This window comes from Conger conger, chromosome 5 (genome assembly GCF_963514075.1).
Source record: "Conger conger chromosome 5, fConCon1.1, whole genome shotgun sequence".
In the NCBI taxonomy this organism is placed as follows: domain Eukaryota; kingdom Metazoa; phylum Chordata; class Actinopteri; order Anguilliformes; family Congridae; genus Conger; species Conger conger.
The window spans coordinates 26,353,345-26,479,527 of NC_083764.1; the positions used below are offsets into that span (position 1 = coordinate 26,353,345).

At 43.4% G+C, this 126,183-nt stretch overlaps 3 protein-coding genes across 7 annotated transcripts; 2 read left to right on the forward strand and 1 right to left on the reverse strand.

Moving 5' to 3' along the window:
* Positions 1-15,293: 15,293 nt before the first annotated feature.
* LOC133127933 (transcription factor IIIB 90 kDa subunit-like) lies at positions 15,294-83,980 on the reverse strand. Of its 4 annotated transcripts, none has more exons than XM_061241065.1 (19): positions 83,919-83,980; positions 82,233-82,444; positions 63,934-64,014; positions 59,669-59,842; positions 56,889-56,920; positions 54,967-55,039; positions 45,349-45,498; positions 39,267-39,360; positions 38,707-38,833; positions 38,259-38,295; positions 36,690-36,782; positions 33,971-34,216; positions 28,076-28,137; positions 27,852-27,933; positions 27,439-27,494; positions 24,575-24,858; positions 20,298-20,349; positions 19,306-19,501; positions 15,294-17,378 (listed from the first exon to the last, which is right to left on the reverse strand). In XM_061241065.1, exons 2-19 carry the CDS (start codon positions 82,414-82,416, stop codon positions 17,338-17,340), a joined length of 2,064 nt encoding a protein of 687 aa, XP_061097049.1. In that variant the 5' UTR covers positions 82,417-82,444; positions 83,919-83,980; the 3' UTR covers positions 15,294-17,337. The 4 variants fall into 4 exon arrangements, with proteins under 4 accessions (XP_061097049.1, XP_061097050.1, XP_061097048.1 ...); XM_061241066.1 differs by lacking the exon at positions 83,919-83,980 and adding an exon at positions 83,020-83,283 and having other exon boundaries at positions 19,306-19,459; XM_061241064.1 differs by lacking the exon at positions 83,919-83,980 and adding an exon at positions 83,020-83,283.
* Positions 49,427-53,492, forward strand: LOC133127934 (BTB/POZ domain-containing protein 6-B-like). Of its 2 annotated transcripts, XM_061241069.1 has the most exons (5): positions 49,427-49,595; positions 51,069-51,363; positions 51,488-51,578; positions 51,675-51,793; positions 52,069-53,492. In XM_061241069.1, exons 2-5 carry the CDS (start codon positions 51,158-51,160, stop codon positions 53,099-53,101), a joined length of 1,449 nt encoding a protein of 482 aa, XP_061097053.1. In that variant the 5' UTR covers positions 49,427-49,595; positions 51,069-51,157; the 3' UTR covers positions 53,102-53,492. The 2 variants fall into 2 exon arrangements, with proteins under 2 accessions (XP_061097053.1, XP_061097052.1); XM_061241068.1 differs by lacking the exon at positions 49,427-49,595 and having other exon boundaries at positions 50,580-51,363.
* Positions 66,645-78,257, forward strand: LOC133127932 (uncharacterized). Its single transcript, XM_061241063.1, has 19 exons — positions 66,645-66,756; positions 66,847-66,893; positions 67,175-67,264; positions 68,299-68,426; positions 68,507-68,650; positions 69,467-69,517; positions 70,349-70,514; positions 70,968-71,066; positions 71,564-71,793; positions 72,179-72,329; positions 72,534-72,742; positions 72,837-72,954; positions 73,046-73,251; positions 73,569-73,686; positions 75,020-75,189; positions 75,964-76,061; positions 76,437-76,555; positions 76,631-76,796; positions 77,925-78,257. Exons 1-19 carry the CDS (start codon positions 66,728-66,730, stop codon positions 77,971-77,973), a joined length of 2,388 nt encoding a protein of 795 aa, XP_061097047.1. The 5' UTR covers positions 66,645-66,727; the 3' UTR covers positions 77,974-78,257.
* Positions 83,981-126,183: the final 42,203 nt, after the last annotated feature.

Consider the following 126,183-nt stretch of genomic DNA (forward strand, 5'->3'; position numbering starts at 1 on the left):
TATAGTGCTTCCTCGTGGTTAGGGTTGTGTGGGGGCTGGAGCCTATCCTCGCAAGGCCGGCAAGGATTCAAGCTGTGAGGTAACATTGCTATTCACTGTTCCCATAGTAAAGCCGTTATCTAGTAACATTTAATTACTGTGTAGATGTGTAGATAGATAGATACAGTAGTATTTATTAATCCCCATTAGAATATTTTTTTCCTGTTTGGTTCACTTACATAGAGGAGGAAGTTTAGTGTACTGTGTTTGTTGCCGTATCTTTTGTTTATCATTGGGAAAATGATGACTCTGTGAAACTGCAGTACCTCCCAGAACTTTCTGTACAACCTTGAGTGCGTCTTTGAATGGACCCGTGCAGCTCCCAAACCCTGTCACAAATGACCCTAATCTTGTGAGGATGTCACAGCTGGAGGGCCTGTGTGTTTACTCCCACTGTGAACATATCCTGATGCCCCCTTGCCCAGTAGGGATGGGCTGAATACAGACAGGCAAATGCATTCATATTTCATATCATCACCTCCACAAACACCTCTCTCTATCTCAGTCTCTCTCTTTTTTCACTGTAGAACTGCAGTCACACTGTTATTTGGGGTCCAGCAGGTGTTGGAACCCTATTGCTTTTGCTTCTTTTCAATATTATTTTTCTGCCCTAGAAATTGCACATGCCAGAGCAAAGACATTTGGCATGTGTGTTCCCTTTCCCATGTGCAACTCAGGTAAGAAAACATACCTAGTTTGGCCAGATGGTGGCGCTATAGGAATAACTTTTTTTTGGGGCTATAACATTTGAACCAATATAACCCCCCTCCCCCCTCAGATTCCCTGCCTAGGGGAATAATTAAGTTTGCCATATTGGATTTTTAATTAAAAAATCTTCTCATAGACTGTTTGACATATCAACATAAAACTTTGATCAGTTACTTTAATAGACTGTTATAAGTTATTATAAAGAAGGTAATACTCAAGAAAACATGGATACAATAAGCCAATAAAAATGAATGTGTGCAAGGCTTATCATAGAAATGCAAATAGCTCCAAATGGTATTAGCTGTATTGTCACTCACATGTAGAGCCCAACCCTAAAGAATTGGCCCAACTAAATCACATGGTGGTGCCATAGAGCATACAATTTATTTTTACAAAATCATAAAATCATAATTTCTTAAAAAAACACTGTTGTGTTTTAAACATTTATCACATGCCGTAGTGATCAATGTCCTCATCTAGAACATATGTATATCTGTACCTTTTGTATTGCTGCCATCTTGGATTGCTGCAATTCTTGTAAATGCTATAAGTCAATTAGAGAGCCATACATGTTAAAAATCATTGTTTAACAAAGTCATTGTGAATTCACAGATGGTCCAAATGTGTCAAAGAGAATAATTCTCAAATTAATTAAATTACATTTGGGCTTCCATGTGAGGAGACTATATACTGGGACTTTGTTGAGCTAAATTTTGGCTGTGAGTGCTTGAACCTCGCATATGGCTGTTTGCAGCTGTATTTTCTGTTGTTGTTGTTGTTGTTCTTGTAGTTGTTGTAGCTGTTGTTGTTGTTGTTCTTCTTCTTCTTCTTCTTCTTCTTCGAATTAGACATTACATTGAACACATTAAGAACTCTTGGCCAAGCTTGACACAGTATACACTTTCAGTCATGCTTTCACCTGAGCTAGTAAAGTCCAGCATTATGTGCTGTATGATTCTCAAGAAATTGAAAGAAAGAGAACAAAAGAGGCAGAGGACAAGAGAGAGAAAGAGCCATACAATAGAGAAATGACTCATTATTCCATATAAGCCTCCCATCCTAAAATGACAACATGAGGAAATTAGAATTTGAAAACATCAACCCATGTTTTGATATCTGCCTGAAAGATAACTCTGGGTAATTGGGGGCAAAGGAGCTTATCAAAAGAAGACTTAAGATGATAACTGTGGGCACAACTAATGCAGAAGCAGTGGAAGGTGGAGGAATGTTAAACATGAACTCATGAGAGAGGGCCATAATTAGGCAGCTGGAATACAGCATTAACGACAGAGGGGAGTGCGCATGGAGTCCTGATTTGCCAGTCCTTATACCAACACCACTAATTTAACGGAAATAACTGAATTGTTTTTCTCAAAATCCAAAATGTTGTTTGAATCAGAAAAGAACTAGATCTCATTATACATATACATTGAATTCTTCGGACTAGCCAGACTGATATGCATCAGACCTTTGGAATTTTCAGTAAGTAGAGGCTCAAATCAGCACCTGTGAGCTATGGATGGGAAAATTAGGCTTCATTAGCCTCATAATCGGTTGGGACTTCCTCTGCACAGCAAACACAGTGAATGTTTCACATTACGTATTGATAAGCACCCCTGGGTGACCACCCCTTTTGAGAACCGCAGGATCAAACAGGAAATTCCTTGAGAATAGAAAGCAGAAGACATAGGTGTGGAACTTCCTTGGCTTATCAGAAACTAGCTCACATAAACAACTCAAAGGATAGATTCCTACCTATACTTGCATACAGTGAACCTTGCTGTTTCCTTGAGAATGTCAGCACAGCATTTACAGACTGGCTGTTAGGATTGAATGGGATTCGTCTGAGATGAACCCTGTTGTATTCGCCTCTACATACACACAAAGCACACACCTATGCATGGACACACACACACATAACCAAGCACACACACATACACACACAGATGCTGCCGCTTAGCCCCTAGTGTGTTAACACACCAGGGGGCAGCAGCACCTTTGAGTCCCTGTCATTTACACGCATCGGTCCTTCAAGCCCTGGTGTATGTTACAGCCCCTTTAGTGACACTTCAACAGGTTAACAGTGTCTCTCTCCCCTTCTCTCTCTCAATGAAATTATAGTTTGCTTCATTAGCATGATATTCAATATGCATGTATGTGCTCATGGTGCTAAATGATATGGAGATAATATGAAATGCTGAAATAATAGAAAATAACAGTTAACACATTACATATCAAACTATGATAATAATACAATTATAATGAACACATAGATTAGATTATTTTTATTTTATTTTGTTTTTGTATCACTAGCTCTCTCTAACTGGGGTATCTATTTCTTGTGGGGGAGGTGCAGGGCGTATATGTTTTCATATTTGAGCAGACTTGAATTAGATACTCTTTAGTAAACATCTATTCATATGACTTTTGTTTGCAATTCAGGCTTTGCCAAGAGGAAGACAAAAATCCCTAAGACTGGCTATTGTCTTTGAGTGTATGCTCAATGGGAGACCCAGTGGCTGCTGCTGTCCCTTCAAGTGAATAGATATTAAGTCAATACATTCATGGGTTTTTTCGCAGTTGCGTATTCATCTATGCCTGTGGCTTCATCATTATCAATATAAAGATGGGTACTGATTAAGACAGCTTTTTCCTTGATATACTGAATCACAGCAAATTAAATGTGGATGAGTAGCAATGGGTATTCACAAGAGAGACCAGCACTTCTAATGTCGGTAATAATGATAATAACGCCTGTCTGGGAAAGACTTGTGGTGTTGTTGGGTGATTAGGCTGCTGTCTGGTGATGAGGGCCCCAGGAGGTCCCAGGATGTGAGGGTCAGACAGGTCCCATCTTACCCCCTTTATTCGGGTTCATGTGTGTCAGGGCTACCCCCCTGCTTGAAAATCAAGCTGGTCAAGTTGGTCATAAGTGGGTCTAGTTAGGTGTGAGCTGGTCAACCAGCTAATGCTGGTAGCTTGCCTGAGCTGGTAGATGTTTCAAAACATAGCTTGAGCTGGTCGGACCATGTCAAACTGGGAGCTGGTCTGAACTGGTCATCCAGCTAAACCATATCGAGCTGGGAGCTGGTAGATAATTCACACAAGATTTAGTTTGATGTACAATAAGAAAAATCCCAGTGCAAGACACTGCAAGACCTAACAAGAAACAGAAGAAAGTTGTCTTCCAGATCGATTCTCTTAAAACTGCATGTGTTTCCATATTCTATGGAGGAAGGAAGAAAGATCACAGCAAGCTGTAGGTCTGAAGCAATCATTATGTCGCACCAAGGCTGCATTATGTGTGGGTGTGATCGGATCGAAACCCTCCCTCTTCCTCTCCGAATCTCTATGTTTCACTTGACAAAGAAGACCATAGTGTTCTCTGATGCATGTGCACATTTGGCTCTAGGACATGCTGTCTTCAAGGGCTGTGACCTCAACCACCTACCCAGTTATTGATGGTTGCATGGTCACAGGGCCACCTGATAAGGTGTGTGTGTGTGTATGTGTCTGTGTGTGTGTGTGTGTAGCACTGGCAATATGAATTGCCCGAGGTTAGTCTCTCAGTATGGTGTGTTATTCAGTTCTTAGGCTGATTCTGGTCATTTTTAGCAGTTGCCCAGGATCAGGCACTTCACAGGTTTGACATTGCTGATGCCGCATTGGCCTGTATTATCATTCCTCTTTAAACCTGAGAGGAATGGACAAGAAGTCTCACCAAGAACTAACTGATAATTAAGCCTGCAAGACCTTCACCCACATAATCGTGACCCCGGCATTTAATTTAAACTCAGAACACCCTCTTTCAGAGTGCCTACCTATGATTTATTGAGGAATTAAACTGTGTGGTCTGAGGATGTGTGTGTGTGTTTGTGTGTGTTTGTGTGTGGGTGAGTATCTGTGGAGCAGATTGATAAAGCAGAGCCCAAGGCAGTTTCTTTTTCAGCTTCAGCACACACACACGCACGCACACACAGGCCTTGGGAACAGGGACCCCAGGTGCTATAACAGAGTTTCATGCTTGGGGGAACTGAGGAAACCATGAATTGCACAGTGTGGGACCACGGGACTGCGGGACTGGGACCAATATAGGGGTGAGGTCAGGTCGGAAGAAGGTAAGGTCTGTGATTTGTGAGAACAATGAGAATTAATCAAACAACGTTTAATCTAAGACAGTAACTGAACCTTATAGATACACTTAGATATCTCATAAGCAATATTTACCATGGAAAGGAGGTTCAAAGTTCATTGCTATCAAAATGACGGAAGGCAGCACTCCCCGGGACAGCCTATAGCCTAATGGCTAAGGTACTTGACTGCGACTGGAAGGCTTGTAGTTCTAACCCCAGTGTAACCACAATAAGATCTGTGTAGCTGTTGGGCAAGGCCCTTAACACCACACGGCCCCTTCTTAGTCTAATAGGTAGGTCCCATTGGATAAAAGTGTAATACTGTAGTAATGTAGTGAGTTACAGGTTGAATGGGAAAAATCAGAAACTTTTTTTTTTTTTTTTAAGTAGCAGGCTACAGTGCTTCCCTCTCAGAGACCCAATGGCTAAATTATATTATGGGTTTCATGACTGTAGTTTTAGTAAGTATACAATACATCCTGAAAAAAAGTGTTTGCACTTTGTCACCCTCCTGCTACCTCTCCCTCTCTGAAAAGAACTAACATCTAGGATTTCCAAGATACAAAGAAGGTGCGGTCCCCCTCAGGCTTGTTTTGCAACCCACATGTTAAACAATGAGGAACTGTTGCAATGGCATCTCAAAATAGGTTATACAGATATATTTAAAGCTTTCAAATGATATATCCTGTTACCATAGTGATTGAAAATTGCACCGTAAAAGAAATTAATGCAAAAAAATGGCGAGACTTAAGGGGTTAAGAATAAACTAAAACTCATACTTTTACTCATACTAATTACCTACATAGTTTATTTTAACGGCCTTCTTTGCTCATCTTTATCAATGGCTTAAAAGAAATGTTAAAGAAGCCTATTTGGACAAAGGGGTAGATGGGTCCAATAAGTTCTGAGCTAGTATGTTTTACAAGTATCCATTCCCATCCACCTTCCTCACATTGAATTGACTGCTGCTGGACATGGCATCCGGCAACACACGCGTGTGTTAAATGTTGAGCAGATCCAAGGCTTTTCCTCCTTCTTCAGGCTTAATTAGGATACCCAGTGACAGGGGCGGAGAGGAGGACTGGAAGCTTGCTGTCTGACAGGGTGTTCCACGGCGACCATCAGGAGGTCAGACACTTCATGGGCAAGCAAAACTGTCAGGTTCTAGCGGACATTCGGTAGGATAATTAGCAGGGCTTTGGCGTCTAACTGAAACTCAAAGAGAACATTCAAGGGAATCCGGGAAGACTATCAAACGCTTAACTGTTACAGGGACTCTTTATTTTGTCATTCTGTGTCATTCTGAGGGCGTATTTCAGCGTGGGAGCGCTCTTTGTCAACACTCTTGCAGAATCCCGTCTTTCTCTTGAGTGGGAGTATAAAAACAGCTTAATAAACACGTTACACTGCGCCGACAGCTAACTTTTTTGGATTTTCATTTCCATTGAAAAGGGTTTCCCTTGGAATCAAGGTCAGGTAATGTATGTTGTCTCTATCTAAACTTAACTTAACTCCAAGTATAATGCACAGACATCATTTCAATGGTAGACTCCAAGCAAAATGTACTCCAATTAAATTCCACCAGTATCACTGTAGGCCATGTATCTATAAAAGAAGCCGTGCTTTAGCTGGGTAGACTGTTTGCGATATCTTTGGATATATATTTTTTTGAAGGATAAAATGCAACAAAAAAAAAATCAACTAAATGCGACTGTTGGAACCTTGAGCAAAGTACACTATCATTGTCTGAAATCAAAGAAGCTAATGATAAGAATATTGTACAATATTGTATGCCTTCTTCCAAGCATATTTCAACTGAGACATTTTTTGCCAACTGCATTGATCACATTGCCAAAATGCCATGGAATATAATATTTACCAGGCTTTGGGAATCAAACACATTATTTCCCTGAATCTGTGATTAAAACATCACAGCATTGTGGTGTTTAATCACAGCTTTCGTAACCTGCTAACTGCTCATTTTCCCTTTTGTGACCATGAAAGGCAATATGTACACAATCTACTAATGTATGAAATAACGCTGAATAAACACAACAGGAGCAGCAGAAATGACCTGATCAGAGCGAAGCCCTCTGCTGGCATTTCATTGATTGAGCAAAAACAAGATCATGGAGTTTGCATGTTCTCCCCATGTTTGCATGGGTTTACTCAGGGTACGCCAGTTTCCTTCCACATTTAAAGACGTGCATGTCAGATTAGGTGTGCTCCTGCTTTTGGCCTTGACCAAGGCACTGGCCACAGAACTGGAGTTGTTCCCTGGGCGCTGCACTGTGGCTGCCCACTGCTCCTAAGTAACTAGGATGGGTCATATGAGGACAAATTACCCCATGAGGTTCAATAAAGTATATTTTAATCTTAACAACATTTAAAATGAGCTTTAAAACAAGACTGAAGAGATTTTACAGAGAAAGTATTTTACAGAGACAGTACCTTTTTTAGATAAAGAAAATGACATGACCAATCATTGTTCATAGTGTATTTGTTATATATAATTGGTTGTGTTATTAGTTTTGCATGTGCAAAAAGGGTTTGCACATGTGAAAGGTCTTAATGAGTCAGGGGCATGTGTGGATGTGGGTCTGTGAGAGCTTATGATCACATTCACATGTACAATGATGAAGAAAAAGCATGAGGAAAGGACCACATATACTGCAGTTTGTGGTACTAGACAGAAGGGGTGAGGCATTTCAACACTATGGAGCAAAGAATTGTGGCGATATTAAGGATGTAGACTCCCTACAGCTTTGATCAAGCATAAGGCATTCGACTGTTCACCCTATCCATATGTGGAACTTGTTCTTGACGCTGCTGTGTCTGTTTCTCATAGCATGCTGCTTCCAAGTTTGGCAGCCGCATTACGTTTACTTTAGTATAGCGAGGTGTTTCTTTTTGTCACTTTCAAAATTCATTGTTTTCATTTTCGTCATAGTTTGTCTGTTATTCTGCTACAACCAAATATTGACTCATCAGTCCAGAGAACCTGCTGCCATTTTTCTGCACCCTAGTTTCTGTGCTTTTGTGTACAGTTGAGTTGCTTGGCCTTGTTTCCAGGTATGGCTTTTTGGGCACAATTCTTCCATGAAGACCACTTCTGAACAGACTTCTCTGCACAGTAAATGGGTGTACCTGGGTCCCACTGGTTTCTGCTATGGCACTGATGGCACTGCTGGACATCTTCCGATTGCGAAGGGAAGTAAGCATGATGTGTCTTTCATCTACTGCACTAAGTTTCCTTGGCCGTGCTTCTTCAACAGAGCTTGGATAGCACATTTGGAAACCCCTGTCTGCCTTGAAATTTCTGCCTGGTATGACTTCTGACATTAAAGTGTCTTCAGCAACCTCACCTTGGAAGCAGAGTTTGGCTGTTCCCCACCCAGTTTTAACCCTCCTACACAGCTGTTTCTGTTTCAGTTAATGATTGTGTTTCAATCTACATGATTAAATTGATAATCATTAGCTCCTGTTTGGTATAACTATATGCCTACAAAATGCCTGACTTTGTGCTTTGTGCAAGTGTGGTCACACCAAATATTGATTTGATTTAGATTTTTCTTCTGTTCACTCACTTTGCATTTTGTTCATTGAAAAAAATAAACTATTAACATTTCTATTTTTGAAAGCATTCTTACTTCATGGCATTTTGCCTAAAACTTTTGCACACTACTGTATATATTGTATATACAAGTCTCAATACCCTAACTCACCACCATGATTAGCCTTATATACGCCATAGACTGTAATGGCACTTGTGTATAGATTGTATAGATATTGTTACTTGTATAGATATAGTTATTTTTTTTTGTATTAGCTATTGTATTGTTGTACTCAGGGTATTGTAGCTGCCAACTGTGGTATGCTAGTTTGGAAGTTGATTGTATTCTTCAATGGTTCTGATTATCTGTATGTTTACACGACATTTTTTACATTGACATTTTAGTCATTTGGCAGACGCTTTTAATCCAAAGCGACTTACAAGTGCATCGGTTCTACCACAGGTCAAAGCATCACAGCCAGAACTAGGAAAATACAGCTGGACTGCTGTTCTAAACATATAGTCGTCATCATAAGTGCATTTTATTTTTTTATTTTATTTTTTTGGGGGGGGGGGGGTAGACAGGGATGGGGGTATCAGAAGGGGGGGGGCGGGGTAAGTCAGGAGGGAGGACTAAGGTAGAGTTTGAAGAGGTGTGTTTTGAGTCTGCGTCGAAATCGGGGGAAGGGATTCTGCTGTCCTGACAGTGGTAGGCAAGTCATTCCACCACTGAGGAACCAGAACGGAAAACAGGCGTGAACGTGCAGCTCGACCGCCAGGTGCCCGTAGAGAGGGAACCGTAAGGCGACCAGAGCTGGCAGACCGGAGTGGTCTAGCTGGGGAGTAGGGAGTGATCAGGGATTGTATGTAATGTGGGGCAGTCCCCTTAGCAGCCTGAAATGCCAACACTAGGGCTTTGAATCGGATGCGTGCGGAAATTGGAAGCCAGTGGAGGCCAATGAGAAGCGGGGTGACATGAGCCGACCTGGGCTGACTGGTGATCAGGCGGGCTGCAGCATTCTGGACCAGCTGGAGGGGCTTGATGGCACACGCTGGGAGACCGGCTAGGAGGGAGTTGCAGTAATCCAGGCGGGAAATGACGAGCGCCTGGACTAGGAGCTGGGTGGCTTTCTCCGTCAGGAGATGACGGATGCGGCGTATATTATACAGAAAGAACCTGCAGGTTCTGGCAGTGGAGGATACTTGTGGAGCCAGGGAGAGGCAGTTATCAAGAGTCACCCCAAGATTCTTTGCCGTACGGGAGGAGGAAACTACAAAGTCCTCCACAGTCAGTGAGAGGTCAATTGACGGAGAGGACTTGGCAGGGATGTAGAGAAGCTCAGTTTTGGCAAGGTTGAGCTTCAGGTGATGGGAAGTCATCCACGCAGAGATATCAGCCAAGCAGGCAGAGATCTGTGTGGTGATTTGGGTGTCGGGGGGGAAGGAAATGAAGAGTTGGGTGTCATCAGCGTAGGAGTGATAAGAGAAGCCGTGGGAAGAGATAACAGAACCAAGAGACATGGTGTATAGCGAGAAGAGGAGAGGCCCAAGAACCGAGCCCTGCGGGACTCCAGTTCGTAGGGGTTGAGGGTCGGAGACTGCGCCCCTCCAAGTCACCTGGTAGGAGCGACCAGAGAGCGAGTGACCATAGCGAGTGCAGAACCTGTGACACCCATCCCAGACAGCGATGAGAGCAGAATCTCATGGTTGACTGTATCGAAGGCGGCTGACAGGTCGAGGAAGATGAGGACAGAGGAGAGGGATTTTGCTTTAGCAGAGTGGAGTGCCTCAGTGACCGCGAGCAGGGCGGTTTCAGTGGAGTGGCCACTCTTGAAGCCAGACTGGTTGGGGTCATGGAGATTGTTGTGGAGAAGATAAGTGGACAGTTGGGAGCAGACCGCCCGTTCCAGGGTTTTAGCGAGAAAGGGAAGAAGAGAGACAGGCCGGTAGTTGTTCAGGGCAGAGGGATCAAGAGTAGGTTTTTTGAGGAGGGGAGTGACTCTGGCCCTCTTCAGGGAAGAGGGCATGGTGCCGGAAGAGAGGGAGGTGTTGATTAGAGAGGAGAGAAAAGGGAGAATGTCATCAGATATAGATTGTAGGAGGGGAGAGGGGATGGGGTCAAGAGGACAGGTGGTTGGGCGGTGGGAAGTAAGGAGTTTCAGTGTGTCGGCGTCAGAGAGGGGAGAAAAGGAGGTTAGGGAGTTGGGGAGGGTAGGAGGGTCAGCAGGGGTGGAGGGTTGGGAGAAGCAATTGCGAATAGCATCGACCTTCTTTTCAAAGAAGGAGACAAAGTCATCAGGTGTGAGTGATGAGGGGGGTGGGGGGGGAGGGGGGGCCAGAAGAGAGGAGAAAGTTGAAAACAGTTTGCGGGGATTAGAGGCGGCCGCGTTAACACTAGGACTCGGAACTGTACTGTCCACTCAGGTCCTCTTCGCACTTGTACTTGTGTTTGATCTGCACTTCGTTGTACGTCGCTCTGGATAAGAGCGTCTGCGAAATGCCATGTAATGTAATGTCATAATGTAATACGCCGCTGTCGGAGGTAACACCCTTTTGGAGAGAGCTTTGCTCCCCCAGAGTCTGGGGAGCTACGTCGGAGATCCTTGTGGCGGATTGTGTATTTAGGTTACTTCCGCATGAGCCTGCCTGAGATACTTATGCTCGTCGTTGCCTTCTTAGTGCATGCCTGTTATTCTATATTTTACACTAAGGTTAAATACGCGAGTGTTGGAGTTATCGCTTTTCCCAGTAAGAGCTTTGCAAACCTCTGAAAGCCCAGAGATCTATGTTGGAGATCCTTGCGGCAGCTTGAGCCGAGTTAGCCTACAGTTTTCATCATTGATTATCCACTCGTCTTCGTACTGACTTTACATCTAAAAGAGTTACGATATAACTAGTTACCTAGGATAAGTAAGTAATCATGTTGCCACAACATTTATTAACTTTACACTAGGTAAAACTGGTCCGCGGGATTTTTCAGCTCACTGGTTGAATGTGAGGAGTTATATGATTGAGTGCATTAAAAGTCAGCTCACCAATGACAAAGTGAACCGAACAAACAAATGTTTTGGGCAGAAAAATACATTGAGTTATATGGGCAGCTTGTCCTCCAACATAGCAGATGAGTTAAGGTCACAACAATCCATACATTATACCATAATATTACCAATGATATAATATTAACAGTATACTTGCTTGAAAAATATACCTAAATTACATCAGTATGTGAAGACACAATATGAACTGAGAACAAGACCTCTGGGACCATCCTCGGTATAAGAATAGGGGGCACTGCCAAGCAAGGTTTTTTAGAAATGGGTGGTTACTGCACATCCCACGCCTTAATAGTCAATAAGCGATGGCAGGAGGGGGCGTAAAGCTGCATTAAAAACTCACACAATCTGCCCACACAAGTTAAAACAGTCCCCATAGAATTTCCAAACACAAACCCATAATAAGAAAAGAAAAAAATTCAAGATTAATGGTTGCCTTGACAGCGAGCGGCAGAGCGAGATTCAAAAACAGCACCCAGCCCTTGTTTCCATGACAAATGGTTCTGTTTCAACACGTGCGCATCTGTTGAGGCTCTCCGCAGTGTTCTTTCTGTGGGGGTCACGCCCTCTGAAGAGCTTCCACCCGAAAAACAAACACATTGCACAGAAGTAACAGACCAGTCTGGGTCACTGAACCCAGACAGTAGGAAAGTACATTTTCTACCATTTGTCAAAACAGGAGTCTAATTGGCATGCAAACACGCGATACAACCTGCACAGCACACAACCTGCCTCCCTTTAAACACGGCTTGCCGATGATGACTGATAGTGTGCGCTGAGGATTGGCGGCCGGATTCAGAAGTCGCTTCAGAGGCGCTCGATCATTGGTTCTGTTTATTGTTCCTTTTAAAGCCTCGCTCCATGCCGACAGCATTGGCAGCAGTGGAGAGCCGATTCACCCAACCACCCCCACCCCCACCTCACCCACCCTCCGCCCCCTTGCAGAGCAGAGGGCTTAATGAGGTGCAGAGTGCCCAGATCATAAGTACTCACAGAGCCATCCATCCGCCTTTTAGCTCAGAGATCTCAGAGCCGACGGCCGGCAGAGGCGGTATTGTTAGGCAACGCCCTCGCACTGGCCCTCCGGGCACCAGCATTGGAGGGCTTACTTGGGAGCGGCAAGCAGCTTTTGTGATTCGCTCGAGCTGAGCCCTGCACTGTAATCTGATAGACGCACGTTCCTTTTGAAGAGGGAGCGAAGCTGTGCTCTCCATCGCTCGTCACCTGTCACTTAGCGGACAAAGAGGCGCTAGGAAACCTCTGCTGCTGTGAAATGAGAGCTGAAGAGTCTGCTCCGTGACCTCTGACCTCAAGGTCTGCAGCGTGCTGGATGGCCTTTGACCTGGAGCACTGGAGCTGGGCCGGTGGTATGACCCCTGACACTGTTACCTGCTTAAGGACACTTCTGTGCCCATCCACCAGGCTGAGGCAGGGAACAAGGACTGGAGGGTGGGAGAAGGGGGTAGCAGACCTTCCATCGCCTTTGCATCTCTTCACCCACTTGCCCTCATAGCTTTGGATTTTTGGATTTGTAGTTTTGAACCACAATTGCTGCAAACCCTATGTTGCTCTTGAGATGATGATGCTCACCCCGACCCCCCACAGATTTATTTTAACAGACAGCCTCCAGACAAGCTGCCATCACTCCTTTCCTGACATAAACAATAACTGATGCTAGTTCCTGAAATTTCTATTTTACATAATTTTGTTAATGTTCCTGCACATTGTACAAACCCTATGATGGACCTTGGAAGCTTCAATGTTCAGGAGCCGTGGTTGAGCCAAAATGTCCTGCTTTGCCCCTTAAACTGCCTATTTTATTGTTGGGGACCAGCCAAATTAATGTGCTGCAAGTGCACAGCTCCCAAATAACCCAGGATACAGAAAAATACATTGTATTTATATACTGTAATTAATTGCATTTATATAATGTCTTTTGTATCACAGTTTTAAAGTGCCATACAGCAAATGGGGGAAGCTCATCTCAAACACCACCCACATTAACACCCACCAGGGTGAGACATGGTAGCCGTTTTGCACCAGATCACAGGTACAGGCAACAACTATGTCTCATTAAATGAAGAAGAACTTGTGGGGGATGGGCTGAGAAGGTGGGTTTCACAAAATGTACACACAGTAAGTTTGGATCAACTTTTCTGTTGCACTACACTACGTTTTTCTATTTCCCACGAGGGACACTAAAGAATCACTAATTTTGTCATGCAAGACCAGAAAGACCAGACATACCAGTCTACTGCATGTTAGTGTACATGTTAACCGTGTGCTCACTGGTGAAATCTTTTTTTAAAAGCAAAAATAGTTTATGTGACTTTCACAAATACTTAAAAAAGGCAGAAAAATACAGTGCAATACAAAATACATTTGTGATATTACACATATGAAAGACATCAGCTGATAAATATTATGGCAGGCCCTTGTGAGAAATAGTTTTGGATTTAAAATGTTAGGAGGATTGGCAAGTTATGCTCTCTCATAAGACTGTGGCAGAAGACCAGCTGTTGCAGCACACAGGGTTGGGGACACACCTGCAGCCATTTCACATCGTCAGAGAGCAACAATAGAGAGGTCCAACTCAGAGGCCAATTTGTTCTGCGCTTAAATCTGCTCATGCAGACCTTATGCACTTATTTTTTTACAATGGGTTTCTACGATAAAGTTTCTTATGATGAGCTGTTGCTCCAGACTTATTGGGTTCGCACCGGTCTTTCAATTGCTTAGAATGTTAGGTATGAAATGGACGGTTTACTTGGGCGAAATATAGCGTTAACGCAGATCATTTTTAAATGTTTTATCTCGCAGTTGTTTACCATTGCACATGCGATTGAAATTGAGGAAAGGCAGACTTGCATAACTAAGCATGCGCATGGCACTTCCTGGCCTCTTGTACGGCTACGATGAAGAGGAATCGGAGCTGATAGAGATTGCCCTCTTTCTCCTTCTAAGCGCTCTGACATCACACTTGGGAGCGCCATCCCTGAAAGGGATGACCGTGTCACGCAATTGTCTGGCCGAATTACACTCCTGGGAACCGGCCCCACCTCTCCCGGATGACGGACAGCTCTCTTTGCACCTCCCACGGCAGCGGTTATGTCATAATTTCAGGACAGGCTGTTTGTGAAGTGCTAGTACCATGCTGCTTCCTCAACGGGGAGCTCTTGACAGTGCTCTGAGCGGGTTTTCTACAGACATCATGAACGTGGATAATGAGAGATGTTGTTTTACTGCTTTCTTTTGCTGTATTCATTTCTTAAGGTGAGACAGGAGAGTAGTTAGCCCTAACATGGGAGCTATTTAGGTAATAATCTCCAGGATAATCTTCGAAGGATGACGGAAGTTGTCCATCACCTCTCTTTTTATTTTTGGGAGCCACCCTTGCAGTTGGCTTCCACAGTCCCGTTTTATCCTGAACGTTTGCACAATCAGAACGAAATACTCCAATGAAGCATCCAAATTAATGACCACAAACTATGTCTGTGGGTATGTATGCGAGTGAGAGCTTTGGTGTGTATGTGTCAGACAAATAAACCGAGAGAACAAGGGAGATAAACCTGCAGTAAACCACAAGCTGAACAGCAATAACAGTAGTTTCCAAAGTGCAATAAAAAAACACAACTTAATTGCATTATGGTGTTAAAATCACTCCCGTTACCCAGGAAAACAGTGAGAGTGTAAAGAAAATAATTTCCAGAATGGGCACCTTCACTAATAATCAGGGAGCCTACAGAACGGCAAGGGGCCAGCTGCCGAAGTTGCCGGTCTCCACAAAGAAAAACACACCCCATTGAGTCTGCTTGGAATAAAACTTTATTAAAATGCCACTGGTGAATGTCGCTAACAGCAGACTGGCTGCTGTATCAGATTGGACGGAATGGGGTGGTATGCGGCCAATCCCACTGCCAATGTCGGCGCATGGGATCATTAAAACATCTACAATCAAGCATTCGCTTAGTGCCTTAAAAAAGACCTTGGTCAAATATGTAATTGTTTCAAATACGTTTGTGTACTCGATTGATCTTGTCTGGTGCAATTGAGCCAACCAAGAGAACCAGAAGGTGGGGTTTACATCATTTCTGAGTGTATTTCATTGGTTCCAATACACCAGACAGGCTCAGTAAAGTGTAGAAAAGTATTTGTATCCAAAACAATTACGTATTTGACCTAGGTTTGCTTAAAAACAAATCGAGGTTACTTCTGGATTAAAACAGACTATTCCTGCTGAAATAAGGCAGCAGACAAAACATCTGCTGGAATGTTCTGGAAGAGACTAAAAACATTAAAATAAAAACAAACATACCAACAAAAAAAATCTGAAAAAGGGTACAGCCGAAGATATTAACATGTGTACAAGTATATACGATAACTATTTTCAACAAACCTTTTTTTTTTTGCATTCCTTAAATCTGTACAAAAAAGTGATGCACCCATGGAAATATATAGCAAATGCCAAAAAATTTTACATACAGTAACTGGATTTCTCACTTCTGCAGTTGAATAGAAAATGGAGACATATCTATTGGACAAATACAAAGCTCAGACAAATCCATTAAAGCTAAGTGCTGGCTAAGTTCCGGAGGATGAGTTGAAAGTCGTGTGGGTACTGCGACAGGGCGATTTGTGAATCATGCAGAAAGCAGGATTAAATGGCTGCTCTGTTATCCGTCAGACTTTATGATTTAATGCTCTGTTTTGAGCAGCTGCCCTGCCTCAGAAATGAATTTGTTAGATGCCTTTGGAGCTGCCATCATGTGCGCTTGGGGGTCCACAGAGGGGATCTCAAACTCTAGTCCTGGGCAGCTGCAGTGTTTGTTCGTTGATATCATTTCACTTAAATCAGCGGCCAATCAATGCTGTGGGCCCAAGGTGTGTGGATTCTTAAGCCAATCAGATGCGTGAGAGAGATCAACAGAGAGAGAGTGAGAGAGACAGAGAGAGAACATTAATAGCCTACGGTAATTATTATAGAGATAAGCCACAGAATAGGACTTAAGTTGCTGCACACAATGAAAACCACCAGACACATCAGTGTGCTCCATGTTTTGAGTTCCAGATCCCTGATCTAAAGTCTTACCCGTAACATGTGCCAGTTTTACTTAACATAGCAGTGTAGTGAAGCAAGGGGCCTGTATGTCTCGTCTTGAAAGGCAAAAGACCCACCTTCAGCTAAGGCCTAACTACTTTACAGAACTAGATGTGGTTGAAAAAGAATAGTCTTGGGACATATCAAAAATACAAACTCAGGCTCACCAGAAGGTGTAATCAGCTTATAATTCACCCTTCTCCTTCCTGTTCAGAGGCACTTCAAACCAGCTCTGGAGAAGAGCTACTTTCAGCCCCAACAATGTCTGTCTGGGCCAATGGTCCTCACTCCTGGTCCTGGAGAGCCTCAGGGTGTGCTGGTTTTTGTTTTCGCCTTAATATCAGCAACCATATTAATATTCAGACGCTGCGGCTCTCCAGGATCAGGAGTGAGGACCACTGCTCTGGGCTGTTAATGAGACCAGCTGGGCGTGGTCGGTGCTGACACTTTCACACGGTGGCTGTAGAGAGCATTCACAGTGACCGTTCAGAGAACTCTAATGACTCGGTCAGCTGCACAGCTATTGTTACTGGTGTTTACAGCCTCTTTGTTTGTGTGTTGCTGGTGCTCATCCAGAGCTGCTGTGTATTGGTGTGGTTAGGCCCCTCTCCCAAGCTGCCCTGTCCCTTTCACAGCCGTCCTTCCCGGGCTGTGGAGCCTCCTGCCTCCCCGGCAGTGACACAAGCTTCCTGAGGCCGGAGGGGAAGCTGCTCAGTGCATCGCAGAGGGCCGACATGGGGACACGGCCCACCGCTAGAGCCCCTCCTCTTCCTCATCCACTTCCCGTCCGTAATCTGAGTGCGGGGAGGGAAACAGGAATGTCAGAGTATATTTACTCCTGTACTTCTGTGTTCTGTCTGTGTGTGTGCGTGCATGTGTGTGTCTATGTGTGTGCATGTGCATGTGTATGTGTGTCTGTTTGTGTGCGCATGCATACAGTTGTGTTCAAGAAAATAGCAGTACAACATCAGTAACCTGTTATTAGTAGTAGTGATATTTCAGCATGGCAAATACTTTATTTGTAGATAATAGAATAATAGTAGTGTAATAGAAAAACAACAGACCCAACTGTCATGACATGCACGCTGCTTGTTCTCTGAGTAATTGACTCATTCATTGAAAGGAGCGTGTTCAAAATAATAGCAGTGTCGAGTTTAATTAGAGAATTCATCCATTCTGTCATTAATTGTCCTTTATTTAGGAAGAAGGGAAGCAAATGTTCCACACATTGTTTAAAAATATATTTCCTTCTGAATTGCTAAATCGGCCATTCCAAGCATTGTTCGGAGGAACAACGTAATTTGATTAAGAACTTGATTGGAGAGGGGAAAACATTTAAAGAAGTGCAGCAAATTATAGGATGCTCAGCTAAAATGATCTCAAATGCTTTAAAGTGGCAACAAAAACCCGAAACAAGCGGAAGAAAACTAGCAACTACTGTTAAAACGGATCAAAGAGTAGTCAGAATGGCAAAGATTCAGTCATTCATCAGCTCCAGAAAGATCAAAGATGATCTACAATTACCTGTAAGTGCTGTTACAGTCAGAAGATGTTTGATCGAAGCTAAGCTATCAGCAAGAAGCCCCCGTAAAGCACCATTGTTGAAAAAAGGGAATGTGCAGAATCGGGTCAAATTTGCTACGGAACACATCGATTGGCCCAGAGAGAATGCCGTAACATTCTTCTGTTCTTTTCGGGTCTCGTGGTCGTCGACAGTACATCAGACGACCCCCGGGTACTGAATTCAAGCCACAGTACACTGTGAAGACAGTGAAGCATGGTGGCGCAAAAATCATGTTTTTTCATCACACTACAGTGTTGGGTTCGTATACCAGGCATCATGGAGCAGTTTGAATACATCAAAATATTTGAAGAGATTATGTTGCCATATGCCGAAGAGGAAATGCCCCTGAAATGGGTGTTTCAACAAGACAACGACCCCAAACACATAAGTGAGGAACATCTTGGTTCCAGACAAAAAGGATTGAGGTAATGGAGTGGACAGCTCAATCCCCCAATCTCAACTCCATTGAAAACTTGTGGGGTGACATTAAAAATGCAGTTTCTGAAGCAAAACCTAAAAATTCACAGGAACTGTGGAATGTAGTTTGTTCATCCTGTGCTGAAATACCTGTTTCTAGGTGCCAGAAGTTGGTTGACTCGATGCAACGCAGATGCGCAGCAGTTATCAAAAACAATGGTTATGCAACTAAATATTAGTTCAGTAATTTAAATTGAAGTTAAATCTTGAAAAATGTATTCTGTCTATTCAGCCTGAAGAGAGTTGACACGGCCATTTATTTGAACAGATTAATATTCCTTTTCTTTGTTTCCTGTAAAAGAATAACGCAGACTTGATAAAATTTGCTAATGCTTTGATTTGGAATTGAATGTGTAATGTTTCCACTGCATTTGAAATATGGAACTAAAAGCTATTAAAAAATATTTGCACTTTATTCACTTTTTTTAACGCACTGCTATTTATTTGAACACAACTGTATGTGTGTGTTTGCGTGCGTGCATGTGTGTATCTATGTGAGTGTATGTGAGTGTGTGAGTGTATGTGTATGTGTGTGTGTGCATGCAAGTGTGTGTCTATGTGCGTGTATGTACATGTGTGTATGCGAGTGTGTGCGTGTATGTGTGCGTGCATGCATGTGTGTGTCTATGTGCGTGTATGTACATGTGTGCGCGTGCATGTGTGGACACGTTTCCACTGACCGTCGTTCCCCATGAGCTCCATGGCGCTCACGCAGGGTTCCTCTGCCTCCTCCTCTTCCTCCTCGGCCTCTTCATCGTACACCACCGGCCCGCTCTCCACCACCACTGTTGCTGAGGGACCGGGGGGCGTCGCCGGGGGACTTGCGAGGGCAGCCTGGCGGAACAGACAGTGGCCGGGCGTGAGAAGGCTACCTCGCTAAGAAAACAGGTCAAGACCAATAATTAGTTCAAGGGGATATTTTTTGCCTCCTTGATTTTGAGCTCAGGAGCCACCATTGCTGCTATGCGACACCAACGACTGACCTCTGCACTGGCTGCTTGGTGCACTCAACCCCACCTCAAAGGCCAGCACACTGATTCAATTCAATTCAATTCAATTCTTATTTTTTTTTTTTTTGTATAGCGCTTTTTTCAGGAGACTGTCACAAAGACATTTACAGAGTAGCAGAAGGGGAAACATCAGGCCTGAACCCCCATATAGTAATCACATGAGGTAAAGAACTTGAAGAACTCGAAATTCAGTGCATCATCATTCTTTTACGCATATGTATACTGGGATTGAACTGCAAGGGCAGCACAACACAAGTAGCTAAGCGCTACATCCCAAGCAGTTATTATCACTAATAATGCTTAGTATACTAAAGCCATCACTTATGTGCACTGACACTTAACTGCAGAGGTAGAATACACCTGACTCATGACTCCCACTCAAAATACTGTTGCATAACCTGTGTTTCCAGAAGCCATTAGCATTATCAGGAAATTGCTCTACAGTTTGAAAAAGCAGAACATCCATCAAGCCTTTAATTGCTGCTTGGAATTTTACCTTGCACAATGACTTTTATTAATCGTTTTTGTAATGCTCTGTGACTTTCATGGTTGCTGCTATCATTCTGTGCTTCTTAATGCAGCATTTCATGCACTAAATACCTAATATTTACAGCTATATTGTTACATGTGACAGCCATTAAGGTACTGAGAAAGGGTCTCACCTGCTCCTCAGCGAGCCTCTTATTGGCTTGGGCGGATATCAGTGGGCGGAGTCTGAAATAGAGCGGCAGAGCAATAATCATGTGAGAGGTCAGGGAGAGACAACATCACTTCCTGGGTCAGGCCTTGCACAGCCAGTTCTGTCTTGTTCATGAAGACAGTGCTCTCAATTAGACCAGGGTAAAATACATCATTCTGGTATAATAGAACATACAGAATGCTGTCAAAATTGCAGCTCAATGTTAAAGCAACTTACCTACTCCAGTTTTTAAAACATCAGAAAAAAACATTTAGGGTCACAGACAGATCAAGCGTAGTACACTGAATGCAATTGTGAATGGAAATTCTCCATAGAACACACAAGCTTAATGTGAATCTGTGAAACTGGCCATGTTTTGTTACTAATGTTTGGGCTAATGATGCCCTGCAGCAGTGATAGAAGTATTAGTCCATTTGGGACTACAGCAGTGTTGGAGATTTGGGGATTCATGAGCACTTTGAAGGACAGAGCTGCCGTGTACAGTAAAGCCACAATGTGACTTGTTACAGCAAAGTACCCTCACCACAAAAAAATAGAGAGACACTGACAACATGAAAAGTGACAACATGAAGAAAGCAGTTTAAGTTGATAAGGTCCCACCATCTGTCACCGCCAGTCTAAGGCACATTAAAACACATAACATGCACGCAGACACAGTGCCCTCCATATCATTTGGGACTGTTTTGCCACAATTTTAGATTGGGAATCACACAATTTAATGTGGTTAAAGTGCACATTCTCAGATTTTATTAGAGGGTATTTTTATACATTTTGGTTTCACCATTTAGAAATTAAAGCTGTTTTTTTGATAGGCCCCCCCATTTCAGGTCACTATAACGTTTGGGACATTCATAGATGTTTGTAATTGCTCAGGTGTGTTTAATTTCTTCCTTATTGCCGGTATAAGAGAGCTCCTAGAGTACCTAGTCTTTCCTCTAGTCTTTCGATAACATTTGGAAACTATTATTGCTGTTTATCAACATGAGGACCAAAGTTGTGCCAATGAAAGACAAAGAAGCCACTATGAGAAACAAGAATAAATCAGTTAAAGACATAAGTCAAACCTTAGGCTTACCAAAATCATCTGTTTGGAACATAATTAGGAAGGAAGAGAACACTGGTGAGTTTACTAATCTCAACGGGACTGGCAGGCCAAGGAAGACCTCCATAGCTGATGACAAAATAATTCTCTCAATAATAAAGAAACATCCCCAAACACCTATCAGACAGATCAGGAACACACTTCATATTGTACCACATAAACACACACTGGTTTGACAGGTTGTTTCAGGCCAGCTGTGTATTTGAAACCCCTCTCTTTTCAGTGCACTGGAATTGCTGAGAATGCTCCTTTGTTAGAATGTACAGACGTATGAAACTGTCTGACAGTCTGGACAGGGAGAAAGAGGAGCACAAAGGACGCTCAAGCCAGAAAACCCTATTTCTGGAGGGGTGCCTAACCTTTACTGGATAGAAGGGAACACAGCAGCTCAGACAGCAGCAGGCCAGTGAACATACAACCTTGAAAGAGCCAGGAGAACTAAGGCCCCCTGGCCATGTGTCTCAGTAAGGGCTAAGAGTGACTATAAGAAAATTATGAAAATAAGGTAGTTTGCCTTTTTTGGTTAACATTAAAGTCACCCATCCATCCATCCATCCATCCATCCATTATCTTAACCTGCTTATCTTGAACAGGGTCGCAGGGGGCTGGAGCCTATCCCAGCATACATTGGGCGAAAGGCAGGAATACACCCTGGACAGGTCACCAGTCCATCACAGGGCACACACACCATTCACTCACATACTCATACCCACAGGCAATTTAGACTCTCCAATCAGCCTAACCTGCATGTCTTTGGACTGTGGGAGGAAACCGGAGGACCCCGGGGGAACCTACGTGAACACAGGGAGAACATGCAAACTCCACACAGAGAGGCCCCGGCCAACGAGGATTCGAACCCAGGATCTCCTTGCTGTGAGGTGGCAGCGCTAGCCACTGCACCATCTGTGCCGCCCTACATTGAATAATTTAAGATGAATTAGATGCAATAAAGGTGCTATGAACTGAAAATGAGACTTGCTAACGATTCTGAAATTGGATGGAATTAGCTGGAATTGCTAATTACGCATTATCTAATGAATTTGAATGCTAAGTCTTTGTCTGGTTAACACCTGTTTTCCATGGAGATAATTTAGTCTGTTAGTGAAGTGAAAACCGTAGGCTTCAACTTTTGAAGGCGTCCAGGCTGCTGTCTCAGTTTGGGAAATGACAGCGTACAGCTCTGGTAGTCAGCCACGCGGTAGAATATCAAACGCACGGTACGGCTACGGGCCAGCAGGCTTCGGCTCCTGCTAGCTCCAGCGCGTTTCCTGCTCTGCAGAGAAATGGGGTATGAAGACCTCTAATGGCGAGTTAATTGGAGAGGAAGAGACAAACACTGCTGCACACACCACATTCGCCTTACTCCCCTGCACCTCTGAGGATGCATCAGCCCGCAACACAGATTGGGAAGGGCAGGTGGGGGAAGGCTCCCCTGGGACACACCCAACGGTGTGTCGGTTAGCTGTGGTGGACAGTGCTGGTGAAGAAGCGAGGGGAAACGCTGCGTCCGTGAGCCGAGGGTGCCCCTCCCCCCATGACAAAGCGAGGCTGCCGGTGCGGCGAGGAACACCTAATCCTCATAAAGCCTTTTCCCAGCATCCTCTGCTCAGCGGGAGCTGGGGCCAGGGCCTGACAGCACTGCGCAGTGGGTAACTCAGTGGGCGTGCGGCTCGCCACCCAGCTGCTGGGAACAGGCTGCGGTTGTTCCGGAGCCCGTCAGGACTTCTCTCGAGTCCCCCAGGATTCATAAAACAATTCCTCCATGCTATCATAGCATGCTAGCGTCCTACAAGCCCCACCTGCTTTCTTTGACCTGACCCAAGGGAACAGACATGCTCAGTCCACACAACCAGTTGGCATGTGTGGCTGCCACAGGTGCTGTTTCACTTGTCTTCATTGATAATGTAACTACTGATACACTAGCAGCAGCAGAATGAATACTGAAGTCTACAGAAGAATCTTATCTGCTCAAGTTCAATCAAATGCCTCCAGATTGATTTGAACTCATTGGACAGTGCTTCATCCCAAACACCAGTGCTCTCTTTCTTCTTAATGATATTCCAAACAGTTTACTTTGGAAAGCCTATGTCTCTGACTGTTTTTTCTTATTTCTCAGCCTCACAACGGCTTCCTTGACTGTCATTGGCATGACTCTGGACCTCATGTTGACAAATACTAATAACAGACTCCAAGGCAATCAAAAGCTTCAAATTAATACTAGATACTGAAAGCTTACTTGCACTAAGGAAGCAGTAGAATACACCTGACGATTCAGAATGAGCTGAGAAGCCAACCGTTCACTTACTTTTGGTCCCCTAAAATGGGAGGTACTATGTATGAAAAGGGATGTGATTCCCACAAGCATCACCAGATATGGATGTACACTCAGTGAGCACCTTATTAGGTATTTATTGGACTTATTTTTTAGACTAGGTCTTCTGCTGGTGCAGCCTATCCACTTAAGAGGTTTGACGCGTTGTGTGTTTAGAGATGGTCTTCTGCATACCACTGTTGTAATGCGTGGTTTGCGTTACTACCACCTACCTGTTTTTGCCCACAGAACTGCTGCTCACTGGATGCTTTTTGCTTTTCGTACCATTCTCTGCAAACTCTAGAGACTGTTGTGAGTGAAAATCCCAGGAGATCAACAGTTTCTGAGATATTCAAACCACACTGTCTGGTACCAACAATCATTCCATGGTCAAAGTCACTTAGATCACATTTCTTCCCCATTCTGACATTTGGTCTGAAAAACAGCTGAAGCTCTTGACCATGTCTGCATGTGTCTATGCATTTAGTTGTTGCCACATGATATTTGCATTACCAAGCTATTGTACAGGACTACCTAATAAAGTGCTCAGTGAGTGTAAATACCTTCAAATTAAAGGGCACAAATTGCACATGTATTATTTAATTTCAAGTTCAATGTGCTGCACTACAGAGCCAAAAGAACATAAATTTCACAAACTGTCCAAATCCGTACAGACTGCACTGTACATAAAAGTCACATGGATAAGAATGGCTGTATTGTGATGTAATGTAATGAAATGTACATCCTGATTCATATCTACTCCAGGTGCCAAAAGTCTCTCTATTAGTCAGAACTGTACAGAATATTTAGGTTTACAGCACCCTACCTCTTGGCCATGCTGCTGACGTGGGCGGCCAGGCTGCGGGCGGAGCTGGCTCGTTTCCTGCGGCCGGGGAGCCTTTTGCCGCCCGCGACCTTGGGGGCGGGGGGCTCGTTGGGCTTCCGGGAGGGGCTGGCTCCACTCCCTCCGCCGCTGCCCTTGCTGTTGAGGTCGCGCAGCACGTCGTAGTTGATCTTGCTGGAGATCTTCTTCTGCTCCAGCATCTTCTCGATGGCCTCGCCCGCCGTGCTAGCGCGAATCGGCTCCCTCTTCCGCCCCGGCTTCTTGGGCTGTGGGGGGGAGGAACAAGGTCACAGCTGTTCTGCCGTACCTCCCCAAACCCACTCAAGCCTGATTTATACTTATTTGCACGCCCTTGCGACAATTGCCGTAAGACGCATTTTCCACAGACACTTTTTCTCAGTGTCGTGCACCTGTAGAATTTTGTTATGTGCCGGACACAGTCATACTTTGTTGCTCAGCATTGATTGGACAGCCAGATGGAACACTGAAATAAATTTGTCATGGCTATGCTCTGCCATGTTTTCAAAAATGTAAACATCAGCTGTTTGCCATCTTGTTACCATAGAGACAACAGAAGGGTCATCCCAGACCTTCACCGAATTATAAATGCAAAATGTTGTGCGACACTTTCATTTTCATCATAAAACACTAGTCCCAAGGGTGTGCAACAAAGTATAGATCAGGCTTTTCATCATATCATCATTATTATGCCAGAGTTATACAGTAATTCATTATTTTCGGTTGTTCTTCCACTTACATAAAATATTGCTATTCAATGTGTTTTTTGTTTTACATACAGTACTGTGCAAAATCTGTAAAGTGAAGATGCTTTCAAAGATAATGAGATGAACAGTTTCCAAATATAAAAAAACTTACTATCAAGAGCAGTGAACAGTTAAAAACTAAATCAAATCAATATTTGTTGTGACCACCCTTCACCTTTAAAACTGCATCAGACACACTGTCCTCCAGTTTTATAAGAAAATAAGCTGGTAGGTTGCTTGAAACATATTGGGAGAATTTGCCACAGTTCTTCTGCAGACTTTCACGCTTCTTCTAGCTCTCTAGATAATCCCAGACAGCTGTGATCATGTTAGGATTCAGGTTTTTTTTCTGTCTTGTATTCTGTCTGTTGTTAGCGTTTCCGTGTTTTTGTTACCTCTGTGTATACCGTAGTCACCTTGTCACTTCATTCATTTGTTTCACCTGTTTCACTTCCTGATTGTTTCCAACACCTGATTGCCCTCTCGTTACCTGTCCTATTTAAACCCCTCAGCTTGTATGTCTTGTCGCCAGATTGTTATGTGTTTCTATCATACCTTCCAGCGTTTTCTGATTGATAACTGTTACGACCTGTTTTGCCCCTGACTTCCATGTTTTGTTTATTCCTCTTGTCTGATTCTGAACCGTAGCTTTTTGACCAGTTTCTGTAGCTCGACTTTTGTTTCTGTGACGACGATTACGCTTTGGATTAGCCCTGATACACCTGTTTGCTGGAATTCTATTGCCTAGACTATCTATTACGAACTGCCTGATCCCTGTTGAATCTGTTTTCTGGCTTTTGACCCTCGCCTGTCTGACCTGCTACCTTATAATAAATGGTCTCGCATCTGGGTACCCTGTTCTGCGTGCCTGAAAGATCAAGTTTTTATCTGAAAAGTGGTCTATTACTTAATATGGTACTTTATTTCACAAAATACAAAGGGCCAGATTTACTAAGCCTTTTGTGACAATCAGGCGCACATATGCCGCATTCTGCCCAGGAAACATGTGTTGTATGTATCAACCTGGCACACGGGGCTAGAACCGCAGTATACGTGCATTTAGGTGAGCCATTGCAAGATGAGTTTCTCTCCTTAATGCATATGTATTTAAAGGTGGATTGTGAAAATCAAGGGTATCTGATTATGTATTCCTTAGAATTTTCTAAAGTTAACACAATTAATGATTTACACAATTTGTGTGTGAAAAGAGCAGGTGTAAACCGAGGCACAAGTGAGACAGATACAGAGGTGTAGGCTCCAAAGATGCACTGAAATAATCCATCGCGGACAAAAGCAATTAAAAGCAGCATTCTTCTGGTTAGTTAGCCTCTAAAACAATCGAGGAAAAGAAACAGGGAATTCAAGGGACTGCCAAAAAAGAGAAAATCACCTGCAACTTCTCTGACTAACATCCAGTCATACATAGAATTACTCTTCTGGGAGAAATAAAAGATGTCCTGGAACCTCTCACACAACGTTCTCATTCTATCCTGGCAATGATCAAGTCAATAGTCTAATGCAGAAAACAAAAAATAAACATCTAAGACCAAATTTAAAAGTTGGGTGCCAAGGACTTTGTCCTGTGCACCATGGGGTCTAAGGGACCATGTGTTTAGACTGGACCGTGGGTGTAGAGGTAACTGCGTCAGCAGAGTTTACCGCATGGTCTCTGTTTTGTGAATTCGAAAAAGTCAAATGAGTCAGCTCATTTGACTTTTGACAGAGGAACCATCTGCCTCAGTATTAAATGTGCAATTACTAATTAGTCACATAACTGACAGAAAATGGAATCACTTTCCAAGATACTGTTACTCAAGACAAAGAAAAACACACTATCCATCATAACGAGACTGTTTCATGAATATCAGTATCTGGTTTTGAATCCACCTCCTTGCCACATTGGATATAGGCTGCCTAACTCTTCCAGGAAAAATCAGCATGTGGAGCCAATGACACGGACCAAAGAATTACACAGACAGACAGTGAATGTGAAGCCTTCTGACCTGAGACATATGAGAGGAGCTGTGTGTCTGTAGTGGAGGTGCCACTGAGAGGTTTGACTGGCCCTGAGCAGGATTTTACCTTCTGTTCCTTGTAGATCCCCAGCTCCTTTTCTTTCGCTATCCTTTCTTCCTTCTCTGCAGAGGGGGGTAGACAGGTTCAAATGTTCTGCGACTTTTTAAAAATGAACAGAAAGCAACTGGGACTGAAATACATACATTGACTTCTGTAAGCATTAGGACAGAGACAAAATTTTAAAGAGCTATAACCATGTAATTCCTACATTGATGTAATTCCTACATTGATGTAATTCCCCATCGGGACCCTCAAATTAAAGTGTGGACTGTTGGCTTTAATTTGGGCATTTACATTGATATGGAGTGAATTGTGTAGGAATTACAGCCCTTTAAAATTCTGTCTCTGTCCAAATACTTACGGACCTCACTGTGAATGTGCGATGAGTGTGCTGTGTGAGACAGCTGGTCGCTCTTTACCTCTCTGTTCTTTCAGATATTCTTCGTTCTGCTTCATCCAGAGCTCGGTCTTAATCTCAACCTCTTTGTCATTCAGAATGTACTGCAGTTAGAGAATACGGGAATTTGTCAACATCAATGCCAGGGTGTACATCGCTTGAGCTTGGGAATATCTATTTATCATTAAACTTCATAATGCTGTGTGAAGTGATAAGAAACAACTAACTGAAAGCAGAAAGACTCACCCTCTCGATCTCCTCTTCATCGATGCCATCCAGGTTCAGCTCTCCGTTATCAGGATTGTCCTCTGAAATAAAACAGGAAGCGTTTAATGTATCAGTGAAGCATGATACTGTTTCTTCCCCCTTGTTAAGCAGCCAGCCAGTGGCACAGCCACTTCTTCCAGATGTAAGAGCAGGCAGGTAAATGGCTTACGTCTGAAACAGAACACAACCTTTCATTCTGGCATCTGGGCTATTTAAAGTGCCAATCTATGATTTTTTCATATGAACAAATGCCCTATTTGAGACATATTTACACTTGCATTTCTATAGAAATGACCATTAAGACAAATTATGTTGCTCATTTCATTTCTATAAATTACAATTGTAAGTTAGTGGAGGGCCCAGCACTCCCGCCCTGTATGGGAGTGTACGCAGGGAACCCACGGAAGCCTAAGGAAGAAACGAGTTTTGCGAGAGCAGAGATGCGTAGTTTGAATGACACGTACTTGCAGCAGTAACGCAGGAGAGTTTGAGCAGCATAAACAAAAGAGTAGAAGGAGTTTGAACACAGTTGTCTTTGCAGTAACTTTACAACAATGAAAGTACAAGTAGTAAAGCGACAAAAAACGGAAAACCACCCTGACAATCATGTAATCAGAATCTGTATGTAATCAGAAGAAGGAAAACATCTGATAGGGCTGTACGTCATGGGGAACTATGGGAACTGAAGTGTAGAATAGACCTCCAGTGACTGTTATGACTGGCAGTCACCATGGGTGGCCGCTACATCGTAGATTGCCACTTTAAGGACAGAAAATGAACCAGGTGCATCTTTACATCAGGCTAGTCTTGTGAATGCCACCAGTGCATCATCAACACAGTCATTGTCCTCATCATCATCATAATGGAAGGCTGAGGAAGAGCACAGTTCCCCCATGGGGAGGGCTATTTCCCGGGAAGCACTCAACTCTTTAAGGGAGCAGCCGCTTATGACGTGCGAACCCCCGCAGGGCTGGTGAAGCAGCTGTCTGATTACATCATCAGAGGTGCCCCCAAACCCCCCCGGTGCCTATTGAGGAAGAGCTACATGCCTTAGCGTAATTCATAATTCATGCTGTATGTATGATTTATTCCCTTCAAGTCAGAAAAACAATGTTCAATAAATGTTAAGTAGGCCTTCCGTTTGCCTGAAAAAAATATTTTGTTGACATTGAAAATTATCATACAATGGCTTCAGAATATATTCAGACCCCTTCTCATTTTGCACTTTATTGTGTTGTAGATTTAATTTTAAAATTGTCATTTTGGCCATCAATCTACAATCAAAAACACATAATGACAAAGTTAAAACTTGTTTTTAGACATTTTTGCTAATTTATTGAAAATAAAAAAATGAAATCTGACAATGCCAAGAGACATAGCATCATTACTGCCAGTTTACACCAGGTTCATGTAGCTGATGTTCAGCATACAGAGATTATAGCTATTGCTCATTTCTCTTCCGTCCCTAGTTAGGCTTTTTTATGAATAAAAATAAGACAGAATGTGTTAAATGGAAGATGGTAAGAAATATACACAATTAAAATACAAACATTCAATAGATGTTAAATACATACACACATAGCACATTGTTACAAAAAATATATATATGTGTGTTATATATACTATATAAAAGGTAGTAGAAAAGTATTTCATAACAAGCTAAGTTATTATATTAAATGATATGATGAGCGAGCAGCTCTGTTTTTGTTTCCACCAACATTTGACCTTCACACTAAAATCCTTTATATTTGTGATAGCTTTTATTTATATTAGCAAGGATAATAAAGAAAATGTATTATTTAACTTTATTGCTATAGTACACTAATAAAAAAGCAGTTTGAAAGTAGCAAGCAAACACAAGTCAACGTGTACCCATCACTTTGTAATGGTCTTTGTTTGGTGTTCGAAGGTATTTGGTGTTGGGACTTGCAGTTGGGGCACAGGTTCAAATTTTAAATAAATCTAATAAATAACTAATAAAGTGCACACTGAGTGTAGATGCTTTCATGTGGATTCGGTGACACAAGAAACATCCTCTGCTTGCTGCACTTGGAAAACAAACTAAGCGCAGTGTTCTGGATTGTCCCATAAAGGTCTGAAGGATATGGAGTTTACAGGAATCCTGTCAGATTTTGTGCTGTGGATGGGGAAGTGAGTGAGTGTGTGTATGTGTGCCTGCATACATACATGTGTGCGTGTGCATGTGTGTGTGTGAATATACATGTGCAATGTATGTTTGTACATTGTGTATGCCAGAGAGAGACACAGGCTCTCTTTGTGATGGGAATCGTTAGGATTTTATCGATAGTATGACTCTCTATTGATAAGACAAAGAAGAAGAAGAATTGTTGTCTGTTCTATAACAAAATATTATTTCTTCAGCAGCAATGTTTTAAATGAGTCGCCCTTATAGGCTATATAATATCTCACTGACAACAACAAATGTAAAATTAATAAATTCATAAAAAGCATTATTCTTTAAGTAGATAAAAGTAGTCAACAACTGCATTTCTGCAGATTTACAGTGCCCTCCATAAAGTTTTGGCCAAAGACCCATTATGTCTTGATTTGCCACAATTTCTGATTTGGAATCACGCAATTAACACATGGTAAAATGCACATTGTCATTTTTATACATTTTGGTTTCACCATGTCGAAATTACAGCGGTGTTTATACATAGTCCCCCCATTTCAGGGCACCATGTTTGGGACACATGGCTTCACATGTGTTTGTAATTGCTAAGGTGTGTTTAACCACTGTCCACAGAAGACTTCATGACAGAAATACAGAGGCTGCAATGCAAGATGCAAACCACTGGTAAGCTGCAAAAACAGGATGGCCAGGTTACAGCTTATCAGAAGTACTTAAAAGGGCAACCACAGTTCTGGAAAAGGTCTTATGGACAGATGAGATGAAGATGGCAAAGGCAAAGTATGGAGGAGAGAAGGAACTGCCAAAGACCCAAAGCAGCCCCCCTCATCTGTGAAACACAGTGGTGGGGGTTTTATGGCCTGAGCATGTATGGCTGCTGATGGTACTGGCTCACGTATCTTCATTGATGATATAACTGCTGTAGTAGATTGTCAATTCTTGAGTGGCCAAGTCAGTCACCCGATCTGAGCCCAATTGAGCATCCCTTTCATATGCTGAAGAGAAAACGTAAGGGGACTAGCCCCAAAAACAAGCATGAGCTAAAGATGGCTGCAACACAGACTTGGTTATGTCCATGAATCACATACTTCATGCAGTCATTGCATGCAAAGGATATGCAACAAAATACTAAGCATGACTACTTTCATTTACATAACATTGCTGTGTCCCAAACATTATGGTGCCCTGAAAAGGGGAGATTATGTATTAACACTGTGGTAATTTCTACATGGTGAAACCGAAATGTATTAAAATGCCCTTTATTAAAATCTGACAATATGCGCTTTAACCACATATGATTAAATAAATGATAATGTCTCAAACATTATGGAGGGCACTGTATATTATGTTTGGTCGACAGATGCTTGGCAAAATGTATTGCCTCCCATACTAATTGTTTAATTCCATTTGTGGTAACGAGCATTGTCACCATCGACTTGAGTAAAGTGCAAGACCGTATATTTCTTTGGGGTTGTTCCATAAACACGGCAGGCATTTGGTCAATCCAAATTTGAGTGTGAGAGATATCCTGTTTATGCAATCTGTATCTTAATGTCTTACTGGGATAACAAAATATTCAGTATATTAATATTAATGCAAAGTGGAAATTGGGTCAGACAGAGAGAGAAAACAGAAGCATTATATTTTTTGATGTTTCTATAAATGACTAGAAACTTGGCCCTATGGAAAACTCACTTCTAATTTCTCCAGTATCAATAGCAGAACCAATAACGTTGGACCTTATCAACTCTCCAGCTTTTAATTTTGGGGGTATCCCTGGAGGTTTATTTTGCTTAAGCTTACCAATTGATGTCCCAGCATCAGCTCTACAAGTGTTTCCCTGGAGACTGAGAGTGATGCAGAAATGAATTTATCCAATGACCTGTCTTCACCTGATGCTTGTTAAAAAAAGATCTGTTTCTCCATTTGAAATAGTTCACACGTTTATACGTTTACCTATGTGTCAATACCCATCCTGGAATAAAACTTTTGAAATTAAATTTTATTTATTTATTTTTCTTTATAAAAGCAGATTTCAAAAATAGGATATGACAAGGTCTTATCATAATTAAATCTGAACGTTTTATCTTTTATCACACTGCTTTTTATTGAAATCTTGATAGCACCTTGTGGTTTTGAGCTAGTTCAATCCAGGAAAGAGAAAATGGTGCTTCCTCTTCCAACATATGACACACACACACACACAAAAAAACTTTTCAGTCCCAGGGTCTCAGCTTGCCTCAAATGTTTGCCAGAGCCCTTATTACAAATGACACACCTTACACAAGGTGACCTGATTTAAATCTTCTTTCAATTTGGAATGCCCAGGCCTGCAACCTGTCTCATTGCAGTGACATCCATCTAAGATCATTAACCAAAGAACTAGTCGTTACCCAACTTGCTATATTCCCACTGGATGCAGTGGTGGTGCTAGCCTTTCATAGATATGGCTGCAGGGCTCCCGGCCCCGTGCAAAGCCCTACCCGACAAAGAGCATTGCTCAATAACTGGCACGCTGCCACTTGGTGACTAGAGAGTGATCACAAGTCTTATATATAAGAGTTAATTTATGATTATATGCTAATAGGCAACTGCTCTGCTTCATAATAATACAATATTGAAGTGGATTACCAGCAGGTAACCACCTACAGTTGACCACCCAAATGGATGTTCTTCAAAAAACCAGTAATTAGACGTAAAACAAAAATAAATAGCACACTTAATAATAATCATCATAATCAAAAAGTGGCAAAACAATTAGAAAATTATTTATGATCAAATTTCAGCATAGACCCTGACCAGAATGCAGTATTAGGCTGGTACGTGCTGGTCTGGTCATTGCTTTGAAGCTAAATTTAAACAGCATTCCAGTGTATGCACTGGAACCCAGAAATTACAGGTAGCCCACAGAAGTGTTTAATAATTAGAGGGTTTTACAGTGTTGTGCATAGAACAACGCAAAGAAAAAAAATTAGTCCCATTTTATAGATACAGTGGCTTCAGGATGTAACGTGAACGTATCTGAAGTAGAGGGCTGGGTGAAATTTCTGACATTTCCGAACACGTTTCCATGGGTCATATCTCAGCTAATGTTGTTAGTAACAAGTTTATCTTTACACAGTCAGATTGTGCTCTGAGATTACTCACATTTCCAAATAAAATTCTGACCCCTCAAAATTGATCGGCAGAGAAAAAAGTTAATTTTCCAGACAAATATCTCCTAAAGTAAAGTAGATGCATGTTTTCGGAGACAATATATGAATTCTACATACAAAACTACCTGCAGATAGAAATGTTTAGGGATTTTGTTCGCAAAGTTATGGGCCTGTAAAAATCACATTCTTCGTGACACCCGGCAAAATTGAAATGGCTCTACTGGCCATACAATAGTATGAAGCTCAAAATTCTACCAACTGAAAATCTGAGAGGTCCTGTGGTGCAACAGTTGGAGTTAATTTATTTTGCTTTTAATTGGTTTTAATTTATTTTCATGGGTGGCACAAAAGCATTATTTTTTAAAATGTGTATAAAGAATGCCATTCTAGTCTCCACCTCAGTAAAGACACATTATCCTTAGAGAGAACATAAAGTTTTGCTGTCTGTAGCGAAGACTGCATTAAACGTCTATCGCCCTCACCTTGAATAATCCATAACCAATGTTCACTATATTGGTTTGTTCTGTGCCCTGTGGTCATGTACATTTGAGCTGTGTAACATCTCACCATCCTCCTTCTCCTCGTCGATGCACTCCCGGATGGTGTCTGTGAGACCCAGGCTGGCGGCAGTTGGCAGGGGGCCCAGCAGGGGGAGCTGTTTGGGCAGCGGGGGGGCCAGGGTTGCTTGATCTTGCTCCTCCTCCTCTACGGCCCCCGTGAGCACCCCGCTGAGGAGCTCCCGGTTGAGGTGTTCGGCTGCCGCCTCAAGCTCCTCGTCCTCCCCGTCCTGGCTGACAGGGTCCTCTGGGGAGTCTGCGGCCGAGGCCAGAAGGACAACATGGGTCAGAGCCTTAGAGTGTATAATAGAGACAGTGACATGAAGAAAACGCAGAGTAAATGGACTTGTCTGTGAGCTCAGGGAAAAAATCTGAAAATCTGAAAATATATAGCATACATTGAAGTATATAAGCGGAAATTTTATGCCAACCATGAGCCCAATGGGAAAATAGAAGAAAAATATAGGTATTACTTTATCAAATCAATTCATATGAATTCGCAAAGCTAATAGCTCAAAAGCTGGCCCCTTGGTCAGAGCCTCTCCGGAGGCGTTTCCATAGCAACGGCTGCCCAACAGCTCTCAACTGGACAAGGATTGCAACTCAGGAAAAGGGGAGATTGCCCCCACCCAAAACTCTACTTTCATTATCTCACATTCCTTCCACCTCTTTTCTGTCTTTTTCAGGAAACCTGCTAGCGGAGTATCTTTCATAAAACCACAGAGCTCATTTCAAAGACACAGATTAAGCTTAATCCAGGACTAAAGTGAGTTTCGTACAGATCTCCATTCAAAATGTAATTTAGTCTAGGACTAGGCTTAATCTGTGTCAGTCAAACTGGCCCTGAATGTGATAATAATGTATGTATGAAGTATAATGTATAATGTATGAAGTGTATGTATGTTACTTCTAGATTAAAAAAAAAAAGTTTATAACTCATCAATAGTCTCCCTGAAAATAGAAGCTCTGGCCAGTAGCTTTTCTGATTCACTCGCACACCTGTGGGTAGGTTAAGTTTAAGACTGTTAAGAGCATTCAACAAAAAGTGAAATCTCCCTCATATTTGCTGAGATAATGTGTTAAAATGTAATACCCCACTATTTTCTGTTTTAAGATGGAGATCAGACAATATGTTTTTTTCCCATTATTATTCAGTCCGGAAACCACTCGCTGTGCTGATGTGATTGTAAATGTCAGCAAGCTGGACATAATTTGATTGACTGATTGCTAGATGATTTGTGCGCACAAAACCCAAATGAGATATTACAGCCGAACGGACCACATGAAAAGCACAGTTTTCCAAGTGATATTTAGCAACTTCATTTCTCTGTTACCACGAGTGATTAAACGGCTCATTAAAGCTGGCCAACAATCAGTCGAGCCTTCGCAAGAGAAGAAATCTTTCAGTACTGCTGCAGCCAAAGCCTGCAGTAGAGAGAAATCCAAAATTATCACTCAACAGAAGCACTACTGAAGTGTCCAATATCGCTCTTTCTACCTAACAATTTCCAGTGATTCGAAACCAGCCAATTGAAGTTAGAGATAAGTGCAACTGCTCTGAGCTAAAATCCTCTGGTAAACTTTCTCATATGTAACTGCTTTAACTGCGATGACATGAAAATGAAATTTAAAATAATAAAAAGCCAGACTAAAATATGTAGGGAATAATACCCAATGAACTAGTCACCATCTTCCTCATGATGTTATGTTTAGGTGGTTGTGTTTTTTTTGTGCCCATTACCAGACTTGTGATGGTCAATTACCATCTGTCTCTTCTGAATTGACTGTACTTTGGCTTTTCCCATGCTGATGGATGATAAAAAAACATGTTACCTCATTTATATTGTACAGTGCTACTCAATTCAACATCCTGCGGGCCGCAGTGTTTGCAGGCATTTGTTTCAACCGTGCACTACACCACCTGATTTCACAAATTAGCTTATCTGAACCAAGCAGGTAAAAAAATTAGTAGTGAAATCAGGTGGTGTAGTGCACGGTAGGAGTAAATACCTGTAAACACTGCGGCCCGCAGGACATCAGGTTGAGTACGTACAATTTCACTTTGTTTAATTTCATTTACAATAATTGTTAGGGGAGCCAAAAATTTTGACACCTATGTTTTTCAGTTATTTTTATTAATTATTTATTTATTTATTATTGAATTAAATAACATGAGAGTGAGAGTAAACATGAGAGTAAATGTATTGAAATAAAAGTATGTATTTTGCCATATGTTTGAATTCACAGATTATTATTGGTGTTTATGTTGTTATTTCATTAATTTTGGAGCCCAATGTAGATATTTCGCCTATCATTGATTTCAAGCTCTTGATCAGGGCATGACTCTTCACAGCTACTGTACATCCAACAGGTGGCAAACACTTTACCATCTGAATGACACAATGCAAAAAGTGACTGTCTTAACAAGCAATAGGATTGTAATATTGTAATAGTAATAAGACTTAAATAATCTTAAATATTAGCTTGTTTTAAGTTAATGTTTGCTTGACAAGTGAAATTTTCTTACGCCACTGGCAAATTTTGAAATGAGTCGTACTGTCTTTCCTCATTGGCAATATTTTCCTCATACTTAGGAAACAAAAGTAAAAGAAATATGTCTATAAGACAAAAATACTTCTTTTTTTTGCAGTGTAAAAGGGCAGCCATTTTGAGTCAAAACGGTCATAATTAAAACACTCAGTTTTGTACATCCATGGCAGGCACCGTACCGTTTCTGGCGTATGACGCATAGATCCCCCTCAGTTTGGGCCTGCTGTTCTCCAGCTCTGTCTCAATCTCATCCTGGTAAGAGCAGATCTCACCTGCAGCCAAAGCAAACAACCCTCATGATATTTACAATACATGTGGAAAATGTTTACTTAAGAAGAAAATAACACTGACACATTCTGCATTCAGATATATATATTTTTTTAAAATGTTGCGCGGTTTTAGATTTCTTTTTAAAACACCAGCCTTTTCAATATAAACATGAGAGCACAGTGCGAGATAATGTTGCACTTCAGTAGATCACTGTTTAGAGCCTTGTTATCACTGTGATGTTACATCTTAATGTATACCATTAGGAACTATATGCATACTAAAAGTAAAAAATAAATAAATTTTTTTACCCTTTATTCATTTTCTGTATAGCAGGATGTAGACATATACCCACTGAGCACTTTATTAGGATGATACTGGGTAGGGCCTCCTTCAGTTTTGTTCAAAAGATGTTGAAAGCATTCCTTTGAGATTCTGGTCCTTGTTGACATGATTGCATTATGGAATTTCTGCAGATTTGTCAGCTGCGAATCTCCCGTTCTACCACATCCCAAAGGTGTGCTATTGAACTCAGATCTGGTGACTGGGAAGGCCAATGAAGAACATTGAACACATTGTCATTTTCATGAAACCAGTTTGAGTGACATTGTGTATTATCATGCTGGAAGTAGCCATTAGAAGATGAGTAAATTGTGGCCATGAAGGGATGCACACCATTACACCACAGCCTTGAATGTTGACACAAGGTAGGTTGGGTCCATGGATTCATCCTGTTGTTGCCAAATTCTGAGCCTACCCTCTGTATGCCTCAGTAGAAATTCATTGAGATTCGTCAAACCAGTTTTTCCTTCTTGGTGCGCCTGTGCCCACTGCAGCCTCAGCTTTCTGTTCTTGGCTGCCAGAAGTGGAACCCAACGTGGTCTTCTGCTGTTGTAGCCCATCCATGTTGTGTATTCTGAGATGCTTTTTTGCTCACCACAATTGTACAGAGTGATTATCTGAGTTACCATAACCTTTCTGTCAGCTCGACCATTCTCCGTTGACCTCATCGACAAGCCGTTTCCGTTTGCAGAACTGCCGCTCACTGGATGTTTTCTGTTCTTCGCATCATTCTGAGTAAACTCTAGAGACTGTTGTGTGTGAAAATCCCAGGAAATCATAATTTCTTCCCCATTTTGATGGTTGATGTGAACATTAAGTAGGTATACTAAAGTGCTCAGTGAGTGTATATGCTAACTTAGGGTTAACAGTTTAATGGAATTAACTATAAAACAAACAGTGAAACTAACAGCTAAAAACTTGGCAGTAACACTTCAGAATATAAAGGTTCATATGAAACCCTGTATTTCTAACAGAAAACATTTCCTCAGGAGTTTATTATTCCAGTATATATTAAAAATGTGAATCTTAAACATAGCCTTCATGTATACGTTCTTAAAGGGGAGAACTTCACTCAAGTATTTCAGGGCTACTCATGAGCAATATGTACTGACCCTGACAATTTATTAAAAAAAGATCACCTTGAACTTCATCAAGCTCGGCCAATTCTTGTTCAAGCTAAAAAGAAAGAACAAAGTTAATAATAAATTATAGAGGAGGGAACACAAGTATAGCCCATGAAACTGCCAATACCTACTGAGATGTTTGGTGGTTTATTCACTGACAGCCTACATGAAAATATGAATTTGATGTTGGACTGATTGGATTAGTGCAATCCTCTTAAACTCCTGTTGTAATCCGACCTGGGTCAAATACTTTTCTACATTTTACTGAGCTTGTCTGGTGTATTGAAACCTATGGAATACTCTCAAAAAGTGCAAACCCCACCTCTTGGTCTTCTTGGTTGGCTCAATTGCACCAGGCAAGATTGAACACAGAAGAGTATTAGAATCCAAAACAATTATGTATTTGACCCAGGCCTGGTTATATTCAGATCGCCAACTGAGACCGCTGAATCTAGGGGCTCACCTGTTGCAGTTTCAGTTTCTTCTGCCCAGTGATGAATGCTGGTGGGTCACATTCCTGCTCAAGGTCTACTTTCATGAACTCGTCGATGGTCAGCTGACTCGTGGGTGTATCTTCAAACTCTGTCAACCTGCCCAATGAATATTGGATAGGGGAGGAGTTGTGCATGGATGGGACAACTCAGAACAGGCACAATCATACAAGTTGCCTTTTGACTCTTCGGGTCTATGAGTTTTAAAATGCAAATTAGTTTGTAATCCATATTCCAGCTTCCTCTTTTTATTAGCCAGACATGTTTCCTATAAATAGAACTGCCAGAATAGGTAGATGTTGCATAGAATAAGGCTATGCAGATTAAACCTTTTGGCAGGACCAGGAATCGATCCCCGGTCCTCGGTGTGCAACTGCAACAAACTGCAACTGCAAGTTCGGTGAAAACAAATACCTACAGTGGTTCCCCAAGACATGGGGTGACCGTGAGAACCACCCTACATGCACCAAAAGGCGTACTGTTATTGGCAAGGGTTACCCCCCCAACCCCGCCCCTCCTGTGGCATACTCACCTCTTCCTCAGTGTGGCCTCACACACCTTCACCACCCCGATGACGTCTTTCACCGTGCGGCGGAAGTCGTGCATGCGGGCGGCGACCAGTAAGGCTGAAGAAGCAAGGGACAGGAAAGAGAACTTTACAGGCTGTTGTACAGCTTTAATGGAGGCATCCATACCCTGGTGTAAAATACAACAATGACCAGCTTGGAATTACCAGCTACCAGCTGTTTCAAAACTTTTTTCAGCAGGGTAGTTACTCCCTACAACGTCCAAAACACCACCCCAAATGGACCTGACTGCTAACCTAACATATTCAATTCCACTTCTATTTCTATTATATTTCTGTTCTGCTATTTCTATTCTCTGTGATATTAAAAAGCTTTGCCCTTCTCTCTGGAAGCCGTAGTCAAAAAGCTTTTGTGTTAGGAACTATGAACACTGCATATTACTCATGCGAAAAGTTTATAACTTATACAGAGCATGGAGGAGGATTCAGCTAGAATGTGTGGGAGTGTTACATTACATCTTATAAATAGGTGAACATTCTTTGTGGTGGGTAACAATAGGTAGCGTGAAAAAAATCAAACTATTTTGTCAAGGGGATTCAGTGGCTATTCCCTGTTTCACGAAACAAGTCATTGTTCGCCACTGTGTCTCTCTCATATGTAAGTGCATCATTCTGACCAGGTGTTTAGTATCGCTGCGGGTTTTCCTCTTGACGCGGTAACGTTGATTTTTTTTAAATTGCTCATTTGAACAGCAAGGGTTAGGGCTTGAGCCAGGTTGTTTGTCTATTACCTGTTAATCACTTCTACTGGTTGCATACCTGTAGAGTGATTGAACATTTGTCTTAAGTAACTTAAATAGCTGTGGAATTTATCAGTAGATTAGCTTTGATTTGGTATTGCTTGTGAGCAATTGTAGGCCATTTAAATAGGCGTGTCAGAGCGACGCTAGCGTATATTAGACTGGCGAAAGTTGTCCTTAGTCAGTAAGTGCATCATTCTGACCAGGTGTTTAGTATCGCTGCGGGTTTTCCTCTTGACGCGGTAACGTTGATTTTTTTTAAATTGCTCATTTGAACAGCAAGGGTTAGGGCTTGAGCCAGGTTGTTTGTCTATTACCTGTTAATCACTTCTACTGGTTGCATACCTGTAGAGTGATTGAACATTTGTCTTAAGTAACTTAAATAGCTGTGGAATTTATCAGTAGATTAGCTTTGATTTGGTATTGCTTGTGAGCAATTGTAGGCCATTTAAATAGGCGTGTCAGAGCGACGCTAGCGTATATTAGACTGGCGAAAGTTGTCCTTAGTCAGTAAGTGCATCATTCTGACCAGGTGTTTAGTATCGCTGCGGGTTTTCCTCTTGACGCGGTAACGTTGATTTTTTTTAAATTGCTCATTTGAACAGCAAGGGTTAGGGCTTGAGCCAGGTTGTTTGTCTATTACCTGTTAATCACTTCTACTGGTTGCATACCTGTAGAGTGATTGAACATTTGTCTTAAGTAACTTAAATAGCTGTGGAATTTATCAGTAGATTAACTTTGATTTGGTATTGCTTGTGAGCAATTGTAGGCCATTTAAATAGGCGTGTCAGAGCGACGCTAGCGTATATTAGACTGGCGAAAGTTGTCCTTAGTCAGTAAGTGCATCATTCTGACCAGGTGTTTAGTATCGCTGCGGGTTTTCCTCTTGACGCGGTAACGTTGATTTTTTTTAAATTGCTCATTTGAACAGCAAGGGTTAGGGCTTGAGCCAGGTTGTTTGTCTATTACCTGTTAATCACTTCTACTGGTTGCATACCTGTAGAGTGATTGAACATTTGTCTTAAGTAACTTAAATAGCTGTGGAATTTATCAGTAGATTAGCTTTGATTTGGTATTGCTTGTGAGCAATTGTAGGCCATTTAAATAGGCGTGTCAGAGCGACGCTAGCGTCACTCCGTCCCAGTTTGTGATGTTATGTTTCACCCCATCCCAGTCTGCTCTCTCCCTCGAAGACCCCCCCTGCGACGTGGGCCTCCACGGCGTCGGAACCCCTCAAACCTCAGCTATCCCCCGCTGACCCCCTGTGAGGACTTTGCTGTCACAGGGGGACTATGGAACTGCCAGTCTGCCACTCGGAAGGCTGACTTCATCCCTGCGTATGCCTCCCTCCAGTCCCTACAATTCCTTGCCCTAACTGAGACCTGGATCACACCTGACAACACCGCCACTCCCGCTGCCCTCTCATCCTCCTTCTCCTTCTCGCACACTCCCCGGCCTTCCGGCCGTGGCGGTGGTACTGGTCTTTTAATTTCCCCCTCGTGGAAATTCTCCGTTCTCCCCCTCTCTGACCTGTCCATATCCACTTTTGAATTCCATTCTGTTGCAGTATCCTACCCTACTAACCTTTTCATTGCAGTTATCTACCGTCCTCCAGGGCCCCTGGGAAACTTCCTTGATGAGCTAGACACCCTTCTCAGCTCCTTCCCTGAGGATGGCACCCCACTGATTCTCCTTGGAGACTTCAACATCCACCTAGAAGCCTCCCAGTCTGCTGCCTTCCTACCGCTAATCCACTCCTTCGGCCTCTCCCTGCAACACTCTCCTCCAACCCACAAGGCGGGCAATGTCCTAGACCTTGTCTTTGTAAGGAACTGCTCATGCTCCGATTTCACGGTTACCCCTCTGCATACATCTGATCACCACTTCATCTCATTCTCCCTCCCTCTTCCTCCCCATCCTCCTCCCCCTCCTCCCACCCACACTTCCTCAGCCCGCCGTAACCTCCGCTCCCTCTCACCCTCTTCCTTTGCCAGCACCGTCACCGCCTCACTCCCCCCTCTCGAATCCTTCTCCAAACTCCCCGCTGACTCTGCATCTGCCACCCTCCTTTCATCTCTCTCCTCCGCCTTTGACTCTCTCTGTCCCCCTGTCTCAAAGCCACCTCGCACATCCCCTCCCAGTCCTTGGATATCTGACACCCTCCGTACCTCCAGGGCCAGCCTCCGCGCAGCGGAGAGGAAGTGGGGGAAATCCAGAGACGCTTCCGACCTCATGACTTACCAGTCTCTCCTGGCGGCATTCTCTTCCGATGTCACTGCCGCCAAAGCAAAATACTATCAAACGCAAATTCAGAACTCTGCTTCTAACCCCCGGAAACTTTTCTCCATTTTCTCCTCTCTCCTCAACGCACCGCCTCCTCCTCCTCAGTCCTCCTTCGCTGCTGATGACTTTGCTGATTTCTTCGATGAGAAGGTCGCAGTCATCCGCAGATCCTTTACAACCGCCGCCCCCCTCACTGTGCCCTTCCCCCCCTCTAGGCCCATCCCTTCCTTTTCCACTTTCTCCCCCCTTACAGACTCTGATGTTTCTCAACTCCTGCTCTGCCACCGCCCTACAACCTGTGCCCTTGACCCTATCCCCTCTTCTCTTCTTCAAACTATCACACCTGACATTCTCTCATTTGTCACCTCCCTTGTCAACTCCTCCCTGTCTTCCGGCTGTTTTCCGGCATCCTCCAAGAGGGCCCACATCACTCCGCTGCTAAAAAAGCCTACCCTGGATCCCTCCATCATCCAGAACTACCGCCCGGTATCTCTTCTTCCTTTCCTTTCTAAAACTATAGAACGAGCCGCTTCTACTCAACTTTCTTCCTTCTTTTCTAACAACAACCTGCTAGACCCCCATCAGTCTGGCTTCAGATCGGGCCACTCGACAGAGACTGCGCTCCTCTCCGTCAGTGAGTCACTTCATGCCGCACGAGCAGCCTCCCTCTCCTCTGTCCTCATTCTTCTAGATCTCTCTGCTGCCTTCGACACTGTGGATCACTCCATCCTCCTGTCTGCCCTGTCAGCAACGGGCATCTGTGGCACAGCCCTGGACTGGATTGAGTCCTACCTCTCTGGTCGCTCCTTCCAGGTTGCCTGGGCTGGTTCGGTATCGACACCTCGGCCCCTCGCCACAGGAGTTCCCCAGGGCTCAGTCCTTGGCCCGCTTCTTTTTTCTCTCTACACTCGCTCCCTTGGCCCTGTGATCACTGCACATGGGCTATCCTACCACTGCTATGCGGACGATACCCAACTCTTCGTCTCGTTCCCGCCGTCTGATACGCAGGTTTCAGCCCGTATCTCTGCTTGCCTGAGGGACATCCAGAGCTGGATGGACAACCACCATCTAAAGCTCAACCCAGGTAAAACTGAAATGATATTCATCCCTGCTAATACCTCTCCCCATCTGGATCTCTCCATTTCCCTCGGGGATACCACACTCATGCCGTCACCCAGTGCAAGGAACCTCGGCGTGGTGATGGACAGCAGACTGTCCCTTTCCGAGAACATTGCGGCGGTGACCCGGTCTTGCAGGTTCTTCCTATACAACATACGGAGAATCCGCCCCTTTCTCACCCCCTACTCGACCCAGCTCCTGGTCCAAGCGATGGTTCTGTCCCGCCTGGACTACTGCAATTCCCTCTTGGCTGGCCTCCCAGCGTCCGCCATCAGACCCCTCCAACTCATCCAGAATGCAGCAGCTCGTCTGGTCTTCAACCTTCCCAAATACTCACATGTCACCCCCCTGCTTACTTCCCTCCACTGGCTGCCTGTCATGGCTCGCATCAAATTCAACACATTGGTGCTAGCCTTCCAAGCAGTTAAAGGGTCTTCCCCAGCTTATCTGCAAAAAATCATCAGACCCTACACCCCTGCCAGACCTCTTCGTTCAGCCTCCACAGGCCGCTTGGCACCTCCCCCTCTCAGAACCTCCACCTCACGCTCACGACTACTGTCTGTTCTGGCTCCACGGTGGTGGAACGAACTCCCCGTTGAGGTCAGAACTATAGAATCTCTCCCCACCTTCAAGCGCAAGCTGAAGACACACCTCTTCAAACAGCACCTCTCCCCATCCCTCCCTACCTCCCTGTGAACCTTAATTGTTGTCTCTGTGACTTGTGTATCGGTATTTTAGTTGGCTAGGTAAGCAGTGTTTGGATAGTTAACTTTGGTGACTTTTGCTCTGTTTGTTTGTTTGTTCAAAAAAAAAAAAAAAAAAAAAATGGCCCTTGTCCTTATCTTTGTTGTACAGGTAGCAGTTGAAATTGTACTTACCTCTAGGGTCTTTCAGCGAACTTATCCCTGGTTATGGGTATGCACTTTGTTGTACGTCGCTCTGGATAAGAGCGTCTGCCAAATGCCAATAATGTAATGTAATGTAATATGTAAAAGTGCTTGTGTCCCAATCTCCCTTTCTATCTACCTAGGCCATGTCAAAAAAGCAATGCTGTCATGATCAATTATTTCCTCAGAGGCAAAGAGAAGTAGGGTTATGATACGTAGAAACCTCTAGACTCTTTAGTTTTCTGTAACCTTGTGTTTAGTTGACTGACTCAAGCTACTTTGTTATATGCAGCAGGTGTTAAAGGTGTACCCAAGTGGGCTTTTGTGGTTACTCACAAGCATGCCCCCTTCCCCCCATGATGTTGCCCTGAAAATATCCACATTAGTAATGGAGTGACCTCATCTAAACTTCTCCCCTCTTCTGTAAAGGCTATAAATTATTAATAATTAATTATTAATTATTCAGATATTGCAGCGGGGATATGGCTGAAAACTAAAAACCAAAGGCTGAATCGCACTCCGGAAGTTGATCCTTCTAATCCTGGTGCAACAGCTTCCGACCATATCCATGGCAGAATAAAATCTCTACATTGGACTCACTGACCTACAGTATCTACTGTAGGTTCAGTTATCATGCTGAGAAAAAAAATATTCTTTGACAGCATGAGACTGCTATAGCTACAAAACACCTGTAAATGAAAATAAATTTTAACTTCTCCAACATGGACAGTACATCTTGCAATGCTGGACTGCTTTTACTTGTTTTGTTACTTTTTACTCGGTTACTCGGTTTTTTTACCACAAATACACTTCCATTGCCTCACCCATGGTGATCACATGATATCATTGGCTATTCCATGCAGTAATAGATGCCAATAAATCAACATCAGAAATGAAATTAATTTATCCTCACATCACTGACTGTGCGAAGGGAGGGCACACCCTCTACACCAGAGATGTTTAAGCCTGGGGGAAACATATTTGGCAAGAGAGGCATACCTGCCCCGCACAGCCCAGACGGCCGGCGACCCATGTGCATCCAGTCCCTCTTCATCCTCTGCAGAAGCCGTAGAGCAGTCATGGAGACCTCGTGGTTCTTATCCCCAAACTCCAGCATGTGGGCGAAGCGGGGTATGTAGAGGCAGGGGTCTGGAGAAACGGCAGGGTAGGGACAGCAGGTCAAGAGTAGAGCAGGGAACCCTGCACCAGTCAAACCCAGGCACACAGCGGCCGGGTGAAATTCCCGGGCCGGGACAAGATTATCTTATTATAACATTACATTACATTACAGGCATTTAGCAGGCGCTCTTATCCAGAGCGACGTACAACGAAGTGCAGATTCAACACAGGGACAATTGTGATGAGGACCCTAGAGGACAGTATGGTTCCAAGTGCTAGCGTGACCATATAGATACAATTGGAACCCTTGAAAATTACATCAATTTCCAAACAAGCATACCACTAATCATGGCAGTGAGGTAGGGAGAGAAAGGTGGAGCCTATAGGGATGAGTCTTCAGTCTGCACTTGAAAGTGGTCAGAGACTCTGCTGTTCTGATATCCGCAGGAAGGTCATTCCACCACCGTGGGACCAGAACAGACAGCAGTCATGAACGATAAGTGCAGGTACAGCAAGGGGTGTCCCGAAGTAGCGGAACGGAGTGGTCTTGCTGGTGTATAAGTTAAGTGATTGAATATATGTTGTAGGGGTCTGATTCTCGAAGGCCAGCCAGCAGAGAATTGCAGTAGTCTAGGCAGGACAGCCAGCCGCCAGCTGTTTCAAAACATTACTTGAGCTGGTCAAACTACATCAAAATGAGAGCTGGTCTGAACTGATTAACCAGCTAAACCATGTCAAGCTGAGAGCTGGTCTGAACGGGTCAACCAGCTACCAGCTGTCTCAAAACCTAGCTTGAGCTGTTTTCAGCAGAGTATTATTCCTGTCCTGTACCAACTTTAATTCTGACCCCCGGCTGTATTTTGTAGCTGTATAATGGAAATAATATACTATATATAATATTGTATAATATGTAGAGTTTTTGTGAGTGACTATGGTGGCACACAGATTTTATATATTTATGGATGAAAAGCTAGTAATTTGGGAGACATTAAGAAGATGACACACAAAATGTCAAAATTGGATTTTGTTGGCTTAAAACAGTGGTGCCCAATGCATAGATTGCGGTCGACCATTCTGGTATATTGGGTGATATTTCTTAAAAGTGCATCAGTTACATTCAGTCCCATTTTCATTCCTACAGCTTCTGCGGGTACAAGCAACTCCTAAAAGCTGGGATTTTGTCCAGATATGATCTTGACATACAACAAAGTTTGACAATGCATTTTACTATATATGGTACTGGGAAATTTGTGGTGGTGACAGAAAAACCAGGTCCATTTTAGGCAGGGAATGCTTTTAATATCCAATGAATATTGTGTTTTAAATCAAAATTCCTTTGTCCAGATATGATACTGGTCTGTCGAAAAATAATTCAGTTCAGAATAATTCAGGCCTACACAGACTTCAATTTTAATTGAGCTTTATTACGATCATGGAGAGAAGTACAAGCATTTGTAGTTCACACAGGACTCCTGCTGCCTCCTACTAAAACTCTTTGCATTTGAATGGATCTCTAAGGGAATTGGGGGGGTGGGACGAGCTTCAGCTATTAAATTATACTGATAGAGTATGGAACACTTTTGTTGGCTTAATAGTTAGTGAAGTGAAATGAGCCTCAAGCCACTGTGCTGCTGTCAGCAATGCAGTAGATACAACAAGAATTGTTTCAGACAAAAGGGCACATGGTATGCTACTGGAAAATGTAAATCTAGCAGCTCCAAGACTAGATATAGGCACACTAGATACAACATAGGACATAGTTTGTTGTTTATCTATGCTTTAGTTAACAAGCTATGGGCTTGTAATGTCTGGTCTGAGTAATTAATGGGAGAAATTTACCAGTATTTTTTATGAATTCATGTGTCCATGGTCCAATGTCAGTACCCCACCATCGCAAACCACCACCCCCCACCCCCATCACCCTATGAACCAATATTGCCAATATACTGGTTGGTACATCAAATTGTGCTAGCTATCGGAAAAGTAGATCACAAGTCAAAAAGGTGTGGGCACCCATGGTGTAAACTGTCGGGTCAGTTTGTCCCCAAACATAAATGCCGTCATGCATTTTTTTCACACATATTGGGCAGAAAGTGCTTCACTTCAATCCAGGGATAGCAAAGTCAAATCCTGCTAGTCATTGGGGAGTTTCAGCATTTACTGTGCAGTCCGTTAGTATTTAGAAAGTGGTACAATTTCTGTTATTTTGGCTCTGTACTGCAGTACATTGGATTTGAAATCTGATCTGACTTCTGATTAGTCGGGTGTATTCAATTGCTTCCTTGACTTGTACTGGTACAACTCCAGTGTTGACAAATGCCAATAACAGACTCTAAAGGCAGTCAAAAGCCTATAATCAAGACTAGATAGTCAAAGCTTTCTTATACTTGCACTTAACAAGCTGATCTGACAAACCGAAAAAGCTGAAAAGCCAACTGTTCAAATAATTTTGGTCCCCTAGAATGTATATATATATATATATATATATATATATATATATATATATATATATATATATATATATATATATATATATACACACATTCTAGGGGAGGTGGCCAAAATTATTAGAACACCTGACAGATCTGAAAATATTGACCTTTTCTTGCCTCAAAAAAGGTGATTTAATTTCATAATGTTCATGAAACATGTAGATAGTTGCTCTGAGCACAACAAATATCAGATGAAGTGAGTCCTACTGTTTTTATCCACTTTTAACTTTAATATTTGGTATGTCCACCTTTTGCAGCAATTACAGCAGCACATCTCTCTGGCATAGTGTCAATATATTTCCTGAGAACTTCAACATCCCATGCCTTCTGCAACTCAAGCCAAATGCTTTCCTTTGAATGTACAATAGATCTGTCCAGTTTATTGTCCAACTCGCCCCAAATTTGCTCAATGGGGTTGAGGTCCGGACTTTGAGGGGGCCAGTCCATCATTTTTCAACGTTTCAGCAGATTACTTCTGTCGCAGGTAGTTCCAGCAATAGTTAGAAGAATGTTTAGGGTCTTGGAAAAGAAATCCAGGCCCAATAAGACGACTTCCAGATGGTACTCCGTGCCTCACCAGAATGTTGTGGTATACTTTCTTATCCATGATGTCATCAATTTTCACTGTCACCTGTTCCTGAGGCTGAAATGGCACCCCACACCATAATACTACCCCCTCCGTGTTTAACTGTTGGCAAGAGACACTCATTTTTATATCTCTCCCCCTCCCTCCGTTGAACATATACTCTTCGCTTTTTCCCCCCCCCCCTTTTTTTGTTAAATACCGAGACTGTTCAATGGGAACATCATAAGTGTGTGGCCACAAGGCATGAAACCACAATCACTAAGGGACAGGTTTGCACACTGTCAGCCCCAGCAAATTTAGCAGCAGATATCAGCTTAAACTCAGCCGTCAGCAACCAAAGAGTCCAGCAGAGGACAGGCTGTTACACAGCCTTCAATACTGCCCCGTCCAGAATGTTCTTTCATGAGATATATTATCCAATTAATGAGCTTAATTGTGATGTAAATACTCCATTGCCCCGCACTCTCATGAACCTGCACCTTGTGCAACATTGCAGCTTCAATCCAGTTTTGATGTTTCTTTTCCCATTGCTATCTACACGCCTTTCACTGGCAGCGTGGAATTTGAACAATGTAACGTAAATATACATCTTTTCTAAATCGTGTTTCGTTGGGTCCTCCGCAGACTGCAGAAGGGAATGTGACCAATGCGTAACTAAACGCAAAATCCTCCGATTGTTATGCACGACATGACTCGTTGGGAAACTATTTCCATTTGAAGGTGACCAAATTATAAGAGGCAAACTTTCTCCATTGTTAGTTCATCGTATGATGATAAGCAAACATTTAGCTATCTGACTGTTGCCTACTTCCAGTATCATTAAGCGCTAATAGCCGGCCGTCCATCACCCCTCAGAACCATTCCGATACTAAGCACCGGAGCCCTCTATTGGAAAGCAAGAAGACCGGTCTGGTAACAAGATACTGTTAGCCCAACCCCCTCCATTCCCAGTCTCCGGATTTAATATGGCTTCTGGCTCCGATGACGCTACGAGAGACTAAACTTGACGGGTTTTTTTCAGATAATAGGACACCACTTAACTCAACAAGGTAACACATTACATACTCTGCTCCTACAAGTTAGTGTCTCCACTTGTACAAATACCGTAAAAAGCAGCATAGCATACATTTACTTCGACTGTTCAACTGCTCGGGAGCGAGGAACGCATCTAGCTGGCTAGGCTACGTGTGATATGTGATCTATTATGTTAACTACTTCATTTGGTTTATAATGCAGGCTTCGCTATCGATTTGGTAAACAGTCACAAATCATGCATATATTGAATAGGAGCAGGGGCCTAATAAAACAATATAAGCGCAATTTATGTAATGTATATATTTTGCATTGGCGAATTAACGCACCTTTCCGTAACGTTAGTTGTTTTTCTCAAGAAACCTAGCTAGCTTGCTAACGTTTGTTAATTATAAGCGGACTGTCGAGACAACTTCTGTCCCAGACACGTACTTGCAAAGCAGTGAAGTACATTGCAACATTATCTATTCATCCAGTGCTAATTGCTGCGACTCAAACAGTATATGATAGAGTGATGTATAAAGATATGAACCTGTTCTGTGACATTGTTTAGCTATTGTGAATTGAATAATTCCCTCTGGTCGCTTCCCAGAAGCTGCGTTGCGTTTTGCAGATTTTCGTAGAGATTTCTTTTTTTATCCTCAGCCCCATGAACAAGCCAAAAAAAAACCTGTAAATGCAGTTTTGTGTTAGTGTGACCGTAATATAAATACTTTATTATTGGAGGTTGTATGTGCATATTGGCCTTCCACGGATCGGCTGCATTTCCGTCGGGTTTGTGATGGTTAGAGAGGGACGGCCCAGCTGGAGGAGGTGCCTCGGGCTGTCGACGTCAAAAGCATCTGATTTGGTGACAGCGAAATGGGCGTGCATGTCTGCTACACAAAAGTAAAGTCCTAGGCAGTCGTCACAGAAGGGAAGAAAACGATACACGTTGGTTACCGGAGTACCCACATATTATTCGGAGGACCGCAACCCTAGCCTAATTTTGAAGTTATTATTAAAGCCCGCTTCGCAGGCTCACGATTCCACTCGCTACAAATTAATCAAATTAATTAATCATATACCGATGTTCCGCAAAGACATACATTTTTGAGAACCACGCGTGCTAGAATGTATATTGTTGTCTGGAATACATTTGAACTTTTAAACGGGATGACATGAGAAAGAAAAAATATATATCCGTTTGGTGGCTGGGATAATTCTGATGGACGCATAACATTGGTGCTGCCTTTTAAATTGTCCCGGGGTTGGTAAATGGTTTCGTAGGATGCTGCTGGGACTCGCCTTTCAGTGTGCACGCGACATTATATAACTGGAATCGCAGTCGCAAACCTGCTTTTTACCTGGAGCTGATACTGAATTTATCGTCACCTATAACGTTTATCTTCCAAATCTGCTTCCTTTGTTCTATTTGCTCATGCCCATAGCTGCAGATTGCCTGTATGGGCGGATCATGAGGTGTTTGACTTTTTTCCTTCTGCTTCCAGAAAACTTGAAAAAGGCTAAAAAGAGTGGGAGACACTCCGGCAACCTGCCAGTATGTTATGAGATCGTGACTTTATCCTTGGAGAAGAAAATGGCCGCAGAACTATACCCTGTCAGTACACAGACTAATATCCCGAACAGCAACGGTATTGTAGTGACGGCTGCCAGCAAGAAGAGCATCGTCCAAGTCACTCAGACAATAACCACTGTTACTGCCGCCACCACCCAACAGAATATCAAAAACAACAACGTCGAGACTACTAGCTGGCAGACTTCTCATCCAACACTGCGAGAGAGGTAGAAATTTGTCTTGGCTTGTAATTTTCCCATGTCTTGATGTTAATTTGAATAATTTAGAGAATGTTGCCTCAACCTGAATAAATATCATGACAATAATGGTTTTCATTTGTCTTATTTCCAGGAATGCTTTAATGTTTAACAACGAACTCATGGCCGATGTTCATTTTATCGTGGGTCCTCCAGGTGAATCACAAAAAGTACCTGCCCACAAGGTGAGCTAAACTGCTGTTTTCTTTTTAATCCACTCTGTGCTTGTGAAAAAACACCTGCCACCATTGAGCTGATTTAATTCCATCTCTTTTTTTCAGTATGTTTTGGCGGTGGGCAGTTCTGTTTTTGGTGCAATGTTTTATGGAGACCTGGCAGAGGGAGAGTCAGAAATTCACATCCCTGATGTGGAGCCTGCTGCTTTTTTAATTCTGCTGAAGTAAGTCCCCTGTCCACATTGGTAACTGTTGCATTGGCAAACAGTAATTAGCTATTACAGAATTAATGTTACCACATCAAAAAGCCTTGTCATACATCTTTCTACAAGGCTTTTTGACTGGAACTGGAATCGGAGGCCTACAAAGACAACTTATTGGTTTTAATAGTCAAGATTGTTTACTGCCAAAAAAAAACAGTTGAGTAGTCATGGGTAGAATCGCCAATTCTTGTTTTTTGTTTTAAAATGTGAAAATGCATGCCCCCCTCTCCCCCCAGATACATGTACAGCGATGAGATAGAACTGGAAGCAGACACGGTGTTGGCGACTTTGTACGCCGCCAAGAAGTACATCGTACCGGCCCTAGCGAAGGCCTGCGTCACCTTCCTGGAGACAAGCCTGGAGGCGAAGAACGCCTGCGTGCTGCTGTCCCAGAGCCGGCTGTTCGAGGAGCCTGAGCTCACCCAGCGCTGCTGGGAAGTCATCGACGCCCAGGCGGAGCTGGCCCTGCTGTCCGAGGGTTTCTGCGAGATCGACCGGCCCACGCTCGAGATCATCCTGACACGAGAGACCCTCAACATCAAGGAGGCGGTGGTGTTCGAGGCCGTGCTGAGCTGGGCGGTGGCCGAGTGCAAGAGGAGGGGCCTGGCGCCCACCTCCCGCAACAAGAGGAGCGTGCTGGGCAAGGCGCTCTACCTGGTCCGTGTCCCCTCCATGACGCTGCAGGAGTTTGCCGACGGGGCAGCCCAGTCGGACATCCTGACTCTGGAGGAGACGCACAAGATCTTCCTGTGGTACACGGCGGCCAACAAGCCGGACCTGGGCTTCCCACTCATCCGGCGCAAGGGCCTGCTGCCACAGAGGTGCCACCGCTTCCAGTCCTCGGCCTACCGCAGCAACCAGTGGCGTTACCGGGGCCGCTGCGACAGCATCCAGTTCGCAGTGGACCGGCGCATTTTCATCGCGGGGTTGGGCCTGTACGGGTCGAGCGGGGGGAAGGCGGAATACAGCGTCTGCATCGAGCTCAAGCGGCAGGGAGCCGTCCTGGCACAGAACCTGACCACGTTCGTCTCGGACGGGTCCAGCAGCACCTTCTCGGTGTGGTTCGAGCACCCGGTCCAGGTGGAGCAGGACACCTTCTACACCGTCAGTGCCGTCCTGGACGGGAACGAGCTCAGCTACTTTGGGCAGGAGGGTATGACGGAGGTGCAGTGCGGGAAGGTGACCTTTCAGTTCCAGTGCTCCTCGGACAGTACCAACGGGACCGGGGTGCAGGGGGGACAGATCCCGGAACTGGTCTTCTATGCGTGAGACTGCATGTCCCACGGTTCTAGCACACCCGTCCCTCCTGTCAATGGAACCTTGGAAAAAAACCTGAACAATACGCTGTCTTCTTGGCAGTGTGGAGGCTGCGTAAAACGCTCTAAATGCCTGCTATATGTTTGACAGAGTTGACACAAAGGAATGCATTACAGTTGTATTTATTTGACAATAAACAAATCTGAGTTAATTATTGAGGCAACAGCATGCCACTCCGTGTAAAAATGAAAAAGCTGTACTGCACTTCCTGTGGGCAACGCCCATTATTGCTTTGTGATTTGTACATAACTGATGACGGTTTGTTTTTCGGCCCGAGGCTGGCAGTGTTCTGTGTTTGGGGGGCAGCTTGCCAACCTGCAAACCATAAAAGGTTTCTATGTGACCCATGTGTTTATCGCGTGTTATTCTCAGATACTTGGCTGTAGGAAACTGGGTACGTGGGGTGAGTGGAACCATTTCCCGTACTTCGATACTGCGGCTTGTGCTCAGAGGGACGGATCTTGTGAGTCAGCTCGAACCCCGTAGCAGTGGGAGCGACCAAATCAATTACAGATCACTGACAGGGCATTTGAATACAGGGAAGTCCTGACCAATTATGCATCAAAATAACACAATAAAGCTGGTTAGAGAACGGAAATGCTACTTAAAAGCTGCCTAAGTTGAACATAAATGTTGTGGAGGACAATCTTATCTGAATTATGACTTTTACGGGTTGTTTGAACAGTATAGCTGACTGGTATTTGCTTGGCCTTATTTTAATTTGCACAATAATGAACCTTTCTTTGAAGCATAGCAAGCAATTATTAGGCGTATCTTGAGTCTTGTAGTTAGTTATACATATAAGGCATTTGAAACAAGTTATAGAGGTACATTAGCGAGGTACTGTTCAGTACAGCTTGATAGGGTTTACCTTTCTCTGACAGCTAATTCAGCTAATTCTCACCTTCTCTCCCAACAGCTCAATGGCCAACTTGTACTTTTCTAGCAGGTCTCTGGGTTATTTGTCAAAGCAGCCCAGAGACATGTCCTGTTATGCTAGCTGCCCTAATTTGTTATGCCTTGTCTGGAAGAGAGTGTGGTTCTGGAATATTTTCAACTGGGGTCAGATGCAGGGGATGTTGGATTTTGTTGTCACTTGGCACTTACTTGATCTTTGGGCTAAACAATGGTTTTCTTTTGTTGGAATTGACTACTGATTTTAAGTCAAAAGCAAAACCTAGTTTAACTTACCCGGGGCTTCTTTGTGTAACCTGGTTTCACTAAACCAAATTACCACTATCTTGCTTAACCTCTCGCATTTTTCATAGTGTAACCACGGAGAAAGCCATCTGATTAATTTGGTTGCCGTTCAGTGGAAACACCCCAAGCTCTACGGTAGTGTCCTGGAGAGAGTTGATTTGTCAAAGGGCTTCATATGTTTCAAACCGATAGCCATTACATTACATTACATTACATTATTGGCATTTGGGAGACGCTCTTATCCAGAGCGACATACAGTTGATTAGACTAAGCAGGAGACAATCCTCCCCTGGAGCAATGCAGGGTTAAGGACCTTGCTCAAGGGCCCAATGGCTGTGTGGATCTTATTGTGGCTACACGGGGATTAGAACCACCGACCTTGCGTGCCCCAGTCATTTAACTTAACCATTACGCTACAGGCCGCCCTTGCATAGCCTGAGCATAACCTGCCCGGGACCAGGTTACCCAGATTTAGAGTAACTTCGTAGTATGGGAAACCCAGGGTTAGAGCTTAAATTACCTCTCTAACCCCATAATCTAGCTTCGTAGTATACCCCTGTGAGTCGGGACCCCTGTTTAGGCAGAATGTGCGGAGGTAGCAGGTGGGAGGAGATTACCTATGGCAGGGGCATTGATGCACAGCTCTCTGGCCAGAAGGAGGAAGGTTCTGCCCAGGATGTAGACATTCACCTGCGGAGGGAAGGAGGGAGTGTGTGTTAGGGGGTGGAACCCAGGGCTGTTTTGGCCACTGGGATTTGGGTCCATGTCAAAAAACAAAAAGGGCACGTGGGATGGGCCCTAGTGTTTTGAGCTCCAAAATAAATTAAGGTTGTCTATTTCAGGATGAAGGTAGCACTTTCAAAGTCCCACTCACAAACTCAACTGCTGAGGGTGCTGTGCCCTTTCACTGACCCAGTGTCACCTCTGGTTAAGAGACTGGCCCGGTCACAGGGGTGTCATGCCCTGGCCAACCCACTGTGAGGGAGGAAATTGGGGTCATGACCCTTCGGTGCAGAAGCATTCTATTTGGCCAGTACTGGCAGAGGTAGGCAATACTGCAGCGATCCTCACATACCAGTAATGCACAGTGCCTAGCCCAACTGCTGTCCACCTTACACTGGCAACCCTGTACTGAACTGCAGTAACAGCAAGGCCCACCGCTAACCGGTAGCAAGCTACCCTCTTAATAATCACCCAACAAGAAACCAGGGCTCTAAATTTTTGCCAAGAAGCACATGTGCTCATAAATTACATTTTAGGGGCACGCTAATGCATTCCAATTAGTACATGTGCTCCTAAATTATTTTTCCAGTTAGCACACATCAGTTTTCATGAGCAAACGCTCCTAAATTGGAAGCACTGCAGAGCCCTGGAAAGCCTGCTGTGTGTATTGACTTTTGGCTACCCTGTCCTTGAGCATACCGTTATCACAATTTGGATTGTGATTGTGTGCCCACGTCTGCAGCGTGGTCTGTAAGAGAGCCTCGCAGCAGAACTAGGCCGGGTGCAGCCCCGTTTCCAGAGGGTTCATGGGAAATTTATGACCTTGGTAAAGTGTGGGTCCGAGAACCGTGTGTATGGGGGGGAGAGGGCATGCTCCAAGGACAGCTGGGGGTGCAAAATAAGATCCAAGCTCCACACCAGCTGTCTGACTGAGGTATTCCTTTGCTAAGTTATGCAGGATGAAACTGCAGACAACCGTAGAATTAATTTTGTGCCCTCATTGCTGTTCATCGCTTGCTGTAAAAGGCAAATTGGACTTTGTGGAACCAATGTATCATATTACAGGTGTAGTGTCCATTTTTATTTATTTATTGCATCTGATCTGAAACCAGGGACATAATATCACATTCAAATGGTGGGATATATATTGATATGAAAAGAATGCTGGAAAACAGTTCAAAGGCCTGGAGTCACTGTAACTGATCAGCTTACAGTGGAACTAAGCAAGTATTTTCTTAATGGACAAACTACGTAAGTTTAATTTCACACTGGTTGTGAACAACATTTAATGACAACATTCCACAATAGACCACACCTTTGGTATTAATTAAATAATTATCAAAAGAGAAGACAAGAAAAAAACTGCATACAAAATAACTGCATACCAGTGGTGAGGCTGCATGAACCAAATAGTGATTTTATTTTCTTTACTGGCATTTAGCAGACACTCTTATCTATAGCGATTTGCAATGCAAATTCAAATGCAGAGATCAAGTGCAGCAATTACCCTGAGGGAAAATATATTCCCAAGAGGCGGCAAGTGCACTCGTGTGACAATTTGTCAAGTGCCAACGACTCTACTGAACCTTAAAGTTACACAAACAAGCACAAAACTACTGTAATGAGCATTAAGCTCCATAAACCAAACAACAGCAAAGCATCAAAGGCCCTAAAATGGAGTTGCGCCTAATCGGATGTTTGGGCTAGGTAAAAAATCAAGAGGGTGGGGGTGATGGCTCAGAATTTCCCAATGCAGTATCTTAATTTAGGGAAATTTGAGACACTGTTAGCAAGCATAAAGCTAAAGACATCTTACCTGCAAGAGATCGCTCAGGTCCAGGAGCATATCTAATAGCTGGTTAAGGGGTAAACAGAAGATGAACTTGTGAGGCACAGACTATAGGCTCAATGGTATGCATCTGTTCCCATTTTAACCAAACTTGATATCCGCGTTCTGTGCATACGCCATTGACTATATGAGATTTAAGGTTGTGAGAACATGCAGGTAATAGGATTGATCTTTACATTACCAGCTAACACTCGCAAGTAGCTACTGCTAGTATGTGTAAAATTTAAATTTTAAATTTTTTTTAAAATGGGTTGAATGTTGTATATGACAAAATACATAAAATACTGTCATCCTGTTGTGTATTATTCACATACTGTAATATTTTTCTATATACATGTAATTTTATTATGTGATGCATATACTGTAGGGCTACCCAAACCTATTTGTGGAGATCTACCATTCATTTCAATTTGGCCCACATGATTCTACTCATTGGTAGCTCAGCATATCTTTGGCTGTTGATTGTGGTGTTATGGTTTGTTATGGTCAGAGTGAAAACCTACAGAATGGAAGTTATCCAGCAACAGGGTCGGCCAGCCCTGCTGTAAGGGGCTATGACATGTTTAAGAATGCATGGTGCATTTCTGATACACATAAAAATGTAGTATTTTTATATGATAATTCATGAGGATGGAGAAGGTTAGGATAAAGGAAATGATCACAAAATGATCACACAAAACCAACCCTTTATTTGCATCTTTTGCTATCAGCATCGAAAGCCGGGAAACAAAGACCTTGAGAAGTTTTGAACTGCAAATGTGCAAACGGAAGGAGAGGCATTTGTGTGTGTATGCATCCAAGGTCAAGGCTAATCAGTAGATAGTTCCTCCCTATTTAAATTGACCTGATGGTGAATCAAAAAAGCTAATAACAAGCTTACTGAGTGAAGCGTGGTTAGGGTTACCACACTAGGTGATTTATCCCCAAATGTTAGGGTTTTGAAAAAAATTTTTTTACAGTAAATGCAATGCAATGCAATACAGTAAAAATGGGAGTCAATGGTCAGTCATCTGGCTCCTAGGCCTTCTTTGTCCAACAACAGCCAATCAAAATCCTGACTATTCTGCCAGGACTACTACTACAGAACAATCTAGTCTCTTGGCCCCCTCCACTATTGCACACAGTCCATCAGTCACTGCCATGTCCAGAGGCACTCAACCATGTGCCACCATAAGGGGTTTACACCTCTTCATCACCACACCTCAAAATAACTGCCACCATTAAAGCGGAACGCATTAAACTGCAGACAATGGGTATTAAAAGTGACTGCAACAATGAGGGTATTAAGAAAAGCCTGTGAATCACTCATAAAGTCCTAAGCCTTTATTGTGGCAGACACATCAGCCGAGAGCCATGTGAGGTGACGCGGCAACTGCAACAGAAGACGATTCTGTCCCAGCTCTACCTGAGAGACGAGGGTTCTGGTACAATTATTTTGACTTTCCAGCTCAGAGAGGACCTTCACCCTGGGTGACTCAGCATGTATGGCATTAAAAACACCCCGGGAACCTGTGCGTTGTTTGGAGGCTCGCGGGTAATTTTATTAATAAAATTCATCGCCGCGTTTCCATCGCAGAGGTCACTATCGTCGAAGATGACTTGCGGTCGAAAACGTGGCCGTGAATTCCATTAAGAGGAATCGTTCTTTGTGTGCTAAAGCAGTGTGGGTGTCTCTTCTCCTCTGTGTATCTGCTTTTCTCCCCAGTGGTGGTGAAGCCTGATGGTTTGTAGGTACACTTTATCTGATTTGCAGCAGTTCTGTTTTTTTGCCTCTCGCAAACGTGTCGCCCCATTCACTGGGTTGACTTACCTGAGGATCTTGCAACAAGGTCAACCCTGGTGATTGCAGGGTTGCCCTGCTGAATAAAACAGCTCAAACTAAGTTTTGAAAAAGACATGGTTTTAGCCAGTGGATCAGTTCAGACCAGCTTCCCGTCTGACATGGTTTGACCAGCTCAAAGTTGGCATAGCTCAATTTTATAGAGGAGAGTTCCATTCTTTCTTGCATGACTACTCATGCAAGAAAGAATGGACATGGGAAATGTATTCAGGATTAAACATTTAAACAGTGGGTTTTTAATATACAGTTGGCTCCAGAATGCAATTGTAGCATAGTGGTTTAATGCACATGACCAGGACCCGCAAGGTTGATAGTTCAATCCCCGGTGTAGCCACAATAGGATCCACACAGCTGTTGGGCCGTTGATCAAGGACCTTAACCCTACATTGCTCCAGGGACATACCCTGCTTAGTCTAATCAACTGTAAGTTGACTTGGATAAAAGCATCAGCTAAATAAAATGGAATAAAAAAATTATTGACACCCCTGGTTTAGTGCATCCACCTCAGGCAAAATGTATTTTCCTTTAATACCTGACAAGGTTAAGGAACACATTTGGAGGGATTTTTCAGGGGTGCCAATAATTAAGGAACCTTGATTAAATCTATTTTTTATTCAATTAATGTTTGATTGGTTTTTCGTTGGTTCCACTGAAATGTTAATAAAGTACAGTATTTTTCACATGTTGACATTTTTTAGTTCATCTCAGTAATCAAATTGTTTAAGTATTTTTTGTGCATTGCCAGTTAGGGGTGCCAATAATTTTGGACCTCACTGCATTTCAGTACTGTGTGACAATGTTTACTGTGTACAACATAGCTCCCTCTGGTGTATAGGTCTGTGCTGGCTGCACTTGGGATGATCATATCTTATCGCCGTGGCAGCAGGTGAGCGGGGTGTAAGGATACGAGGCGTGCCCTCCGTCCGGCAGACCAGGTAAAGGCAGGCGGCGATCACGTGTGCCATCTTGCGGCCCCGCGTCAGGTGCTTGCTCACCGCCATCTTGAAGAAGTTGAAGGCTGTGTCCAGGCAGTGCTGGTTCAGCTGCAGCTGGTTGCCCAGATTATGGATCTGCCGTTTCCCTGGAGACAGGTACACACACGCACGCACATGCTGAGATGAGCAATTTCACACACTTAGGTGTTTCGAGGAATACGGAGAGAACGTCCGTCCTCTGACGGGGATTTACAATCTGAACGGACAGACAGCTGTGGCTTGACCATGTAAACCGGATCCATGAAGGCGTCACGCTCTCAGGCTCTATCTTGTAAATCATGCCATGTTGTTCACTGTCTACTTGCACCAATTTCTTCAGTGAAAGTTTTTTTAACAGTCAAAACAGTGAAAAGTACACACCCTACCCATAGGGAATACATTTGTCAAGTGTCCGAATATACATCAACACTTAAAAGTGATTTTTGCCACACTCATGCATTTTATCAAATATTCTAAAAGATACTGTAAGATAGAGGTCTATAAAACATTCCATAACGCATAAGTAAGCTTCACACTTATAACACTCAGATGTCATTTTGACAGCGACTGCTGCTAGGATTCATCAGTCAGTGCAGTCAGTCTGTTTTCTCTAGCAGAAAGCTGTCCTGGTTGCATAACACACTTACAAGTACATACAAATACATATTTTATGTGTAAAAATAAAACATCTGTATTAATGGTGGCAGTATAATATAATGGAACTGTTGTTTTAACTCAAGATGTAGATACAAATCTGAAGTAAGCCACTGCCATTGCATTCCTCTGCACTTAAACCTGAATTGTTTAAGTGTGTCTTGCTCTGGAAATGTTATTTTTATATACAGTATTTACCTCTATTTAACCATAGAGGTCAACTGAAAAGTTAATTTTTCACCTGCAGTGACAACATGCAAATGAAGGACTTGCAAGCATTTTAAGTGATCAACATGTCATACTATAAATATAAAGTATAAATAGTCTGGCTTTTAACAATACTGAAAGTGCCCCCCAGAAAAAGCTCTTAGAAGGGTAATCTCTCAGGTTTGCAACCGTAAGCATGGCCTGTGCTGCTTAATCTTGTCATGATTTCTGGGGGATTATGCAGTCTGCTCGGATTCCCAGGTTACATAACTGGTTGCCGGTAGGGGGATCCCAGAGAGGAAAGCCGAAGGGTCCCTCAGCACTGGAGGGCAATATCCTCCAGTGATGCTTTACTCAGGGTGAACCAGTACAATCCCAGACAGGAATCCGGGGCATCAACGGGCAGGGACATCACTCTGCAACTCTGTGCTTGATTAGCTTGTCTAGTGATAGTGCTGTAGAAGACTCTTTGGCTTGGGAGGGATGTCCCAGTCCAGTGATAGGGACACAGTGCTGCAGGAGACTCTTGGATCATTGAGTTAATCACTTGGTGTGGATCATGGGGCCCTTGCCTATGTCTGGATTTAGGCATACCGTGTAGTCCTGACAAATTTCCCTATCTATAATCAACTTCACCTCTTTAGCTGGATGAGGCACCTGACAACCCGTATGTCTACGTTTTTTATAAGGTCTATGTATGGTCTGGTTCAAGTGCTTTTAATCTGTTCAAAATTATATTTGTCACAATGAGGGCAAGCACCCAGACAAATGCAACAACCTCTACGGAAATGACAGCAATAAAAAAGGCTTATTGCCATCAATAAGTTGAAATCTTCTTGCTTCAACAATGCAATAGTACCCGTGTTCCTTCCAGAGCCAGGGACTCCGTATGCATGATATTCACGAGATAGTCATACAAAATACTAATCAGAGACTCATGCACACCAACAGCAGACTCTGGGAGATTGTTGCTTCTATTCCCAGCCCATATTCTACTCATTAACTATTCAGTGGCCCTGAGGTGACTAGGGTCATGCCCTGCCTGGATACTTAACACTGACTAGCTGGAGGGTGGGGAGTGAATTGTGGGGGAGAGGGGGTGGAGTGTACTGCTTGCAAACAGGTGCTTCAGTAGAAACTGGAGAGCACTCCAAGCAGGGCTGCAGGGTCCTACTGTTATTCGGTATTACTCTGAACTTGGGCTAACTGACCAATTCAAGACATTGTTTACTTTTTATTAGACATTTGGGCAAATCCTTTGGCTCATCAGGACCAGCGTCAAAAGCCTCTGTCCGTGTCCCAACTGGACACACTCAACCTCCGTTATTAAACAAAACCAGCATGGATAATCAGCCATTTTCCAGCCTTCATCAAGGTTCTTAAAATATTATTTTCATGGCCTATTCATATATTTTATACTAGTATTCATAATTTTATACTATAATAGTACAAATAGTCTATAGATTCCAAGGATCTTATTTGTAGTTCAGCAACATTATAAGCAAAGTTTTTTGGAAATATTTGTTGTGGATCTCTGTGGACTGGGTAGTGGGAAGCTAGTTCTCAAAACCAGCCAATAATTTGGGTTGTGCTGTCCGACACAGTGGTCCAACAGGTCCCAACAGGGCTTAGCAATCTGCAGCTGGCTTCTCTTTGCAGTGAGGGGGGTTGTGGGTAATTGCTGGGCCTTTTTCCGAGCACTAGTCCTTGTCCCCAGCACTCCGAAGATGCCAAAATCACCACAGGGTGTCAGCCCAAGAAGCCATTTCTTATTAGGCCAATTCAAGGCTCAGCACATGTACACACAGAGACTGGAATGCAATTTACAGAATTTATCCTGTACCTGCTTGGAAATATTATAATGTTATTGTTTATTTGCTCCCTATGCTTGGCAACACATATCTTATATTTCACATTTGTTCTACTCCATAATGCTCAATATTTAGGGAAGCAATTATTTGCCTGAAATATGAGGTATAAAATGGGGTAATGGATTAAATATACACCCACTGAGCACTTTATTAAGTAGACCTGTACACCAGCTTGTTAATGCAAATACTTAATCAGCCAATCATGTGGCAACAACTAAAAGCATAAATGCGTGCAAACATGGTCAAGATGTTCAGCTGTTTTTCAGACCAAATGGGGAAGAAATGTGATTTAAGTGACTTTGACCGTGGAATGATTGTTGGTGCCAGGCAGGGTGGTTTGAAAATCTCAGAAACTGCTGATGTTCTGGGATTGTCATACACAAAAGTCTCTAGACAGAATGAGGCGAAAAACAAAAAAAACATCCAGTGAGCAGCAGTTCTGTGGGCAAAAACGACTTGTTAATGAGAAAGGTCAGTGTATGACGGCCAGACTGGTCAAAGTGGACAGGAGGGTGGTGGTAATGCAAATAACCACACATTACAACAGTGGCATGCAGAAGACCACACAGTGCATCAAACACCATAAACAACTTTGAGAAAAGCAAGAAGTGTATGGCAAAACATTTTTTTATTTACATTTATATGAACAGTATCTCCTTCAAGGAAACAAAACAACTAAACTGAATCTCCACAATGCTTTGGTGCTTGCTTTGACTGTGAGGGATGCATATGCATAATACAGGAGAAGGTGAGAGGTCAGAGATGAGAGTGGGAGAGGTAGAGAATGACCTCAAGGCTTGGGCCCACAATCATAAAGCCTCTCAAAGTAGAAGAGCTGATCTAGGACCAGATCCCAAGCAGAGGGAGTTTGAGATATTGCCCTCTGGCAGCCATTTTAGAGTGCTTGTCAGGATGACTAAGATCCAAGGTCTCTTTAGTCTCTTTGGCAATTGACAGGCTCTATATGAAATAGCTGATCATGGCCACTCTCTCTGCCCCTTCTGCACTGATGCTGCTCTTTGCACCTTCAGAAATGAACTGTTTTTACCTCACTTCTGACAATATCTATAATGTTTTCTTATTTATAGTGTTTATTGTCTTATTATTTCATTGCCTTATATTTTATGGGTTGTCAATTTCATGTAGTTGTGCAAGCAGCTGCAAACCAAATTTCCCCTTGTGGGACAATGAAGTTTGAATGGTTGATTTCCCCCATCTACATCCATTATGAGCAAAACACTAGTGAAACTGATCCCAGATCAGCACTTCTATTCCCGAAACACTGTGAAGTCCTAGGCCTGTATAAATAAACCATCTCAGAGTAGAAGTGATGATCTAGGATCAGGTTTAATATTTGATATCCAGAGCTTGTCCACTGTGAGCTCCAAAGAAAAACTGATTCTAGATCAGCACTCTGATCAGGACTGATGCGGTTGGGTCGCTGGGTGTCAGTGGGGAGTGCTCACCGTTCTGTAGTGTCTGGGCCCGGGACTCCTTTCCCAGGCTGGTGTGAAACCCGCTTCCCAAGGCTGGGGCCTTCCCTGTGCCTGTAGATGTAGGGCGTTGAAGTGGTCATGTACAATGCAATGCATCGCTGGATGTCACATCAGATCACAGTATTACTTCATGGCATAACCCATCACGATGCATTACATTAAAAAAGTAGCACAATACCTCAAATGCCAATAACATAATGTCATTTAATTATATTTGATATTTACCATTGAAATGAAATGAAATGAAATGAAATACTTCAATTAAATTAAATTAAATTAAATATATTTCAATTTTATTTAACTGGCCCAAAGACGTTTTACATAGTGACGGAAGGGAAGAAAAATGGGATTCAGGCAGAGAACCTTGCTCAAGGATTTCCGATCAAACAGCTATCAAACCCATAACCTTCGGGTAGCAAGTCAAGGTCCCCAGCTACAACATTTTGTCCTGCCATCGCACACAGCCCAACTGTCTGTCTACAGCTATGACAGTGTAGGTTTCCCCACCCCAATGAAAATAACAGCCAATGGGAATAAACAAAAAGAAAGATTGAGGTGGGGGGTGGCCCACAAGAATCTATGATAACCACAACAGATACATAAAATGATTTCTATGCTTATGGTCTGCTTAAGAGAAAGCATTTTTATGCCCCGCGTATTAAAATGTATCCTGGCCTTGGCATATACAGTACTGTGCAGAAGTCTTAGGCACCCTAGACTTTATTATATACAGTACTGTGCAGAAGTCTTAGGCACCTGAGACTTTATTATATACAGTACTCTGCAGAAGTCTTAGGCACCTGAGACTTTATTATATACAGTACTGTGCAGAAGTCTTAGGCACCTCAGACTTTATTATATACAGTACTGTGCAGAAGTCTTAGGCACCCTAGACTTTATTGTATATATGTTTTTTTGTGTGCATTAGTATAAAAGAACACATTTGAGATCTCCAAATATTCATTTTCCAAAAGATTTAATTTTACAGAGACATTTTTGTATTTAATTTAAAAAAGTAACATATTACTGTACTACTACTGGAATTGACTACTGTTTACATAAAAACTTGATCACGGCTGTCTGAGATCAGAAGCAAGGAGCCAACAGTCTACAGAAGAACTGTGGCAAGTTGTCCAAGATGCTTGGAACAACCTCCCTGCTGATTGCCTTATAGAACTGCAGGACAGCGTTGGCTATCTCAGAGAAGTGATAGTTTTAACTAAGGGTGGTCACAAAAAATATTTGATTCAGTTTTTAACTAGTCTGCCAAATTACTAGTAATGTAAAATGTATAGTACGTTTATTTAGGACCTTTCATTGAATTATTTTTGAAAAGAATCTTATCTGTACAGAATGCTATACAAATGCCTCAGACTTTTGCACAGTACTGTATTCAAATATTGAATTAAAATGTTTTTTGACCATCAGAAGTAGGTCCCAACTCTATTAACCACTGATAAATGTATTATTAAAACTCAAGAATTACACAGGGAATTTGCACCATCTGCCGATTTAAAAGATGAACCACAATTCAAGACCCTACAATTCCTGTTTAGTGGGAATTCACTTAAATTTTGAGATTTGACAACCCTCTGCTGGTCAAGCAAAAACACTGCAACTCTCAAGAATTTGCGTGAGACCTTTGATTACCCCCAGTCAGATCAACTAATGAAGCCACCCGGTGAGCTTGAACTGGAACACATCAAATACCTGGAGAGCCACGTGTAGGAATTATTAACTCAAGTAGTTGAATAGAGTTTACACACATCAACTGTTTTTTTGGGTCTGACTTTATTTGTGATTATAATGTGAAATGTCCATGGGTCAGAAAGTAAGTGCTGCAATGTGTTTCTTCCACCCATTAACTCAGACAGCTGATTTCACCAATTAGTTCTACCTCGTGGCTGAAAAATTGTGCTAATTAGCAAATCCAGGTGAGTGGAACAAAACAATGGGGAGGACTTCTAAATTTTCCACCTCTGCCAACCTGTGAAACCACAGATCTAATCCAGGGATCGTGCCCTCAAATTCAAATCCAGCACTGGTTTTCTTTTCTCCTGGGTAATTGACAATTAGTGCTACTGGCCAGACATACAAAACCTACAGGATGGTAGCGTTCCAGGAACAGGGTTGGGCAGCCCGCCCTAAGGCATATATCAGTGGTGTCCAATCTTATCCAAAAAGGGCTGGTGTGGGTGCAGGTCTCTGTTTTAGCCCAGCACTAGAACGCCTGATTCAATTAATTAACTAATTATGGTCTTCAATCACAGGTGTAGCCATTTAGCAGTCCACTACAGAAAACAATACTTATTTTCAACCAATTAGCCCCAATTATCTTGGTAAAGAAGTAGCTTTAGAAATGCATTTTCAGACTTCTGGGCCCTGGCAAAAAGTAGTAATTAGCACTGAGAATAATAAAGGATATAATTTGTTATCCACTTATCTGCTAAAATCAATCAATCAATGAGGAACAGGGATCAGATTCACAGTTCAAATAACTTATTGCAAACTGAAATCAAACTAAATATTCCATGTTGTGCAGGTTAATGTTTGACGAAGTCATTGAGCACTAAGTGATTAAAGCTTCTCTGTCAACAGTTTCCATGGTTTTCTGTCAATCCCAATTAGTACACGGTGATTTGATAAATGTTCTAGCCAATAACGACAGTAGTTTTTATAAAACCAGGTGAATCCCATCTTGTTGCACATAATTTGCTAGTTTGTTGTTTGCTAGCTCTGTTCAGCTAGTGGATGCTGTAGTAGAATGTTGCTCAATTTAAGTCATTGTTTGGGGTGAGTTAAACATTTAAAATGGTTTAAATCTCATGGGTGCACTGGAAGTCCACTGAACCTTCAAGTGTTCATTTCTCTTTTGTCCTGCAGAGTTATATTGCTTAGCTTACTAGTGGATTATGCTGATGCTCAAAGAGGTATGTGTTGAAGTTCTTGGTGATTCATCTCATGTAAGCCTTTATTTGGCTGTAAGTACATACTGCTCATTAAGTTTCAAGTTTGAATTTATTCTTTTTTTAATACTGCATTTCATGTATAATGTGGAAATTAAGCTATGTGCACCTTTTTAAATAAAGGGCATGAAAACATTAGTCATTTATGTTGACGGTCAGCCAACAGCACAGATTCCTATATCAAGGAAACTGGAGCATTATAGACCTGGCCTCATTCCGTTCCCCATTCCACCTTTTCTGTTCAGAAGCCATTGAGTCAGAGTGTCGGGATCGATATTTCCTGATTTCTGTCGACGAGGCGATTGCGAGCCTATCACTCCGTATTGAGGCTATAGGTGAGCTTTTCCAGTCATTGTGGCACTGGCCCAGCCTTTACTAATCCTCCGATTGTGGATCAATGAAAACCTGACCTTTTCCATTTAGGGTTATAGGTTTTTATTTATTCCTATTGCAGATTCATCTGACTCAACCATTTTTATACTGTATTTAATTATACTTGAGGTTCTGAAACCCTGGTCCTGGATAGTCGCAGGGTCTGTGTGGTTTTGTTTTTACATGCATTTCAATAACTGCACTGAATAAACTACGAAATGCTCTTAACTTCAGTTAATGTTAGAGGGTTCTGGGCTTCTCTGTGTAGCCATCAATTCAACTTTGTAATTCTGCTTTGTGATACTGCCCCTAGGGAAGGTCAACCCTTAAGTGGTCAATTTGGAGTAACCAAGAATGACCAGACCCTGTGGGACTAGGGTTGCAGACCCCTCTTTTAGAAACCGTTTAGAGTCTCAATGTGTATGGGCTGTCATTTTCAGCAAAATTCTTTACATTATGCAATACTTTGGCTGCAAAATGACTTGCTTGTTAGGGACCAAAAAAGAATTGAGGGACACCAGCTGGTCATTCATTAAAATCCTATGTGCGATGGTGTTTCTTTATACTTGGACTATAGGTTTAATGCTGTGCCTACACTACTTTTGCTAGCTTCAGATCATTAATTCCTTCAAGGTAAACTAGCAGCTAGACAGGTTGTCAAATGGCTGTGATACTGAACCATTTTATTGGTGTTTGCATGCTTACATTTACTGTACATCAGTGCATGCATCAGTGTGAACATGCCACATGTCATGTGGGGCGGCTTGTAGCGTAGTGGTTAAGGTACATGACTGGGAGCCACAACGTCAGTGGTTTGAATCCCGGTCGAGCCACAATAAAATGATCCGCACAGCCGTTGGGCCCTTGAGCAAGGCCCTTAACCCCACATTGCTCCCCGGGCGCTGCACTGTGGCTGCCCACTGCTCCTAAGTAACTAGCCCATGGGTTTCAATAAAGTGCATCTTATCTATCTTATGTCGAACCCTTGTGTCCCCAGATGCTACTGGTGTATATCCACTTGATGAGAGGAATGCAGCAATGTGTGGTTACACTCGCAGTGGATTCAGCATGGATGGATACATTGTGCTCCAAGCCTCTTACCACTCCTGCTACACAGAAAACCAGGTACTGTGTGGTCACCTTAGAGGCTCGAGTGGGTAAAACCTGAGCTAGTCTTGGTGAGCCACTAACCCTCTCCTCTCCAGAACGACCAACTGTTTAGATTCGAGTTCAATGTAATCGTTACTGACCACCTGGGCAGAGAGGCCATCCACCACGTGGCAAAAACCTGCTCCCTCACGCTGCCCTGGTTGGACAGGGAGGTAACTTGTCAGGAGAACTACATGGAGGTACTGTGGGTGTGCTTGCTGATTGGGGTGAGGAAGGTTTGTGTACTGCTGTGGTACGCCCTTCCAAATTGTGAAGGATGGTGAAAGGAAGGGTCTAAAGCAGTGTCATTCATTGTCATTCATTGATTGGCTTGAGAACACCTTGTTCTCAAGGCATTCATTGGATGTGGAGGAAAGAACTAGATCAGGAGTGCACAAGGGCCAATCTGTGTCAGCGCCAACTTCAGCTCTTAAAGATATGATTGAACTAAGGAAAACATTATCTGATGCTTGTATAAGCTAAAGTCACAGACCTAAGTGTGTGCTAAAGATTTTACTGTGCTCAAGTACAGGAGTGAACCAGCATAGTTTAAAGAGCTGCCTGAAAATTAAGGTAATTAATTGGAACAAAAACCAGCACACCAACTGACCCTCCAGGCTGACGTTGTGCACCTATAGCCGATGCTGTGGCTCTCCAGGACTGGAGTCACCACCCCTGGCATAAAGCTTTCATTTGGGCCCTCCATATCAGGAAGACCTGTGAGTGAGGAAGTATGTTTCCTGTGTACGTGCTCAGTCACTGGGCTCGTAGTGTGGAGGGTTACATTATAGTTATGTGATCCTAGAGCCCACTAACTGACTGAGCAAATTTGCAAGCTCAGGATGACCAGTGGATTTCTTATTTAATAATATTAATCGCAATGTGAATTGCGGTTTCTAATGGCTATAAAAAAGGACTGGATTACCTAAACATAAAATCTTTGCAAACTAGTCATACCTAGCAGTATGTTGGAGTAAATGCATCTCTATGCTCACTGGCTCTGTCCTGTGTCCTAGGTAACTGTGGGAAGAGACTGCACGACCATTGACCAAACATGGGACTCTGCTGTAAGTCACCAGCCAACTTCACCATTTTCCCCCATTTAATGACAGGAGAAGCCAGGTTTTAGATCTTTGGAACCTATTCAAAAAGTTTCATACTGATACAGGGTTCCCAATAGTCCTGAAATGTAGTTTTCCATGAAAAATGCCTAGAAAATGAATTGACAATGTCCTGGAAATGGTTGGCTATTAAAGCATTTTAGAACAGATTGTATATTTCCATCTCTTCATAGATTTAATTTGTTGGCTGCTGAGATGACATACCAGCACGAAGTTTTGATGGGTTATGGTACTTGTAAATTGTCCTAAACTTAGTTGGTAGCAAAGGGCATGTGCAAGGCTCCCAATACTTAGTGTTTGCTTTTGGAATGACTTCCTCTTTGTCCTGAGTGCCCACAATATTACACCCATTCATTATTAAGCAGGCCAGTGTGAGGCAGCTCAGACAGCTATGCTTTAGTTACTGTAGGTACTAGGGTTGGGGTTGGAGGGACTAGGTGTTTGAATCCTTGAGTTTGGGAATCCATTTTAAATTGTTTTAAACAGGAGTGTCAATCTTATTCAAGAAGGGCTGGTGTGATGCAGGCTTATTGCTCAATACCTCATGACTAATGGTGGTCTTCAATTAATTAGTTGAATGAAGGTGGGCTAAAACAAAAGGCTGTACCCACATTGGTTCTTCTAAAATAAGTTTGGGGATGCCTGCTTATGTTCCAATACAAACTGCTCCAGAAGAAAGTGAAGTTTCTGAGGGAGGGGTGGAATTGGAAAGACTGTTTGAATATTTGGGGAAGCTGTTATTTTGCTCAGATCCATGAATGTTCTATTTCCCTCTAGGCTGAAGCATCTATGATCTCTGAGTGGTGGGTAATACTTGTGGAGGATGGACAGGAAGTGACCATGTCTGTTGGTGATGCCCGTGCAATCGGATATTGGGTTGGCACTACTGTGGACCGGATTGTGTTCCGCACGTCCTATTTCCTGCCTCACGTTAAACTTGTGGAGGAAAGTACAGCTTTATGCTTCATAAATTGTATTAATATAATAATGCAAACATCAGTTCACATGAGATGCTTTTATCAGAATCCTAATGCTTGAGTCCAATGAAAGCATGATTTTAATATCTAAAGCAGTGTGGCCACAATGTAACACTACCTGAACATAATCTCATGAGTCTCAATCATTTTTTCTATTTGTGCAGCTCATTCTGATTTATTAAATCACATATTAACAGGGACTTACAAGAGTATTTACAACTTCAGCGATGTCCACAGACAATAGTTTTGGCAATACAATTCAAAGAATGTGTTCTAGGTACCATGCATGAGCAACTTGTATTACCTTCTCCAACATGATTACTTCCATCTCAGTTTATGGGTTTCACAAATCTTATTTTCTGAACATTAATAGTTTTGTCAAACTACGAACTGCCAGATTATGACTTGGTGTCCCTTTCAGGTTGATGGCATACCAGCAGTGGAGATCCATGCAACGGTGTTCTTCAGACAGAAATGGAGGGTTAAAATGATGGATTTAGCTGCGGTCTGCACATTCAGTAAGTGCTCTTTCTGCAGTTTGGCCATTTCAAATGCCCCTGAAACTGGCTGTTCCAGACTTGCCATCAACATCAGGACTGAAGCAGGGAGAAGTGTCACTTTTTGTTTTTTTTTCTTTTTTAAATATTGAAACATTCCAAGAATGTACCTTGTATGCCCAAATTCAAAGCAAAGTGCTAATCATCAAAAGTACGTGTTTGCCTAATGCAGCCTGTTAATTTATATTTTACGGTTTATTTTATGCATTGTACCGGAGTCTTGTTTTACATGCCTGTGTTCATATTACTGTATTTACATTTATTTACAATTGTTAGACTTGGAGAGGGACCATGTTCAGAAATGGCAGGTAGCTAGCTAGCTCAGTTCCCAGGTAGGGGTATTGACAACTCCACTACCCATGGTATGCATCTGCTGCATTGATAAGTACTCTGTTGTAGTAATGCCTACAATGCTGTCTAAGAATTCAGGCCACTGAATTGGAGCACTGGCTTTGCAGATCCCAGTGGTTTTGATGCAGAGACATGGAGGGTATACTGGGAGATTCCAACAGTCATGGCACCACTGGTGTACAATCGCTCAGAGTTTGCGAGCAAGCAGGTTGGCATGGGTGTAGAGGGCCAGCTTCTGAATGAGAACACGTGGAGAGCAAGGGGCTACTTGATGGACTTCAGTGGGCCAATGACTCATTTGAGTGTCCCCTTTGGAGCAGAGGGAGGGTACAGAAGGGTAAGACTGTCTAATACTCAAGATTCCGGTAACTTGTCCTGAGCTAGGAGTGGTCAGCCTTGGTTGTAGAGCTGTAAATCAATTGCTTTTGCCTGAATTTAAATTTGGTGACCAATTTCAACTCGAGACCCCTGGTGAGGCGAGTGTTTAATCGGAAGTCAATCAAGTGCTGAATAACGAAAGCCAGCAGAATTGCTGCTCTCCAGGATCAGGGTTGGCCACCTCGGCCCTAGCTCATTTGTTTAGTACACTATACATGTCAATGTTGGTAAATATTAAAATGGCCCTGAAATCAAAATTCCAGCCATTTAAAAAAATAAAATAAAATGATAAAATAAATCTGAAGCCACTGAACATTTAAGCAAGGGATTTGTCTTTTCACCAGAGCCTTGTCCTTAACAACACCTATTGTGAGTTCTACATTGTCTACCTCTATTATGAGCACCTGTTCATGGACGGTGTTCTTGAAACCAGGCATCGCATGCCACGGACCTGTTCAAGTCCCCAACTCCCCCAATATCCTTTCACAATTGACCGTAAGTATCCTTAAAATCTGGTTCCAAGTGCAAACTATGAATTCATACAAAGCCTAAATGTATTCCTGTGATGACAACCCATCAAGCCACCAAGTTAACGATCTACAAAAATCTCAATTGGCGCTGATGAGCCTTGATATACTTAAATGTCTATGATCATTCATCCCTGCATATATGCTGACTCCAAACCATATTTTAATACAGAAACTGTCCTTGAAGAATTTATATTCACTGTGTACCTGGGTGATTTCCCTTTGGATGTGGAACTGGTTGCAGTGGGGCTCAATGGAGATGCATTCTCTGTATCTGAAGCTTTTCAAAGTGGTTACAAAATCTCCAAAATCCCTCACCCTAATGGAACCCATGCCTATATTCTCAAGGTCCCTTTTGAAGACCGCATTGTGCCGAGGGTGGTATGTATTTACTTGAATGAGACTGTTTTGAAGAACCAATTTAAAATGTGAAGCATTGGTTTGCACAATTATGATCTGATTCCATTTTCAATAGTATGTGGGAGAAGGACAGCTGCAGTACTCTTTGGACATAAATTACACACTGAACATCATGCCCCAACAAGACCCTTACTATCACCTTGCTTCTGTTGTGGCGTTGCTTGAGGATGCCTGTAAGATTCCTCTGTTCTTATTCTGGGCACAGTTGTGACATCTACTTTAATTCAACTGGAACACTATTTACTTCTCAATTGTCATCTCCAGTTCCACCAGAATTCCAAGCAGTTTGCACAGAAAGGAGCATAATCTTCAAGATGGCTCACCAAAAGCTGGGGCATATGTGGCAGATAACAATCGGGGATTACCCACTGACACCACAGTTGGCGGCAAGGCGTGGCTACATCATGCATAACGACAGCCAGAGCTTGACCCTAGAGGTGCCGGTCTTCACAATTGGCCATATATATGAGGCAAGTGAAGCTGTCTTTAGCAAATTGTTAGGAACTTTATGCAGAGGGCTTCAAACTCCAAGCCAAAGACGTACTGAGTAAATGGTTTCTTTACCCACCACTTTTTGCTTGATGCAATTTAAAAGGCTCAAAATACTTGTGAGCCATTACTGTAGTTTGATGTGTAAGGGTAAAATGTTTTTGCATTTTGTAATCCACGAGTGTGCCCTCTGACCCAAAATTCCTATGGAGAGGAATGATATTCCCTCTGTCAATTGGTTTGCACTGGAGTGCACTTGCCTAATTATACCAGCACTAAATCTTCCTTTTCTGTCTAGGAGATTACCCTGAACCACTTCTTTAGCACTTTTGAAGTTCTCTCAAGGGATGCCAAGACGCTGGACATCCATAAGTCGACTGCAAAGCGCTGCCTCTTCAACACAGATGAACTCATAGGTAATGTTTAGAGCTCATAAGACTTCCTGTTGACTGATGTAATTGGCAGTCACTAGTCTCAAAGCTTTAAGTGACCATCCTATTCTGGTACATTCACCTTAATTCCTCCTCTATATATCCCTTGTGAAGCATCAAATCATGTGGACTAAAGTAAATGTGTTCTGCCTAGTTGGGATAGAACGCACCAAATTTTATTTAAAAAGAAATGCTGTATACATTGTATTTGTTAGCAGTTAGGATTGAGTGTTCATCTGAAGATTAAGATTTTAATGTTGACATTTAAGTGTACGTTTACTCCTTTGAGTTGTAGTAGTTGACATTAGTCATTGTTTACCAGTGGAAATTGTCAACCATGACTTCTGATCTTATACATTTTTAGTTCTGCATTGTATTTGTGGTGCAGGGTGGTCGACAGAACTAAAAGCAGAAGAAAATGACAGGATATAGTGTGATGTCTAAATGTACATAGGCTTTTTTAAAGTGGATTTATAATAAAAATGTATAATTAAATTAATTGGTCATTAACCTAGTTCACTGTATTAAAGGAGTGGTCCAACTTTTTGGGAAAAGCATTATCATATTTGGACAATAGGATTACCAATCTTGTCCCTGTGCATCCAGTACAATAATGAGACCACCTACAGGGTGCATGCCAACTGTGCTACATTAGCTCCAAGTTACGTGATGAAAATGCAAGCTGAGGTTTGGGTTGCCAGGCATTAATGTCACTGACTAAAGTTGTGCCCCCAGTGCCACTCCCACAGCAGCCAGTACTACATATCAGGCAACCCACCATGCTTCAAGCAGCACTACAGAGCCAATCACTGCATCCAGTGGATGGATACATGGCCATTTGTGAATTATAATTTGGAATTTAGTTGCCTTGAACTAAGGTCATCTGTACTATATTTGTTACAAAGATGCAAGTGTAAGAACCTGCTGGAAGGGGTGTTGGTAAAGCTGGACTATTCTGTAAATATAGGACTTATACTGGCTTTCTTAGCCATAACTTGTTTCTTGACTGAGGATGCCATCCAACTTCAGTAAATGTCAGTGCTTGTTCTTGAGATTTTGGGTGTGGTCAAATTATATTGCATTTCGTACAAAATGATGTGCATCTGGATGTAGTCCTGTGAACCAGGAGAATATTGTTGCGGTCCTGTTTCAAATTTGGAGGTTGCTGGTATTTGTGTGGTTAATCTAACTACAATGACACCTTGAGGATAGAAACGCATGCTGAGGCATTGTTTCCATGGGTCCGAGCGATGTTCTGCACAACATGTTCATAGTTTACGAACTGGCATCAAAGACATGCGTGTTCTTGTAATTCCAGTGTGCTCTACTGATGGAGTGATGACGGTTGTGGCCAGACTTACTGCAGCTATTCCACCTGTGAAGCCAAGCAGAACCACTCTTCTGGACAAGAACTGCAAGCCTTGGGAGACTGACATCACCAGAGTTCTCTTTGCATTTGGTCTGAATGCATGTGGCACCAGATTCCTGGTATGTTTGAATGGTGCTCAATGTAGCATTGTATTGTTTTTCCAATGTGTTGCTGCATGGCATGTTTACAGAAACCTTTGCAACTCCAATTACGTTGCAATCAGCTCAGTTGAATGAAGATGAGAGCTCCTGTAGGTCTGGAAATTGTGCGCTTCACCACTATTTAAAGGCGCATAATGGAATAAACCTTGTAGCCAGAATAAATCCAAGAAGCTCAGCACCGACAACATTCGGTTAGTTGGCTAGCTAGCCAATCAGAACAGCGGTTTGTTGACATTAATGAGCCTTAGACACGGTCACTAAAGGCCTGGTAAAGATCATTTTTGGTACCTAACCATGCAAACGTCGCCTTATGGATATCAGGACCAAAAATAAAACGATGCAAAATAGAGGACCTTTAAACATTCAACCATTTTATAAACAAATTTCCTCAAAAGGTTAAGGTAATGCACAACTTTTATAATCCTTTAGGTGGCATTTAAAGTACAATTCAATCATGTCAACAGGAAAATTGAAGATGGCAAACCCCTTAAGTATCACCCCTTTTCTGAATACAAGCTTGAAAATAATAAAACCGTTAGCCTACTGTTAAACCCTTGATTACATGCACAATCCTGGTCCCTTCTGAAAGATAGCCTTTCTCAAATATGGGCCAGCATGATTTAAGGGGTTAATAAACTCCAAATAAATGGAAAGCAACCCATTAATATGCATAAATGGTTTGCTTCTGGCAGGGTGAGGAAGTGTTTTCTAAACTATCTGGCTTACTTTCAGATTGATGATCACTATATGGTCTATGAAAATGAGATCATTTCTCACCTTGAGTTTGAACCAGAGGGGGCTCCCAAGATCACCAGGGACTCACAATTCAGGTAGTGAATAACCTGATCCACCCTGAATACGTTTTAAATTGCCTTATGTGAGTGAATGCTGGCATTATTCCATGTCTAACTATCTCCTTCCAGCAGTGAGGATTTAAAAAATAAATAAAATAAAATAAAGCGCGCGTGCGTTTCCTCTGGGGTACTCCAGTTTCTCTGGTTTCCTCCCACAGTCCAAAGACAAGCAGGCTGGGCTGATTGGAGAGTCTAAATTGCCTGTGGGTGTGAGTGAATGGTGTGTGTGCTCTAATGTACTGTCCAGGGTGTACTCCTGCCTTTTGCCCAATGTATACTGGGACCCTCTTCAGGATGTGGGTTAAGATAATGGATGGATTACATGCTGATCAGTGCATTCCTCTTCCATAGGCTCACGGTGCAGTGCTTCTATGAAGTCAATTCGACCAACAGACTGTTTGTGGATAAGATCAAGTCTGAGACCCCTGGCTTTGGTACAATTAAAGTGGAGGGGAGTTCACCCAAAGAATGTAAGATCGAAACCAGAGAGAATGGAGGACTTCTTTACTGTAATGTAAGTCAAGCACTTTTGTGTTCTCTTGTAGATGGAAAGGTGCTTGGATCCACCGAGGGCAGCAGTGTCACCTACCCTGTCACTAGTGGCTCCAGAACTCCCCATACAGGAACCACCCAGCATGCAGCAATCGGCATCCATTCAACCTCAACCTCTAGACCCTATCGCACTGATCAGAACAGAAGGCATCCAAATAGGTATTCTGCTTCTCAAGTTCACATTGGCAATGTGATTCCTGTTACCCATGAAGGAAGCATCACCTAATTATGTCCAACCAGCCCTCAGTAGCTATGGAGCTGTCAGCATTCAAAATGTCCCTGCTCCCCATGTTATTGCTGAGGGCAGCAGTGTCACCCACCCCATCTCCAGTGGCTCCAGAACACGCCATACAGGAACCACCCAACATGAATCTAGCAGCATCCCCTTAACCTCTAGTTCTTATAGCAGTGATCAGAGCAGAAGGCATCCAAACAGGCATTCCACTTCCGGAGTTCAATTTATCAATGTGGTTCCCAGTACCCAAGAAGGAAGCCTCACTCAAGAAGCACCTGATCCAAATGGGTATTCTGCTTCCCAAGCTCATTCCAGTAATGTTGTTTCCAGCAGCCAATCAACATCTAACAGCATCCATCCAACCCTTGGTAATTATGGAGCTGCTGATGTTCAAAATGTTCCTGGTCAATATGGCATTAGTGAGGGCAGCATTATTCCACATGTATCCAGTGGCTCTACAATATCCCATTCAGGAACCACCCAACCAAAACCCAGCAGCATCTATTCAACTTCAACCTCTAGACCCTATCGCAGTGATCAGAACCGAAGGCATCCAAACGGGTATTCCGCTTCTGGAGTTCAATTTGCCAATGTGGTTCCCAGTACCCATAACAATGGCCACAATGGACATGTCCCTATTTCTGGCTCTGTCCCTGTTCCTACCACATATGTAAGTGCAAGTCCCCTCAGCAGCGAAGAACAGGAAGGCACATACTATTCCAGTGGTGTGAAAATTGTGTCTAGTCCGAGTGGAGGAATTGTGGTTTCGGCACATTCAAAGGTCCACTGTACTTCGATGAGCACAAAAGATGGACCAAGCAAATTTGTGCAAATTCAAAGCAATTCTCAACTCCGTTATGGAACCCATGCATAGCGAGCAATCAAGACTGGTAAGAGTGCTATATTGACATAGTATCTGATCAATTTCACAAATGGAAAAACCTACTATTCCACAAGACTCTTGAGTGGAAAATGTTCCTTCATACTGAAATTAAGGTAAACTGAGTGAACATTGCTGTCTTGTTGCTCACTGTGGTTCTTTGTTCCCAAAGGGTGAAGAACATCAACCAGAAATATGTCCCTGTGGCTCTGCAAATGTGAATGTGGATGACTTCACAAATGTATTCCAAAGTTTATTCTCATATTTACAAATGTCAATGCTTCAAATTTGATGGGATTGGGCATTATGCCAATCATGTATGATCAAGTAAACAATGGCATCTCTTCCTATAGCATTTTTTAAATGGAAATGTATTGTAATATCTAGCAATAAATTTCAAATTCTTTCATGTCTTTCCTTGCAAAAGGTAAACCTTCAGTAATGCAATGTTTATGAATTGGACTATACATTTGAAATTGCAGGGAATAAAAAATAATTTGACCAAGTATGTGTACTGTGGTATCCCCTAGGCACCTATTTTGCAAGGTTCACATTTCAAAGGTCAATTATTGTAGCCAATCACATGGTTTCTTTGACAATGGTTTTGTGTGCTGGGTTTTTGTGGGGTGAAGGATTTCGGATATTTTCGAGAAGCTTCTTACCAGTCGGCTTAACGATGGCTGCTATATTGGGGTTTGTGGTCTGAGAAAATGCATATTTTACAGAAATGTGTAGCTTCCAAAACCACTTGTACAGTGAGGTTATGCATGTGTATTAAGTGAAATTTCATTTTTGGTCTCGTATAGCTTAGGATGCTTTCATTTCTGAGTCTGAGGGCAAGGTTCAAGAAAATGAAAATGACATGTCACTGCACTGCTTTGCAAACATTTTGGGAAAAGGACTCTGATGCGTGCAGGCCTTTAATTTGGGGATCATGTGCTGTAGAACATTTAAATACTGCAGCATGTCCACAGTAGAAGGTAATCTAACAATTTAACACCGTTGCTTGTATACATTAGTCTGCTTATTTGGTGGCAATTATGAAATTCGATTGAGGTAGTGCAAATGGGATAATTGTGAAAGGGCTTGAACAAGACTTGTGACCTAGCTGGTTGGAGGGCTGAAGCACCATGCCTTGACTACATATATGGCATATGCAACTTAACTACAGATGAATACCAGCAGAATATTACAAATCACATTGAATACACTCATGTACACATGTAGCATGTGAAACGCATCACTGTACAAGCTGCTTGAGTTGGGCTATTGGAAGGCTAATACCATTGAAAAGCTGACAAGCGAGTAGAATCCTCTCTCATCACACAAATTGAGCCAATTGGAAACCAACACTGGATAATTTTTACCTCTGCAATTGTCGCTGGAACAAAACCATTGAAGATACTAGTCCCACAGGAGTGACTTTGGGAACCAGTTTGATGTATTCACCCTGAGAACAGTGGCAAGAGGCAGCAATGACATCACCCACATTCATTTCCAACGTGAGGAGATTCTTCACATCCACAAGGCATTTTATGATGCCTGGCAATGTGAGGCAAGCAGGCGAAGTGACCAGGGGACACTCATCTCCTCCCATTGGAAATTGGTGATGTCATCGTCGCTTCTCGTTACAGGATGTGTGGCTTCAGCTTAAAGGTACTCGCACACCAAATCAGGACGCAACTATACATTACGCTATTCCTTTTCTATGGAGAGCCTTGCGTGATGTTCGCAGTCTTGCAAGTGCCGCGGTACGTTCGAAGGTTCTGTATTTGCATATAGTGATCTGCCCATGCAAATCAATTGCGTCCAGTGCTGCAAAAGCGGTCGCCGGATTTCGTTTGTGAGCACCTTTAGGTGCTCACCATTGCAGCACTCTGGCATGTTTGTGTTCTTCATATAAATAGCAGTGGCAAACCGTTAAATGTAGAAAATAAAATTCAGTAACCTAAATGAATGATTGCACTCAACTAGGTGTGAACGGTTAAAAGTTGAACCGAAACGGATTTGTAAAAGTTTACAAAAAATTGCTTTAAAATGAATGCACGTTCCCCATCAGGCTTATTGAGGTTCAAACTATTCTAAATTAGCAATCAACAAGCTTCAGTAATTCTTGCAAGCAATCTGGCCTTTTCAAAGGATTTAAAATGTAAACACCACAGGGAATTCAATGCTACAGTATTTCTGTAGCTTTTGCTTGACTCATGGCTTATTGTAACATTGTCGTTTCTTAAGGTTCACAGAAGATCTGTGTTTATTTGTTGACACGCAAATTCAAACTACCGGCTAACTAGCTTTCTACTATGCTGTATCTACATTTTGGTTTTTTTTAAAGCAATACATCTTTGGACAAATGTTGCATGTAATGGCTATTACAATATGCAGTTTGCATTCAATCCACAAGCTACAGTAGTACTAGCAAGCAATCTGCGGCCATTTCAGAGGGTTAAGAATGCATTTCAAGTTGTTGTACAAGCTTTTCCCAATGTGCAATGGCATTTTCCACTCCTTTATAAGCTTCAAAATGGCTTGCTTTTTTCCCCCAAAGACCGCTCTCTGGTCTTCATGTTGGTTTATCTTTTCTAACACAAATGCAGGCAAAACCCAAGGCAAAAACCAAGAGTAGACATTCAGAACTATTTATTGTTTAACCAATCAACCTAGCAGGACACATCTGGGCAACAAGAAACACCTGTCAGTCACATGTTCCAATACTTTTCTCACCTAAAAATTGGGTGGTCTGATACAAAAGGTGATATGTTCTAAGTTGTGAAATAAATCTACATAGAAATACCAGGAAATAAAAGCTGAAATTCAGATCTGTCATCTGATGTACATCTTTTGACCTCAAACTCAATTGTCTTCAGTACATAGCAAAAACAAAGGAATAGGCCTAGCATATCTATATATTTATATATATAGCAAACTGTGCACTGAAGAAAAAGAAATCTTAAAACCGAGCTGTGGCCTACCCTACTCAACCTGTTTTGTTTATTTTGCTGGATTAACAATCAAACAAATTTGCTGAATAATCAATACCAATATGTAGGCTATTGTGATTGACAGATTTTTTTTATGACAGATGGCAATAATCAGAATAATTTGAATAAGCCTATAGCGTGCCTTCTCATGACATTACAAAATGCAGGCTAATGACGGCACTCAATTTAGTCAACGATTTCAGTGTTGACTAAATTGAGTGAAGAACATTAGGACAGCCTATCTGCTTCGCTGTCATCATAGTCGATCTTGACTCTTAATGAAATCTCCCTATCATAAGTGTTATTTTGTTGCCGAGCCCACAAATAGTCACATGGCCAATCACAGGTCTTACAAGCCCATTTAATGCTACAGAAAAGCCTTTAAATTTTAAGCACAAGTTGGCTATATTAGCCTGTACAAACACAAACTTGACATTACAGTTCCTGTCCAGTTTGTGTCGAGAAACAAATTAATATGTAAACCGCAACATTGGATCAAAGTAAAAATCAATATAAACATAATTTACTCCAGAATCCCAATGTGTCCGATATCCGAACACCCTGTATACTGTAGACATCGCTATTCTCAAATGCATCTCATATGCTAATTCAGTTACATTTCTGTAGATGAGTGAAACAGCCTATATGTTCACATCATATTATGAGTTAGGCTATCATTTCAGTGATTGTTCAGTGTTCACAATTATTTCTCACTGAAACATCTGTAACAAATGTATTGGTAATAAATGTTTGGGTTTGATTGCTTTAATAAATTAATCCATGCATGTTCCTGTAGCCTACTGAATTAATGGTTTGAGATGCCAGATGCCAGCTGCTGTGCTGTGGGTCATGCCTAACTTTTGGATGAGGTGTGCTTTGTTATGGTTGGAATGAAAACCTACAGGACAGTAGATCACCAGAAACAGGTTTGGGCAGACCTGGTCTACAAAATAAATCTGAATTTCAGACAATGCATTCATCTTACAAATTGTGTTCGAGATTTAACACCTGCATGATTTTGGTTGAAATGCCATCTTTGCCTAGTTTTTAAACAAGGAAAGCCCTGCATCAGTCAGGATGAGAGGTTCCAGCACACAATGTGCAATATATACAGTGCCCTCAAATTATTAGCACCCTTGAAATGAGCAAAATGGCCGTACACAATAACAAGTAGTCACCTTTAGTTCATGTTAAAAAAATTGACATGTTTATGAAATTTTGGTCTCATCTGACCATAACACCTGGTTCAAGTTCATTACAAGAACTTTGAATGGAACCAGGTGAGACCCAAAAAAATAAAGAGTTGAAGATCTTTAATGTTATGGGGTTGCACTTTTGGAGGTGCAGCATTCGGATTAATCCGACATACAGTCCACCCAAAGCGAGGTCATGTCATGTCACATCATTCTCCTGAGAATGTGGCCCAGAATCCCGCAGTATGTGAGTTGGGATTAAAGGCATTACCAACATTTAACGGCGACTTGATCTGTTGCTCTCACCATCTGATGAGACGAACTGTCCCACGGCCGAGGATCCGCCCCCACTGTTCTCCACGAATTGCACCTCTGATACTATGATGTTGTCCTCTAAAACGGAACCGCAGCCCATGCATACTGCACTGCCCCTGGCCTGGTCGATGTCTATGTCCGTGCCACCGCAGCTCTTGCACTGACGAGAGCTCATGGTGACAGTTTAGTTACTTCAGGCAGCGCTAAAAAAAAGTCATTATAGAGGGAAAGGGAGAGAGCATTCAGCAAAAATGATAAATTAAACCTGGCATGTTTCTGTTCGATAGAACGCCCTTTTATCGTGCAATATTAGTGCAATTTACAGTAGATATGTTTTTTGTAAGGCTGTATGAGCAATAGTTAGCCATTCACTCGTGAAACGTATTTTTTCTTCAATGAGAACTTCGCCCGTTACCTACGACGAGGTCTTGCCCGGTAGCTATTTAAATTAGCACGGGATTGTCGGTGACTGGAAGCATTTGCAACCGAACCTTATTAAAGGGGAAGCATGGATGACTCCAGTTTAACACGGGTTAATACTGGTATTTATCGCGTCGGGGTTAAAACTAGGACGTGGTAGCAACCGGCAGGTATCTAATCTAACTAGCCTAATCGCCGTTTGTTCTGCGCTAGCTAGCTACTTAGCTAGCCTCTCTAGTTAATTGATACACAAATGTTTTACGGTAGTTATTTACGCAACAAATGTGGATACATTCATGTTTTTCAATGCTATGAAGGCCTCGTAATGGCTTGCAAAGCAAACTGATTTATTACTTACTGAAAGTGTGAGATATACCCTTCAGGGTAAGAGAGGCCAAAACAAGTTTCTATCTAGCCGCAATGAAGCGGCTATGGTCGCGTAGTTCCAGAAATAAACTCCCTTGTTTGTTCCGCTTCTCTTGGACTTTTATGCACATATAGATTATTTTGCTATTTAAATCGGATTTCTGTTTTGCTTTATTGATGAGTCTGTACATGCACTGGTCTGGCATGTACAATTCAGCTACGATCATGTTAATATTTTAACACAACAATACCTCATCTCTACTCGTATTTCGAATAAAACTGGATGAAGCCAAGAACACCATTTGAATAGGGGTGCGCTTTGAAACCTATTTATTATCTTTAATTCAGTCAAAAAAATTGTGTAGTTTTACAGGGTATAATACATATAATAGCATTAAACATTCAGTGTTCTGCTGTAATAGAACTTAACACGGTTGAATTTCAAACCTGCTTCAAAAATACTTTAAAATCGCCTCCTATTTTTGACCTGCGCTTACGTTTCTGAAATCAGCTGACGTGGGGTTTGAAAACACAGGAAGTGTGTATGACCGGACCGGGACCTAAATCATACGCTCTATGGACCGGATAAATGTAACTCGCAGTTATCATTTATGGCGTACTGGTTTTGATACTGCAACAGAACTTTTCGGAATAATAATAGTAATAATAATAATTAACAAGGTATACGTAAAATAATATTGTGGCGTGCGGTGACTGGCTAACTGTGCTTTGGGCGCCGGGAAGCGTACTTCCGGGATGGCGAACGAATTTTGTACTGCAAATAAGCGCTGTTTCACAAAATAGTGAATGTGAATGTCTAAGTTAGTTAAGTTGGCGAACTATGTTAACGTAAACTAAAACGTGTTCATGTGTTGAACAAGTGCGTGTTACCTTGTGTGGGGTTTGGGGGCGCCTGGGCGGCTATCGGCCTTTCAGAAGTTGCACACTTAAAGCCTAAATACTTGTTTGTAAATGTGTTTCCTGAGTAATAATGTGTCTGAGTTGAATTCCATTGGCTGTCAATATCATCTTGAATCCCGCCCACACTACAGTATGTACATCTGTAGTGTGGCCACATCCATTACTAATCTTTGGGGACTGTAATGTCAATTAGTGGTACTGAATCTCGTCGTGATGGTCTAGAGCAGTGGTTATCAAACGGTGTCCGCGGCCCGAATGCGTTTTTATATATCCTCCTTAAAATAATTTGATATGCATTGCCATTGTGTGAACAATGAAAAACGTTTGCGCGTAATTTGAGAAAAGTAGTTAAATGTGAGAATGAGCGAGGGGGAATTGTAACTTCGCTGTAAAGTTCGTCATACATTGATTTTAGTTTTGTACAGTGGACAGGTTTCACATATGTTAACACGATGTTGTGCAAGGGCGGCACGGATGGTCCTGGGTTCGAATCCCCGTCGGCCGGGGCCTCTCTGTGCGGAGTTTGCATGTTCTCCCCGTGTCTGCGTGGGTTTCCTCCGGGTACTCCGGTTTCCTCCCACAGTCCAAAGACATGCATGTTAGGCTGATTGGAGAGTCTAAATTGCCCGTAGGTATGAGTGTGTGAGTGAATGGTGTGTGTGCCCTGCGATGGACTGGCGACCTGTCCAGGGTGTATTCCTGCCTTTCGCCCAATGTATGCTGGGATAGGCTCCAGCCCCCCTGCGACCCTGTTCAGGATAAGCGGGTTCAGATAATGGATGGATGGATGGATGGATGTTGTGCAATTTCTTGATACAATTAATTTCTGCACATCTCTTTTAATAAATGGTTTGTGTGTGCAGAGGTCGCGTTAACGCATAATTCTGTGTTTTTCATTTTATTTTTTAAGATTACAGATATTACCTAAACGTGAGCAACGTGAGCATCGATGTTGCTGAATGACTCCATGGATTTATTTTTTCCCTGATGTCAATTGATTATTATTATTTTTTTAAACATATGCCATTTGTACCACTTAATACACTATTCCATTTTAAAAATATCTGTTAACATTTTAACAGATGCCTTTGAAAAAAACAAGGAGAGGTCAGGGCAGATACTGTCGCTAGGGAAGAGAGGCTTGCAAGGAGACGGGCCAGATGTACCACTCAGAAACACAAAATCCGTCATCGTTTTATTTTTAAAAAAAAAACAAAAAAAAAACATTTAATTGCTTTACCACAACACTCATTATGAAACTTAACGGGAACAAAGACATTTGATTTTTTTACTTTTTACAAGAATTGGTACTATATTAGAGACAATAACAGTATATGCTAAATATTTCATATGTTTAAGTTTTAAGATAGAATTTTCTCAGTAGTCATTATTTTTAAATAGTGTGACATTGACAGTGTCACGGTGTTATATGACATTTGTGTTAAATAGATTTTTTTGAGAAAAAGAAAATATGTTGCTAAATGGAGGGGTGACATCTGATGAAACGCAAAGAAATGACCTAATTTGCTTTTTTTCTTGAGGGTATGAAAATGAACACTTTATATAATGTTACAAATAACTTGTCATCACATTTATTTGTTTGTAAACAACTTTTTGAAAACCTAAAAGGTTTGCCACAGAATTCAGGCTGTTTTGAGAGCAAAGGGAGGCCCTACCAAGTATTACATTTACATTTTAGTCATTTGGCAGACGCTTTTAATCCAAAGGTCAAAAGCATCACATCCATAACTATGAAAATACACATGAAATGCTGTTCTAAACATATAGTCATCATAAGTGCCTTTTTTTTCTTTCTTTTTTTTGGGGGGGTTAGACAAGGAGGATGGGGATATCAGAAAGGGGGGCGGGGGAAATCAGGAGGGAGGACTAAGGTAGAGTTTGAAAAGGTATTAGTATAGCGGTCCTAATAAAGTGCTCAGTGAATATAGGTGGATGCTTATCATTTGCACATTTAGTTCTTATACATTTTTATGTCCATTTATACATAATTTAAGGATTTAACTTGGATTCCTGGCGCTTGCATCATGAAGCAGGGCTACTGAGTTAGCTGGATACTGTACTGAGTAAAACCTGGAACCCACCCAAATCTGGAAGTAAAAATAACTGTTCCAGGTTTTAATTACTGCAGTTATCCAGCTCACTCAGTAATCGTGCTTTGTGATACAGGCCACTGGGCTCATGATCTGCTGAAGCCAATTTAGCCAAACTATGTTTTTTGTCATCTGGCAGTCAGAGGGTTGCCGGTTCGATTCCGCCCTGAGCAAAAGACCTAACCCCTAAATGCTCCTGACAACCGTTGGTGTGCGAGTCTGTGTATGAATGGTTGAATGAGAAGTGTAAATTGTACAGCGCCATATAAATGCCAACCATTTACCATTTAACATACACTTACAATTCCATCTTTTGCTGGGTTTGTCTGTTGAAATGACATCAATGATGTTTAGGAGTCCACATTCATTGTAAAGTGGTATTTAAATAAACACAATAATTCTAAGTTTATGCATGTATTATTGATTGACTCTCAGTATCACAAGGCCTGATAAAATGTAATACATTTCTTCCAACGGTAAAGACCCAGCATGTTTGGGTTGGATTGAACCTAAACTAGCAGGATTCTCCACATGATGGCACCAAAGAGTAAGATTGGACACACCAAAAGCTATGTATATAAAAAACTGGAGTGGAAATTGAGCAGTGCTGTGAGCATGTATATTTCTAAAAGGCCATAATTCCCCATTTGCAGATCATGCTCATGGGCATGTTTTAATCTCAACTACCAAAATTACTTGACATCATTTGGCATATTTATTATTATTATAGTAATAACACGTTGTTGTCCTAATAGTAAAGATAGAAGCAATTCCAGAAACAAAGCTGTGTGATGTGGTTATTGAAATTAATGATACTATATTGCATGGGTATGTTATATCAAATCAAACTAGAGCCAGGCAGCTGAAAATGCCCTACTCTGATGCTCCTGCTTTTGAATCAGTGCCTATTTGTCACTATATGGAATGCATGGTACTGAAGGCGAGGATTAGCAGATTTAGCACCTATCAGAAGTGGCTAAAGTGTGGTGATGGTGAGGGGTAAATGTAGCCACCCACCTTAATCCTGGCATGGGGTGGATTCATGGAGTTTATGCGTGTCCAAGAGCTAGTTTGTAGTTATGTCAATGTTTGCATGTGCGGGCATCAGCACATGAGTTCAGATATTGTATCTGTGTTGGCATGGCAGGGTGTGTCACCATAAACAAATGTATTGATATTAAAATAATTAAAAAAAACATTGGCACAATACAATTTGCAGAATACACCAGCCTATAATCCTCACAACAAGGAAACCTGAGAAATGCCCTATGTGGCATACAGAAAAAAAAACATTTGGAAGGAACAAATTAATTTACAGATTGGGGTGGGGTCCATCTTCCACTGGCAGCCTCAGACTGTATACTTACAGTCACCAGCGAGGTCAAGTCCATTGCAATAGTGTGTGTATGTATGTCCATGTACAGAAATGTGTGCAACTACTGTATGTACTGTGAGCGAGTTGTATGTATTTATTTGCTAGAATTTGTGTTTGCTTGCTCTTGTGTGCACTTGTAAGAGGGTGTGCCAGTGTGAGTATGTTCGTACAGGAGTATGTGAGTCAGTGTATAAACGTGTGAGTGGATATATGTGTGTGTGTGTTTATTGTTTGTGTGCTTCAGCTCCAAATTAATCTCACTCCCTTTCCAGTCGTTGCAGCTGCAGGATTGGCTGGTAGGCCGGTGCAGGGATGAGTCAGGCTGTGTGTGCTGTTAGTAGAGGCAGCTGAGTCTCGGGATCACAGACTCTCCAGCCTGTCTCAGCAGTCCACTGCCCTGCCACATGACTCCTGATCTCCCCCTGAGTGAGCCAGTGTGGTGCAGTGTGAGTGATGGAGGGTAAACACACATACCCCCCCACACACACACATAGCCCTGCTCCCCTACCACACATACACATCCCCCCTCCCTCCCCTACCGTACACACACACACACACACCCCCCCTCCCTCTCGTACCATACACACGCACACACCCCCTCTCCCCTACCACACACAGACACACACACACACACACACACCCTCTCCCCTACCACACACACACACATATCCCCATCCCTCCCCTACCACACACACACACATACCCCCCTCTCCCCTACCACACACACACACACACACATACCCCCCTCCCTCCCCTACCACACACACACACACACACATACCCCCCTCCCTCCCCTACCACACACACACACATATCCCCCTCCCTCCCCTACCACACACACACACATACCCCCCTCTCCCCTACCACACACACACACACACACACATACCCCCTCCCTCCCCTACCACACACACACACACATACCCCCTACCACACACACATATATCCCCCTCCCTCCCCTACCACACACGCACACACACACACACACACACACACAGATATACAGACTGAAACCACAGGAGCTCCTTTCCATCTTCAACCCCCCAGGACTCTCCAACCCCCACCCCCCACCCAGGCCCATCGTCATGACAACGATCACATGGGTTAGCTGTCCCAGTTTTCAACCCCCCCGCCCGCCCAACCCCTACAGCTGAAGGAGACATGAACTGCTCACCGCTGGTCCCCCTACCCCCTCTCCTCTGCTGTTTACCACTTGGCTGTGCAAAATCCACATTACATAACAGGTCGCTGGATAGCAACAGCACTCAAGGTTACACACTGCCCCCATCACGCAATGGCTCTTATACGCCGGCCAGTCTTTGATTGCTGTACGCATCTGCGTCTTGTTATTGTTGTATGTCGTACGTTATACAACTTTATGTTCTATATCTTTAAAACATTCAAATATTCAGTTTAATTTTTTCCCCCAATTTCATTCATTTTTTAAAGACAATCACCGACCCCCCTCCTCTCCTGTTTCTGGATACATTTTAATGGAGAAAGAATTGATTTTGAATGGTCACCAGCAATGTTCTGCTCACAAGCTGAACACACAAGGAGGCAGGGTGTAAGTGTTAAGTGATGTAAAAAATGTTCCCATGCTGTAAGCGTAACTCTGAACCTAAATTCGGAATAAACGGGGTAAATAACAGGGAAATATAAAATGACTCCCTGTTTCAGGCTCTGCTGTGCACGCTCAGTGTGTTGCCCGCCCGTCTCAGGACTAGCCCAGCAGCCGCAGCACCACTGGTTTATATAACGGCTCGTGGCTGAGGTCGACTCATCCATGATGGGGGCGGGACAGTGTACATGCAAGGGCTATCACCGTAACTGCCCCTACTTGACCTTACCTCACACCCCTCCTCCTCTGTGCGCAAATACACACACAGACAGGCACACACACTCACAGGCACACAAACACACACACACCCCTACATCCTCCTCATCCCCTGCACTGGAAGGGGCCATCCACCGAGACAGTGAGTCACTGCCAATGCTCTGTTTAGCATTTCTGGGTTTTGATTTTGATCTGCTTTGATTACTGTATATCAGTAATTAATTGATGGGAGCTGCATTTTTAGACCATAAGGAAATTACACGAGGGCAAAGGACAAAAACATTTTTGGTGTAATTTTGGAAGAAGCTTCTTTTTCTGTGCAGTGCCACTACTACCTTGTTTAAATACATTTCCTGTGTGTTTGTGCACGTGCATGTATGTGTGTGTGTGTGTGTGTGTCCATGTGTGCGTGAGAGGGCTTTAGGGCTCTAGGCAAGTGAGAGGTGTGTGATGACATCTCCATCTGAGTCCACTTCTGTTTCCGGGGACGGGGCAGTGCTGTCTCACTATGTAGGTTAATTCAGGCTTACTCAACAGCTCTGCCAAATGATGTGTTCCTTTTACCCCTCCCCCAGCAGCTTATGAGTCCAATGAAAGGCAGCCACAGGTCCACAGTCTGTGGAACATGCAGATTTGGGGGATTTTTGGGGGTAGAACAAAAAAGCATGGAGCCGTGGAGACTGGCATGAACTGGTTGCTACGGAGATAGGCGAGGGTATTAATCCAGGCCTCCAGTCGGCTTCTGGTGACATTTTTTTGTTTCATCTTTAAGCACCCTTGAGCATCCTTGCCTTTTGGTGTGCTCTGATACCCCCCACCTCCAGGAAGTGTAGGTTGGTCTTTCCCTGGTCCATGACCTTGAACTAGCATTCCTCACCAATGTAGAAAAACAGGTAGAAAAAGCAATGTTTAGCATGCAATTCAGATCTGCATCTTAGCAGTGGATACGTCTATAGCCTGACAACAGGACAGCCTGACCTGTATATATGCCATTGTCTGTGGGCTGTATATGTTGTTGCACCTTCAAATGTGAAAATATTATCTCTTCCACAGATAAATACATTCAATCCTAAAATTGTTTTATTGGCTTAAAAAAAAAACAGTTTGACAGGATTCAGAAATAAATCACAGAAATCTTCTAAAGGAAATGCACGGCCCGATAAGGATACAAATAGAGGAAGATGCAGGGTGTATGACATCATCTGAAGTGATATGTTTTGAAACTGCAGTGACAGGGATCTGCCAGAAGAGGGAGCAGTGAGCACGTGATGGCAGCTCCAGCTTAGCCCATACCTCTGTGCTGTTCTTCGGCGAGCCGGAGGTCAAACTCCTGTCTGACAATGTTGCAAAAAAGACAGTATGAGTTAAATCAGCTGATGAGGTTTGTGGTCCGAGGCCCTGAGCAACTGCTGGCTCACATGCCGTGAATGTAGGCTGCACACTCATGAGGTGAAAGCAAAACTCCCTATCCCAGAAGATTCAATATGGTCACTCATGTCAGGCAATTACATCCATGTTCCCTATCAGACTGTTATGAGTCACCGCTGCCTGGGGAATTAAAGGCCGCTTTCCAAGCCTGCCCCTTAAAATCCAGAGTTCTCCCCACCTCCCTCCATCTCCAGTGACATGCCCAGTTCTTTCTCTCTGAGCCCTTGGCAGTACCTCTAGTGACTGTAGTTATTGTAGTGCCACATCAAAAAGCTGTAATAGACAGTGGCGTTATTCAGCACACACAAAGGACAGCCCCCTGCTTCAAAGTGCATGTTTCATGGCTGGTTTGATCCATTGCGTGGCACTCATTGGACATAGCATGGCTACCCAGCATCCTTTATGATTACAGGCACAGATAAGATAAAAATAAATACACTGGTTGAGACTGAAGAGATGCAAAATGGGGAAAGAATGCATCATAGAACTGAAAAATATGATTCCTTCGCTCACACACGCCCATACAAATGCACATACTCACTGAGAACTTTATTAGGTACTAATTACTTTCTTTTTTCTTTTTCTTTTTTACTTCTTGGTGTTCTGCTGCTGTAGCCTACCCACTTAGAATTTTAACGTGTTGTGTGTTCAGAGATGATCTTCTGCATACCACAGTTGTAATGTGTGGTAAGTTGCATTACTGTCACCTTCCTGTCAGCTTTGACCAGTCTGGCCCGTCTCCTCTGGCCTCTCTCATTTACAATGTGTTTTTGCCCACAGAACTGCTGCTCACTGGATATATTTTGGGTTTTTTGCACCATTCTCTGCAAACTCTAGGGACTGGTGTGCATTAAAATCCCAGGAGATCAGCAGTTTCTGAGATGCTCAAACCACCCTATCTGCCACCAACAATCATTCCATGGTCATCCCCATTCTGACATTTGGTCTGAAAAACAGTTGACCCTCTTGACCATGTCTGCAGGCTTTTACATTACATTAATGGCATTTAGCAGTTGATTAGACTAAGCAGGGGACAATGCATTTAGTTGGCACCTGATTGACTGATTAAATATTTGCATTAATAAGCTGGTGTACAGGTCTACCTAACAAAGTGCAAGCAGTCCCCAGAGCAAACTCTCCAAAAAGTGTTTCCAGAAGGATCCATAAGCCAGGGGCATTGGGGCGTGGTCTCCATGGAAACAGTGGGCAGAGTCAGAGGGAGCCACAGTGCCGAGCTCCTGGGGGTGTGTTGTAATCAGTCAGCTCTTTCAGACCACAGCCCCCCAGCCTCTCCCCACACCATTGGCCAGACTAGTGGTCCTCATTCCTAGTCCTGGAGAGCAGCAAGGTGCACTGGTTTTTGTTTTCGCCAGCAACCAATTCAAACCCAAGAAACCAGTGAGTTAATTGATCAATGAAAGCAGTTCATTACACAATTAAGTGCTGTGTAACAACAAAAGCCAGCATATCCTGCTTTCCAGGACCAGGAGTGAGGACCTGCAGAGAGAGTGTCCTCCTCTACATTTGTTTTGCTGAAATTCTATAATGATGAAGATCAATTGAACCTGACTGTGACAAATTTACATGCAAAAATCTCTTATGTTTTTGTATTCATATTTTAAGTTGAAAATGATACTATGTTATAGAACTAACACTGTTCTTTTCATGCAATCTTGTTGATGTGCTGGTTGATATGATCTGTCAATCCTGAATGATATTGAAATGCTAATTTGTGCCAGTGGGCTGTTTGTTTAGTCTCAAGCTGATGGTGGCTTCAATAACACCTAGACAGATGGTGCGATTGATAGCTTTCACTTCTCTCTGTGGTGTAAACTCTAGAAAATCCCTGGTTCCAGATGCTCTTTGCAACCGTATGCGCAACCTAGATGCAATCAAACATATTATTGCTTTAGTGTTCAACTGTAACATCAAGTCAGATTTACCTGGATGAATAACAATGCTTGTTGAAATCCCTCCCAAACAAAAAGATCTATAATTCTTGCTCATCAATATTCATGAAGAAACTTATTTGATATTTTTTATTTCCCTAGCTGGATGACTGTGAACTCTTATTTCAGTAATTATTTACAAAGGAAGAACTAGTTTCAAATCTGGGAGGGAGAGAGAAATACTGTCAGGGAGGAGCAAAGAGGGGATCATGAGACAGAGGAGGGCAGGAGTACCCAGGCCATCAGGGATGGAGGGAATGAGGGAGGGAGGGAGGGAGGGAGGGAGGGAGAGAGAGAGAGAGAGAGAGAGAGAGAGAGAGAGAGAGAGAGAGAGAGAGAGAGAGAGAGAGAGAGAGAGAGAGAGAGAGAGAGAGAGAGAGAGAGAGAGAGAGAGAGAGAGAGAGAGAGAGAGAGAGAGAGAGAGAGAGAGTACAACTACAAACCTTACTTCCTCTCCTCTTCAATGGTGGCGGTCCATCTCACCTTTGTGGCTTTCAAAATGGTGCCTCATTTGCACATATCTATATAATATAAATATGGCTTAGCAGGGTGGGCTTCAGCTTAATAGTGCACTTTCTGTTTTCTCCAGGGGGTTGTGCGTGAGGCTGAAACACGCCCATTTTGTACATTACTTTACAGATTTAGTTTTCATTGGCCCAAAGGCCCAATTGAGATCAGCAGAGAGCACTTGGGGCTGTCCCAGAGGGACAGGCTCTCTATGACATCAGTGCCAGCGTGTGATTGGATGCTATTACGGGGCTCCCCTCTGGAGGAGGGCAGGCAAATGAGAAATGGGTTAAAATTCCCAACAAATATTACATTACATTAATGGCATTTGGCAGATGCTCTTATCCATAGCGATCTGCAGTGGATTAGACTAAGCAGGAGACAATCCTCCCCTGCAGGGTTAAGGGCCCAACGGCTGTGTGGATCCTATTGTGGCTACACTGGGGATCGAACTGGTCTTGCAGCTCCCAGTCATGTACCTTAACCAATACACTACAGAGCTTCTCGAGAAATTAATAATTTTAGTAGCATAAATATTAATAAAGAGTGCTAAGGATTTCCAGAGTATGGAAAAAGCTATATGGTATGGGTTAACAATCTGAATTTTCTTTTTTCAGATGCAGTTGCAATATTTTAAATCATCACAGCTTCATTGACTGCAGAAGCTTCAGGGTTGGGTGGAGTACACTGAGATCTGAGATCATTCAGAAGAGATGGCCCAGGTGCTGTTAGGACCCCATCCTTACCCCAATCCCCAGCCTATCACATTCTTAAAGAGAGTTCAGTGACAATACAGTCCTCTGTAGTGATGTCTGCTGCTCTATGCTTCCACACCCTATAATGCTCCACCAAATAACTGTCATTCAACCACTACATGGACCCCCCCCATCATCCATCAAAAAAGCAAGCATACTCTCACTTACTCATCAGAACGATCTTGTTTACCCGATCCCATCCATCTGCTCCACAATTGTACTGTCTTCGATGTCATTGTTTTTTATTGGGGCAAGTTAATACATAGTACTTTTACCGCACTAAAAAACTGCCTGAGCCCATGATACAATGAAATGAATGAATACATTTTCTGTGCACAGCCTTATTTAAATGTATCTGTTCAAAAAAAGGAATTAAACACAAACATATTAAAACTCCTGCACATACACTAGTGAAGTAAATCCAGCTATTGCACCATTTAATATCATTACGTAATTGTATTACGCCATTGACAGTTCTCAGTATCTCATCCCAAACAGAAACAGGATTGTTTGTTAGTGTATGAAGTTGACTGAACTCACACACTTCATCAAAGCCTAAGGCTTGCTTTAATCCTCTGAAATGCAGTTCCACATCTATAAACTTGACATTTCTAACATTTTTTTTAATTATTATTATTTTTTAAAGTTTTCCTTTAGAGCCTTTTTAATAGAGATGTAAGAGACATATTAAACCATTAGGGTACAATTGAATCAAGTTCATCTACAATAATTCTTCTATAGTATGCTATGACATGTCAGGACAGTATTCTATAAAAGATATGAGAGGAATCGGTCTTTTTGATTAAACATCCTACTGTTGATCTGCTTTTATCACCTCAGTTGTGATGTCAACTGGCAATGTGAACAATGTGTCATGTCATTGACAACAATATTGTTGTCAATGAAATTAATTTTATTAATCTCATGTTACATTTCTCATGTCTCATCCTCATACAACTGTCTGTTCTGCACAGCCTGTGTGTTTGTGTGTGGACAAGTCACCTCTCTCTTACATAAACAAATAAACAGAGACCAATTCAGTCATTCTTTGTGGTGTGTGTGTGTGGAAGTGAGAGGCGGGATGGGGGAGGCATTGGGAGAGAAAAAAAGAGAGATTATTTATTGAGTATATTATTATACTCTGTTACGTAAAAAGATTGATGATGAAGAGATTCGTAAAAAGGCATCCATTAATGCTCATGCTGAGGTGCAGGGAAAGTTCTTAAGATCTTAACCTGCTCGCATTTTTGCATTGGGGCTACAAGCTAATAAAACATCTACTGTCAGAACGGGCTGTGTTTGAGGCAGCTGAGAAAACATGACTTAAAATAAAGGCTCTTGTGAGGTTGTATCAGATACCTGAGGCCAGAAGAGCTCAGCTCCACATCTTCTGAATGCCTCAGTTATTTGTAAGCAAAGGAGAGCGGTTTCCTCCGGAAAGTTCTGTGCTCCGGTCTCCATTTCCAATAAAGCCCTGCGGGGTCTCAGGACCTAGAAAATATCTGGATAGCGCTGGATAGCGCTGGACCGACATCACCGCTTCACATAGTTTAACAAGTTACAACCAGCCTCCTCTCAGAAGCTGGCTGAGGGTCTACATATTCAGGATCGTTGGTGGGTTTGTGTAAATGTGCATTCACTGCAAGGCCATGCCTCTGCCTCTGGCTGATAGTGACCCTTTGGTGTCTTCACATCCACACTATTTACAAAGCAGTATTTATCTGCAGTGTGCTGATGCCTGGAGAAGCTCTTTATTGCATAAATAAAAAAGGACACCTCCTACGTATTTATGAATCATCTACTTACAAAGAACAAACTACTATTATTAGTAGTATTATTATGATTATTATTAGATTTTTTCTAACAACATTACACCTACTATTACGACAATATTATTAATATAATATATCAATAACAGAAATATAACAGCAATTATAGACTGGGACAATTCAACAGGAAGTCAACCCTTAGCCACATCACTAGATAAAGGGTGGGGGAGGGGTTCTTTCGGATTCCTTTACATGGCTCACTCAGCATTGCCCATGATAGTGCAGTTAAACATAATTGTACGTCAGATTATGTGACCGCCCAGTAATGCAGAAGAACACCAATGTCCCCAGAGCTGATGGGACTCTGGGTTCCCTGTTCTGAGCCCCCTGTGGTGTCTGCAAAGAACAAAGCATTGTGTTTAACCTTGTGACCATGCCTCCCTGTCTCCTCCATCCACATGCTGATCACCTTCTCAACCCCTTTTTACCCCGATAATGTCATATCGTTTTAAGCACAATACCTGATCATATTATATTCCACATTTTTGTACAGTTCAGCTTGTTGGGGCAGAGTTTGGGTATGAAGGTCATTCTCAGCCCCTATGAGCTCCTAAAGTACACCTGTATACGAGAGACAATGATTTGATGATAGATTCTATGAGAGATAGACAGAGAATTATGCTCTTTTATGTAAAGAAAAAAAATATATATATATACCCTAGATTAACTGTAAAATGCAATAAATTGCAATAAATGCAATAAAGAAACAAAAAACCTGAAATGACCAGTTTTACTTTCTCAGTAACACATTATACCCTGCCTTCCACCCCAACTCCATACAAACTGACAATATCTCAGGGATGGCCAGGTCTGCAAATCCCGGAAACATCATATGCTGCAGAGTGTCCTTGGCGGCAGGGCAATAAACATGAGACAACCCTGCAGTCCTTGGGGACCAGCATCAGCGCTTCCTGGGAGACAGCGAGGCCCTACCGACACATATTATTCAGGTGCATTCATCAAACACACAAAAAATAATTTCTAAAGAATTTCTCACCTGGTTCCCATTTCAAAATTGGTGACTTGAACATTCTGGTGAATGTAACTACATTAATGCAAATCAATTACCATGAATACCACACTCCTGGATACCAAAGTGTTAATGGTAAAAAAAAGAGAGACATTGGAGCCAGGGAGTCAACCTTGTAAAAACTATATAGAAAAACAATGTAATGTTGAAACAAACCTAATGAAAGATGCCTATTTTCACATGATCCTATTTCTGATTCTGATACTCACCATGCATCAAAAAAGTCAGTAAATGTCACAATTCCTCTTTCCAAAATATAGAAGGTGAAAGATGGAGTGAAAGGTGGGTGCTCAGTGGAGCAAGAAACACTTTCATCAGAAATTAATCAATATGAATTGAAATTTTGGGCAGTATATTTCATAAATTCGTAATTAGTTCCATTTAGATGCATATCGTTTTAAAATTGTACATTACATGCACTGACCTCTGGTTTCCCAGTCTCTATGCTGTGAGTGTTGTGAGCTGTAGCAGCAGGAGGAGATGGAGAAGAGGGGATTGCAGGGCTGTCATTAGAATACTGATCAATATCAATTTGGGGAAGGTTGCCGTCCTAGTAGAAACCAATCTGCCAACCCCCTCCTCCCAATCCCCTCCCAGCAGGTTTTAGGTCCTTTTCCCTGGGCCCTTTCCAATTGTTTATTTTTACCTCCTTTCTTCCTTTCGTTGTATCCTATCCACATTCTACCCATCGGATAATGCAAGGAAAGGAAGCAAGTGTGCGAGGACAAAGGAACCGAGAAAACACAAATTAGGCAAATGGACTGTCCTTGTTCTTTCAAACATTAGTTTGAAACCATGCAATTTACAGACATGGCAGATGTATGTTTCCGTGCTCAAGAATTCTTTGGGAGCCTTCAGGCTCCAAGCTCCGTCAAGGAACATTTAACGTCTCGGAACATCCTTCAAGATGGCGGACCATGATTGATTTCTGGGCGAGGCAAAGAACGGGGAGACACAGAAGGATGAAGTAATCGATTGGAATGAGCCCATGCAGTTTGAAATGTGGCTGTCCAGGATGATGCCTGTCTTTAAACAGCCCTGATCTAAAAATAAACCATAGTATAGTACTTTCTCGTACCTCGGTTATAAAGATGCAAACATACAATGCACGGGTTTGTAACATATGAAGTGCAGCTCCTTTTTATTTCAGAAGATGTATTGAAGTTTCTGTGTGTCCTCGGTCCTCATATGCAGAGCGAGTTGCTTGGTAGAATTACCTTTCATGTTCAGAATTGGTCTTGTGACAGCATCCTGCTTGTTTTTCTTCCTCCACAGATCTGTGACATCATTAACAGCACAACACCATCACAAGGGCTGTGCCGCATGCTACTTCACCCCTCGGAGGACGCCACCGAATCCATGGCTGGAATAGGCCGCCAAGCTCCTCCGGCGGTGGGTGCTCCACACCACGAGGGAGAACCTTTTGCAAGATTGCCATACACAAAAATCCCTTTGAAAAGCAGTGGGAGAGGATGCCTCAACGATTAACATGTGACCTGTGATTAATGCTATTTTGTGCATGTGAAACTGGTCTTCTCAGTATGGCTACAGAAGCTGGCAGCGAGTTCTGTACTGTATACTTTACAACAGGACTGCACAACAAACAAAATCTGCTGAATGAAGTGTGTTTTGTTAGGGTTGGACTAAAAACCTACAGGATGGTAGTTCTCCAGGAAAAGGGTTAGGCAGCCATGCATTACAACCCCCCCCCCCCCCCCCCCCAAATTCTGTATACGCAGTAAGTAATTGTGCCTCTTGATTAATCATTGAACCCCCCCCACCCCCCCAACACCACCGCCTGATCCAGGCAGTGACTACTTGCCTGTGACTACATTCCGACACAATGCAGAATGTATAACAGGGCAATAGTATAGTAACTGGTGCAACAGTCTGAGAGCACTGGTATAACTTTAATGGAACTTACAGTAACCTTGGTGGCATCACTTTATTGTGACAGTAGGGAAGCTGGTTCAACCATGGAAGTCTGCTGAGCTTGCTCTCTGGACAATGATGTGACTGGAGTGACTCTGCCCACCACACCTGTCATCCCACAGAGCATCACACTGGAGGACACTGCTGCAGTATTGACAGGCACCTGATGTACTGTCCTGAGAGAGAGCAAAGAGGCAGGCACCACCCCGGTGTACTGTCCTGAGAGAGAGCAAAGAGGCAGGCACCACCCCGGTGTACTGTCCTGAGAGAGAGCAAAGAGGCAGGCCCCACCCTGGTGTACTGTCCTGAGAGATAGTGGAAGGGGCAGGTACTGTCCTGGTGTACTCTCCTGAGAGTGTGTGGAGGGGCAAGCACCATCCTGGTCTACTGTCCTTAGAGGCAGTTGAGTGGCAGGCAACATCCTGGTGTACTCTCCTTTACATTACATTACATTACAATACGTGGCATTTAGCAGATGCTCTTATCCAGAGCGACGTACAACAAAGTGCAAATCAATCACAAGAACAAGTGCAAAAGTAGACCTGAGAGGACAGTACAGTTCCGAGTCCTAGTGTAAACATACAGAAATTCAGAACCCTTGAAGAGTACAATCAACATTCAAACTAGCATACCACTGTTGGCAGCTAGAATACAACAACAGCCAATAAAAACAACAATACCTATACAAGTAACGATATCTATACATAAGTGCCATTACGGTCTAAGGCTAATCACAGTGATTGTGAGTTGGGGAGGGAAAGCTGTAGCCTGAAGAGATGGGTCTTCAGTCTGCGCTTGAAGGAGGTCAGAGACTCTGCCGTTCTGACATTCACCGGGAGGTCATTCCACCACCGTGGGACCAGGACAGACAGCAGTCGTGAGCGTGAAGTGCAGGTGTGGCGAGGGGGAGGCGCCAGACGGCACGAAGTGGCAGAATGGAGGGGTCTTGTTGGTGTATAGGTCTTGATAAGGGATTGAATATACACAGGGGCTGATCCTTTAACTGCCTGGTATGCGAGCACCAAAGTTTTAAATTTGATGCGAGCCATAACAGGCAGCCAGTGGAGGTTGCTGAGCAGGGGGGTGACATGTGAATGTCTGGGAACATTGAATACCAGACGGGCTGCAGCATTCTGGATGAGTTGTAGGGGTCTGATGGCAGATGCTGGAAGGCCAGCCAGCAGAGAATTGCAATAGTCCAGGCGGGACAGGACCATTGCTTGAACAAGGAGCTGAGTGGAGTAGGTGGTGAGAAAGGGTCGGATTCTCCGGATGTTGTACAGGAAGAACCTGCACGCCCGGGTCACCGTAGCGATGTTCTTGGAGAAGGATAGCCTGTTGTCCATCACCACTCCAAGGTTTCTTGCACTAGGGGATGAGGTCACTGTGGTATCCCCTAGTGAGATGGAGAAATCAGAGAAGGGAGAGGTTAAAGCAGGGATGAAGATCACCTCTGTCTTATCTGGGTTGAGCTTTAGATGGTGGTTGCCCATCCAGCTCTGGATGTCTCTCAAGCAGGCGGAGATACGGGTAGAGACCTGTGTGTCTGATGGGGGGAAGGAGAGAAAGAGTTGGGTGTCATCGGCATAACAATGATAGGAGATGCCATGAGCAGAGATAACGGGGCCAAGGGATCTCGTGTAGATGGAGAAGAGGAGGGGTCCGAGGACTGAGCCCTGGGGGACTCCTGTAACAAGGGGGCGAGGGGTTGACACTCCTCCAGCCCAGGACACCTGGGAGGACCGGCCAGAGAGATAAGATTGGATCCACTCTAAGGCTGTGCCACAGATCCCTGTAGATGCCAGGGAGGCTGGATGGAGTGGTTGACCGTGTCGAACGCCGCAGAGAGGTCAAGAAGGATCAGGACAGAGGAGAGAGAGGTTGCTTGTGCAGCCTGAAGGGACTCGTTGACAGAGAGGAGTGCAGTCTCCGTCGAGTGGCCAGGTCTGAAGCCGGACTGGTGGGGGTCCAGCAGGTTATTCTGAGAGAGGAAGGAAGAGAGTTGGTTGGAGGCGGCTCGTTCAATGGATTTGGATAGAAAAGGAAGGAGAGATACTGGACGGTAGTTTTGAATGCAGGAGGGGTCAAGAGTGGGTTTCTTTAGGAGCGGGGTGATGTAGGCCCTCTTGAATGATGAGGGAAAGCAACCAGATGACAGAGAGGAGTTAACAAGGGAGGTGACAAACGGGAGGATGTCAGGCGTGATTGCCTGAAAGAGGTTTGAGGGGATGGGGTCCAGGGCACAAGTAGTAGGGCGGTGGGAGAGCAGGAGGTGAGACACATCAGCATCTGTAAGGGGACAGAAAGAGGAGAAACAGGGGGCAAACACAGAAATGGAGGCAGGCATAGAAGTGGTGGTGGTCGTGACCTTCTCGTCAAAAAATACCGCAAAGTCATCAGCAGTGAGTGAGGACTGAGATGGTGGGGGAGGTGTGCTGAGGAGAGAGGAGAAAATGGAGAACAGTTGACGAGGGTTAGAAGTGGAGTTCTGGATTTTTGTTTGGTAGTAATTTCTTTTGGCACTGGTGATAGCGGAGGAGAATTCCGCCAGGAGAGACTGGTAGGAAGACAGGTCAGACGGGTCTTTTGATTTCCTCCACTTCCTCTCAGCTGCACGTAGGCTTGGCCTGGAGGAACGTAGAAGGTCAGAAACCCATGGGCTGGGAGGGGAGGATCGAGCAGGCCAGGAGACAAGAGGACAGAGAGAGTCAAGGGCTGAGGAGAGAGAGGAAAGCAGCACGGAAGATGCGGAATCAGTGGGTAGTTTGGAGAAGGATTCAAGAGGAGGGAGGGAAGCGGTGACTCTGGGGGCAAGGGAGAAGGGCGATAGAGAGCGGAGGTTACATCGGACAGAAACAGTGGGGGTGAGAGAAGGGGAGGGAGGTAGAGCAGCTTGGGGGATGGAGAAGGAAATGAAGTGGTGATCGGACTTGTGTAAAGGGGTAACAGTGGGGTTAGAAGAGGAGCAGTTCCTCAGAAAGATCAGCTCAAGAAGTTTTCCAGCCTTGTGAGTTGGGGGAGAGTGCTGCAGAGAGAGGTCAAAGGAGTGAAGTAGTGGTAAGAAGGCAGCAGACTGGGAGGCTTCCAGGTGGATGTTGAAATCTCCCAGGAGGATAAGTGGGGTGCCATCCTCAGGGAATGAGCTGAGTAGAGTGTCAAGCTCATCAAGGAAACTTCCCAGGGCACCTGGTGGACGATAAACGACGACAATATAAAGTTTAACAGGGTGAGTAATTGAGACAGCGTGGCATTCAAATGTGGATAGGGATAGGTCAGTGAGGGAAAACGCAGAGAATTTCCACGAAGGGGAGATCAGCAAGCCAGTGCCACCTCCACGGCCAGAGGGCCGGGGGGTGTGTGAGAAGGAGAAGGAGGATGAGAGGGCAGCGGGGATGGCAGGTGTAATCCAGGTCTCGGTGAGGGCAAGGAACTGTAGGGACAGGAGGGAGGCATAACCAGTAATGAAGTCAGCCTTCCGTGTGGCAGACTGACAGTTCCATAGCCCCCCTGCAACTGTGAAGTTGTTACAGGGGGTCAGTGAGGGGTAGCAGAGGTTGGTGGGGTTCCGTCGTCGTGGAGGGCCATGTCGCTGGAAGCCCGTTCTGAAGGGGAGAGAGCAGACCGTAATGGGGTGCTGACACAAGATACCATTCCAAAATGGGCGTCGCTCTGAGCACGCCTATATAAACTGCTAATTACTAATGCAAACTAGCGATCTAAAAATTATCCTAACAATTGCAGCGTCCAAAGTATCCAACTGATTCTGATCACCTAATCAGAATAACAGAACCGAGCGAAACTGCCGGCGGCTGGTGAAAAAACACACGAGATTTGCCAACTAATGACAGAAAATGCAAAACACCTGGTCTAAGTAACGCAGTAATTTGACAACAAATCTACAACTGCTGATGGACTAACAAGGTTTCCTTATAACCTACTGCTCACACGCAAAAAACACAGAAACAATACTTAAGTTCCCTGGAGGTCTTCGAGTACACACGGCTAGTGGAAAAAATGCACTTTTCTCCTGAGAGAGAGTGAAGGGGCAGGTTCCATCCTGGTGTACTGTCCTTAGAGAGAGTGGAGTGGCAGGCATCATCCTGGTATACTGCCCTGAGAGATAGTGGAAGGGGCAGGTACTGTCCTGGTGTACTCTCCTGAGAGTGTGTGGAGGGGCAGGCTCCATCCTGGTCTACTGTCCTTAGAGATTGGAGGGGCAGGCACCATCCTGGTCTACTGTCCTTAGAGAGAATGAAGGGGCAGGCTCCATCCTGGTGTACTCTCCTGAAAGAAAGTAGAAGGGGCAGGCTCCATCCTGGTGTACTGTCCTTAGAGAGAATAAAGGGGCAGGCTCCATCAGGCCCGAGCACCCCAGGCACAAATCCATAGCCGCTCGCATAAGAGGTTTAGAGAATAAAAATACCAGCAAAACCGCCAGATTTTGCTGAATCGCTCTGGCGCAATAATCTGATCAGTGATTTATTTTTTACTGTGTTGTGTTTTTTCCAGGATTAAGAGTCACAAATGCACAGTGAGAGAGAGATAGAGAGAGAGAGAATGAGAGAAAATAGAAGCAGAGGAAGTAAGAGTGAATAGAAAGGAGACGGGCAAGTGGTGCCAGGATTTCTCTAATTGCAGAAACGAGGCTGTTTGCACACCCCATGTCCTTTTTTCATTAATTTACGGTGGGTTCTATGGCTCTAGCATGCCAAATATTTGGACATGTTGCTATCGCAGTATATAACATAAGGTGAAATGGACCTGTTTCTGAGCAATGCCAGAGCAGAGGTGCGCACACAACCCTGCAGCAGCATATTCCATATTGCTAAAAAAATAAAATATTGCTAAAAGAAAAATGACCATGGCAAGGTGCATTAACAAGCTGGTGTACAGGCCTACCTAATAAAGTGCTCAGTGAGCGTATGTATATTATGTATTATATGCATATCATATGTACAGCTCTAGAAAAAAGAGAAAAGATTCTCTAGAAAGAGACTTCTCTCTCTACATGTATGGCAGCCATTCCATTCGAGGGTTGAATTCCAACACAAGCACACCTCATTCTACATAATGAGGTACTGATTAGGGTGATCACCCGCCCCAAATCTTATTTAACAAGGAAAATTATTAAAAAAACATTACAGTTAAAAAGAAAAGTTTTGAATGTGCGGAAAAAAGGATTCAATTCTGGCTTTACTGGCAGAGGGATACAGGGAGCGTGAGGTTGGTTCCATCCTCAAAGACGGCGGTTCACAAGGTCAAGCACCAGACATTGGGGACAATAAAGCGACAGACCTGCAGAGGGCGAAAACGACTCTACTGATGATGACCACCAACTCATTTGAATGTCACTCAACAACAGTAGAATGCATCAAGTGACCTACAAAAATAATGGAAAATGGCAGCTGGGGTGAAGGGTATGGTGAGGACAGTTCGGGCTGAGGTTTGCAAAAGACTAAAAGCATTGGACCGTAGAGGAATGGAGTAAGGTCATCTTCTCTGATGAGTCCAATTTTCAGCTTTTCATCAGAGGATCAGTGATGATCTGGGGGCGCTTCAGCAAGGCAAATTCGTCTTTGTGAAGGATGCATGAATCAAGCCACATACAAGGTTATCCTGGAAGAAAGCATGCTTCCTTCTGCTCTGACAATGTTCCCCAACTCTGAGGATTGGTTTCTTCAGCAGGATAATGCTCCATGCCACACCCAGGTCAGTCAATGTGTGGATGGAGGACCACCAGAACAAGACCCTGTCATGGCCAGCCCAGTCTCCAGACCTGAACCCCATTGAAAACCTCTGGAATGTGATCAAGAGGAAGATGGATGGTCACAAGCCATCAAACTGAGCTGCTTGAATGTTTGTGCCAGGAGTGGCATAAAGTCACCCAACAGCAATGTGAAAGACTGGTGAAGAGCATGCCAAGACGCATGAAAGCTGTGATTGCAAATCAAGGTTCTTCCATCAAATATTGATTTCTGAACGCTTCCTGAGTTAAAAGATTAGTATTGTGTTATTTAAATGTGAATTAGGCAAATGGAATGCCCTTGCTCCTTCAATGTCCGTCAGTTAGAAGCCACCTCAGTTACAGCTGAAGTTTCTCCCGAGGCAGCTGCTCTGCATGCTCTCCTCGTTTGACGGGGCATCTCGTGCCGCACCGACTCTTGCCTGATCAGGCTGCTGGTGTGGGGGCTTGGCCTGGCGCTCATGAAAATAACCAAGCTGATTAAGGGCTGAGTATCTAGGAGATCAGGGCCTCTATTCCAGGCCTCACCCTTCAGATTAGACCCCCCTCCCCAGTGTTTCTGTCAGCCTGTGTAGTGGCTGGGTGAGGATAACCCCATCCCAGGAAGGCTCTTCTTCATTACCACGTGCAGTCACAACTATCCATTCAAGCACCATTATGTAACTCTTCCCTGCTGCTCCACCTTCTATTCTTACAATGGGGCCTATCATGACCTGAGGAACTAAAATGTATTTTAGGTACCCCAAGCTATGCGGGACTTCTTCCATATGCTCATCCTCACTTGAGATACCCAAAATGAGAGGTTCCTGCAGAGATGCTCTGCGTATAAATGAATGCCCTCACCCAGCCCACACACAGATGGAAAGTGTGAATGTTCCTTTCCCATTCCATTGCTTGTCCTTTATAGAAACCCATTATTGAGCGCTATGAGACACAGATGACTAATTATAAAAGAGTCAGTCATATGAAGGGGGTTTATTTTGCATCTCAATTGCCTAAAAACACAGTGTCTAAAAAGCTTTGGGTTTAGCAGTCCAAGTCCCAGAACAGCTCTAAGGGTCTGTGCTAACAGCAGCTAGGTACTGCACTCTTTTGAAGTGATCCTATGCAGGCCAATTTGGATGACTGCTTCCTCCAGATTCTCCAGTTCATTCCAGCATATTGACCCATGTCGTAATGCTCTGAGTGGTGGTGGTCCCATAGTATGGCTATAGGCTACATGTACATGCTACACATGTTTTTCAATGAGGCTCCACACCAAAGGGGCAGCCTGTAGTGTAGTGGTTAAGGTACATGACTGGGACCTGCAAGGTTGGAAAAAAGCATCAGCCAAAATAACATGTCAAGTCAGCCCGGCCCTAATTGCGCATGCAAGTGTATGTCCAGAGTGGAAGGTTGTCCATGTCCTCACTAGATGCTGCTCTGTTCTTTTCAGGTTTTAGGTCTGTGTGTGTGTGTGTGTGTGAGTCTGCTCTGTGGACCAGAGAGTCCAAGGTTATTCTCAACGCTGCTCTTTTTGTACCAAAAACAAAAAAACAATCCTGGACTACAATGGTTGGTTGGCATTTATAATGACTCGGTCTCCCCTCTTTTTCATACACAAACACAAAGCGCCATGCAAATAACATTGCACTGCTTTGTTGGAATTTTGAAAAAATAGTCCAAGAGAGGTGGTGGGGGTGATGTCCTATCCATACGCTAGCCCAGAACCGCTTCCTGACCTCAGTGGCCCCTCAAAGTTCAACTGAAAATGTGGTGTGAAGAGGAGGCTGACCTCACAGAGAGGGGTTCGGTCTGAAAAACAAACCCAAAGTACAGCTGTACAAAGACAGGAGGGAAGAATGGGAAAAGCTCGATTTGAGAGGTCCATATTAAATCAATCTTCCACTCCTCATTAAATACATCTTCCTGAAGGATGTAGAAATGGAGTGAAGATAAAATTCTACTATTTCTGCCATCGACAATCTCTCATTCTGACCTGAAAAACAGAGCTGATGATGACTAATCACATAGCTGCAGTGCTGTTGGTACACCTGAAATGTCATTTGAAGAGGGTGCCGCAGAAAACCACCAAGGTGGTGACGGCATGCACCTATCAGTGCAGAAGAGGATTAGGAGACAAGGAGTGCACCAGGCCACCGTACTCTTGCGGTGATAAGGGTGAGATGTGGCAGATATGCAGCCGTTTCCCGGGCAACCGTGACACCATTTCTGTATGACACGCACGTGTGAAAACCCTTCTGTGCACACTGCGTCGTCCATCACTTACATGACTGTTGCTCTGGCTGTCTACTGACATTTATCATGATGGTGATGTAGAAACATGCACAAACATACATACACCAGCTGTTATACTCGGCGGACTGTGTGTAGTGTGCTTGGCGGTGCCCAGACCCCTTCAGTGTTCAAACAAGCTGTTTTTGCAATTAGCTACCCCTCCCATACATTATAATTACATTTCTGAGCAAAAATAAATGTATAGTGGATAAATGACAAATGAGAAATTCCAGTCAGGAGTGCCACTAATGGTGCTCTCACAAAGCATCACTACAAACTCTATGAATGTCTTGTGTTCTAACATAAATAGAAAAGAGGGGTGAAATGCGGTTGTGTTCTAGGGCAGATTGGAAGGGAAATACTCCCCTCATAATGACTGAGCTGTGGATTTATGACAGAGTAGGTATGATAAATCCCCTCTATCATTAAAGATGAATAAAATCACTCCAGCTCATGCCTTAAAGAGTACAGTAATTCAATGTTTCAGCCTAGCTCTGCCTTTCACACAATTCTGAAAAAAATTTGTTCTGGGGTGGGGAGAGTAGGTGTGTAAATCTTTTGAAAACATTTCAGCCAATTTTGAGGATGTCATGGTCATATGATAGATGGTAACTGCAGAGGATCATGGTCAGTCAAAGCCAGAGGAAATGGAGCTCATGCCTTGGCAGGTTCACCAGGCACATCCCCCACAATTACTGGACAGGGAGCACAGTTGCCCCCTGCACAAAGGAAAGATTAACCGAAGGACAGACTGAAAAGGTATTCAGAAAAATGCTGTACATAACACTGGTTCTGACAATAAAACTTCAGAGTTTTTGTGGATCGCTGTCACTCCTCCATAAAAGTAATGTTCCTTGTTGTTTCAGGCTATACCACTTCATGGGCTTCCTATTTAAAAATAACACCTGAAGGGCACCTATGGGCGAACAGAGGAATACTTTATCTTTCTGATTCTTACTCGAAATGACTATCATTCTTTTGGGATATATATGGATAATAAGCATTTGAAATTCAACCTGAAGAACAGAAAGAGCTAGATCAACCCAGATGACGTAGATCGGTTTTAATTCCTCATACTACCAGCACAAGTCACTTAGCTGTTAGGCTGTCACTGGTGACCTTCAAATGTGCAGAGACTTCATGTAAGGGCTTCTGAGCTGAGTCACAAGAGGCCTTAGGTGAAATATACTGTATTTCTGCATAAAAGCCCTCAACCTTCAAGTGTGATAAAACAGCTATTCTGTAGCCCTTTCAGACAGTGCTCTCTCTGTCAGACAGCCAGACTGTCGCAACAGGAGTGCCGAACATAACAATGGCTGCTATGACGTCCTCCGTCAGGGCTGCACTTTATGAAGGGAAGGTTGCTATGGAAACGCCGAGCCACCGGACCCCCTTCCGGCATCTTCATTAGGACATTAGGGCTTGGCAATGGTACACTCTGCCCCCCGGCTGAACCAAAGCAGGGACCGTTTTGGGGGAGCCTGGCCCAGGTTACGCCATACTGCCCCTCCCACCGTGGAGGAAAGGGGGCAGGCGGCAGCATGAGATAAGTGCGTGATACAGGTACAGATGCATCAGGCACTGGGCAGGTGAGGTGCTCACCATTGTTATGCAGATAAAGCAGACATGCCAAACCCTGCCGTGCTTTGCATGTGGAGATTGTAGAAGTGGTGCATCCTCCAATCGGCCCTTCAGACTGTGCACAATATCACCTACAACAAGCACCCAGGAAGGCCTGTGTTTATTACCATTAAGGCTGCATGCCTGCATTCCCCACCCTCTTCACCAAAGCAGCTTAGGGATTACTGAAATGGCTCTATAGAGCAGATCTCAGTCATGTGAGCCCCCCCCCATACTCAGACTGAACATGGGGGACAGCTTCACCTGGGCGTTGGCTGGCTGGAAGCCGGCTTTGCGTAAGCAGATAAGCCAAGGTGAAAGGGAAGAGGCCTGTGGATAAACGGAGCTGTTCACTGCTGGATTCAGACAGCAGACAGACCCCACACCCCAATCCACTTCAGGAAGGCTTCCTGTTGTTGTCTGATGGATCAAGCTGGAACGGGGGTCCCCAGAGCCAACCAGGCTGGAGAGGATCTCTAGTGGCCAGATTTGCAAAAACCAAATAAGTCAGTCTCAACAAGTGTTTTTGTCTTATATTGAAACTCAAAATCTTACTTCTATTATTTTTTGCTAAAAAAAGAAAATATTGTGAGGGGTGAGACTCTTTGCCAGTGGGGCAAGAAAATTCACTTGTCAAGCAAACCGCAAATTAAAACAAGTTAATAATTTTTACTTCTGAGATGTGTGTGTGTGTGTGTGTGTGTGTGTGTGTGTGTGTGTGTGTGTATATATATATATATATATATATATATATATATATATATATACACACACACACACACAACACTATTTTTTTTCACAGTGTGCTACTCTTGCTTCCTGCCGAGGGTGGGGGTCAGAGGTCATTGCCTTAGCACACAGCTGGGGAGTTGAGAGTGTCCCTGACCTGAGAGGGGCAGACTGGTTGGGATTGGGCAGAACTGCACCCCTGGTTACCAAGGGCAACGCGGAAATGATGAAACGCCCTGTCACGCACAAGGACGGGCCCTTAATGAGGCGACGGACCTTTCTGCCCAGCAACTACAGCTTCCTTCCCTGTTATGGCTCTATAGGCAGCAACCAAGACTCGGGTATAAATACCGATAATATAACTGGTTTGAATCAAGCTAAATCAGGGCTGACAAAAAAAAAAGTCCAATCCAGAAGTGCAGGCAGTACTGGACAGCCCCGTTTTCGTGTACTGGGGCTTGAGAAGAGTCCCAGGGGGCCCAAGATGGCCTGAATCAAAGGTGGTTCAGCCCACTCTCCTCGTACACCCCTCCCTCACAGAATTCAGTTTCCCTGACTCAATTTACCCAATCGGCCTCAAATCGCTCAATCTCATTATTTCAAAGGCAGATCAATGGTCTTCTCAAGCAGTTCCAACTCGGCTCTGCATGGGTGTCTTCTTTATCCAGGTCCTGCAATCCTTTAATGTTATAATTATCCCCACCACAAGTTTTTTGTGTGCATAAGCAATCGGATGTTTGCTGGTTAAATCGTAACTGTGCTACTTCTTTCATTGTAACAAATTAATTAAATTGGTGCAGCAGAAACAACTTGGCAATCATTCAAAAAATTACACTTTAAGAGTTAGTAAAATTACAGTTTCTCATTAGTATGCAGCACTGCTTTGAACATAAACAGTAATTTGTCATAGCTAAAAGACCTAATTGCTACTTTGTTCTCTGCTCTACCATAAACAAAATATCTACAATTTGTCTTTCTTGCTTCAGATGACGTTAAATTTTCCACGCTCAATAACCCTTAGCACTAATTTCAGGAACACCCACCTTCATTCGCTGTAAGGAGCCATTAGCTGATTTTGAACAAGCAGCTATCTACTGAAGGCACAGGCAGGAACAGCGGTATTGTGTGAGTCAGTGTGTGCAGCATTCTGATTGGTGGCAATGTAAATGTAATTTTCTCTGCAGCAGTAGTGGAAGCAAGGGCAATTTTATCAAAGATTAGAGCCTTGCTTACAGCAACTGTGGTTCTGTAAGTATGTTATTACTGCAAGAACATGTCAGACAGCTCTAGCTGCCTGCAATCCTTCTGGGATGATTGTATGTGAATGCGCAGGGCCCTGAAGGCGGACAACACCGAACCCACCCAGCTTCTCTGAGAAGCCGGGACTGGCCTGGCTGTGAAAACGAAAATAGCGCTGCCTCCCTCTCCCTGTCCCACACCCTCCCTTTCCCTCTCGCCATGACCTTGAGCAGGTGGCATCATTGCTGAGAGGTGTTAATCAGACACACACACACACACACACACACACACACACCCTGTCACAACCCCCAATGAAAGTGACAGCACATCGCCCTGCCCCTTCATTACTCAAGACAGACTCAATTCCCATCCTGCGATACTGCAGTCAGAGCCACTCCAGACACAGGTTCAACCTTTAGTGTATATGATTTAATGCTTACCTTATCTGAGGACGCATGTAATTTTGTTGTATCTCTATGTATTATTATTGCAGTACTGTGGATTTTGTTTTTCACTGGTTTTATTTTTTACATATATTGTAATTAGAAATTGCACAGCACTTTGATGGTTGATGGTAGTCATTTTAAATGTGCTTTATAAAGAAATATGACTTGACAAAAACAAAATGTCCTAAATTTGCAAAACAATTGAGAAACATGACCAACAAAGCACCATCAGGGTGATTCTCTTGATAATGACCTGCGGATACTCATCACTAATCACATTAGGAAAAGAAATGTGGCTCCAGACAGTAACAACTGTTCCACATTTTTTAGTCATACTAGCTTAATATGCAGTAGGACATTGAGAGGGTTAGCCTGCTTGTTAAAAGAAAATTATCGGCATCTTGTGGTAACATTCATCATGCCTGCCTTCGAATAAGGATGCCCCTGTTTCTTTGACAAATTACGTTTGAATAGCTGCTGAGCAATATTTACTATGAGTGCTGGAGATGGCGTGTGTAGCAGGAGAAAGCGGTTCCATTCTCTAATGGTAATAACTATGCGACTAAGCATTATGGATTTACATCTCATCATCAATAGAACAACATAGTAGTCGACTCAGCATTCATAACTAGAAGAGGGTAAGAATGTTGCTAGCAGCTCATGCTAAAGAACTAGACCGTATTAAGAGATGGGATGTCCACATGTACAATGTCACCAAGAAGCACTAGACAGCTACAGCCTGGGAACAAGGTCAAGGAATGTTCTTCACAGAAGATATACTTTATTGAACCCCTTGGGTTTGACCGATCCTAGTTACTTAGGATGTAACTAGTGTGGCGGCCGGAGCAATGAGGGGTTAAAGGCCTTGCTCAAGGGCCTGACACCTTCTGGGTCTCAGTCATATACCTTAGCCATCATCTTACAGGCTGCCCCCAGAACACAGCATGAAAGCAGCGCTTTGAGTGAGTAGGAGTGCTGACCTAGGATCAGTTTGCACCCTCGGCTTATAATGGAGAATATAAAGGCTTTTTAAAGGCCTTTCCATAAGTTGGAATGCCCAGTTGTGTATTCATCTAAAGATGATTACTGTGCTACCAGGCATTACAGATCTACAACTGAGCATCAACAGAAAAACATGGAAGTCAGCTCAGCATTCACTACAAGAGGGCAAGACACATACAGTATATCATTGTTCATTGGCATGCGCTTGCTTATTGGTTCAGGAGAGTGCAAGTGTGTGCTCTCCACCGACACGTCATGCCAAGCGCCCCTTTGCATCACCTCACAAAATCGGGCTTGCGTTGCGTTCTCTTTCATGGAGAAACACACTCCATGATCAACCAGTGGGGGTCACTAGAGAGCAATGAGATGCAGAAGCCCGTTGACTGAACCCACCCTAACCCAGGGTGACCCCATGTGTTTCCCTATGTGGCTATAGGCCACAGAGAGCACTAGCACGGTTGGGATGTGTGCACTCAAACTTCAATGGTGCCTTAACTAACTGAACCACCCAGCAGCCACCATAAAGGGTAAGGTTAGGCTATGGACAGTAGAAACCTTCCCCTTAAATCAGTACCTTTGCTGAAATGCTTCATGACAAATGTCCCACACTCCAAAGAGGAGATGGTGGACAGCAGAATTAAGCCCCATCACCCCATTGCACAGCCAGAATCTCCAGCTTTCATCACAGCCAGAATCTCCTAATTCAGCACAGCCACAATCTCCAGTTTCCAGCACAGCCACAATCTCAGCAACCGGCATGCAAACAACCTCAAGGAGGAAACATCTGACGTGTTCCCTAGCCTTGCAATCCTTCAGGATTTCGCAGAGAAAAAATTTGTAAGCGGTGCAGAGCCTTCATTTCATTATGGAGCATCTCAAAGCAGCACACGTACAGCATACCGTCAAACAGACACTCAGACACCACTGATCTGTGCACTGGTACAAGACGCTATCAAAGCTTCTTTTTCATTCAGCGGGGAGAATCAGGATTTCTGACTTAATCAGCAAAATGGATGATGGTGGCTATGCTAGGTTTACTCTCTGGGGTACTGAATGTGTTTCAGGGCAGCATCATTTATTCAGCACCATCCATTTCACCAAATTAATAAGTGATAGGCTGCTGTGGGACTGTACAGCATGCTGGCTCTGTGTTCAGGCAGGTGTACACATATTTCAGCAAATGTATACAGACAGATCAATCGATCAATCAAATTGTATTTATAGAGCGCAGGGATTTGTTTTAATATGCTTAACAGTTAACTCTGGCTTAAAGCCCCCCCCCCCCCAGAGCAAGCCAGGGGCTAGAGGGGCAAGGAGAAACACGTAGGAAGAAACCTTGAAAGGAAGTAGACTCAGCAGGGGGCCAGGGTGTGGGTTCAGAAATAAGAAATCAGCCAGTTTCAGAGACATCCGAAGGGAAAGACTAAGAACAGAAAATGTGACTAAAATTAAATTAATCCTAAAAATGTCTACAATGTTCGAAGACTATCGTTCATTAATATTAATTCAGTTCCTGAAGTGAATTGAATTGAAATGTAATTTTATCACCAGCTCTAGCGGATGGAAACCAGGGGCGAGGCTGACAATGCACCTGACAGGAGTGCGATTTTGACAGAAAGACACAATCCCGCAAGGTGTGAGTAGAGAGGATTGAGTCATACAGTACATCGACACAACTGAGCTGTCACCTTGGGCAGCCCTGAGCATTACAGAGAGCGACAGTCAGAGACAGAGAGAGAACACAAGAGGCCAATGGAGAGAGAGACCACCACCACCACAACCTGCCACAATATCTTCCAGCTACAGCTCAGAGCCCTCTATTGAAAAACCTGTCGAAGGTAAACCTGGAGAAACGGACTAGAGGAGTGCTGGGCAGGAGAACTGTGGTAAACAGCAGCACTGCAGAAATGGCGTTTCCCCTCCCCCTGCAGCGCACGGACCCGCCCACCTATCCGGTTAGCGCCTGTTTGAGACGCGAGCTCAGGACAGACCCTGAGTTCTGGGAGCAGGAAGCAAAAGCAAGAGCTTTCGATGTGCAGTCACATCTCTGGGCCCTAAATCATTCATGGCTTGAAGCAGGGCACGCACTGATTCGGTGCAGCAGCTCTAAAAGCCAAAGCCTTCGCTTTCTCTAGCCTCAAAACACACACACTCATAAACGCACATGCACACTCATACACTCGCATGCTCACACACACACATAATTCAATGTAATTTTATTTGTAGAGTGCTTTTCACAGCAGACTGTTACAAAAATGCTTTACAGAGTAGCAGAATATAGATATATATACACATACACTCATGCCTGCACACACACTCAGACAATTAATGAGTGTGCACACACACGCTGACACACACCCAGCCATCTGCGTTCCTCCTTGTCATCCTGGGAGACAAAAAATAGAAAATGAAAAGGTTAAAGAGGACAGTGAGAGAGAGGGAGAGGGGGAGAGGGAGAGAGTGAGAGGAGATAATGTGAGAGAGGGGAGAGATACAGATATGAGGGTGAGGTGAGGAAAGGAGACAGGGATAGAAAAAGAAAGATTGTGAGAGAGAGAGAGAGAGAGAGAGAGAGAGAGAGAAATGGTGCTGAACAGTAAAAGCCCATCAGGAGGCACAGCACTGCAGTTTGCCTTTTCTCGTTGTTGAGCAGTGGTGAGTGACGGAAGCCAGCACTCTCTCCAGGATCCCCCCCGCGTCAGTGGAAACCAAACAAAGGGACAAACTAAGATGCAAACAAGACCAGGCTGTGAATAATGCAGGGAAATAGCCACACATCTCAGTGAAACGGCTCAATGCGTTGCTTTAGAAAAACGAACAAAACTATGCTGAGAGGAGAAGTGCTGACACAGGCGGTCGTCATGGAGAGGGGTGACGCGGACGTACTGCCAAGGTTCTCCGTTGACACGGTGCCTGTTCCATGGGGGGGTGCGAGGGGGGCGCAAGGGGGGCGCGAGGGCAGCCAGGTGTTAGGGACAACAACAGGAGAAAGAAGATTTGAATGAATGAGATCTGTGACTTTCCGAGAGAAAGATACCCTCTGCATTGAAAAGATTTGGCTTCAGTAGAGCAGTTTGAAAACAGACATGTCTATCTGCACTAATGGGCCAATTGGCATTAAGCGCTCCATTGCAACAGCACTATCGGCACAAGCAGTTCGAATTGAGGAAATCTCAGAAAGACGGGGGCCACCTCTGGCAAGCGACCAGCAGTACACTACACTGTAACATGAAACGATACACAGACAGACCCACAATGCAGCTTTGCCAGGCCACTTCCTTACCCATAACCCTCCCCTTCCACTTCCAGGACAGCAGTGCCCCCCAAAGGGGGCGCTCAAGCCATCGTGATTATTGGCCGTTTCACACACCCATCCTGGAGGACCACACCACACACGACAACCACAGCTAGAGGGGCACAGACGCAGGAGCAGAACCGACCAAGAAGGCAACCTCCAAAAACCCAAACAAATAAAACTAATGGGAAATCAGAGCCAATGGGATTTTGAGTGGCCTATAATAATATAGCCTCTTAGTCACTGCCTCAGGAATATACCTAAACAGTCCCCTGACACCAAAGCCATCCCAGCCAAAAGATATGCACTCAAAACAAACCTTTGTTAACCCTATCAAACTGCCAGTAATGAACTTCAGGGTTAAAAAACGTGTGTCCATTTTCACACCTCTCTGCCCATGGGAATGATGTGTTCCAGTGGCCTGTGCCAAATGAGCTAGCCTTCGGTGGGAGAAACAGGAGGGGTGAGTAAAGGAGGAGCGCATTTTCCAAGGCATGTAATTAAGGCTTTTACACGCAACGCTGTGCCACTGATGGCAATGGCTGACCGGGCGAACCACGGCTTGTCTGCGGTCATGTGCCAGGGCAAAAACATCCCAAGCTCCAGAGATGGCCAGGTTGTGAACTCTGCAAATAAGAATGGAGGAACTGGCTTTATGAGCTACGGGTTTCCTGCTGTGCCACTGGTGCTGTAATCTGGGATTAAAAATATTAAAATATACAACGGCTAAAAATTAGCTCACAAAATACATAAATAAATGGTCTGAGCTGGTGAGATGTTAAGTGAAGCAGATTAGGCCCACTCACTACAACACATAACTTATGCTAAAGATGACCTAACCATCATGAACCCTATAGAAACCAGACCTGTTCACTGCACCACCAAAAAATTGTAGCAGTCTCTTGTGAATAATACCATTACATGAAAATCAGAAGGGCATGTCTGGAGTTGGCCAAAATGACAATGCTGCTGCCACAGCCACCCTAATGAATATGGGCCCTCCCCCTTTTCCAGGGGAGCAACTAAGGACAAGGACTTGGCAGTCCCATGGGAGAAACACCAGCATCTGGTCAGAATTCCCCACAGAAACCACAGTGATACAACCCTCAAGATTTATAGTAATGACCAACACCACAGAAAGAGACCCTAGAGAAAGAGGAAATGGACTGTGTGTGTGTGTGTGTGTGTGTGTGTGTGAGAGAGAGAGAGAGAGAGAGAGAAAGGAGAGAGAGAGAGAGAGTGTGTGTGTCAAATGCTAATGATGTTTAAGTCCTTAATGTTCATAATTTAAACACATTTTAAAATAGAAAACATGACCGCACGCACAAAAGTAGCTGTGTTTCCATGGCAGTGCTGCAGTGTGGCGACCACCTTGCTCACAAAAGGGCCTCAGTACAAGGAAGGTTATTTTTCTTCTCTATTTTCTCTTCCTTGATCCTTTTTCTTACTCCTAGCTAAAAAAAGGAGTGAAGAAAATGCTGTCAAATCCGTAATTGTTTTGGATTCAAATACTTTTCTGTGCTCGAGAAATTGAGAAAACGTGAATGAGGCACCTGGCAGATGGGGAGCGGGGGACCCACAGGTTGATCAGTTGATCAAGTCCAGAAAACATACCTCCGAAAAAGGATGCACTCGCGTTTCCTCACGGGTTGGAAGATCCTTAATCACGGCAGACCATGGGTCAGAAGCAAAGGTATGAAAAAAAGACAAATACACGACATATGTGATTGAAATGAGCCCATTATCTGCTTTTCCTCGCTCCCTTTACCTGGCAATCAGTAGCACTAATTGTTTAGTTAATTACCTGGAAGAAAAAAAACAAAAAAAACAAAGCCAGATTTGGATTTGAGGACCAGTTGTGTATCCATATTCTAAAGCAGTGGTTCTCAAACCTCTCCTTGGGTACCTCCCGGTGTCTGACATGTTCCACCTCAACCACACCTGATACAGCTAATCAAGGCCTTGATTAAAAAGGGCTAGCCCAACCTTCATCTAAAGCTGCACAATATCAGCATGTACAATGACAGCACAAAAAAGCAAGAAAGATTCAATTTGACAGCAATTTACATGCATACTATCATATATAGAGTATTATCATACGCAATGCTGACGCTACCAGTGTCTGAGACACCAGACCTCCACAGACCATGAGACACAGTTTTCTCAAAACCGAGTCATGCTTAAAATTAAACTAGCACATTGGGCATGAACAATATATCACCCCAAAAGAACGCTGCAGCCAAATCTACAGCTGAACAGCTTCTCTCTCTGCAGGTGTCTCAGCCACAGAGATAGCTTAGACATTGTGGTCTCATTTGGCCAGCACACCAAGAGCACAGACAAATAATTAATAGACAAGTGGATCCTGGCAAGTGTGGTAGACTTTTCGCACTTCATAAACACAATCACATTTACCGTGTTGCTAGACTGGATTTCTGGAGTTCTTGGCGACTGCAAGTGATACAGAATGGCATGTCATATCCAAGGAAAAAGGGGAATTGCTTCCATTCTGACAACAACTACCACATTGTCCATGCTGGGAAGTGTAGCTCCTAGTAGATCCATATCTGCAAGGTGCCAAGACAGATGAGAGGAGGTGAAGGAGGGGGCCAGACACCCAGGGGAAGGAAGGGAACAGAAGGACCCCAAAAACTGCCAACTGGCCAAACATAATGGAGTCTCCAATGTCAGAAGCATTTCAACATAAGAGGCTTATGTGGAAAGAAGGTGGGGTCTTCAAACTTTTGATAATGATTAAAATTAAAATTGATTCTATCATTTTTATACAGAAATGTAGTATTATGAAAATGATCCCCAGGCAAAAGGTACGGTCAAAAGCAATAGCCTCACAATGCTTGGTACACCCAACCCACATGGTTTTAAATTCTGCCTCACTCTAGAAGGTTACATAACAATACATGCAGTGACATGTGGGGCTACAGTTTGCCCTGTGGGATTGCCGGACATGGTCAGAACTAGGGCGGTTCGGAAGCAGGGCAGCATGAACGCACTAAGAGCCAAGTTGCTTTTTTTATTTTTCTAACAAAAGAGCTCAAGGTGTCCTTTAATCTCATTCACGGTGAGACTGGGGCTTCGGTGGCAGAACAGGAAGGCTCTGCTCTGTGTGATGGAACATAGTGGTGCCCTTGAGCCCAGCTGCATGTTGCGGCTCCGCGCCACGGTACAGTGCACAACTCGTTAGCCCACTGCCCATCCGCGGCTGTCTGGAACAGTTTATTAAATACAAACGGACTGCAATGCATACATTTTTAACTAATACAGTTCTGTAAGACACAGACAACCGACACTGCTTCCTCTGACAGTCGAAAAAGGAAGGAACATTTGCTCTGCAGCACCCAATCAAAGTCATAGCTTCAGTAGTCAGGTGCCGAAAATGCTGTGCCCAACTCCCACTTCAGCTCATCCTCCAATCACAGCAAACATCTTTGCACGTTTGATCCACACAGGCGGGATAACCCACGTCTACTTCGAGAGGGTTAGGAGTCTCTGTCCATCCCCTGATTCCCTCAGTGAAGCTCCAGACACATCCGGACGACCCGAGGAGCTGGACAGGGGGCGAGAGGAGCCACGCTCTATTTCGCCTCGCACCACGCATTACGTCAGCGCCGCTTTTTGTTCTCATGGCAACAAAGGAGCCAATGTTTGCTCAATACAGCGAGCCCTGCCTTCACATGCAAATAAGGCCGGATGAACAAGGTCAAACGGATGGGATTTCAGGAGGGGGGGGGAGGTGCCGGGAGGGTCCTCTTTTGCATCCAATGAAGTATCCAAAAACTTCAGGCTCTGATTGCTGCATGGAACAAGAGGCTTTGCGTTGGTTGTGTGGTTTGCGTTGACCCCTGGAACACAAATCAATTAAGGAGCGAGCAGAGTAAAATAGCCACTTCGTCACCGCCTTCCAAGAGTGAACCGGCCACAAGTGGGCAAAGGTGACCGCAGAAGGAAATGATGCGTTTCCCTTTGAGACCACTGAAGGGGAATGCATGGAGGTGAAATATAGCCTTATTGATCGGTGCTTCTGGCAGGTATTCAGGGTATTAAAAAACATATATATATATATATATATATATATATATATATATATATATATATAAATATATATATATATATATATATATATATATATATATATATATATACACACACACACATCAAACCGCCCTATAGTATTTCATAGTCATGGTCTCGGACTGTTTGTTTCTTTGTAGGTTGTGTGTGGGGGAGGGACGTTAATTGTGCAGTATACTCAATACCAGGCCAGGGTCAAATATGTAATTGTTTTGGATTCAAATACTTGTCTATGCTTTACTGGCATGTCTGGTGTATTGGAACCTATAAAATGCTCTCAAAAAATGCAAACCCTTCTTAGGTACTGCAAATGGTCCATCTGCAGTACCTAATCTGCAGAACAGCAGGATGCATACTCAGAGATGGCTCTACTGCCATATTGATAAACTCCCAGTACAGCTTTATGCAACCAGCTGGTGTGATCGAAACCCTTCCTTCCCTTGCAGTTTCAGTATTGCGAGACATACCATCAGATTACGATGCACAGGAGTCACAGGATCAATCAATACTGCACAGATAATAAAGCGGCGGATATCTGCAGCAGAAGAGATAATCTCAATTCTTCTTACGGTCTCAACTATCGCAAGTCTTAAACACAATCACATTTGCGGTGTAATATTCACATTTAAATTGAAAAATAGAAAAGCACTCACCAGAGCATTACAATTTACAGTTTTATTGACGCCAGAGGACGACGCGTGGAGGGTTCAGCACATTCATTCTTCAGTGAGCAATAGAATTGTGTGAAAGAGACCAACCGCACAAGAATTTTAACAGATCCAAAACAGTTTTTTCACAATAGGCAGACACGGAGGCAGAGTCTTATTACAAAGATGAGACTGTTGTACTCACAATACAATGAATGAATATAATAACTGTATATATAGCTAAACCATGATGACTTGCAGATTTGCAGAAACGGCAAGCATTAACCTTGTGAGGTTTCTTTTGCATTCATTCCTTTTTTCAGGGCACAATTTTTAATCACTGTGGTAACAGGATATAGTTTGAAAGCGTTAAAACTCCTATTTTAACCTATTTTAAGATGCCTTTGCTTTAGTGGCAACACTATAATACTTCTCCTAATGTCAGTCCTTTTCACAACTAGTGTCCAGCGAACCAAATGCATTATAGTTTCTCATTCTAAAAATGTGCTAAATTATTATTGTTGTCTGTTTCGCCATTGTATACTTCTACAAAAGTACTTGTACATAGGAATTCTATTATCTACATTTTGTATAGGCTCTCTCGAAGGGAGACAAAAGGGTGTACTCATGCATTGGCTGGGACGTGTTAATTTCCAGCAGATCTGCAGTGAAGACTACTTAAAAATCTTGGAAATGATAATGGCACTGCAGCAAGAGTAAACAGAGGCTGTAGGCAGAGGACGGGGGTAGGAGGGAGGAGGAGGGGCCAGTCGCAGCCCCCAGCTCACATCGGCTGGTCCGCAGCACGCCCAAATCTGAAGTGCTGACTAACATCTCCGCAGCTGCTGTGGGAAGCATCAATCCACTGCTCAGCCAGAGATTCAGCTCACGCCTACCACAGACACTAAGGTGGGAAAAGCAGCCACTGCCTATGCTCCATACCTGCCTGTCCTTTAACCAACATGAGAACCAAAGTTTGCTATCACGCTGTTCAGTGAACAAATAAGAACAAGAACAAATGTAAGAAGCAAATTAACTAAAATGACCAATTAAGTCAGGGTAATTAGTTGTTATAGGTTCCCAGTTTTACTGTTTCTAGCTTTAATCGCATCACAAATATACTGTACATATAGATGTGTATTCTTCTGATACAGCTATTTTCTGCAATTTTGTCGGTCTCTGTATGCCACTCCAATAGTGTCTCCAGTGCGGATCTTATTGTGGCTACACCGATATTGAACCACTGACCTTGCCCGTCCCAGTCATTTACCTTAACCACTATGCTACAGGAAGCACATAGTAAAGGACTTTGATGTTGGCATCAATTTGTTACAGTTGCACACCGAGGACAGGGGTTTGCGTGGAGCAGCATAATTGGGTCGCCGCTTTGTGAGAAAGACTTGGCAGGGTTATTAGAATCGTTGCATACAATGCCCCGGTCGCCTCGGAATTATGGTCACAAGCTCTGGGACGATATGGCTTGAAGAAGGCATGTCCTTCTCTGGATCGCCAGATCTCCATGGGCTGCCAAGGGACGGGGTCATAAGCGGTGTATTCCCAACTAATGCAAATAATTGGAATAGATGGAATTTATTCCAAAATTGGGAGAAAATTTAAAACATTTTAAACAAAAAAAAGTTGAGAAGTCAGCATGTTCTTCATCATCCAGCAAGTCCACGGAGAAGGTCAAAATATCCTTACAGTTGAAACAATTGCAGCAGGTCCTACAGTGATCCTTCTTCAGTGACACTGCATATCACCGCCCAAAACAAAATGTCCCCTAGACACCCTAGGGGACACCCTGCTGTGTCCCCTCCTGCCACCAGGAAGTGGAGGGGGTCCATTATTAAAGTTCACTGAAAATTCACACAGCGCTGGCCCAAATTCATGCAGCAGATTAATAATTGAATGCTCTCCAGGCTTAAGCTCTGCTGGATAGACTGGGAGGCCGGAATCACACACTCGGCTCACCGTGGGCACATTACCAAGGGCTGAGAGCGGGCCGAGGACACCATACACTGAGGTGCCACTTCAACACCCTCGGACGCAGATGTGCGAGTCTAACGGTCAAGTGTGTACACTGTTGTCCTCAAATTTGAAAGGGCATTTGTCCAGTATTGTGACTTGGCTCCATTGTGTTTCTAAGCGCACCAGCCACAGCTACAATAATTTGTATCCAGACGAAAACAGAAAATCTTTGCAGTTAGAAAAAAAGCTTCAACTTTCACTGTGTTTCATTCAGAAAACTTGTGCTAGTCATTGGCCTATGGAATTAAGCCAAGCAATGTTAATGCAATTGGAGCTTGTGTGCGAGACTCGGTCTGTCACCTGTCCTCAGAGCCAGCCATGAGGACACTGGGTCACCTCCAAGACTCACAGCAGGGAATATTTATTAATTAACATTTGCTGTGTGGGGGATGAGGGGATCATATCATGTGAAATGACTTGAATATGAAAGCACGTAAATCCAATTCCCTGAAGCATCTGGCTTCTACAGGCACACCCACAAGAAGGTCTTTAATCGCTTAAATTTACTGATTATGTGGTAGATCACCATCCTTATGAAGGCATTAAAGTAAGGTACAGAGAATACTAATCATCCAGGAATGCCATTGGGACAGCAACATCAACCATTTTCTCTTTAGGGGAGCAAAAGAAATGAATGCATGCGCCTTCTAGTCACATTTACTGCCGACATGAGTGTCTTTTTAAATTTTTATTAAGGCAGCCGATGGAGTACCACACCTCACCTGCGGCAAAATCAAATCCTTACAGGCATGCAAGGAGCAAATGTGCACGTGTCACAAATTATTTATACCAGGGGACCCTTTTACAGGGCAGCCAAAGGCGAGTGCAGTTGCAGGCGAGCTCACATGAGATAGAGACCAGGCCGAGCAGGTTGCAGGCGGAGGAGGGACAGTCCTGGCAGCGTGTTTGGCGACAGGTGGCGTGCGACGAGTCATTCGCCAGACGGCGAGCACGGCCACTGCTGCAGGAGGCTGCCAGGACCCCAGAGGCGCGAATAACACCGCATTAGCTCAACGCTAGCAGGATGCAGAAGCTTGCGCTGTAGGTGGAACAGCTACTAATTTTGGTGATGCACAGTAAATAAAATGGGTGATGGGGGCTATGGCACAAAATCTTTGGTTTTTTGGGTTCAGGGATGGTGCTGTTGCAGACAATGCGCCTCAGGGGTAGGGGCCTTATACATGAATGTTCCATCGATAACAGCAAGACTCATGGCAATGAGTCTGCAGCAAACACCTCCCTCCCTCCCCAATGCAATATCTCACCCTGAAAACGCTGGGAGGGGTGGGGCTTCCCCCACCTCACACATCATCTGCCCACGCAGCCATCGGGATGAAATCATGAGCCCCTGCAGCCTGAGCAAAGCAGAGGGAGTGTGACCATTCCCAAAATGTGCATGGCCAGTTTCCCATAGCTGCATCTGACAACTGCACACTGCATTATTACATAATCATATTCTATTACAGTGCTGATTTCCTCTATTATTGCATATTTGCTACAGTGAATAGTTTCAGATCTTTAGATAAAATGTAATATTAGAAAAATGGGAACCAGAGTAAAAACAGAACAAAATTAACAAAAACTAAACTAAATTATTTAATTCATAAAAATAAAAATAAATAAAAAAACATATCACCAGGCCCCTTTAGTTACTCAACCAATTAACCAAATTTAGCTGGTACAATACAGCCAAGCTTGATTGTAGCCAGCCCCATTGAAAACCCCCCATTTAAACCTCACTCATTTTGAAACTTACCATGAGAGTACAGTAGGCGGTCTGACAAGGGTATTGTATAAGGGGAATATAACTTTTACATTTTACATTATAGGCATTTGGCAGACGCTATTATCCAGAGCGACATACAGACTAAGCAGGAGACAATCCTCCCCTGGAGCAATGAGTGCTCAAGGGCCCAACGGCTGTGTGGATCTTATTGTGGCTACAGTGGGATTAGAACCCCCGACCTTGCGTGTCCCAGTCAGTTACCTTAACCACTACGCTACTGGCCGTCTAGCTTTGTTAGATTTATACTCAATACTCTAGGCTATGTATCCTAGCATCCTGCTGGCCTTTTTGACCGCTACAGCACATTGACAAGAACATGAAAAGCGTTGATCAACTATTACCCCCAAGACTTTTTCAGCTTGAGCACAATTTTGTAGCACCTGTAAAGGCACATAATACTGCCTTATGTTTTTGTTTCCCAGAAGCAGAACTTATAGATTCAATTTAACATTTAGTTATAATGAATTTAATTTGCCAGGTTTCTGCCCACTTCTGGATTCTATTTAAATCTTCTTGGATTACTTTAGTAGATTCCAAACTGTTAGCTAAACCTACTAGTTTTGTATCATCTGCAAATTCAAGTCCTTTCAATGTCTCTGTCGAGGTCATTTATGTAAATGAGGAAGAGCAGATCCCTGTGGGACTCCACTTCCCACAATACCCTGCTCAGATAAGGTCCTACTACTCTGTGTTCTATGCCATAACCAGTATGGAACCCACTCTTAAATGGGTCCTTCAATTCCTACCATCCTCATTTTGATAAGGTACCACATGACAAACTCATTATCAAATGCTTTCGGGAAATCAAAGTATATAATATTATAAGCCCTGCTATAATCAAAATATTTGGCAGCTTCATCAAAGAACGCCTAAAGGTTTGTCAGACATGACCTAACCTTACGCAAAACAATGTTGTCTGTCCCTTAGAATGTTAGTATTTTCAAGAAATAATTTCTTGTCTTGTCTTTAATGATTCCAGTTTTTTACATGTGATGCAAGTTAAGCTGTCAGGCCGGTATGTTCTTCCTTGATGCAGTCGTGCAGATGCCTATTTTTTTGGCATTTAGCAATGTTTTATAGCTTTTTACATAGCCATTGCCTGATTTATGAAGGTCAAGAATTTATGAATTTTTTTTTCCTCATTCAACTTGTGTTCCCTGACCTTCCCCATGCTGGTGGATGACTAGCTAAAGGAGTTTGGCATTTGTGTCACCTCATATTTACCATTCTACCATTGAAGATGAAACCTTGTTAAATACGGAGCTGAAAATATATGAGTCTAAAGAATCTGGGGCAAGATGTCATGATGTCTAAACCATCTTGAGCAGCATGATGCCACATCTCTCAAATGTACACTAACCGTGAGCCAATCCGAGGCACAATTAGAAACAATGCCTACCAACAGACCAGTGATCTACAGCATGGGGTGGGCTGGGGCACACGGTTCCCCCTTGGCTGCTTATGCCACAGTGAGAGATGAGAGACTATCCCTATCGTTCATCAGCCACTCAATGGGTGCTTTGAAGAGTTGACTCACTCCTTCTTGTCTAGTGCTGGGTGGGTGAAATTTGGCCTTGTTCTGTGGCCAAGTCAGCTGAGCCACACTGGACACATTGCCTCGCCCACATACAAAGCTGCGCGTTTGTGTTGTTGCTTTTTTACAACCGCAAAACTGGTCAAACCACAGCAACACAGGTGCACCTGGGGCCCACTAGGTATGCTGGGTTTTTTTCCAGCTAAGCTTTGTTTTTGTTAAAGGGCTGTTAACTAACTGTGGACTGTGAGGGGGACTATATTACAGAAACTTGAGGCGCTGGGAAGAATCAGCTGTGGCAGAGAGCCGGGCTCACACGTGGCACCGTGCTGCAGCAAAATACACGGCAGAGCCCTGCGGCGGACCCGGGGCACAAGCGATGTCACCCACCCCCCCTTCCCGAGAGCCGAGCTCCTCGAGGCTCCTGCCTCCTCCCCTGCTGCTGAAATTGCACAGTCACCGCCAGCACATACACAAACGCACACACAGGGATGCAGTTCCACTGCAGGCACCCCGATCCTTCCTAAAGTGTCACACTTGGTTGAGACAAAGTACACTCGGTTCTCCTGGTATGGCTTGAGTCTCATTCAGGCTTAAAGCTCATACATGCCCTGGGAGGGCTGAGGACTGAGCTCATCACTGAGGGAGCAGCTCTGCCTCCCCCCTTAGAAACGGCATGTAAATCTCATTTGTGAGGACGTACACTGCCATTCATTTCATATTCAGGTAGAGGAATCACATCCTCCCCACCACGTAGTTAGAGTGCCCCACCACGTACTCACAGTGCCACACCACGTACTCACAGTGCCCCACCACGTACTCACAGTGCCCCACCACGTTCTTAAGAGTGCCCCACCACATACTCACAGTGCCCCACCACGTACTCACAGTGCCCCACCACGTACTCACAGTGCCCAACCACCTACTCACAGTGCCCCACCACATACTCACAGTAACTCACACCATTAAACACCATATGCACTCTGTTGGTGTTGAATTAACACTGGTCATTTTCCTGTGCTGTATCGAAATTTGGTCAGTATGACT

Excerpts from the sequence above, each read along its gene's own strand:
- LOC133127933 (XM_061241065.1), bottom strand. The coding sequence starts at position 82,416 with ATGAGCTCTCGTCAGTGCAAGAGCTGCGGTGGCACGGACATAGACATC. Across the intron at positions 56,921-59,668 it reads CCGGACGGAGGGCACGCCTC|ATATGCTCCTGGACCTGAGC; the intron begins GTATCCTTACAC and ends ACCAGCTATTAG. Across the intron at positions 27,495-27,851 it reads ATATCTGAAAGAACAGAGAG|AGAAGGAAGAAAGGATAGCG; the intron begins GTAAAGAGCGAC and ends CCCCCTCTGCAG.
- LOC133127934 (XM_061241068.1), top strand. The coding sequence starts at position 50,999 with ATGCCCATAGCTGCAGATTGCCTGTATGGGCGGATCATGAGGTGTTTG. Across the intron at positions 51,579-51,674 it reads AAAAAGTACCTGCCCACAAG|TATGTTTTGGCGGTGGGCAG; the intron begins GTGAGCTAAACT and ends TCTTTTTTTCAG. Across the intron at positions 51,794-52,068 it reads GCTTTTTTAATTCTGCTGAA|ATACATGTACAGCGATGAGA; the intron begins GTAAGTCCCCTG and ends CTCTCCCCCCAG.
- LOC133127932 (XM_061241063.1), top strand. The coding sequence starts at position 66,728 with ATGTTGCTCAATTTAAGTCATTGTTTGGG. Across the intron at positions 67,265-68,298 it reads ACTCCGTATTGAGGCTATAG|ATGCTACTGGTGTATATCCA; the intron begins GTGAGCTTTTCC and ends TTGTGTCCCCAG. Across the intron at positions 72,330-72,533 it reads ATATCCTTTCACAATTGACC|AAACTGTCCTTGAAGAATTT; the intron begins GTAAGTATCCTT and ends ATTTTAATACAG.